This window comes from Magallana gigas, chromosome 9 (genome assembly GCF_963853765.1).
Source record: "Magallana gigas chromosome 9, xbMagGiga1.1, whole genome shotgun sequence".
Taxonomy (NCBI): domain Eukaryota; kingdom Metazoa; phylum Mollusca; class Bivalvia; order Ostreida; family Ostreidae; genus Magallana; species Magallana gigas.
The window spans coordinates 28332231-28476409 of record NC_088861.1 but is presented as its reverse complement, the minus strand read 5'-3'; the positions used below and the strand labels follow the sequence as shown (position 1 = coordinate 28476409).

General features: G+C 33.3%; 6 protein-coding genes, 5 long non-coding RNA genes and 1 other non-coding gene across 12 annotated transcripts; 2 read left to right on the top strand and 10 right to left on the bottom strand.

Moving 5' to 3' along the window:
• Window positions 1–7182: 7182 nt before the first annotated feature.
• Window positions 7183–12263, bottom strand: LOC136271937 (uncharacterized). Its single transcript, XR_010709862.1, has 6 exons — window positions 11987–12263; window positions 11617–11807; window positions 11115–11379; window positions 10892–10987; window positions 9819–9897; window positions 7183–9715 (listed from the first exon to the last, which is right to left on the bottom strand). It is a non-coding gene; the product is annotated as an uncharacterized lncRNA (long non-coding RNA).
• A 4777-nt stretch (window positions 12264–17040) lies between these two features.
• On the bottom strand, window positions 17041–19742 carry LOC136271787 (uncharacterized). The gene is made up of 3 exons (XR_010709785.1): window positions 19577–19742; window positions 18232–18310; window positions 17041–18053 (listed from the first exon to the last, which is right to left on the bottom strand). It is a non-coding gene; the product is annotated as an uncharacterized lncRNA (long non-coding RNA).
• Window positions 19743–19951: 209 nt separating this feature from the next.
• On the bottom strand, window positions 19952–23455 carry LOC117691278 (uncharacterized). Its single transcript, XR_010709784.1, has 4 exons — window positions 23353–23455; window positions 23053–23238; window positions 21255–21445; window positions 19952–20205 (listed from the first exon to the last, which is right to left on the bottom strand). It is a non-coding gene; the product is annotated as an uncharacterized lncRNA (long non-coding RNA).
• A 1821-nt stretch (window positions 23456–25276) lies between these two features.
• LOC105344479 (uncharacterized) lies at window positions 25277–30501 on the bottom strand. The gene is made up of 7 exons (XM_066071175.1): window positions 30249–30501; window positions 29829–30110; window positions 29599–29661; window positions 29118–29474; window positions 27933–28334; window positions 27485–27560; window positions 25277–26947 (listed from the first exon to the last, which is right to left on the bottom strand). Exons 2-7 carry the CDS (start codon window positions 29890–29892, stop codon window positions 26554–26556), a joined length of 1356 nt encoding a protein of 451 aa, XP_065927247.1. The 5' UTR covers window positions 29893–30110; window positions 30249–30501; the 3' UTR covers window positions 25277–26553.
• A 142-nt stretch (window positions 30502–30643) lies between these two features.
• Window positions 30644–36054, bottom strand: LOC105344481 (uncharacterized). Its single transcript, XM_011452262.4, has 6 exons — window positions 35453–36054; window positions 33549–33614; window positions 33112–33453; window positions 31901–32752; window positions 31652–31730; window positions 30644–31321 (listed from the first exon to the last, which is right to left on the bottom strand). Exons 1-6 carry the CDS (start codon window positions 35517–35519, stop codon window positions 31009–31011), a joined length of 1719 nt encoding a protein of 572 aa, XP_011450564.4. The 5' UTR covers window positions 35520–36054; the 3' UTR covers window positions 30644–31008.
• Window positions 36055–40373: 4319 nt separating this feature from the next.
• On the bottom strand, window positions 40374–43531 carry LOC136271810 (uncharacterized). Its single transcript, XR_010709804.1, has 4 exons — window positions 43178–43531; window positions 42469–42906; window positions 42095–42173; window positions 40374–41861 (listed from the first exon to the last, which is right to left on the bottom strand). It is a non-coding gene; the product is annotated as an uncharacterized lncRNA (long non-coding RNA).
• A 20213-nt stretch (window positions 43532–63744) lies between these two features.
• LOC105344482 (uncharacterized) lies at window positions 63745–69559 on the bottom strand. Its single transcript, XM_066071060.1, has 6 exons — window positions 69122–69559; window positions 67953–68006; window positions 66805–67131; window positions 66231–66653; window positions 65734–65812; window positions 63745–65512 (listed from the first exon to the last, which is right to left on the bottom strand). Exons 1-6 carry the CDS (start codon window positions 69255–69257, stop codon window positions 65140–65142), a joined length of 1392 nt encoding a protein of 463 aa, XP_065927132.1. The 5' UTR covers window positions 69258–69559; the 3' UTR covers window positions 63745–65139.
• Window positions 69560–73054: 3495 nt separating this feature from the next.
• Window positions 73055–76664, bottom strand: LOC136271707 (uncharacterized). Its single transcript, XR_010709652.1, has 4 exons — window positions 76157–76664; window positions 75676–76035; window positions 75053–75131; window positions 73055–73448 (listed from the first exon to the last, which is right to left on the bottom strand). It is a non-coding gene; the product is annotated as an uncharacterized lncRNA (long non-coding RNA).
• Window positions 76665–79627: 2963 nt separating this feature from the next.
• Window positions 79628–80550, bottom strand: LOC105342964 (uncharacterized). The gene is made up of 3 exons (XR_010709069.1): window positions 80348–80550; window positions 80041–80239; window positions 79628–79747 (listed from the first exon to the last, which is right to left on the bottom strand). It is a non-coding gene; the product is annotated as an uncharacterized protein (transcript).
• Window positions 80551–84304: 3754 nt separating this feature from the next.
• LOC105321872 (ovoinhibitor) lies at window positions 84305–94779 on the top strand. Its single transcript, XM_066072452.1, has 16 exons — window positions 84305–84371; window positions 84590–84686; window positions 85253–85378; window positions 85761–85883; window positions 86944–87069; window positions 87502–87627; window positions 87956–88081; window positions 88462–88608; window positions 88969–89094; window positions 89580–89608; window positions 91427–91573; window positions 91934–92048; window positions 92426–92551; window positions 92721–92870; window positions 93644–93769; window positions 94325–94779. Exons 1-16 carry the CDS (start codon window positions 84329–84331, stop codon window positions 94362–94364), a joined length of 1773 nt encoding a protein of 590 aa, XP_065928524.1. The 5' UTR covers window positions 84305–84328; the 3' UTR covers window positions 94365–94779.
• Window positions 94780–113851: 19072 nt separating this feature from the next.
• LOC105321870 (uncharacterized) lies at window positions 113852–122438 on the top strand. The gene is made up of 12 exons (XM_011420348.4): window positions 113852–114273; window positions 114745–114904; window positions 115308–115478; window positions 115581–115672; window positions 116161–116387; window positions 117819–118069; window positions 118291–118513; window positions 118687–118779; window positions 119122–119333; window positions 119840–120040; window positions 120454–120628; window positions 120965–122438. The coding sequence occupies exons 1-12, from the start codon at window positions 113918–113920 to the stop codon at window positions 121072–121074; spliced, it is 2271 nt and encodes a 756-aa protein (XP_011418650.3). The 5' UTR covers window positions 113852–113917; the 3' UTR covers window positions 121075–122438.
• Window positions 122439–129153: 6715 nt separating this feature from the next.
• LOC105321869 (small conductance calcium-activated potassium channel protein) lies at window positions 129154–131749 on the bottom strand. Its single transcript, XM_011420347.4, has one exon. The coding sequence runs from the start codon at window positions 130858–130860 to the stop codon at window positions 129499–129501; it is 1362 nt and encodes a 453-aa protein (XP_011418649.2). The 5' UTR covers window positions 130861–131749; the 3' UTR covers window positions 129154–129498.
• Between the last annotated feature and the right edge of the window lie 12430 nt (window positions 131750–144179).

Below are 144179 nucleotides of genomic sequence, written 5' to 3'. Positions count from 1 at the left end.
GGTTGTCCCAAAATAGCGTAGACAAGTGGCGTTATTCAGTTAATCGAAGACAAAGGAAGATGAAATTTGTGCCACAAAGGGTTCAAGAAATTTGCATTCAAATAATGTTTTAAAATTGAACATTGTTTGAGATTAAATAGTGAAATGAAAGCATGTTAGATCAGAAATTCGACATGCGGCGCAATGTCAAAAACAAAAAGTTAAAATCAACATTTTGAATTGAAAATTGGGAGGAAAATTACTTTTCGAATGAAAAAATTCAAATAAAACATACACTGATATTTGATAATAATTCTATTATTTACTCAGAAAATGTTTTGGCTATAACAAAACTTTTAAATATTTTATAGCGCGTTTTGTGACAAGTTGAAAAGTTAACTGGTAATAAAATGACGTTGTCAGCGCGTAAGGCGGCGCAGCAGTAACTGATACAATTTTGTAAAGACCATGAAATAAATCCTAAGCGGCTTCGGAAGTAAATGAAATTAACAAAATCGATGAGAAATGCGTTTTGTGAATAAGTAGTTAAACAACATTGAAACTATTTGAACAAGTATGATGACAATAAGTGGAAAAAAGAAACCCCGAACGATATCAATGGACGTCAAAATGTTGAACGACACATTTCGGTAAGACGGACGTTAGACAACAAGTAATACGGGGCAATTTTGGAGCCGACAGATCGTTTGTACTTAGAAAATGTTTAAAAAATACAAAACTAGAAATATATATTGAATGTGCAAGCAGGGTACATGTTCAAAGATAATATAATTTCTAAGACATTATCAGAAATAAAACGTAAATGTTATCGTAAGCGATATGGAGGGTTTAGCAACAACGTAACACTGGAAATTTTCGACGTCGCATATTGCGCCGCCTGACAAAACTTGTTGTTACTAATTATTCATTTTCTCGAGAAATAAAAAAAGTACAGATTTGAACTTTTCAGCATTGTTTGCCAAAGGGTCATTGAAGAAAACACAGAAGTCTAATGAAATTGCTGTGAAAAGATTATAAATTATGTGTCCTGTCTACATTATTTTGGGACAACCCTCGTACTGGATTCGAAAGCTTCACAAAAGTGCTTACAAACAAAGGTATAGAGCAGGTTCCAGCAAATGTTCTACCAAACCTCTCTCTTTACTCCTTACTGAAATTCTTACAGTATTGAAGGAGAAACTTCAAGAGTACTGTACAACAATATACTCCAGAAGTGGTGTGAATCAGATGTGGATACTTAAAAGCTCTGAAGAATTGTTAGAAACTTTGAGGTCACAAAATCTTACCAAAATCAATAACATCAAATCTTACGATTTTCAACGCTTTATACAATCATTCTCCATGACAAATGAAAATCTAGGCTTTTTGATATCATCTTCAGTTGTTTCTTCCATAAAAGTTGAAGTCATAAAAATGCGTACCTTGTCATTGGAAATCTAAGAAATTATTTTGTTAAAAACCATTCTGATTGGACACACAAGTACTTTGAAGTTGACATTAAAAAGATGCGCGAGTTTCTGATCGACAACATCTATGTAGTTTTTGGAAATCAAGTCTTCCAACAATCTGTTGGAATTCCCATGGGTACCAATTGTGCCCCATTGTTAGCAGATCTATTTTTGTATTCTTATGAAGCAGAATTTATTCAGAAACTTGTACGAGAAAAAAATAAATGACTTGTTTAGAGAGAGAGAGAGAGAGAGAGAGAGAGAGAGAGAGAGAGAGAGAGAGAAAGAGAGAGAGAGAGAGAGAGATCACCAGACTAGAGATTAATGGGGGGCTTGGTTTGAATACCGTACTGGTCCGTAATTTTTTCATCTGTTCTTCTGTTACAGTATCAATTATCTATTATACAGTTTTTTGTATAATTATCTAAACCACTATATCAGGTCAAATTATTCAGAAGTCTAAAGCCATCAGACATTGATGTGGAGTCAGCCAGGTGTGAAAACACAAAGGAATGGAGAATGAGATGCCAGCAACATCTCTCTCTCTCTCTCTCTCTCTCTCTCTCTCTCTCTCTCTCTCTCTCTCTCTCTCTTGGATCAGTATGTAATTTTTAATAAATCCGTAAGAAAAAAATGTTATCTTAATTATTGATTTATATATATAGTTTAAATTAACAACATTTTTAACTCTGTTTTGAAGGATATTTCTAGTTACCAGTCTATCTTTTTGATTTCATGTGCCAGTGGCCATGTTTACAGAGGATGTTGCTGATCTATGAGCTCTATCCGCAAGGGAACTTGCAGAACCATAAACTAAAGGTGTTGATCAAATCATAATTAAGATTTATAAGGCTTAACATTATCATTTTTCAAAATTTTGAACAAAAACTTAATATATATTGCGGATTATAAGAAAGCTGAAATTGCTCCAACCCAGGTTATACAAGTATAACTTAATAAGATATTGAGTTCATATCTTATAATTTAATTTTCTTTATTTTCTTGTACAAATCGAGTGCATTTCACTTTTAAAAATAATATCAATCTGTTCAAAATTCAAACTTAACGTCACACGGATTAGTACGTTTTCGACTTTAATGCATTGTGACGTGTCCTGTGACATGCAAACCAGGTTATACAAATATAATTTAATTCTGGTTGTAAGGCGGCATTTGATTGAATAGAAAATTTTAGTTAAATGTGTATAACCTGGTTTGCACAGATCAATATCATTTTTAAAAGTTAAACGGACTCAGTCTGTACACCAAATAACAGATAATTAAATTATAAGGAATGAACTTTGCGGATTATAAAGCATAAATTGCCCCAATCCAGGTTATACTATATTGAAGATGGTACATTGTACTAGTATTTGATATTGTATGAATATATGTTACTGTATTCCAAAGTGGTGTGATTGTCAACAAATTTAATTTTAAAAATTTAGATGGAATCATTTTAGCCATATTAAATATTATTTAGTTTTAGTTATTTATAAAAAAAAAAACTCCATTTTTTGACTTGAATTACATTTTCTCAATATCATTACCCAAAGCTCTTTTTAAGGTCAGATTTTTATAGTCTAATTTAATGGTAACAACCGTCCATTTCTCTTAAAGAAGGCATTTAAAAAACCAACTGATTCCAAAATGATTTTAAACAGGAAGCAGGATATCTAAAAGGAACTAGGAACATAGAATATGCCTCGTGGAAGTTGACCAAAATGTCATGGGAAAAAACACTAGATACATTTTGGTCAACAGAGGAGGAGGCTAAAGAAGAACTTAGCCATTTCATTGGGTATGTACATAGAGAATAATACATACCCTTTTCCATATCACAGCTTGTATCAGCCCGAGACTCCAATATCAGCCCGAGGGCCGAAGGCCCGAGGGATGATATTGGTCGAGGGCTGATACAAGCTGTGATATGGAAAAGGGTATCTATTATTATATTTATTACATACTTAGTAATAAATGAAAAAAAAACATCAACTTGAACAAATTGATTATTCATATTATTTGAAAAAAAGTCTGCACATGTACATGTATTTAATAAATATGCGTTCTTCCTGTTTTAACAAACATGAAGCTACAGAACAGAATTTCATCAGGTTTTAAAAGTTGACTGCTTTAAACAATAGCTAGCATTTGAAGTTTTTAACTGCACTTAAAAATGTCGACTGTAACTGAAAATATTTTATTTTTCGTCTGTAAAAAATGCTGAAGCGAAAAAAGGCAGAGGAGTTCCGAAAGGGGTGTGATACGGATCAGTATCAGCCCTAGAGGGCTGATAACCTGTATCAGCCCCGGAGGCCGATACGGATTTTGTGATGTCATCTGTATCGCATATGCCAAAAACCTGTATTTATTACTAAGTATGTAATAAAAAGGTATATCTTACCTCATACAACTATGCTTGAATGTGACCAATTTTTAAAGCTTAAATACATAGGAGACATATTCAGGATACTCTTGCTGATACATGCCTGTACCAAATCTGGTGAAGGAAAGATAAAAAGAAATAGGCTTAAATTATATATGTTTAACCACCTGATATTCTTCCTTTTCAGGGATGTTAAAAGGGGTGTTCCAGGGGAAAGGCTCCGTCAGTTTGTGGAAAGGAGACTGAAAGTTCCCTCTTCAAGGGCGAAACCTTGTTTTGCAAGATGATCCATTGCATTTCTTAAAAGGGGGCAGCCTAGAAATACCATTGTATTCAATGAGGAAATAGTAAGTACTGTTTGTGACAGTAAACTACATATTGTTTTGAACAAGATTTTTTGAGGCATGCAATATAAGCACTTCAAGCCTTTCTTCTCTTTCTTTTTTTTTAAATTTAATGCTCGTAGTTGTATATATTGATTTTAATAATTGCTGGTATTTACATGTATGTGAATTTATTAATTTTTTTCATTCAACTTACTGATATTTACGCCCGCAAATTTATAGAAATGTTTTATTTAAACCTATCAAGTCTGAGTGGCAAACACTTCTCAGAATCTGTATGGACCTCCCTTCACTAAATGAGAAACACACCATTGTATTAACAACATCGTGGGCCAGTGTCAGCGACACAAAGGAAGGATTAGAATAAATGTATCCAAACAAAGCTACACTGGCGGTTGTCCTCTTCAACAGCAAAAGTGAGTACAGTTGCAAATCTTTTAAAGACAAAACATTTCATTAAACTTTTAAACTATGAAATAGGCCCAATTCATTGCAATTAAAACAAATTGTATCAGTAATCATTTGTAACAGGAAACATCAATCTTTTTTAAGTAATTCAACATGTAAAAAAAAGAAAAAGAAATTTTAAGTTAATTTTTAACCTGGAACTAATTTAAAGTTAAATATTTTAACATGAGCAAATACATTAAAGGTAACTACACCCAGCCATTTCTCTGCATCACATCCAGCAAAACAGGCATCAACGGTTTGTCAGCCCTGATTGAAGGAAATACTAAATCAGCGTTCTATGAAAAGCTACTCCTTTAAGCATCACAATAAATGGAATTCTACGGGTACTTCACTGTGGAATAGGTAAGGCATATTAGGAACAAACCTATTTAGATATACATGTAATAACCTGGTTCTGAACTGTGCATTTAAGGCAACACACACATGTAGAACTTGTGTTTATTTATTACGTTTATGTCTTTCAGGTGAAGCACTACAAGCTTGAGTAAAGAAAGGTCTAACTGTAATTGGAGTAGACACCAGGAATGATATGGTCCGGTCTTGTTATAGAGCACTTTTTAAAAACAATATTACCAATCAAAAACGATGAATTAAAGCAAGTGTTTTGCTTTCTTTTAAATCAAAATCAAGCTATGTCCCAGAAGTTGAAGTTATGTTACATGCAGTATCCTGTTGAACTGAAAAGACAAATGTACAAGGACGTTAGATGTAGAATTATCTTATTTTATGCATAGGATGTTCAAAGCAAGCAACGACTCCAAATACTTGTCTATTAATTTCCTTCATTAATTCTTACTTACTTCACTTAAAGTACATCTCATGCTTTGATTTTCTCATTAAAACATCGCTAAACAAACAAAATGTCATCCATTAGGTGAAATAATCCTGCATTAAATCCAGAAAAATGGTCAAGATGGCTTAAAACCATCAGTCGTCCAATACCCAAATTGACTCTAGACCACCAGTTGTCCAATGCCTGCATTGACTTGGTAGACCATCAGTCGTCCAGTGCCTGCATTGACTCTTTACCATTAGTCGTGCAATGCCTCCATTGACTCTTGATCATCAGTCGTCCAATGCCTGCATTGGCTTAGTAGATCATCAGTCGTCCAATGCCTGCATTAACTCTATACCATCAGTCGTCCAATGCCTGCATTGACTCTTGATCATCAGTCGTCCAAAGCTTGCATTGGCTTACTAGACCATCAGTCGTCCAATGCCTGCATTGGCCTATAGATCGTATAATGCCGCCATTCTGTCCACATGAGGTTGTTCAATTCAAACATTGACAAATTAAAAGTAAAATTGTGATATGTGTTATATTCTTCGGAACCAATCAAAATTGTTTCGATGGAGCATATTTTGTAACTGGTGACAAACAGAAATCGACAATATCAAATGAAAATATTGGATACGAGAAGGGTTTTATACATTATTTTATTTTGATCAATATCATTCGAAATGTCATAACAAATTAAACGATTGCTTGAACTCACTCATCTTAATCAATTTCAGAAACCTTACTTAATGACAAATGATACTTAATAAACTTTCAAAACGAGCATTGTTTAAGTAAATAAAAAAATAATTGACACAAATAAAAAGTAGATAGAACTGTATTATATGGTGTTTTTGTCTCTCAGTTAATTTCATACGTCATCTTTGAAGTCATATTTTCGTAAGTTCTATGATACAACGAGCTTGTCAGCAAATGCAATCTTCCACTGGGTCGCATGCTGACTCTCGTTTTTCATACTAATTGTTAGACCATAATTAACCACCTACTTGTCTACGGACTTTTCCGCCCCTCCCCCTTCGATTACGACAAAGAGTACACGGCGGATGTGACCGGTCAGCAGAGGAAGCTCACTCCTCCATGGCACCTGATCCTACCTCTAACTTTTTAGAGGTCCGTGTTGCTCTGCTTTGAATTTGTATTTCGTTTTATGGATTTTTGAAATGGTTGACAGTTTGTTATTGTCATTTTTTCATCACTGAAATGCGTGTTGCGTTCATGTATCATTTTGGTTGCCATATATTATCTATCCGGTAAAATTGTCTCATAAAATGCATTGCTTCCTGCTGCCGATACATTAATTTATTTAACAGGCTTGCTTAAAGTTTCCCTTGGACAAATTTTTACAAACCTGATTTGATTCATATGTTAACGTTAAATATATCTCCAAACAAAAAGGGCACTTGTAACAGTGGTTAGAATGTGTAATACGTACTTCGATCAACGTTACAAAAGCAAAACAGATGTACATGTGTGATAGCTCTAAGATTTATTTGAAAGCAGCAAAAGGTTGTGCGATATGTATTCCCGGCAATGTGGTATTCGTTTGCTTTTACTTTTACTAAACTGGGATAATGCTGATCCGTGCGCGTACATGTGTCACCCGTGGTTTTTTGTGCCTATCCGGTGACAACTGAAATAATGACCAAGGCTTCTTTAATAAAGTTTACGTCGTTTATTCTTGAGTGTCCAGCAAAAAGTCATAAGATATAAGATGACATATAAAAACATAAGTAATAAAACAATGAGTCTTTGCACTGAAAACAATATGCAAGAAAATCTTTAAGTTAAGATATTTACTGACCACATCAATTAGAATTTATGATTCACATGTGCATATAATATCAAATGACAATGGATGTTCAAATACGCTAAACAATCACTAAACAAATGGGGGAAATAAACTTAAATGGAGAACTTGCTTGACCATGATGAGGTACACTATTTATGAAGAAGAATTGATAAGTACCAATCAACATGAAAAAATAAGAAAAATAAAGGGTGGATCCTTAATAATGGGAATAATCATCCGTTGGAGCCTTGTAATAAACACCGAATGGGACTAAGAAATAGAAAAACCTATCTATGCAAATAACACCTGGAAGTATACAAATTTCAGTAGTCAAAGACATAAGTGCACATGTACCTGAGTATAAAAACAAACAAAACTACAACGATTGCTAAGAAATTGCTAAAATATTGTATTAAAAGACATATCAATACTAACACATTGTTCTGTGAACAACCGGTCATTGCAAATAATTGAAAAACACATATTTCGTGGAAAATATCCTGTCAGCGTACAACTTTCCATTTTTGCGGAAACATAAACACATTATATAAACTCTAAACCGGTCACGTGACAATATCTGGAATGTGAAATTGCAATTTTACAAATGTTGAGTAACTTAGTTTTCTGAATCTCAAAAAGACACAAGAGTTGTAATTGAGTAGTAATCAACAGCGTATCCTTGAATTATCATTTAAAATGATTAATTAGTAAATTTAAAACTGATCACGCCACATGCGTTTTTCCGGAAAGAAAAAGTTCACAAAGAAAATAAATAAAGATTTTAGCTTACTAATTTTGAAATTAACAGAATAAAATAGATTAACCGAATCAAAAGTAATTTTGTTAATGATAGTTAAAATGAATCTTTGAATGCATTTTAACAAAGATCTGAATAACATTTTGTGACAAATTTAGCAACCCGAATATACAAATTATATTTTCATGCTCTCTATGAAAATATTGTACAAGAAGCATTAAACCAAATAAACACAAATAAATCAAATTATAAAATTGGAAGTTGCATACTTATAAATGGTATACATAAAAATAAAAATATAGTTTCCTACCTGAAATAATGACCAAGGCTTCATTAATAAAGTTTACATCGTTTATTCTTAAGTGTCCAGCAAAAAGTGACGCGCTGGGCACTGGATACAAAAATCAGCCTGGTCGAGGTAGGGTTCGACAAAGGGGTAATTATCAAAACAACAAAAATATATAGAGATACATATACCCAGATTACCTCTCGGAGGCTTCTCACAGAAAAGATACCTAAAAGATCAGGTCTAACAAAGAAACTTAATCCGATGACCTAACACTAATTGAGTCAAGCGGACATCAAAATAATTCGTAAATCGCATTGCGTAGCTTCGCGTAAAGGATATTTGTTGATAAATAAAATGGAATTCAACGTCCAATCAAAATGTGTAAATATGTACCTAACTTCTTAACTTTTTGACTTTAAGCTGAAATATGTTTTAATCATTATTCTGGGATAAAGAAAGGATTAACTTAGGAATATTCTTCAAGATGCTAATTTTCAGATAGAAAGAATAATTTATTTTTATATCAAATTTATTATAAAATATAGAAGAGGGTCAATTAGAACTTATGATACATCTACAGAAGCTGAACAGTGATTCTTTTTGAAGTGACAAAAAGTGCCGCTCAGGCAATATTCATGTCAATGTTAGTGTAACAGTGAAATATGTTTTGCGATTATTTAATAAAAACATACGCGAACATATAAGATAGTAAACTTAGTTCGGCATTTCTCTGAGCAAATGAAATACTGTAAATATCATACATGTTATATAAATCATTATTACATCTCATTATATTTAATATAATGCAGTAAAATCTTTCATACATTATACGAAAAAAAATTCTTATTCTTGTTACATCTGACATTTTATAAAAAAAATTAAGTTTCGCAGAAATGAATACAAGGAACACAGCAAGAAATATACATGCGTTCCAAAATCTTAAAATTGGCTCACAAATCAAAATTCCGATCATTAAAATTTCATTTAATAAAACAACATTTACAATAAATAAATTTACATTTTTCTAGATTTGTGGACTACAGTGTTCTGGCAAGCATTCTCAGAATCATGATTTGGTGTCTAGAAAATATATCCTGCTTTTTCATCTAAATCGCCATCCGTGTCATAATCAAACGCAACATTGAGCCGCTCTTCTATGCATTTTGATATCTTACACGGATACGGATATTTTTCCTGATCCACCTTGAGTTGTGTTCGGCTTTTCTTCTTTAAAGCGCATGTTGCGGAAGAATTACCCATCATGATCATAGCCTCTGTATTATACCCATTACCATCACAATCTAACACGTCATCTACACTTTTGTAAAGTTCGTTTTCTATCATTTCTCCCTTAAAGCTGGTATTGACTTTTCCTGTGTTTTGTTTGTCGTTTCATTTTAATATCATCTGTCAAGTTTTCAGTATCCTTTATTCTATACAAATATCAAGGAATTTAGATGACTTTGAACATTGTTTTTATCTATTTAATGTAAAATTCATTATATTTTTGAAAAAATATAAATGATCTAATCGTACCTCTTCCGTAAGCGAACTATTGAAATGATTATAATAGAGATCAGAAATACTCCTCCAGCAGGTGCGACGATGTATATAACTTGAAAAAGAATAAAAAATAAACGGTTCATGAAACATTAACAACTTTGGTTTAACCAATGTTAAAAAAACAACAACACATAATTCTTCTAATGATTAAAACATAGATATTTATAATTTAGTAGAATTGATTGCATTTATATATACAAACTACATGTATATGTAATATATTATACATTGTTTCCGATATGCGCTATCAATCGCCTGACAATATCCAAACACATGATGCATTTTGTCGCAAAACTGCATACTCTATGTTATTAAATGCTTACTTGATTGTATTTTTAAATCAGTTTTACTGGAATACGTTGTAGATGTTGTAATTTGACTGATATTAGAGTTTTGATCGGTTAACGAAACCTCAGTCCTTTAAGTTGTGCTTTGATTGATATTTTTCTCGTTTGACGAAACTTAGATGTTGAAGGTCAAGATGTAGTAAATGAGTGTCTTTTTAATGCTAGAACCAATTATGACGTCATAATTTATTTGATGAATCTTTTCCCGTATTTTACGGCTTTAAAGGAATTATGTAGGAAATAAAACAATATTTTGACATTCTATGTTCAGTCACGGGAAAAGTTATCCCGGTACCTATATTCAATTTGACATCATTTCAAAGAGGAGGTCAAGAGCTTGTTTAATGCCGTTTTTGGAGAGACTGTAGGCAGTGTAGATAAAAATTTAATTTGTCTAAAATGGACAAAACTCCGAGATTTGTTACTTTTATCCTTCATATTTCATAGAATATTGTTGTTTAAAACATGGGTTTTCATTGTGTTTACTAAAAATTTAAGCCCCGGTACCTCCTATGAAACAACGATATTGTTATGAAGCATCATTAAAAGAATTTATATCTTAATTTCATAACCCTGTAGGCATCTTTCATTTACTAGATCTTGACCTTAAAGTTGTACTTGGACTGATGTTGGAATTTTCATTGCTTTACAAAACTTCGTTTTCTAAAGTAGAGCTTTGACTGATACTGAAATCAATACCGTTAAACGAAACATCAGTTCCTAAAGTTGGGCTCTCCGGAGTACTCATGCCAATTTGCGTTGTTTCTGTAGCCAATACAGTAATTGTAGCTGTGTCTGTATTTGTAAAACATAACCATATCTAAACAATTGCTGTACGAAAAATTTTCTCATTAAATTTAACTTAACAAAAAACTTCATCTAATGCAGAATATGTGAGAAAGCGATGAAGAAAAAAGGTTACCACAATATTGTGTATAATTCTTCTTATCAGACGTCGTCAGATTGTGGCGTTCCATTTCAGGAGGACAAGTATAATGTTTGTCAAGAACATGTAGATTTTTAGATAAACTATGATTACTTGTGGTTAAATTTCCACAAGTAACGCTCTCGAATAATGATCCAATGACTTGAAGATGTGGAAACGTATATATATTATAGTTGATGCATACGTTCAGATTGTTAAAGCTCGTGAAATTATGATATTCAGCTTTGAAGTTCGCTTTTACCTAGCGTAAAAATGAAAATGTTTTATTTCTGATGTGAAAAATAAGAAAATGTTCCACATCAAAATATATGGCAGTAAATCTGTCTTAATTAAAAAGTAAAAATAACATGACATGTGACTGTAAGGACAGGCGGAGAGAGATCGAAATTATTAAGTAACATCCATGCCTATAATATTGACCAACAATAAAATATTGCAACAAATGAAGCAGCGTGTTGATATATACATAAATACATACCTGAAAAGACAAAAACGAATACGTAAATTGAACTGTCGCATTGACGCCCAACTCCTGGCAATTTTCGGCAAGTGTTTTCTCTAGGATATCTTTAAGCTTGATTAATCGTGTAGATATATTTGGACACTTTGATGGTATAACCTCAGTTAAACTCCAAATGGCTGAATAGTGAACAAAAACCAAAGGATTTCCTAATAGTAAAAAAAAGTCATACATAGAAGTTATCATTTACACTTTCATTTACATTTTCATTATGCAGGAAACACACACTTTTACATGACTTTAAAAAGTTACCAAAATGATATAATGTAGATCAAGTCCACTGGAACTCTTTGGCAATCTCAATTATGTGAAAGAAAAAACAACGTACGTTTACATGAGGGTAACATAGGCGTCCATACTCCATTCTGACAGCTATAGTATTCCTTCGTGGACCCACTAGGGAATACGAAGCCTCGATAGCATTCAGCAGTACATGACCAATTGGTCGGACATGATATAAAGGCGTTATTTACAGTCATGTTCATATTTAATGAACAGCAATCAGTTGTTTCTATAAAACAAATAAATCTTTGAAAAAAAAATAAGATGATCAAGAAAAAAAATATTTATTTGATGTTAAAGTAAATTAAAACTTACTTGATAAAAATATCACAGACAATATCAAAATACAACGTGCTTTCATTTTAATCAGGAAGATTTAGTTTGAAACAAACACCGCATAGGTACTCATCGAGGTCAAAATATATAGTTGGACGATTTTGCTAACAATATTCCGACCGCCTTTAAAAGATTAATAGACAGCTTTATAAAGTTCACAACGTATTTCTTTTAAATCGCTCTGTTCATCCAACGTCTAAAAAATGATGATTTTATCACTCAAACTTTATTTTTTTCTAATTCTTTAATTAAGGAAGCATAAATAACATCCAATATGATTACAATGCGGAATTCCATCTGCTGTTTACAGAGTCGTTCTTACGCTAAAAGACCAACTGTTATTTTTTTCGTTTGCCGTATCATACTACATCATAATTAAACTTCAATGTAACTTTGTTAGAGCCATGATGTTGTTTTAAGGTAAACAGACAGCTGATAAGTGACTGGAATCTGGAAGGGCATATGTATACATCACGGCGGACATTACATTATATGTAGAGTATATAATTATTTGGCATAGCCAGCAGTACTAGTGGTAAACATATTATGTCACATAACATAGGAAAATATTAATAAACATTCATAGTAAGCACGATGACTAGCGCATGCGTATCAATAACATTTGGGATTAATCGGCAAACATTGGGCTAGTACGGTGTCTGCATCAAATTCTACAATTTTTAATCAACTGAGACTAGTTGAATGCAATCAAAAAAGGTGAAAGTGCGAAGATGCGAAGGCGAAGGAGCGAAAGTAGTATCGCTCTTTCAACATCGCACCTTCGCACTTTTGCCTTCGCATCTTCGCGCTTCGCCGTCGAATCTTTGCAATTTCGCTCATTTGCCTATCCAACTTCGCATTTTCGCATCTTCGCACTTTCGCATCTTTGCCCTATAGGCGAAAGTGCGAAGGTCGAAGTGGCCCCATTGGAACGCCATAAAGGGTTTGATGCACTTGATGAGACTTGAAGGTAGACCGGAATATGGTTAGAGAATATTATCAGATGATAGGTTAAGCAAAGAAGATATTAGACTTTTGTTCATAAATCTCGTTTAAGTCTTATTCAGAGTTATTTGAAAAGCATGTCAAAATTTTCAAAAAGGTGGCTCCCATCAGCTACGCACCTCCCTTCACTTGACTATACACAAACTTAATGTTTCGGCGATGTGATACGAGGTTAATGAGTAACAGATGGTTTTCAAATAGGAATGGGATTATGATTTAGAAGAAAGGGGTATCCAAAAAGGTTTACAAGAGAAGCAGACACAAGATATCGAATTGATACAAATGTCATTATTATGTGACATCCCTCGTTTATGAACTGATCTAGAAGGGCCGGGGAGAGGGTGTCTGGACCTCCCACCGGAAATTCAATATTATTAGTTTTACAAAGTTAAGAGTAAAGGGGAAGAGGGGGACAGCTGCAACCCATCCCCTGGAAAATATAATATTATTAGTTACACGTTGTAAACCAAAAATATGCCTCGAACCCCCACCACTCCCCCCCCCCCTTAGAAAAAAAATTAAGGATCTGCGCAGGCTGTTAAAAATAAATTGTCAAAAGTGTATCCTCTGGCACTGATGTCATTTTTTTTTAGCTAAAATAATCTTTAATTAATAGAGAGATCCACAAAAATAGAAAGGCAAAGGCGAAGAATGAGGGTAACATAGGCGTCCATACTCCATTCTGACAGCTATAGTATTCCTTCGTGGACCCACTAGGGAATCCGAAGCATCGATAGCATTCAGCAGAACATGACCAATTGGTCGGACATGATATAAAGGCGTTATTTACAGTCATGTTCATATTTAATGAACAGCAATCAGTTGTTTCTATAAAACAAACAAATCGTTGGAAAAAAAAAATAAGATGATCAAGAAAAAAATCATTTATTTGATGTTAAAGTAAATTAAAACTTACTTGATAAAAATATCACAGACAATATCAAAATACAACGTGCTTTCATTTTAATCAGGAAGATTTAGTTTGAAACAAACACCGCATAGGTACTCATCGAGGTCAAAATATATAGTTGGACGATTTTGCTAACAATATTCCGACCGCCTTTAAAAGATTAATAGACAGCTTTATAAAGTTCACAACGTATTTCTTTTAAATCGCTCTGTTCATCCAACGTCTAAAAAATGATGATTTTATCACTCAAACTTTATTTTTTTCTAATTCTTTAATTAAGGAAGCATAAATAACATCCAATATGATTACAATGCGGAATTCCATCTGCTGTTTACAGAGTCGTTCTTACGCTAAAAGACCAACTGTTATTTTTTTCGTTTGCCGTATCATACTACATCATAATTAAACTTCAATGTAACTTTGTTAGAGCCATGGTATTGAAATAGACAGCTGAAAAGTGACAGGAGTCTGGAAGGGCATGTGATATGATGGCGGACATTACATTTTATGTGGAGTATATAATGATTTGGCATAGCCAGCAGTACTAGTGGTAAACATATTATGTCACATAACATAGGAAAATATTAATAAACATTCATAGTAAGCACGATGACTAGCGCATGCGTACCAATAACATTTGGGATTAATCGGCAAACATTGGGCGAGTACGGCGTCTGCATCAAATTCTACAATATATAATCAACTGAGACTTGGTGAATGCAATCAAACAAGGCGAAAGTGCGAAGGCGAAAGAGCGATAGTAGTATCGCTTTTTCGACTTCGCATCTTTTTACTTTCGCTCCTTCGCCAATGCAACTTCGCACTTTCGCATCTTCGCACTCTCGCATCTTTGCCCTATAGGCGAAAGTGCGAAGATCGAAGTGGCCCCATCGGAACACTATATGGAGTTGATGTACTTGATGAGACTTGAAAGTAGACCGAAATATGGTTAGAGAATGTTATCGGATGATAGTTTAAGCAAACAAGATATTAGACTTTTGTTTATGTATCTCGTTTAAGTCTTATTCAGAGTTATTTGAAAAGCAGTTTTGAAAAAAATTTTAAAAGTGGTTTCCATCAGCCACACACCTCCCTTCACTTGACTCTAGACTAATTAATGTTTCGGCGATGTGATAAGAGGTTAATGAGTAATAGATGGTTTTCAAATAGGAATCGGATAATAATTTAGGTTTTCCTTAAAAAAAAAGGGGGGGGGGGCTGAAAAGGGAATCAATATAGGTTTACAAGAGACGCAGACACAAGATATAGAATTGATACACATATCATTATTATGCGACATCCCTCGTTTATGAACCAATCTAGAAGGGCCGGGGAGAGGGGTCCGGACCTCCCCCGGAAAATTCAATATTATTAATTTTATACAGAAATGAAGAAAAGGGGAAGAGGGGGTGCGGCTGCAACCCATCCCCTGTAAAATAGAATATTATTAGTTTAACGTTGTAAACCAAAACTATGCCGCAGACACCCACTCCTTTAGAAAAAAAATTAAGAATTTGCGCAGGCTGTTAAAAATAAAATAACAAAAGTTCATCCTCAGGCACTGATGTCATTTTATTAAGCTAAAATAATCTTTTAACAAAAGAGATCAACAAACATAGGAAAACAAAGGTAAACGTTCGAAGGTGCGAAGGCGAGAGTGCGAACTTGCGAGGGCGAAGGAGCGATAATAGTATCGCTCCTTCGCCTTTGCAACTTCGCACTTTCGCCTTGTCTTTGCGTCTTCGCACTTCGCCGTCGTATCTTCGCACTTCTGCTCTCTCGCCTTCGCAAATTTACACTTTTGCATTCTCATCTTTGCACTCTCGTATATTCGCCCTAGAGGCGAAAGCGCGAAGGTCGAAGAGGCCCAATCGGAACACCATAGCCTCCGACTTCAATGAACTAGAATGAAACAAATAGAATGTAACGAGACTAATGCATTTCATTGTTCCCTTGAAAGAAGTGGGAATATTTTTAAAAACGAGGTATGTTTGGAAAACGTTATGAATATGTAATGATTAGTTAAATATTATCCAATTATTAGAAAGGCTAAAGTAGTTCAATGCAGTTTATGGTTTCATCAAGTTTCTTTGTTTTGATAGATAGATAGATAGATAGATAGATAGATAGATAGATAGATAGATAGATAGATAGATAGATAGATAGATAGATACCAAATTACCATAATTCAGATCAACATTGTACAATTAAACAATTGTTGTTTACAGCTATAGTTTATTATCATTAAATAATTAAATTAGCATGGGCATCACTAATATTTCCTAATCATTGACAATAAAACAGACAACAATTGAAAATCACCATGTTTACGGAATATTATGTGTTTTAGCAAAAACGGACAATTTTTTAGCATCACGTAACGTCGGAATACAAGTACATGTACCAGCAGTTGCGGCCGATCTATTCGTGGTTGTTATTGAAATACACCAGAAGAAATATGATCTTATTTTTCTCGTCTAGATAGGAATATATATTTGATCATAATGATTTTTATAAAAGTCAAGAATGAAATTAAAATTGTTAAGGGAGACATGCGTGTAAAAAAATATTTCAATATTTCTTCAAAATTTTGGTAGGAGAATAATAAAAGATTGTAGTCCGTTTTGGTTACATAAAACCCTCAAAAAAAAGAAGAAAAAATGTATGTAAGTTTTAGATATGAGATTTCCGACAACCAGTAAAAGTAGGAAAAATTCTCAGAGCATTTTGTAATACAAAATGTATTGAGTTTAAAAGATTAATTTGTTCAGCATATACAAAATTTAAAACGTATCTGCCAACAACTACCATACCCACCCCCCCCCCCCCCCTTCAACCAGTATGTGACTGACAGCTACACACGAGTAAATGTATAAATAGATATAACCTTGTCATTTCTGTGCATAATATTAAAAATGTCGATACCATCCATTTAAAAGACTAATAAGCAATACAATTATTAATAGTACATGTAGTCTATAAAAGATCATTCCTTCCTTTAAAATGCCATATGTACATATGTATAATTTTTTTCTCACTATTTGACTGAATATTTTTGTTTCAGAGAAAGAGAATAGAGACAGAAAGACAGACAGATTCCTTCTGCAGAAAGTCTCATTTTTTTTGTTTAATTTAATTATGCAGCTGCTTTTGTAATAGTTTTGAAAAGTTTGCAATAGTGTTTAATACTTTCGGGATATGCACTGCACGGCTGATTACATTGATTTCACAAATGTTTCACGCTTTTACCAACAAAAAAGAAAACACATTAGTTTGTAGAAATAGCTATACCTTTCACTACAACTTAACTTTTTTTTAAATCAATTTATAAATATATGGAGCGCATTAATTCATAAATTTTTTATTTAATTTGTAATGAATAATTTAGGTTGTTGAACATATAACACTTTAGTGCAAATTTCATAGAAAAGTACCACCGCAAATTCTTCTCATTTTCATTGGTTCTGTTGTCGATGTGTCTTCAGTTTTAGAATCAATATCTAAAATCCAAAAATACTTGTGAACTAAAATGACGATTGATACGTTTTAAAATGAAGTGGATTTGTTTTACATCCAAAGGACGATGTTTTATGCCTCTAACCAAGCTCATACATTAAAACACTAATATAACAGAATGATAGTCTATATTTTCACAGGTTTCTAATGCGTAATTGCCGAACGAAAGCTTTATCGTTGATTGTTGATGAGCACCACTCTGTATTAGGATCGACTTTCCTGTCTCCGCTCCCTTCTGTATCCGATTACGTCATAAGTATGTGTATTATCTGCCATGTTGATATAATGTGTCTGTCCACCAGTTATTATCGTCTCGTATGATTTTTCTCTCTTTTGAGCTTGGGCACTATTCAAAAGCAATATATATATATATATATATATATATATATATATATATATATATATATATATATATATATATATTTGTAAAAAATACTGTATGAAATAATTTGCATTTTTGACCAAAAACAATTAATATTCAATATAACATTTACGTTAATGCGTAGATATAAAGTACATCCTACCGCTTTTTAAGACGAACTAGAAAAATGGCAACGCAAAGTATCAGAAAAACAGCAGCAGCTTGAGCCAAAATGTAAATACCTTCAATCATTAATTAAAGAAAATTATATTATGATATGGATTCATTATCTTAAAAAAAGTTAGTTTATTAACAAGTATCTTCACAACATATTGTTTTAAAAAGTTCGTTACTCTGCGTTAAAGTATAATTCATGTTGACTTGTATACAGTACTAACCAAATTTCATTATACTCTGATTTAGAATGCTATATGAATTATTTATTATCTTTTGCATTTAAACGTGTATAGTAATAATATGACTTTATAGTCTGTCCCAAGATATTTATGCAGCATATTTGGACGATTTCTTTCGCTCGAAAAAATTCACAGGAACGAAAGCTAATTTCTTACTGAGAATGGGAATGGGGAATGTTATAATCTTTTCTACATTCGGAAGTCACTCGGAATACCTCGCACAATTTTTCAACGTTATCATCCGGGTCTATTGTAATACAAAATCCCCGTAGACATCACATATTTCAGTCGTGTGATGAATCCTGATAAGCTAGGGGTGGCGTTTTAAAGAGAAATCTTGGATTTTTTTCATACTTTTGAACGAACATCGTTTGAACCCTGAGATATTTTACAATATCGAGTAATCAAAAATATTGTAAATCGGGGATATCTTGGGGACAGGGTATAGAAAACATATATATTATTTTGTAAATTATAGCAGATTACCGAATGAGAATATATCATCCTATTTTCAAATTAATTTAAAATAATAACTTTGATTGCAACGAGTTTTTTCTTACTTATGATTTAATCGGATAATGATATTTTAATTCTTTCTAGTGCTTTTCTTAATTTTTTCTTAAACCTTTGCAATATCGTCAAAGGAAATCCTAGTTGTTTGCCTATGCTGCTTGTTTGTTTCGATTTTTTTATAAAAATGCAATTTTCTAAAATTGACAATTACAGCATTCTGAATTAGCAAAAGGGAACTATATAAAACCTGTACATCCCAATCAGTCAGACGACATTTCATTTGATAAAAGTACTTATTATTATCTTTAACAATCGTGCTGTTTGAGCAATCAAATGTTAACAGAAACATTCAAACAAAAGTGATGAAATATGATTGCAAAAATGTAAATGTACATATTAATCAAGTCCTTAATAAGAACATTAAGGTTTTTGTTCTATCTGATCTCGCCCCAGACCGTTATTGATCTCCTCATTTAAGACAAATGAGGTTTCTTTATATTAATCACTAAAAAATTATTTATCAGTTCTGTGTCAAATGTAACCTATATTATCAAACATGTTTAGAAAATAACATCTTACTAGTTTTCCAATTCGAATTGCTTGAGTTTTCTTGCCTAGAAAAAAACTCAGTTGAAGTCTGGTGCATGTTTGAAAAATCAGAAGTATTTATGTCATCATTTACAGCTGTAAATGAAGAAGTGGTTTTTTCTAGAATTGGTGTTTCGAAGATTATCAGTTTGTCTCCAACGTCTGTAATAAGTAATAATGGATGGAGTTTATTATACTAAGCAAATGTGTTATTTAATAGCATATAATTTCAAAAGAGGTGCAGCAATAGATAGTGGTTGGGTTTTTTCTCTCTCATTTAATCACCTGACATACTGTGTTAGAGAGAGAGAGAGAGAGAGAGAGAGAAATGGATGGATGCAGGTTCCAGAATTTGCTTTACCACAATAAAGTTCCAATTTGCAAGGTTCAGTCGTCACGTTGTGGATCCCCATGGTATCATCGCAGTATTCAAGTATATCTTCCACGACGAATTTATTGTAGATTATTTTACTTGAGATTAAGGTTCCGCAATAAACATCGTCAAACAATGATTTAATGATACGTAGATTTGGAAAAGCTGCTGTATTATACGAAATGCAAATGTCAAAACTCTGTCTGTTCGTGAAGTTTCGATATACTGCTGTAAATTGTGCGTTGACCTTAGAAGAAAAATATATTAAACAATAAAAATATGACTACAATAAGTACAATAGGTTGAGAATAAGAAAATACATGTATTAATCATGTATTAACATGTATCTTTTGAATAAGCGTTAGCTATTATCATATTCTTATACGATGTAAAATGAAATATTAAGGATCGTTTTGTTTATCATGCTAGATTCCTATCATATTCATTGTTACCCCCCGCAAATACTGAAAGAAGGGGCGGCATATAAAGGTGGAATAACACACCTGGAAAAAGTCACTCGAACTAACGGTACATTATTTGATTATAATAGACATAATGATAAATAAACTGAACATATGTCAAAAAAGCGATATATTTGCAGTTTGGGGATAAAAAAAAAAATAACTTAAAAATTAAATTTAGTCATGAACAACAAAAGCCCCAAGGCTTGCGGGATTCAAACTCGGGATATACGGACATCCCGACACTTTATCCACTCGGCTTTGGAAACAGTTACATGTACAAGCTGTCGTCCGTGCAATCCTTTTCTTTAAAAAAGTGTTGTTTTGATCAGAGGTCAGTAATTGTTTATGATGATGAGCTATTCGACATTAAATAGGGTCTATTCCCTTGTCATTTTGTCCGTGTGAGTGAGTTAGAATGAGAATGATTTAATAAAGTCGAACGCACCAGAGATCATCCTTTTTTTCAACTGAAAGTAGAAACGGCATTGCATCAAAAGTCATGGATGTATACTTTAATGAATTCGCGATAATTTACACAAAAAATTTAAAAGTTTAACTTTTTCTTCGAGGTTACAACGAACACAATAAACAGACTGTATGTTGTTAAAAAAAACTTTTTTCTGGTCTTGCATCCCACTTTTTCCTTTTATCGGGAGAAACAAATTCTCTAAATTAGCTTGTTAATTGTTGCGATGACTTCTGATTACAAAATCATATTAAGAAGACTACACACTGTGATAACTGGAAAAATAATATTGAAACGCAAAATACCAAGAAATATATTAAGACAGTTATATGTATACATGTATTTAAACGAAGCAAACTTTAGTACCTTAAACGCAAACAGAGAATATGTTAACATGACTGTAGACTTGATATTCAATAGCCGGCAGTTTCCCGAGAGTGTCTCCTCTAACACTTCCTTGACGTTGTCTAATCGTGATGAGATGTTGCTACAAGTTGAAGTTACAATTTCCGCAGAAGTCCAAATAGCTGAATAGGTAACATTAACTACAGGAATACCTATATAATCAATAAAAATATCTTTTTCAAACATTAACAAAAAGTTATGAAGTTATAAAATTCTAGATCTTTTATAAAACATACCTCGTTCGGTATTTCTGTATCAATCAAAAACTCGGGTTTACTCTAGACTAAAACGTTTGATATCTGTGCGTACCTGATGATTGATTGTTGTACATTTAGATGTAATTAAGTAAATAGCTTACATAAACAAAGAGATTTCAAAACTGAAATATTTTTCAAGTTTAAACCCTCAAGAACGACATAGTTAAAAAGTGCATAAGCTAAAAAAGATGCAGCAGGACACTTAATTAATTAATCTTGGACAACGTTTTAAAATTAAACTTGTATCCTCAATTTTCTTGAATACGTGGAGAAGCAGCGGCTTAATTTTAATGAGTTTTGTTCTTTCTGTCGGTCATTTTGTTCAAACTTTAGTTCTCTACAGTTGCAGGAAATGTTTTAAAACAGATGCAAATGATTATTCTCTTTAAAAATGGATCGGACTTTTATGCTTTGCCAAATCTTTATCATCGTACAATCCGTTTGTTGTTTGATGTGCCATTATTAAGAGATCTAATACAATAACACATTTTTTACATTACCGATTTCACTTACATTTCACTTACATGGAACCATTACAAGCACCATTACAGGAATATTCAATTAATTAACGGAACTTGTCTTATGTGCTCAATTTTGAATTTCGCGTATATTAAAGTAATGATATTCAAACATTTAGTCATATCAATTTATATTGACAAATATGCAGAATTCCTTTAATTAAGGAGGAATGTTATTTTGCCTGCCTTCAGAGAGCCTAAGTAACTCTAACCTAAATGTACACTATCTGAAGATGATTTTAGACAATGCAAGTACAGACGGTTTGCTTGCAATTAAATTCGTTTTTTAGAAAAAGATTTTAAAAGATTTTTCTAAATATATTCTTATGTAAAAATTCGACTTTTCATTGAGACCCCACTCTACCCCCGATGATTATGATTTCAACAAACTTAAATCTACACTACTCAAGGAGGCTTCCACTGAACCTTCCAATTAGTTTTTAAAAGAAGATTTTAAAGGTATTTCTCAATATATTCCTATGTAAAAAATCTACCTTTATTGCCCCCCCCCCCGCCCCCGATCTTTATTTTAAAAATTTGAATCTAAAATATCTGAGGATGCTTGTACACAAGTATCAGCTTTTCTAACCCAATGGTTTTTGAGAATAGTTTTTTTAAAGCTATCAACAAATTGTTCATAGTTCTTAATTATCTCCATTTGAAAAAATGATTGGCCCTTCGTTTTAACACACATTAATTTGTTTCTTCTGAAAATGCATTTTGCTAAGTTTGATTAAAACCATCTCAGTGGTTATGGAGTTCAACATATAAAAAGTTTACAAACAGACAAACGAACATACAGACAGACGAATGCTCGGCAAAAATAATCAGAATAGCTTACTTGAGCGGAATCACGGAAAACCTACCACATGTAATTACTTCAGTTTTTAATAAGATATTTCAACTGCAAATCTTAAAAAACAAATCTTTTAACAATTTAACAGGGAAGTAAATAGATGAAATTGTTCACACTCTACAACTTACGCTTGCAGGTTGATAACATAGGCGTCAAATTTCCATTCTGACAACTGTATGACTCCTTCGTGTTGCCACTAGGAAATATGTATCCCTGGTAGCATTCAGCAATACACGTGTTATTGGTAAAGCACGACATCAAACCGTTATCTACAGCCAGGTTTACCATATTTGTTGAACAAAAATTGGCCGTTGCTGTCAACAAAATGAAATGATCTGCATGTTTCTACAGAAAAATATATACATGTGAAAGACAAAATGTTATTCTCATATCATTAGTACATTTGTGTAATGTTATAGCCTGCTTACCTGCTGTTTGGATGATAAAAAACACCGTGTAACAGGCTTTCATTCTCATTTGCGATAAAATAAAATGGCGCACGTTAAGGTGAATAATAGTCGCACAATGCCGTTCATAGTTGAAAAAAGGATATTTAAAAAATCTGAAATATTCCCCGTTTAAAAGATAAATAAACATCGTCGAAACCATGATATTGTGTCTGTGTATTATTTATCATTATACATGGTTTGTAGTTAAAAGTATGTTTAAACATGGTCAGTAAATTTCATATAGGACGAAAGAAAAGCTAATTATTCAATGAACTGCCACCATTTAAGGTAAAATAAAATTAAAAGGTGATAATATGGGTCGCGTGTGATCAAATCATATAAAACCCGAAGAGCTTTATGTAATAATTATTTGATCGCGTACCGACCATATTTATTACTTCATAACGTTCAAAGAATGATTCCCAATCATTTATATTTAATATATAATTTTCAGCAAGTGTACGATTTAAGTCATTGACACTGACACTTTATTAGGGCTTTTCGACTTTTGGTCAAAAGACCTATTGTTTTTCTTATGTTTTACTATTATTATTTTTATGACAGGGTTTTCTCTATGTTTTTTTTTTGAAAACGGAAGAGAAAAATCAATATTAAATGTTAAATTCTTACAAATATTGTACAGTTCTTCCGTGTGTCACTTTTTGGACTTCCGGCTTATATTCTTCCGATTAAAACATGCAAAATACAAAATATCAAAAGATCCCTTGTATATATTTTACTTTTTAATTATCGATTTTAGAATTCGATACTTCATGTTATGATGTACAAAATCGTAATAAAGCAAACACTTCTTTCTATCTTTTAATATTTACAAGATATTAGGCTTCAAGTTTGAGATAAAAAAGTAAAATTTGGAATGACCAAATTTTTAAAATTAGGCTTTGGAAATGTTAAAATTGTCATATTTTTTATATATTTCAAATTTTGTTTTTAACCATTGAGAACTTCCTGTTTTAGAAGTTGATAAAAATCGTATATGGGAGTTTTAATGTTAAACTAAATTCACCCGTGTCACGTTTAAAAATTAATTTAAAAAGAGTAATCTCGCTTTGCTTAAAGAATGTAGAACATAAACACTCTAGGCATACCAATTTTTCAGACGGAGAAATGAACAAAAATTTTACATATATTGAAAAAAAAGTCCTTTTGATGCTATAATCATAATTACCTTTAAAGTTCTTAAGTTATCTTTCTTTGAAATTGCATTACTTATAAGGTATTTTTAGACAGCTGATTATACATGTACTAAGGCGTTTAAGACTTTGTAAAAAAAGAAATAGATATGATTTCTCCTGACATTTTAAATAAAAAAGGAAAATGGACTGTCGAAGACAAAAAAAAAGTTCTAGTTTTCGTTCGTATACTTATGCAAACCTAGCTTGCACTTCACACTTCGTTATTTGCTTCATGTACTAACTGTATTGGACCATACGTTACAAATGTGGGGTAAAATTAACACAAAGACGCTGGGGTATGTAATTGTGTACCTGTATATATAAACTATATTATACTGCAACCTTTGTAAGAATCATATATATTACGGCCAGCCTCTATGTGACACGAAATGCATATAACTTTATTTTAATGTTTTAATAAAAGTACTCCAAAATAACGTCATTATATTTAAGGGTTAAAAATCAATTTCTATCGACTGTGTATGAAATATATATGATCACGGTACTGCAGCTGGTCGTTAAATAATTGGAGAATACCACTTTTTTTGCTTTGTCGGCAGGTATAATTTCTATCCTACGGTAGTTTCAGGGTTGAACTCCTCTTCAAAATTAAAATTCTTAATATAAAGCCTAATGTGATTTTAAACAATGGAGTACATGTATAATCATAATTATGCATAGTAATAAGGAAATTATGACCATACTCGTAATGGCATAAATTTTATGAAATAACCTACCAACTGTTATTAATCAAAAAGGATGATTCATAGCAATTTATTACCATGTGCATGTAAATATACTTAAAGTTAAAATGTATTTTCCTGTTAGCAAAGACCCCGCATACAGGCAAGTAATATGTAACATGTACGTTCAAATTATTTAGATACACATGACTATCACTTTCTACATGAAATCACATAATGAAAATATATTATTATATCAATTCATCTAATTATTGATAGTAAAGTACCGATGATGCAAGTTGATACAGTAGAATATACGAATTTCAAATATTTTATTACTTAGGTTTGATGCTGATTGTCTACAGAAATATGTCAGATTGTTAGAGTTCATAGAAGGCGAGGCTAACAAAGCGAAATCTTTCAAGCTCTTTAACAAACCATATTTTCTTTTGTAGGCAGTAACAAACCTAAGAAGTGTTTTATTTTCTCAAGGGCCAAAAGGGCCAAATATGAATAAAGAGAGAAAAATAATGAAAGAAAACGTTACTGACTCCATGTTGCCGACTATTACTTCACACTTGCCGATTATAGTAATAGAGATGCAAATTCTAATTTGGTTCTAGACGAGTGCAGAACACACGCCTTCTGCTTATTAGGAACCTGTGCACCCATGTACAATTTTTTTTCTGTGTGTTTCAGACCTAATAATTTTTTTACCGTTATGTACAATATCAACATATGACACAAATCATAAGGTGCAATGAAGCAGCCATAGTTTTGATATTTTGTGAACATACAATGACATGTACTTTCAAAGACGGTCTTCAGAACTTGAGAAAAAAAAATTAACAATTCTTGATAATATGTAAATAAGGTTATACAACATAAAAATGGACATGATTGCATTCAATTCATTCAAAACAAATAGTTACATGTACTTTTTGTAATTATTGTTATCCTCTCATATGATAAATTTACAACGACATTACAGTTTATTTACATAAGTCAACAAATAAATAAAATGAAAAAAAAACATTTATAATTTACCAAGATAATGAATAATTTAATACTGCTGCTTTGAATCCGAGTTAAATGTGGGGTTTTTTTTTAAGAACAAAATTACTTTATCATTCAGTTTATCAATACAGTTGTTGTTTTTGTTGCTTATTTATCCTTAATTCATGTTAAATTTCACTGTTGAATTGCGAAAGGAAAATTATATAACAATCATGTAATTACTGATTATTTGCAATCGGATTAAATAAACCACTATATTTTGTTTACTCTCTTCTGTTAAATATCTACAAAATGAATCTCTTGCCGCCGTTAACAGTCACATAAACAACTGAATTGTCGTTAGAACTTCCCCTTGAAGTATTCCTTGAAGTTTGATCTAGTCCCAAATCACTCCTTGGGATGTCTTTTCCCTCTTTATTCCTCACATAGTGGCTGGTTCTTTTTGGATTGTTTTCTTTTGATGTCGCTCCCTTGTACACAGTCGCATACAACGCTGTTTGCTGTGTAGGCTGGTCGTCGTAGTAGTAAAATTCAGGATCGTTTTTCTTTATGGGGTTCGCAGTGTGTGTATCTCGGTATGCTTTATTCTGTGGATGTGTATCCGTTCCGTTAGATGAGGAGGCTGTTGACGTTTGTAATCGTTCCCGACTGTACAATCGTTCCTTTGCGTCACGTCGCCTTTAAGAGAAAATCCAGCAAAATCAATGATTCTATTAATATTATTTCAAAATGAATGATAAATTACACCTTATCAATATTTAAGTTGGTTAATTTTACTGTATGAAAAAATAACAATAAAAATGATATATTTTGTATAATTATATGTTTTATATGTATATCAAGAATCAATACAGTAGCTTATTCTAATGATTATAGCAACTTTTCTATGAAACTAAGTATGATATCAAAATATGTATACAAAACGTTAACGTTCTACGGTAAAAAGAATTCATGAGAAATAAAAAGACTGATGTTTAAGGAGTATATATTTAAATTTGACATTGTAATCATGAAATAGTTTAAAAAGTATTTAGCAAATCAAAACATATTATTCATAACATGTTTAATTTTAAATCTCTATCATGTTTGCATGTGTGAACGTTGAATATGAATACATTTTGGTGTTATAAACTAAGGTATATATGCTTCCAGTTACACCACGTAGAATCAACAATGAATCATTAAGGAGAGCACCATATCTTTTGAATACTCTACCTTCTATACCATATGAAGACGAGGCAGAGAATTCCAATCAAAATGACGCCAATCACTGGTATAACAGCATATAAAACTGAAATGTAATGATGTGCTGTTAGACTGTTTTGTTCAAAAATGATTAATATCTTTTTAAAAAGTGCATAAGTATAAACATTTACTGCTCATATCATGAAGTTGTCAATCGATTTTCTATATAGAAATTTTAGTTTAGATAAGAGGCGATTAAATATTAATGAAGATATTTCAATTCAGCTGCAGTACATTAGCTCTTTTAAAACCTTCATCGAACAAAGGTTTAAATTCTTAGTCAGCAATAAAAGGTTTTTAGAAATATCAAGTTACCCATATATGTGTTTTGCATGTTTAAGATTAAAAATGCCGATTTATAAACATTATTCATAAAGCTTGAAAGAATTGTAATCAAGGGATTAAAAAATTACTGTACCATTGAAATCTGAAGTATGAATAACTTTTTTGACGTTTGAAGTAACATCTTCCTTTCCCACTGAAGATGTCCTTACAAGGATCGTTGTGCCTGTACCGACACCCGTCGTAGATTCCACTTTTTCAGTGTTTGTGAATGTCGAGAAAAATACTTTGCCAGATGATGTGCTGTAAGATGTTGATGTAGCTGTCGTTTGGGAAAACTCGGTTTGTGTAGTGCCCGATGATACCGTGCTGGACGTTGATGTACTTGATTTCACGTTGGACGTCACATGTGATGTCACAGTTGATGTAGTAACAGATGAAGCAGTTGTGGAAGTTGTTGGTGTGTCCGTGGTATAGGGTTGTGCAGGAGTAATAGTGACATCAGGATTGAAACATTGCACACTTATTGGGGAATTCTCTGTAAAATGTACAAGGCGAGGAATAATGACAATTCGTTTGTTTTAAAAAAAAATCGATATTTTACCAGATCTATACACAATATTCCGTTGAATATGTGATTGAATCATTAAAAAGTTTTTCTTGACAACATGTTAACGTGGTTCGACGTGTACTTTGATGATATGTCCTTGTCCTTTGATTTATCTTTCTTTGTCCATTTTGAGAGAATTGCCACTTTTGTAAATAGATTTTGATTCACAATTATATTATGATATTCTTAAACAGTTTAACTATAGTCTGTCCTAAGTTGTTGCTTCCATCGCATTTTGATGATTTTTAATAAAAATACACATACCTGTGAAAGAAATACAGTTGAAATCGATAAAAGGGAATATATCCAAGATATCTTCATTGAACAATTATCATTTTTCACTCATAAAAGTTCAAAGGAACGAAAACAAATTTCTTACGGAGATTTATAATGGGAGATGTTTACATCTTTTCTCCATTCAGAAGTACTCGGGATACCTCGCGCAATTTTTCAACGTTATCATCCGGCCTTATTAATGGCTGATGCAATGCTAAATTTCCGTGGACTTTCTATTATGGGATGTGTATTGAAACCTGAAGCGGTAGAGTGGGCGTTTCAACACATATAATCTGGACATTTTTCATATTAGTGGGTGAACGTAGTTTGAGCACAAAGGTATTAATGATTATCGAAATATCAAGCAAAAAGTGGTGGAGGCAAAAACTCGGGACAGAGTATAAACAGTATGTATGTAGTATGACAGTAACTTACCAAACCTCAATGAGAGATGGAAACAAAATCCCTCTGACCAGGTTTCGGATACATTCGCTAAAGAAATCACAATACTGGAACCTTGGTGGAGTATATACTCTGTATTTCCAGTGTAAGAACATTTTTTGACAGTTCGAATAATGTCTGTAGCATTTGCTATCTTAATTTGTAATCCACAGTCTTCTGGGGGTACAAGGGTACTTTCCTGTGAAATGCGAAGACTCGAAAATGACTGTGTGCTTAATATTTTAACTTCACACATACAGATGGAAACACTGGCACCAAAAGAAGGCTGGTAAGCGTCAAGTGTAATTGGAGAGTTTAATTCCAAGTACTGTTCGTTGCAAAATGAGACAACTAAAGTGATCATGAAAATTTGAATATAAAATTATTCATATGAATTCAAGTATTTGATATGTACTATTTTGTATTTGCTATTGAACACTGTTTTAAATTCATAACATGCTCATTAATAGTTTACCTGGTATTGATTTTGTACTTGCCAAATCTTTGCATTTGTTTGCTGTCGTGTTCCCAGCACCATCTTTAACACATGAAAAGTATAGACAAACATGGATAACGATAATAAACTTCAACAAGTACACAAAAAGTCGTAATTGAACAGCAATGTTACATATAATAGAAACGACGAAATAATACTCTCTTCATTATTGTGCGCAGAAACATTTTTTTGTCTTAAAAAACACTTACCAGATATAAGGAACAGCAATAGCAACATCCTTTTTCTCGAAATCGACGCCATATCCAAAAACATTACTGATCAAAACTTATCCTGATACCCGGAAGAGTTAGATTTAGGTATTGTACGTGTAGTCAACAAAAGGCAGTTCATTCCTCGTTGACGAACATTTGATACGAAAACCGTATATTGACACCTCCCAATACATGCATAATTGAACTAAACACGGTGAATTCTGGATTTTAAACACCGTCATAAAGTTGCTTTCAATTTCGAACCACTGGGAAAGATACCTGCGATAAAAATCAGTTTATCGTAAAACAAGAAACGAATTCTTTCTACTTGATTACTCCATCGATTTTTTTTCAACCCATTGATCAAAATAAAAGATGCCATTTAATAGGAAAAATTGAAACGTATTTGATAAAAACCTTTCGCATGTTTTGATCCTATTTTCTCTTTGACTGGGCTTGTCTGGGTAAATGAGAAACCAGGCAATATAAAAGTTGCTACAAGAATGTTCTATTCCTTAGCGTACATAGCCAGAACGCAGTCGACCTTGGGGTAAGTCAATAACTTATTGAAGGAATGACAACGCTGTCATTCATAGCGAAGTAGATCGTGGAGAACAAAAACAACATGCAGTCTTCAAGACATTCGATATAGTTTAATAATAAAAATATAATTTGATTACAAAAATATAAACATTGCTGCATAGATTTGGCAAATAATCTAAACAAAGAAACTGTAATGTAAATGTGTGTGTACATTGTGTTATTTCGACATTGAATTGATGCATTTTGCATTCATTTTTTATCTATTTTGCATTTTGCATTTGATAGCAATGCATGCATTATAAATAGACTTTAAATGCAATTGTAAATGCGAAATAGATGTATTAGTCACTGTCATGTATTTAAAGCTCCAATATCAATATTTAAGCATAATATATACAGCGGGTTAAAAATATATTTCTACAGGTCAGAAATCACACGACAATCCACAAACAATCATTAGGCTACTACATGTATGTCTGATCACACCGATTTATATAATATCCGGTTTCCAAAATTAACTTCCTTCTACGTTTCTTCCACACCAACAATAATTAATCATGTCCATACCATGAACTCGGTAACCCATTCACTGACCTACGGTTTTTCTTATATTTTAAAGCTGTTCAATGAAGTGCTAAAAATACACATCCATGCCATTTGGCGCTTGTTGTCTGACACCGTTATAATTAAAATTATCAATATTTCTGCTGTAATCTTTGACATTGTATCTTATAAATGGTCCTTTCGTCAAGTTCTTCGGATCTAGTCCTTCGTCTTCATACTCTATTTCAAGTTCCTCGGGACTTTTCGAAAACTCTGTCACAATGCCTGAATCATCTTCATATGCATCATATCCAAAGTTAGTTTCTCCCATTTGTGGATATTTATTGGAAGAATCCACGCTATCACTGTAAGAACTATCAGGCGGGTACTTGATTTCGCGACTCCTGGGGAAATTTGAAAAAAGCATGAATGCAACTCATTATAAAGTTCAAAAGATAACACTTAAGAATAAAAGTGATGTAAAGTTATATCTTAAATCATGCTAATTTTGCGTTAACCTTGTGTTAATTTTATCTGAATAATTAAGAAGATTGATAAGATTTCGTTGTCAAAAAAGATGTAAGAATGAGAATTCATTAAACAAATTATAATAATACAATGAACATATATTCAATTAAATACACTTGTTAAATAAATTTAAATCAATAGAAAACGTCGCCAATAATAAAAAATGTTTCATAGAGCATCATAGTTGATTATAATATTATATTTACCTCTGCCATTTGATAAATACAATTAGTAATGCTGCGAGAAGTACCACTCCTATTAAGACGGCTGGAATAATCCCATTCCCTTTTAAAATAACAAGAAAAAATATATTTATAAAGCGGGTTCTTCATGCTCGTGATACTTTTAAGTACCTACATTAAAGTCCATTTAAGCTTGATATCCGATCACAAACGATTAAACTGGACAAAAATTCGAATGAAATTGATATTGAACTACAGCAGTATTATTCTTACATGGAACTTCTGAAGTTGCTTGTCTAAAGGTGGTCTTCGCAACTGGAATTACTGTTGTTGCTTTTTGCGTAACCGAGCTAGTGCTTGTTGACGCAGTGACCCCATGAGTTGACGTTGGCGGTGAAGCTGTAGACACCGTTGTATGTTGTGTGACATTGATAGTAGAGGACTCAGTCGATACACTTATAGAAGTCATTTGAATATTATTGGTAGTTGAAGGCAGCGTTGTTGCATTAGTGGTTGTTTGTTGTTCACCACTCGCTGTGGAGGACTGAGACGTGTCAGTAGTTGTGATATCTTGTGCACCACTTTCTGTGGACGACAGTGGCGGTACAGTGGTTGTGGTGTCTTGCACACCACTTTCTGTGGAGGAGTTTGTTGTCGTAATTGTTGTAGTATCTTGTTTGACACTGGTAGAAGACATTTGAGTGGTTGTCTGTGGACTTTCAGTACTGTTGAGGAGATTAGTACTAGTACTTACTTTCTCTGTGGTGTTTGGGACAACAGACGTGATTTCTAATGTGGCGATTACCGGTGACGTCTCTGCTGTATCTATCGTTTGACTACTTGTTGTAGAGGAATTCAATAAGGATGGAGTGGAAGAGTTGACTGTTTCTTCCGTGGTAGCGATTGGAATGGACGTCGTCGACGATATACTCTGTGATAATGATGTGACAATGATAGATGTTGTGGTATCTAGTTTATCCGTTGTGGACGGCAATGTCTGACTAGTTGTTTGTTGTGTGGATGCTTCTTTAGTAGTTGTTATGGTTGTTTCAGTTGTTGATACAGATTCTGTTGTCAATAAAGAAGACAACGAGTCGCCTGTACAAGAAAGGTTCAGCGCAACATCTGTGAAGATATAATATTTTGTTTTTTGTACCATTGATTTTATATCTTTAAGATGTATAACTTGCAATATTAATACAATTCTAAAGACCCCCCCCCCCCTTAATAAATCCATAACATCGTCTTTACTATATTATGTTATGCAGTTATGCAAAAACATTTTATAATTACGGTTTTTCAGATCAGAACACGATTTGTATCAATTATCTACAAAGATAAATTTTCAAAAATAAAAACTGACAGTAATGAATGAGAGGAAGGCTTTACTAGGTGAACAATCATTTCAGATCGACGTTGTTTTCTTGTAAATTTATCTTTAAAAAAAATTATTGAAATGTCTCAGAAAAAGATGAAGCCTGTACCTGACTCAATCAGTACACAGTAGTTTGTACTTATGGCTGACTTTGGACCAGTGATGCTGATGTCCACAGAGGTATCCGTAAGATTTGAAGAGGGCAATTCCATGTCAGCCACAAAACATTGTTTTGGATGAAAATCACCATTTACCGAAAATATAAGTGTACTACCACAATCATTTCCCCCCGGATAATAGTTGTTATAATTAGAAAAGTTAAACTTAGTGGGTGTGTCACTGGTCACAGTACAAACGCAGTCTGTTGTTGTTGTGCTGGAGTCCTTGGCTCTGAATACATCCAACACCACACGAGGCCCAACAACATCGTTGTTGTAACACATCAAAGCAGCTATAATGGAAGAAATGATTTATTGTTTGATTTTTTGTCATGATCGTCATACATCAGCTAAATATAAAACCGTATCTTTGGTTACAATTGTTTACCTGGAATGGAGGCTTGCTCTGCCTCATTGTAACACGTTGAATAACCAACTACATGCACTGGATGTTCTGAAAGATTGAATGATGGTCATTAAGCGAAAATGTAACGTGTTAATATATTTAACTCTTGATTTAAATAATGTTATATTCTAAGTTGACTTTATGCACGCCTTATATTTTAGCAATTACTAGACGTTTATATTAAAAAGTGGTTTGAAAGATCTCTTTGAAAATCTGTGAACACAATCATTGAAACAATTATATAATTACATGTATAATATATAATTGTGTTCCTTTTTGTTATTATCTTTAGATATGACAAATACGAATCATGTCTGAAAACAAGGCGTATTCCATAATAAAGTAGACGTGCACCATGTTAAATAAATACGATTTTTAATGTATGCATGTACATATATATACTAGTATACAATCATGCTATGTTACATGTACTAAAAACAAATGAATGTATCTTTTTGATGGTTAACCAAAAGTATTATTACGCTGCAGTATCCGTTAAACAGCTTTTTTTATTCATTTTTTTTTTCAAAGATGGTTTGACTCGCTGGTATGAATAAAATTTATGATATATTTGAAACCCTTATCTTTTTTGGCATCAAGAAACTCTGACCTCTGTATTTAATCATAAAAAAAGAAATTAACGTAACATTCTTCTCCCAAGTCTTGTACCACTCCTTCGAAACGCTGTACGTTAACAATGCTTAACAAATCGACACGTGATACCCTACCCCTGGCACAGAGAGGTGTCCAATAACCGAGTGACAACTGGGCCAAGGAAATTAAAATAGCAATTGAAACACAAGCCTACCATCCTGTCACATATTTTGTCTTCAATTTGTGATTTATTTAAAGAAAACAAATTGACACAAATAATGAGATTCTTCTATACATGTACGTGAAGTGAAGTGAAGCGCTAAACTTTAATTAATTTTTGTTATTTAAAAAAAAGAGGATTTATGCTGAAGCTGTCCACAGGCTTACAGCGAAATATTGTTGATACAGCCAACTAGGAAGAATATAGTTTTTTTAAACTGTTTTTTCGTTTTGTAGCCCACATCTACTTACTAGTATTCATTTAATTTCCTATTTTAAAGGTACTTGTGTGAATTTTAGAAACGAAAATCAGAGTCTGTGAAATTTCATTACAGCTAATTTTCTACTTCAATTGAGGAAGTAAGTATTGAAACCACCTTAAACTGGTAAATTTAGTCTTTACATTATATTGAAGTTTACTAATGCACACAACAAAAGAATACACTGAAAAGAACACGGCATTTAGATGACAAATTCATGACACAGGAAGTAAACAGTAATGTCTGAGTTTAAGATAATGGGTGTGGTTTTGGGGGGATGATTCAACCACAACTAATTTAAAACGTAAATGAAATCTGAGACGTATAGCAGCTTGAGTTTACGTTAGCGGAGGAGTCCTATCGACCTGTTTACTGACAGAGATACAGCCGAGTCCAACAGATGGCGCGTTTATTGAATTTTGGCGTTCTGTTTTATTATTTTTCCATCCTTTAATCTGACTAAAGATTCTGTAAATATCCTACTCTCTACATCTTGCACATCACTTAAATTCATGCAATTAAGAATGTGGTTTTTTTTAACTTAGATCTATGTTCTTAATGTCCATTCTTGTTTTAATTTTATAAACAAAAAAAATCATGATAACAGTTCTCTCTTAGATGACTTAAAATAATGTTATATAATAAATGATTGTAGATGATTCCTGAAGAAGTTTAAAATTAATGATCATTTATCAAAATCTTAAAGGAAAATATTAATGTTAAACGTATACAAATACTGAACAAATTCCAGCTTGGTTTGATTATGTTTCAAAATAAAGTTCATAAAATATTTTAAAAATTCAAGCTACAAACCTATTAACGAGATTAAAACACATATCATCCAAGGAAAAAACGAAACACCTCTTGGCGGGGCCATCATTAATGAACGGTTCGAGTATCCCAGGTACACATCCTATATGGTGTCATCACGGCTCGTGCATTTTTTTACTCTGAAATACAATAGTCTACGCCCTTCGCACCCAGATTCTTGGGAAGAAAATTCCAGACATTTAATTTCCTTCAAACACTGAAATGAAAAAAAATCATAAATTTCTTCCGTGTATTTTGTGCTTGTGTTAATTTTCCTACTATTGCTTGATCATCGGAACACCTTTGTATTTTGAACCAGCGCGTGGTATATTAATATAGGTAAACATGACACATGAGGTGAAAAGTATGAGCACGTTCCGGTTGAAATTTAGCATCCAGTTAATTATACGCTGACCGCGTTGAGGATAGTCCGTGGGTTTTGTACGGTAATATTTGAACAATGGTAACATGTTTCCGCAACGGCCGAGTGATCACGAAAAATCGAATAGATGATAAAGTTAACTTTAATGTTGTTCTCTAACGCCATTACGGTATATGGCGGGGCGTTACCCCGACTCAGTGTTTAAAGAAGTAGTTTATACTTCAAACAACGCTACATTTATTCCCTAGACTCTGAAAGTAATCTTACAAAAGGTTTATATCTATCAAGGTAAGATTGTTCAGGTGATCGGTGTATGATGATGGATTTACTCTGCGAATTTAAATAAAAAATAATAATGACATATTTTTTTCTTATTTCTAGATATATCATTATTTTACTTGCCTGCAACAATTCGTCATGTCCTTGTTTTTAATGATTTTCTTGAAAACGTTTCATTTTAAATGTATCAAAATGTAATGTAAAAATGATATCAATAATAGTTTAAATTAAGATTAAGTCAATCAATTAAAAATGATTTTTCATACGACATATATTAGAATACTTCAGAATCTTTAATTATAAGAATGTTACATATGTAAGCTTAAAATTTTCGTCTTGTAAAAACAAAGCACAGGACTGACCAGTTAATATTTAAATAAATCCATGAATATTTCCATTTACAAAAATAGGTTGTTTTTTTTAATTTTCATCAGAAATTGACAGTAAATGTCCCTGACCTTATACATATAAGACAACCTGTAAAAGACACAGCAGCTGCTTTACTTATTGACTACACCTGTCCATTATCTGAATTCAGATTATACTGTCTCAAAGTAGTATCATCCTGAACGAAAACACGTTAAAAAAATTAAAGAAAATCAGACAAGATGGATTTGTTCTAGTGACGAAGATGGAGTAGGCCTATATCTCGACTGTCAGTTATTTAAGAAAAGGATGAAGCATTTTTTAATTCATTTTTCACTAGCGACCAAATACTGGAATTGTTTAAACAAATGATCTACAGAGCATGAAATTCTCTCAATTTAATTCAATGACTTCAAAGACGCGTCGAAAAATTTACGAGAATGACGTAAGCTTCAGTAAAACCAGTTATTTAAAGCATAAAAACAAAAACTTCTAAAAAAAAAATTTACATGCCATTCTAAATATATGTGTTTGCTTTAATCAACTTTATACAGTATGGACACGCATGTTACTTTTTAAAGCTCTTCGTTATGAAGCCCCCCCCCCCCCAAAAAAAAAGGGGGGGGGGGGGAGAAAAAAGACACTTTATACATATACGTGCATCATCAAAACCAAGGTCTTCTTTATGCATATGCTGGCAGCATTCCTCGGAAACGTGACATGTAAATACATGAACATACAAGTTAAATAAAAATCATTGTTTATTCAATATCACATGATACGGCAGTATACTGCAAAAAAAAAATAATAAATAGCAAATTAAATCACCGCTTGACAACCAATCTATGAAAAGAAACATTTGTAATCCCTCGTGGGATATAAACACATAATTTGAGCAAAGATAAAATTTGAACAAATCTCGTTTATTTTATTCAGTTTGTGTAGTTTCAGATTTTGTTTTCTCAAGATGTTTTTATAGAAATATTTGTACATGTAGGAAAAAAATAAATATGCCGGAGGCAAAGTTTTGCATTGATTAATACCAGTAACTCAAAATTTTACTATTCGAATTTCACCATTACAAAGTCCATGTATACGACGCTCTGACAGTTAAATGGTTTAATCTAAACATGCATTGCATGTAAATATACACAGGTAGCAAGAACAGGTAGACGCGGAAGCGAATGTTCTTTTGTGTCAGGGCCGAAATCTAGGGCATTAAAATAATGCAAATGAAAGAGGCACAGTCGACGACGACAACAAGAACAATGTCCTCCCCCCCCCCCCCCCCCCCCCCCCACCTCGAACCTATAAAGCAAATACATATGTACAACCATTGTTACATTTATAACTCGATGAACATAGGCGTCGGAACCGGGTGGGGAAGGGGGGGGGGGGGGGGCTTGTCAAGATTTCTGACAAGGTCTAGCCCCCCAACCCTTGACCACCCCCCCCCCCTCCGGACTTTTAATTTGCTTCCGACGCCACTGACGAATCATCCATTATGATTATAAATATTGTCAATTGCGATGTTATCGAACATGAAATGAAACATTTACATACTCCGTATCTGCCTATGAAAAAGACGAATTCATTATCGTATGATTGATTGTTAAATCATAATTTTATTTATATACAATGTAGGTATATATTTAAAACATAAGTTGGTTAATAGGACCGGTTCGTGTTGCAACATATTACATGTTATTAGAATCCTATATTCCCAATGATTATATACCGAGAAAGGAGGTTGGTCAACAAATTAGATGTACCAATTATAGATCTTCCTAGATTTTAAGATTAGAAATATTAAGCTATAAACTATAATTTGATTTTGAAAATTCACATAATTTACACTTTGAATCACTTCTAATAATAGTTTATAAAGAGCTGTAGATGTATTTGATTATCAATCATAATTACTCTCTATACAAAGTGTCCAATATTCAAAATGCCATGAATTGAATAGAATGAGTTTTGATAAATCGTGCGCAGTGAAGCAGTAGAAGTCATTTGACAATTTCACACATACAAGATTGAAACGATGTGTCTCCGATCCGTCTGTTTTATTAACCCGTGGAGGGATAATAAACTTGTAAGTGATACGACAAAATGTAATCGATATCATTTTATTTAATGTTATGCAAAATACCGACCCGTGTATAAACGAAACCATTTTCCGCTTGGTTAGAAACAATGCTAAAATATTCAACGAATTCTACACCTTCTCATTTAATAACGTGTTCGCATCACTTCAGTTTGTGTTGACAAGAATTTGATAACGTCTTTCAATAATTGAACGAAGGATTGGATCTATATTTTTTCTCTTAATTCAGATTTAAATGAAGATATATGTAGACAAAATAATATAATCTATTTGGAAATCGGATTATCTGACATGTAAATAAACGCTGCTACACTGACGGGAAAAGCGTGTTGATACAGCTTATTTATCAAAATATGTATAAACTTACAGGTTCATACAAGTGTTTATATCTAAACAGGTGACCGTAAAATGAAACGCATAAACATAAGCTTAATTACAGCATGTACATGTATACATGTACATATGTAGTTTATAATTAAATGTCGAAGGGCTTAGTACATGTACATAGAATCATTAGAATGCGGGTCCCTATTTGTCTGTGATAAAACTATAAATCAAATTTTGATTTTATTTTTTCAATAATTCCAACAAAGTTACATGGTCTTCAAAGGGCGTTATCGTTTGCCCTTCTTGGAACCACAGTTACGTACTTAAAGACAGGACCGACCCCCCCCCCCCCCCCTTTCATCGCCGACCCCAAATTATAGGCTCCCGGGACATTATCCCTTTTTATCTCTATAATTGATATAATAATTATTCATTACACAACATTACATAAAACAGAAATTTTGAAGAATAAAAACTATACCCGCTCTATATATAATACGCTTAAATTGTTCTTAAAAATCAATTTCTTGCAAATGGTGTACATTGTTGCGACACACAGCCGGGGTTTGCATGATAAAAAAAATGTACATGTTTCAAAAATAATACTTTTATGCACATATATTGAAAGAAAATATCGGTATATAATAAGCGATCGTTCTTTGACTTTATTGAGAGTTCATTACTGTCAGCAGGTGATCAAATCTATCTTTAGTTAGGCCCTATAAGATCATGTGTCCGACCCTAATTATCTCCAAATAAAAGCCAGCCGTGGAATGTTATTTTTATTCCTTTAATTTATCATGAAAAAGGCATTCAGAAGTTGGAGTTCTATTCGCTATTCACTATTCGAATAGCAAATAGAATTCTGTGGTCGGTTCGCTTTCAAATTACTGTAAACATGCTAATAAACGTAAATTCAAAAATCCATTCCTTTTATAAATACTACCATTAATTTTGCAGCCATACGGAAAAGCTTTGAAAGTACATTCAACTGGGACAGGATTGTTCCGTTTGTACCTTACGTTGAATTGACTCTATTTAGATATTCAACACTAACCTGATTGTATTTCTTGGCAGATGTCACCACATGCATGTAACTCGAGTATATTTCTATCAATATCCCTTGTCCGAGCTTCCTGCATCGTTTGTATTTCTAGCGCCGAACTCTAGCGCTTGTTACACGGATATTGAAATAAATCGAATGGATGTTGAAACTTGTATGTATAACACAAGGCCATTCGATTGACAAAATTGATATTTATGTAAGATTTTCCTTCTTGTCTTGTTAATGCTCATAATTTTGTGGAATATATGTACACATATTTTTGAAAAATGTAGCAAGTCTAAATCAGATAGAACATTAATTTTTCACTATTGATCTCAATTTTCAATAATAATTGATATTTAATTTAAACAAACAAAAGTTCTGTATGATATAAACTAAAACTTATGCAGAGATGTGATATTTACATGAATTATATCGTTAAACAAATGATGAAACTTATTTATTTACTGATAGTTTAATGATTAAACATTTTTAATGAATTCTACTGAGAAATAGTTTGTAGAGTTCTATATAGATACATTGAACTTATTACTAGAATGCAGACAAGATTATCGCAGGTAATATGCATTTTTTTTTACTTATTATTTTTTACCTTCTTATTCAGCAAGTTTGGTTAAAATATAGGAAGACTATGACAAAAATTGAGCACTTGACTTCACTTGATGTTATTTGATCTATAAAATGTACATTAGAAGCGTGCTCGGTCACTGCTGTTCAGATGGAAGACATGTACATGTACTATGGACGTGTTTCGTAGTTTTATTCCTCAGGTGAAATTAAGTCATTACGTGTATTAGCATTTTAACCCTAGTCACGCCTATACGACCATGTTTTAATGTACGCTGACCATGAATTTCATTTAAAGGAATACGAAGTCTAGTAAAACGATTGGCAAGATAAAACAAGGTGAAGATGTGAAATGAACAGTGTATTATGTATTTGAAAGGTGTGGAAAATCTTCAATTTAATCACATGCTCGGTTCCTTGAAGTACAATGTTCAGGAGACAATTCGTTGATAAACCTCATATGCAAATAAATATATCTTACTTAATACAAACAAAATCACCTTCAGACAAAGAGCTAATACAATGTCTGATTAAAAGAGTAAACAAAATTTATTTAAAGTCAGACTGTTTAGGCTACTTCAATTAATTGCTCTTTGCTAAAAATCTTCCTGATTATTTTTATAACACATATACATTGTAACCTGCCTTAGAGCAATTATTAAAAGGCCCCTTACGAGCGTGTTAGAGTGGAGCCCGGTTTTACAGTATTATTTAAATCAACATTTTTTCTAAATCGGAATTTGTGTTAGGAGGCTACATTCTGTAGAGCCAATAACTCTAAAAATTCTAGGTAACCGTTAACAGATACATGTAGGTCAAAGATAATGTAAAGAATGTCAGTAACAAACAATGCATACTGAGTACAAATTGATTAGCAACATTTGGAAAAGCAATTTATCCCCCTATTTACCCAAACTGTACTCTGAAAAAGCAGTGTTGCGGTATTTATTTTCGTTTTGATAGAGATTGAAGCGCAGGGTTAATTATAATGAAATGCAAATGTTTATTTGTCCTTTATGGATCGAAATGACCCAGTCAATGTATCTAATATCATATTACGATAAGAAGAAGTTCGTGATGCTCCAGGAAAAGTTCCGGCACAAACACACCAAAAAATGCTCGGGATTTACAACGAAAATAACAATGTTTTTAAAAAATTGAAATTAAAAATAATGTAAGCACGTGCTCACAGTGCTTCAAAGTAGCTACACCTGAATGCTGATAATGAAGTCGTCAGTTTTCGTACGTGAAGTCTCGGGAATATGGCAAGTTCACATTGCTGCTGTTTGTATTCTTGATCGTATTTTTGCGATTGTTCCTTGAAAAATAAATTGCAATTCAATATTTGCGAAAGATGGCAAATTAAGTAAGATACAAATGTTTGCGAAAGAGCTAAATATTTTTTAACTATAAATTGCAAATAATGCAACAATGACTGCAGCATATACGGATTATCAATCAATTCATCACAAAATTGATCATCAATTATTTTTTACTTATTGTAAAGAAAATCAACCAGTTTTTTCGATCAATCAAGCACCGGTCACTTACCTATAATTGTAACAGACAGCCATGGCGATAGAAAATGTAAGAATTATCAACCCTCCTATCGCTGGAATCGTATACTTCCCTGCAAAAAAAACAACAACAAAAAACAAACCATATGTTGTTGATAATGATGTCATTGTATAGCATAGTAACCCGAAGCTAATTTCAATCATAATAACTTAAAACTTGAATGTTGGTGTAGTTTATACTAAGTGGTAAATACGAAAACCACATTTTACAGGAATATGGACAAATATCCAATCTATACCACAACATCGTTTACAATAAAATAAATACACTTAGAATCACGATATGCTATAAAATGAAAATTAATCATTATTGGTTAATGGAATACACAACAAACCGTTTGTTCTTACATGATGATGATGTTAAGGTAGGTGATTGAGATTTGACAGTTGTTATCGTAGGAATGTATGTGGATGGAACTTGTATTGATGACATAGATACTGTTGATGTCTCTCTTGATGTCCATATTTCTGGGGAATCCAACGTTGATGTGGTAGTTAAATATTGTTTTGATGTTTTTGGTGATGTTTTGGAAAGCTCTGCCCGCGTAGAGTCCCGTGATTCAGTACTGGACGTTGCTGTCACCACGCCTGATTTCTCGTTTGACGTCACGCTTACGTATGTCACGGTTGATGAGTCGGTGTTTGTAGTCGATGGAAAGAACGATGTGTTTGTTACTGCTGAAAGAGTGGTGGAAGTTGTTGATGTGCCGGTGTCCGTGGTATAGGGTTGTGAAGGGACGATGGTGACCCCAGGATTAAAACACTGCACACTTATGGGGGAGTCCTCTGTCAAGGTACACAGTATAGAAAGAGCCAATTTGTTTTGATGACAAATACATCGAAATCTTACAAAAACCATAATTTTCTAAATTGATAATTTTTTTCTTCTTTATGGCCTATGTCTGTCAACGACTTCGTTATGTGCATGTGGTTTGCTTTAGTTTTTCGTATTTTTACATGCACAAAACAGAAATACCATAGCAGATCATAATTTGTTCTTTGTTTAAGATATCATTGAAAAAATTAATAAAACTATTGTTTAGGCCAATGTACTTACCAAACCTAATCGAGAGATGGAAACAAAATCCTTCCCGCCAGTTTTCAGACATTTTAGCTAGAGAAATAACAATACTGGAACCTTGATAGAGTATATACTCTGTATCTCCAATGTAAGAGCATTGAACAGTTCGGATAGCTCCTGTATCATTTGCTATCTCTATTTGTAATCCACAGTCTGCTGTAGGTATAAGGGTACTTTCTTGTGAAACGCGAAGACTCGAAAAGGTCTGTGTGCTCAATATTTTAACCTCACACATACAAAAGGAAGCACTGGTACTAAAAGAAGGCTGGTATGCATCAAGTGTAATTGGGGAGATTGTTTTAATGTACTGCTCGTTGCAAACTGAGACAACTAAAGTGAACATAAAAAAATGGATAATAAACTATTCATATGAATAACAAGTATTTTATATGAACCAGTATTTGATAATTGATTCTTTATTAAATTTATAACATTCTCATTAATCGTTTACCTGGTATTGATTTTTTACTGGCCAAATCTTTGCATTTGTTTACCGTGTTTCCAGCGACAACTATCACAAAAAGTATAAAGTAACAAGAATACGATACATAAATTTCAAATATTATACAAATAGTTGAACATGAACAAAAAAGTCATACATTGTGAAATATAGACACATATGTTAGAAACAACGAAAAAATACCTAGTTCTGTCTTATTGAGGAGCGTATGTCACAGTTGATATTTATTTTAGATTTCTTTTCTTTATTTAATATTCATCAGCATTGCTGATAGAACGTAATGCTGTATGTTTGAATGAGTGCATGTGTGAATGTTTTGATTAGCCACGTGGTTTTTTCTAATTTTAGCATTCAGTGATCAGGTTCAGTGACCAGGTTCAGGTATAAACGTCTCATTGACCAATGGCAGCTGACTTTTAAGTCATTAATATGCATGTGTTACTAACTTTGTTGACTATATAAGCGCAAGTCCCGCCTAGTACCCGAAGATTCAACTCTTTACGGCGTTAGTTTCCTGTGCCATTGTATTCCTTATCTTCAAAGATTCAGTATTCTTATTTATTATTCAAATTCCTGGATACCTGGTAAGACTTCTGTTCAATATATTATCGTAACTTAATGTTTATTAATTATTGTCAATTTATGTGATACTGCCGGTAAATTATTATAATTGGGAAAACCATTGTGTTTGTAATATAGTCAAATATGTAGTAATTGGCTTTTGTCATCTTATGAGTGTCGTGTGTGTGTGTGTGTGTGTGTGTGTGTGTGTGTGTGTGTGTGTGTGTGTGTGTGTGTGCGTTGTGTTTTGAACGTGTTTTCTGTGTCTTCTAGGTTTCTTTTCTTTAAAAATTGTATACAAGCATAGGTTTCACAACCCTGTGACACATAACGTTGTATCTTAAAAACACTTACCAGAAAAAAGGAACAACAATAGCAACACCTTTTCTCTCGAAATGGACGTCATATCCAAATTAAGTCTCATCAAATTGCGTCGTGTCCTTATACTTGGCAAAAGGCAGCCCATTCCTCATTGACGAACATTTGATACGAAAACTGTATATTGACACCTCCCAATACATGCATAATTGAACTAATTACAGTGAATTCTGGATTTAAAACACCACCATAAAGTTGCTTTCAGTTTAGAATCACTCCGAATAATACATGTGATATATATATCAGAATATTTTAAAACAAGAAACGAAACAAATCATTTCAACTTGAGTTCTCCATTAATACTCTTCATTTACCCATTAATAAAAATAAAAAATGCCTTTTTAAAGTAAAAATTAAAATGTACTATATAAAACATTTTGCATTTTCGATCCTAATTTCCCTTTAACTTGATTTGTCTTTGTAAATATCAAACCAGGCGGAAAACAAGTTGCTACGTGAAAATTATAGCCAACAAAAAAACGACCTTGGGTGCAGTCACGAACTGAAATGAAGAATCGGCAACGTTGTCATTCATATCGGGTAAATTACATGCAGTCAATCAAGAAAAATCATATTATTCAATGAACATTTTTTTAATTACACAAATATAAACCTTGTTGTACAGATTTGATGAATTAGTTTCAAGTATCTTAAGAAACTCCAATACACATGATAAAATAAATGCTGTAAACTGTTCATACAATTCATTTGATATACGTATCTTTTTACGTTCATTTTGCTCATGCCTGACTTACAATGTAGCGATATGTACATCATGGATAAAATTTCAAATGCAGGCGTAACTACAAACATTTTGTAACAGCTGAAGTAGAATAATTTATCATATTTAAAGCACCATTTTTAATTACAAGCAAATCATATATGCAAGGAGTTAAAAATATCTTATTTCTACTTCATATACATTATTTTCATCGGCAACTCAATCCAATCCAAAAACTGAGCGAAATTCAACCAAATCGAAAGTGTGATATTTAGCCAATATAAGGCCAAGGTCTCGGGTTGCAACTAGATATCAAGGTCAATGCATCGTTCTGAATTAGTGGAAATCGGTCACTCCTCCGACAAGATTAATAAATGAGCGCTTATTTCATATAGGAAATACATTAAACTGGGTGAAAACTTAGAAGTTTTGTTAAGTGTATATAAGTTTTATATCAGATTGAATACACACACAAAAATCTTTTAGACAGACAATTTTTAAAGCAAAAAAAAAAAAAAATTAAAATCATACAATATAAACATACAATCGGACCATTTGACTACTTTGAGTTGTCCTTCTTTTATTACTTATTCAATTTTACATGAAACCTTCTAATTGTTTAAGACTACCTACACGCAGATGTAAGAACCCAGTTGTACTCATTCTGTTATAAAAATCGACATACATTGTATTTCAAAAATGTTTTGTTAGACGGCCAACACCTTCAAGAGCTCTAGGCAACTGTGAACAGATAAATGCAACACTAAGATAGTGTTTGGAATTTCAGTAACAATTAAACATGCGTCGAAATGAGCAACATTTGGAAAAACAGGTTTGTTTCATATGGACATAGTGTTTTGTTTTTTAAATAAGATTTTTGAAAGTTGATTATCGATAAAAGATTCATAGTAATCTGAAAAATGTCAAGGTAGAGAAGTGATAATAAAAAATGGACAGAAAAAAATTATTACAGTAACTTAGTGACATTTGATTTGTTGCTTAATGAACTATTATTAATTTATTTTAAGCATATGCTTTCTGCAACGTTGGGTTAATGAATATAATTATATTGACAACAAAAATTATTTCTTCAAAAGATTGTCTTTTTTAAGTATACGTTGTTGCAATAACTTTTTGACTGCGTGAACAATATTTTGTATTCAATTTGATTTCATCACTTGGAAGATACCTTCGAGTCAAAATATGTCCTTAGTTTGCCTTGACTTACGGGGACGTCATTTCATAAGAGGTTGGTTTGTTTGCATTTAAAAACTCGGTTTCTACGACATTCCAAGATAGTCCGTTATACTATATTGCCGAAACCTCTCGTTCCTATTCTTCTGTAAGACACATGATTCCTTTCGTCATCCACCATGATATTTTGTTGAGCTTTAATTCTAATAATGAAATGGTCAGTTTTCGTACGTGTAGTCACGGGAATATGGCGAGTTCACATTACTGCTACCTGTATTCTTGTTTATATTATTTGAGACTTTTCCTTCAGAAAAAAAAAGGAAACGGAAAACCATTTCAAAATTAAATTAACTGAAATTTGCTAGTCAGTAACAATGATTGCAGCATACCTGTAATCAAATAATATGAAGCTTTTCATTTATTTTTGATTTTTTTAAGCGGAAAACAGTTTCCGCTAAATCAATTACGTGACTCATTTTATGCATAAATATGAATAAATACATAAATAAAGAAATTTGCTAAAATAGCTCTACTCTAAATTTTTAAAAATCAAACTTTCGCCAAATACTCTCTACGCTAAATATAATAAGTTCACAAAATTATCAATTCATGCATCATTCAATTGATCGTCGGTAACTTTTTACCAACTGTAACTGTAAATAATATATCAAACAATTACATACCTGTAAGTTTCTTACCTGTGATTATAACAGGCAGCTATAATGATGGCAAACACTAGAATTAGTCCTACTCCTATCAATGGAATTGTGTAGCTCCCTGCAAAAATTATGTATATGTATTATACAGACGTCATTTTATATTGAAGTAAACCGAATTGTACATAAATGAGAAAACCCAGTACTAGTGTTTCTGGAATACAGAAAAATACTACACCATTTATGTAAAAAAAACATTTAATATAACTTGAAATAAATACGATTATCATGAATTCTAATGTAAATGTACAATGATTATTTGTGATCAAGAATGACGAATCACGGTTATAAGATTGAAATCAATTTTCTGAGCAATACACAAACTATTTTGACTTAGAGTTATAGTATGTCAAAAATTTAAAAGAAAATTCATAATAATAATTATTGATTTATGGACGATACAATGAGTCGTGTGTTCTTACATGTTGGTGATAGTGCGGCAGTAGATCGAGATTGGACACTTGTTATCTTAGGGTTATATGTTAAAGAAACTTCAGAATCTGTCGAAGACATAGTTGATGTTTAAGGATCTTCTGTTGAAGACATAGTAACTGTTGAAAGATCTTCTGTTGAAGACATAGGAACTGTTGCTGTTGACGGAACTTGTGTTGATCGCAGTTGATGCCTTACTTGGTGGGGATGTTGTTGAAGAAGCCATTGTGGTAGTGGGAGTCATGGATTGGTTTGATGTTGTTGATGATACCACAGTTGATGTTGTCTGAGCTGGTATGATGATAATGTTGTAGTCGTCGTTGTCGTTGTTGTTGTTATTGATGGAGTTGTTTGAGTTGTCGAAGGTAGTATATCTCCATTACAGGTCAGATTAAGTACGATATTAAAATCACCTACAGTTATCATGATACATTTCAATATAATAATTGGTAAATTAAATTCAATACATATTATTAAATTCAAGATGCGTGGACATGTTCATGGCCCGAAAGTTTAAATAAAACAGGTGACGTAAAATACTTTAAACGGGGTAGGGGGTTAATTGACTTTTTATGTATTAGTCGGTTTTTTTTTCTTAAAGGGCTTGGGGAAAATGTCAAACTTGTACCTGTACACAGTAGTCTGTACTTATGGCTGTATGTGGACCGCTGACTTTGATGTCTACTGGGGTATCCGTATGATTAGAAGAAGGTAACTGCATGTCGTCCACGTAACATTGTATTGAAGTAAATTCAGCATTTGCCGAAAACATAAGTGTACTACCACAACCATTTTCCCCCGGATGGTAGTTGTTATAATTAGAGAAGTTAAAATTAGTGGGTGTGTCACTGGTCACAGTACAGACACAGTTTGTTGTGCTGGACTCCTTGGCTCTGAATACATCCAACACCACACGAGGCCCAACAACATGGTTGTTGTAACACATCAAAGCAGCTGCAATGGAATTGATGCAATGATTAATGTAATATGTTTGCAAAAGTCATACTTTAGAGGCATACTGGAAAGACAATTAAACACGGGTGTCGGGGGCAATGTTTGTGGACTGTCAATCTTTTGAAAGATTTGATTCATTATATCAGGATAAAAAAGACCAGAAATAAAAGCATAATCTGTTTCATTAAATTGATGTTGTTATTTTGTTGATGAGTGGCTTTCATGAAATCGACGGAAGACAGCTTCCAGGAATTTAAAAGATTCCTTATTGATATCATGTTTCTTCTTTGATTACAATAGCTTACCAGGAATGGATACATTTACTGCCTCGTTGTAGCATTGCGAAAAACCATATACGTGTACAAAACATTCTGAAATGAAAAAGACAATCATGTTCATTATATAGCTCATGCATCTATTAACGGTTTATAATAAAACTTTTTTTTTTACATTTGAATTGAAAATCAGATATCAGCCGAATTCTAAAAAGTAACTTTGCATTTCGTGTTTATCTTAGCATTTGTATTAAAATACATCTACAAACAATTAAAATACATCTGATAAATAACGCAAATACATGTAAATGTATGTATGTAATGAAAATTATATCGTTTAAAAAAAATTCTCCCATCACCCGTTGATGGATTTTATTAAAATTGAAATCTGATTTGTAAATTTGACACCCCAGCTACACCTCCATTAGATGTACAGTGCATTTGATACTCCGGGACTTATTCAAAGAGTTTAAAATTAGGCATGCATAGCTAATTCTTTTTAAATACAGAAAGACGAGGATGTGGATGTTTAATTGTGCTATTGCCAAAATTAAGGTCATGAAAGAACACCCCATAATGATGGACAGTTAACTCATCGTCAGTGGTTTACCCCTTTTATGTGAAACAGAAACTTGAAAGTAAAATTTGATGAATATTTTGCTTATATAAGCCAATGATTAATGTATAGATTAATGATGATCAGTTACATGTAATTGCGTGTAAACAAACCTGTTAAATAGAGCAACACACTAATCATCCAGCATTCATTCATTCATCTTTTATTTCCTCCATTATGGAGATTATAGAATAATACAAACAACAAGTAAATTACAGTCAACGAGTCAAAATTATAAAATGAAGATATGTATGTACATATAAGTAGTGATAAGGAATGAAATTACATGTAGGGATGAGATTATTTACATATATTTTGAATGTAAGAAAGTTTTAAATAAGTTGATGGGGTGGGAGCTGTGAATTGAGCTACCCAAGGAGTCCGTTATAGACCGCGCAAGAAGTCACAACATGTCTTGAGTTCAATTTCCTAAACTCTATTTCCTCCGCTTGAGAAAGAGCTGTCAGTGTTTGTTTTCCTAGGAGTATTAGGAAAAGGTCGTCTTCCGGAAGGCCGCTGAGTTCCGCTTCCAGGTGTACGGTAAAAGACCTTGTCAACGAGTTCCACCAATTGGAATGCTGTATTGTTAATGCCGGACAAGAGATGGTAGCGTGCGAAAATACGTCGGTAACAAAATGTCCACACAACACACAAGCTATCGAAGTCTGTAGAGGTTTGGAAGCTATGAGTTTGAAAGTAAATTTGAGGTTTTGAATTTCACTATATGAATTGATGTATTGCCACATAATAAATGGATTAGAGGTGCTGAAAACAGCATTAAAGCGAAAGAAGTCCGGATCGTATGCTGTTCGTTCGATTCGTTGTAGAGTTTGGTGCGTATAGACAGATGAGCGTACCGTCGATTTCCAGGCGGATTTTGACGGGAATGATCCATCCGAAAGCCATGTATTCAGGTAATCTGTAAGTTGATAGGTCTGGAGAAGTTGTAGGACGTCAGGAATAAAGCCCATCTGGGTCTCACTTAGGTTGTACAGGAAGGAGAACAGGCGTGAGGTAAAGATCTTTTTGGGAAGGAATTCAGTGTTCATCCGGCAAAGTCTTCCTAAAAAGAGGAGTTTTCTAGTATCAATTTCTGCCTTGATTGGTAGAATGTTCATGTATTGCTCGACTATATCTGATCTGGTAGGTTTTGGTAGGTTAAAGATCTGCTTGCAGATTCCGTGTTGGAGAGAGCTAAGACGTCTTACGTCTTCTTTAGTCATGTGGTTCCAGGTTTCACACCCGTAGAGGACAGAATGTAATACTACTGACCGGTAGAGGTGAGCCATCGTCGCGGGGTTAATACGAGAAATATGTAGATCGGACAAAGCGTAGAAGGATTTCCATCCTTTGGAGCATGCGTTTGAAATTCGAGATTTCGATTTTGTATTTGAATTGATGGGTATACCTAAATGTTCATAATCTATTCCACATTGAATTTTGGATTGTCCTAAGTAAATGTCTACTTCTGCAGGTGGTTTCTGTTTTTTAGCGCGGAATGAGAGAATGGATGATTTGGATGCGTTGTATTCAAATCGCCATTTGGATGCATATGTAGAGGCAGTGTCAAGCATAGATTGTAGAGCGCTTGGAGATAATGCGATGCAGGCTATGTCGTCTGCAAGGGCTGGTGAATGGTAATTTTTGTCAAATATTATTGGGTGGTTAGAATGTACTAATTGAAGTTCGTCTAGCAGGTCATTGATGAATACAAGGTATAGGAAGGAAGACAACACGCCTCCCTGTCTGACGCCTTGTTGGACTGGAAACCAGCGTGATTTAGTTTGGTTGACTATAACTGCACTCTCGGTGTTCTGATGACAGTCATCAATGATGTTCCATATCTTTCCTCTAATGTTAAGCTTATGCAATTTACACATGAGACCTTTCCTCCATACCGTATCAAATGCTTTGCTTGTGTCTAGAAAGCTTATGTAAACGTTACTACCCATTTCTAAGTTGTGATACAGTGTTTCATGGAGGTTAAATGAGGCAGTGAGGCAACCTAGTTCTTTCTGAAAGCCTTGTTGTTGTAAGTTTGGAAACGGTTTACATAAGGACAGAGAGGATATTCTGATTGATAACACTTTTTCAAATATTTTGAAAATACTTGGTAGTAAGGCTACTGGACGGTAGCTGTTACAAGAGTTTTTAGGCTTAGAGCCTCCTTTATGAATCGGAACGATAAGACCTCGTTTCCATTGAGGTGGGACGTAGCCGATGTTAATAATTGCATTGTACAGTTTGCATAGACATTCAACAATGAGATTGTCAGAATATAAGATATGTTCGTTTGTGATATTGTCGGCTCCTGGCGCTTTCCTTTGTTTTAAAGAGGATATGGCAGTGATGACATCATCACTTGAGATTTGAAATATGTGATCTTTGTCAACAGAATTTATTTTGATTTGATCATACATGGAATGAATTACATGTTTAAAGTCGTTATCAAAAGAGTCGCTTTCGCTAAAACGGTAAATGTTTTCATAAAAGTCTGCAAATGCATTAGCAATTTCATTTGGTTCTGTGTGGCTTTCTCCGGCTGCATCACAGATTTCAGGATAAAATCGAGAAGATCTTGGACGTCTTTGCTTAATGAGTCTCCAAAAAAGTCGCAGGTCAAGTTCAGCGGCTTCGTCTATTTCGCGATAGACAGACTGAATAAAGATTTCATATTCCTTATCGTGAGCATTTCTGAAAGCACGTTTGGCGCGTTTGTAATTACGGTAGGTATCGTGTTGCCAGCCTCTTGGTCTGCCTTCTTGCATCCATTTTCGACGCATTGCTCGTTCTGTTGCATGGAGTTCTTTAACAGCTTTTGTCCAGCCAGGCTTTGTATATGGGCTAGTTCGCGATGAAGGAATACAAGATGAAGCTGAAGTAGATAGAATATCTATCAATGTTTCATTGTATACTTTAATGTCGTCATTGGACGCAATGTTGACATCGATTAGCTTTTGTAACTCGACGTTGGTGCGTAATTTATATTCCAATATGGTTTCACTACTCGCTTTGTGCCATGCTGGAAGTACAGAACAAGAATCTTGCAAGTTTGTTCTTTTGGTATGTATTTCTAAGTTGCACACGACGGGTAGGTGGTCGGATGTTGAAGATATGGATCCTTCTTCAAGAATTTCGTAGTGGCATTTAGCTATACATGTGTCCTGGCTGAGCAATATGTAGTCTAACATAGTTTGTTTGGGAATAAATGAGAACGATTGACCAGAAACAGAAAAGTCAACAAGGGGGGTCAGAAAATTGCATCGCTCTACAAACTTGCAAAGGATGGCTGACTTGATATTGTTTGTATGTAACTCACGAAGCAGACTAGCGTTGAAGTCGCCAGCAAAGATAACTTGTCCATACTGGGAGTAGTGATCATATAAACTGTGCATTATATCAACGGTGCATTGATAATAAGTTATGTCACTATCAGCTGGGAGATATACGCCGAATAGATAGAGAGGGGGGCTATTTTTAAGTATAATCTTAGCACCCACAATGCAGTCCGTTTGAATTCCTTCAATTTCTTTTACGGAAAATCGAAGATTCTTTCTAAATAAAAGAGATACACCACCTTTACCGTGAATTAGTTCTGGATATGGATGGTTGTTAGTCGAATCTGAGTGAAGTTTAACAACACTGAAATAATGGGGATGAATACTGTCAAAATAGGTTGTTGAGTATTTATTAAGTTTGTGTTCGGAAAATATTGCAATGTCACATTGAGTTTTATCCAGTAACGCACAGACCGGTAAAGTGGATGAGATGATGCCTCTAACATTCCACGTTACGATTTTGAGCAGTGAGGATGTTGTTGGAATCGCTATTGCTAAATGAAATGAGAGTGCTAGCTGTAACATTACGAACATTATATGTACGAGTTACCATACACTCCCCTGTTTGGTGTACGAATTGTTTTGTTTGATTTTACGCATGATATACGTTCAGAATAAAACGTGGACTCAGGCAGCTGTGTGTCGGTACTTATTAGAGTCCTAATGTCGGACCTACTGAATCTATAAGTTAACACAATACTATTACATGGTGTCAGAAGTCCGGAGTCACATTCAACGATGGATTTGACAGGCGTACCTACCCCCAAGATGGACTGGGAAGCGTCGAACTTACCAGAGCAGTGGAAAAAATTCCGCACACACGTGGATCTCATATTCAAAGGACCGCTAGAGGAGAAAAGCGAAGAGATCAAGGTTACTTATTTACTGTTATGGGTTGGCGACAAAGGTCGCGAGATATACAACACCTGGACAGGTATGACGAACGATGAAAAGAAGAAACTTGAACCCCATTACAAACGCTATTTGGCGCACGTGCAACCCAAGTTGAACCCTATATTTGCGCGCTTCAAGTTTAATAACGAGAATCAAGGAGCATCAACAGTAGAACAGTTTGTCACTCGCTTACGAGTACTTGCAGAGGACTGCAATTACGGAAACAGTAAGGACGAGATGATTCGGGATAGGATCGTTTTCGGGACATCGTCACAGAAGGTGAGGGAAAAGCTCATTGCAGAAGGTGAGAAATTGACATTAGAAAAGGCAATACAGATAGCTCAGTCACACGAGTATTCTCAAGAACAGTTGAAGACCATGTCGGGCCAAGAGGTCCATGCAGTCAGCCATTCTCACAACCAGAACACTAGGAAGGCAGGTCGAAGCAGCCCATCTCAAAATGCCGCCAAAGATACAGAGCGAAGAAGACCCCCGCAGGCCAGACCAAAGCACCACCACAAGACGAAGACACAAGAGTGCGACCGGTGTGGGTATGATCATTCTACAAGTGCTAAATGCCCTGCGAAGGGTAAACAGTGTAAGAGTTGTAATAGATGGGACCATTTTGCTAAGAAATGTTTTAGTAAAACTGTTGCATGTCATGAATTACAGACCTTGCCAGAGCAATCAGATTCAGAACCAGAATTTTTCATAGATATTATTGAGACAAATCACAACCATGACCAAGCATTTTGTAATCTCTTTTTGGGTTCAGACAATACACCTATCAAATTTAAGTTAGATACAGGTTCACAGGTTAACATAATACCCAGACATGTCCTCATTTCATTAGGCTTGTCCCATATGAGCGACCTGAAGCAAACTGATCAAAAGTTGTCTGCCTACAATGGTAACCCCCTACGTTCCCTTGGTTGTTTTGAGCTCAATTGTACTTACAAAGGTCAGTCACGGAGTCTAACATTTCATGTTGTTGAGACAACTTCCCCTCCCATATTAGGGATGAGAGCATGTTTAGATTTTGGTCTCATAAAACTTGTTTATTCTTGCAACTTGGATACAACCCAAGACAAAAGTGAACCACTGGTTGCAAGTCAGGTTATGTTAGAGTTCTCAGAGGTCTTTGAGGGTGTTGGTCTTTTCCAAGGGGAGTGCTCCATACACACAGACCCTGCCGTGCACCCGACGGTACACCCACCCCGTAGAGTACCCCTTGCCCTTCAAGACAAATTAAAAAAAGAACTAGAGAGAATGGAATCTCTTAACATTATACAAAAGGTCACTCAGCCCACTCAATGGGTGAGTTCACTAGTAGTCGTCGAAAAGCCCAATGGCAAACTACGGGTTTGTCTTGACCCGAAAGATTTGAATAGAGCAATACTTAGACCCCATTACCCAATGAAAACCCTTGAGGATGTCCTACCCCAACTGTCAAAAGCTAGATTCTTTACTAAGTTAGATGCTAGGAGTGGGTATTGGACTATCAAGTTATCAGAGGCATCTTCTTACCTCACAACATTTAACACGCCATTTGGTCGTTATAGGTATCTTAGACTCCCTTTTGGACTCAAGTCGTCACAAGACGAGTTTCAGAGAAAGATTGATGAATGCTATGAAGGTCTTGACGGTGTCGTAGCTCTAGTCGATGATTTACTTGTATTTGGTCAAACTAGGGAAGAGCACGACAGGAACTTGCGTAAAGTTCTCATAAGGTCAAAAGAGAGAGGTGTTAAACTAAACAAAGACAAATTAGAGGTAGGAGTCACAAAGGTGAAGTATTTTGGTCATTTACTAACCTCAGAGGGTGTGGGTCCAGATCCTGATAAAGTCTCTGCTGTGCGAGAGATGAAACCCCCCAAAGATAAATCTGAATTAGAGACCTTCCTAGGTATGGTGACTTACTTAGCAAAGTTTGCACCTAACTTGTCCGAAATAACTAGTCCCCTTAGGAATCTACTTGCAAAGGACGTATTATTTCAATGGGATAGTGCCCAAAGCAAAGCTTTTGACAAAGTTAAAGACCTAATCACTTCTAGTCCAAGTCCAGTGTTAGCATATTTTGACCCCCGTAAGGTCACCACACTACAGTGTGATGCATCGAAGTATGGTCTTGGCGCTGCCTTGATGCAGGAAGGCAAGCCTGTAGCATTTGCATCTAAGAGTCTCACACAAAGTGAAGTGCAATATGCCCAGATAGAAAAGGAGATGTTTGCGATCCTCTTTGGTTGCAAACGTTTCCATCAATATATCTATGGTCGAAAGGTCAAAGTTGAAACAGACCACAAGCCGTTAGTACCTATCTTTAAGAAAGCACTATTTGCAGCCCCACCTAGACTTCAGAGAATGTTGTTACAATTACAGAACTATGATCTTGAAGTGGACTATATCCCGGGTAAGCAAATCCCTGTTGCTGACTCATTGTCACGCAATTTTGTAGATGACACATTCCCAGGTCTTTCTAAAGATATGGAAGCCCAAGTACACTCTGTACTGGCTAACCTCCCTATCAGTGATAGAAAACTTAAAGAGATAGAGACAGAGTCAGACAATGATAAACAATTTCAGTTGCTTAAACACACCATACTTAATGGTTGGCCTGAATGCCGTAGAGACTGCCCCCCTCAAATTATAGAATTCTGGAACCACAGGGACGAACTTTGCGTCACTAATGGTATCTTGCTTAAAGGTACAAAAGTGTTGATTCCCCGCTCTCTTAGAGCTAAAATTCTAGAGTGCATTCACATAGGTCATATGGGTATTGAGAAATCACTACAGAGGGCACGCACATCAGTATTTTGGCCCAAAATTTCATCAGATATCACAGAGTTAGTGTCAAATTGCAATGTCTGTTTAAAACACAGGTACTCAAACCCCAAGCAACCCCTCCAACCACACCCAGTACCTGATTACCCCTGGCAAGTTGTCGCCACAGACTTGTTTTTGTGGGACAACAAGGATTTTCTGATTGTCACTGATTACTATAGTCGACACTTTGAGGTCATCCAGCTTCGAGACACAAAGAGCAAAACAATAATTCAGAAGCTTAAAAGTATTTTTGCTAGGTTAGGTATCCCCCAAAAGGTAGTGTCAGATAATGGCCCTCAATATTCCTCTCAGGAATTTGCAAATTTTTCTAAAGAGTATGACTTTATTCATGCAACTTCCTCCCCACGATGCCCTCAGTCGAATGGTTTAGCTGAAAAATCAGTGCAAATTGCGAAGAGAATATTCGAAAAGGCCGAGCTTGATGGCCGTGATCCATACTTGGGTATTCTCGAATACCGAACTACGCCCTTAGAAGTTGGTTATTCCCCGGCGGAACTCCTCCAAGGTAGACAACTACGTTCAATTTTACCAACTCTAAATGAGCAACTTCTCCCCAAGGTTATCGATCATGAGAAGGTCAAGGTCATGCTACACAAAAACCATGAAAACCAAAAGCAGAACTATGACAAACAATCTAAACCACTCGCCCCTCTTGAAGTAGGAGATAGTGTTAGATTTCAGCAGGACGACAAATCCTGGAAGCCAGCTACTGTGCTTTCCAAGGTTGCTGACAGGTCATATGTTGTCAATGCCCCAAACGGTGGTATTTACCGTAGGAATAGGCGCCATCTCATGAAAACAAATGAGCAAACTTACACATTTGATCCTAACCTACCCATTCTAGCTGAAGCCCAAACAGATGACTCGGAGTTAAGTCCCATTTCCCCCTCCAAATCCAAATTACCCCCATCCTCTCCATCCAAACCCAATTTTGAAAATATGTCAACATTTCAAACCAGTAACAAACCCTATATTACACGCTCAGGCAGAGTCTGTATTCCAAAAATAAAGCCGTCTATGTAAATGACTGTGAATTGATTCTGTAGTTGAAATTATTGTACATCATCGCATGCTTAAACGTTATGCTGCTGGATTTTGTTTTTATTTCTGTTAAAAAGGGAGATGTAACATTACGAACATTATATGTACGAGTTACCATACACTCCCCTGTTTGGTGTACGAATTGTTTTGTTTGATTTTACGCATGATATACGTTCAGAATAAAACGTGGACTCAGGCAGCTGTGTGTCGGTACTTATTAGAGTCCTAATGTCGGACCTACTGAATCTATAAGTTAACACAATACTATTACACTAGCAGCAGTAAACTAAGGACAATGGTTTTTATTATGCTCATTTTGATATTCTATATTTCGTCGTATTCAGTGCTCCAGTCCTCAGAAGCGCGCTGTGTAGCACATTTTTGCTCCCATTCTCGATTGCTTATCCACTTTCTACAGCGTACGCCTTCAGGCCAAAAGTTTGGGGATTCGATAATATGATCGAATTCTAGTGGGACATTAATTTTTGCGGATAGACGAGACTGGTTGTATTTGGGTTGAAATAGCATTAAATGAGTTATCTTTACACCAATTAGCTATTCCAGATCTTGATGATTCTCTCCCTATCCCCGATAAGTAGTATCTAGCTGTCTTACGGTAAGTAACACCAACGAAAACATCCTCCTTTCTTGTGGTTGTCTTCGAGTTTTGCTTGTCGTTAAGTGTAATGACGCAAGACATTCCGTCGTATTTCACCGATCTAGAGTCCGACGCCTCTCGGGATCCGCCTACTGTCACGTTACTGTTTACTGTTTTTTGTTTGTCGGAATGCGACACCCGTGGTCGAGTTGTATCGTGACCATTGAGGCGAGACGGGGTAAAACCGTTATGCGGGCTGTCACTTACATGTATAGGTGGACCGTTAGACGTCCGAGAAGGGGATTTCTTATTTTGCGGTGAGTGCGTCGGGACTTTTGAATGTGTTGGATTTAAGTCCGATGGTTCTAAGCCTTCGCGTAATTTTTTCACCTTTTCAGCGACAACTTTTTCAATGGATACTGTAGTTGATGATTGTGGCCAATCATTAGCCTGTGATGGTACCTTTTCAATTTCACTACTGCTGCTATTCACGGGACTATTATTACTAATAGTACTGGCGTAAGATTTGCATGGGCTTATTGAACTGAGTTGTTTTTGGAAGTTTATGCTAACTTTTGAGAGCCTTTTTAGTTCATCATTTGTTTTTGATTTGTAGGATTGACAGTCTTGATGATCTGTCTCCATACGTTTGAAAATAACAGACGAGAGTTTTTGAAAAGAGTCATATTTTGTAAATTTGGCCGTTGATTCTGCATGCAAACGTTCGTGATCAGACTGAAGCTGTTCAAATTGTGATTGAAGCGATTGTAGATCGGAAGTTAGAGAATTAATGGTTTTATCCTTAGAATTAACCATGCTTTCTAAGTTCGATATTCTTTCAATAAGCGATTGAATTGTTGTCCTTAATTCGATTGCATTGACTTTGTTTATTTCAGCAACGATGGGAGTGTTTTTATTTTTGCCGAAAATGTCGTTAATGCATGATTTTTCGCCCTGCAGAAACATGTACAAAATGAAGCAATCTTTGGCATATTTAGTGATACTTGAGCCACCTGATGTAGTTTTTCGTGTGAGAAGTTTTCCTGACGGACAATCTGGTTGGGATTTTGCGCGTGAGCACAATGCATTTCTGTACCAGCAAATCAAGTTTTCATCATTTGAGCATATATCTAGTAACTTGGATATGTATATCTCTTTTGGTAAATTTTGCAACTGTGTGTCAAGAGTATGAGCATCAATTGCATCTATCGTATTGGGGCATTAATGCTCGTCTAATATTTGCGAGTTCTGCGAGACAGAGTTACACAACATACTAGAGTGACTTTCGTAAGGAGTACTCACAGTTTGTGAAGTTTGTGAAGTAAACAACGCTGTAAATTCATCATTGTCCATTGAAATGTCACAATTCAGCAAATCTGTCAAAAGACCTCGTTTAGATGCGTCTTGTGTATCAGTTTCGTGATCCGAAGAGTCTTTTGAAAAGTTAGGGACAGGTTTTTTGGATTGAGACGATACGTCGCGTCCACTACTTCTAGCCGCCATCTTGATTGTGGTTTACCCCTTTTATGTGAAACAGAAACTTGAAAGTAAAATTTGATGAATATTTTGCTTATATAAGCCAATGATTAATGTATAGATTAATGATGATCAGTTACATGTAATTGCGTGTAAACAAACCTGTTAAATAGAGCAACACACTAATCATCCAGCGATATCCTTTGGTACATATAAATCTTCTTGCGGCCATTATGTCCTTACTAGATGGTCTTGGTTCATATCCTTTGTAAAATTTCTGCGTATAACTACCTGCATTTTTCTGACATTTCACAATTGGGTAGAATTTCATTTATTTTAAATTCTTTTATGCTGAAATAGAAACAAGTGCAAATATGACCGTGGCTATTGTATAACCATCTAGTGATACCTTGAATTAAAAATGTAATGTACATGGAAATGTACATGTGTATGCGGTAGTTTTTCGGAGGTTTTTTTCTTCACAAATCATGCTACTTATACATGTTACTTGTACTAATTAGCATCCGTAATTGGTAACAGTTACACGGATGGTTAACGTTATAACTGATATTACATTAAAGTTTAATAAAAAAAATATAGAAATATCTATGGTTAAACAATATCATTTTGGCTCTGTGACTAATGAATAACCAAGAAATCCAAATAACTAAATAAATTTATAAATAAAAAAATTTCCATGTAAATAGGGTCATTTTAAATGATCAACTTTAAATCAACTTTAGTATGATATACATGTGCGGTTACATGTACAGTCATTACGAGAATAAATGGATCTTAAAATAGATAGTCATCACAAATAAGTTTTTTTAAATTACCGGTATGAGTTTGATAAGATTTACTGTAAAGTGATCCCTTCCCCGGTCCCAATAAAATGATAGTTGCATGTAAATGAGTAGTTTTATTAACATGTATTTGTTTTTTAGATTAAAACTTGAATAACGAGAAATTAATTATTATCCAAAATATGGATTACATTTTGTATGCTTCGTATATGTAAAAATTGATTTCCAATTTGTATATCAGTACTCCTTTTTGTAATTTTTATCAAACCTTCACACGTAATTTCAATTAAATGTATTTTATAGTAAATTTTTAACATGGAATGTCCCTCTGATAAGAGAGATAACTTCTGTATAAAATATCCTCTCTTTCTTTCTTATAACTCACATTTATCAAGGCATGTATAGTCTGTCCCAAGATATTTATGCTGCACATTTGGACGATTTTTAATAAAAATACACATACCTGTGAAAGAAGTGCAATTGAAATCGATGAAAGGGAAAATTCCCAAGATACTTTCATTCACACATTATCATTTTTCCTTCTTAAAAATCCACAGGAAAGAAAACAAATATCCGACGGAGATTTATAATGGGGAATGTTAAATTACATTGTACATCTTTTCTCCATTTGGAAATCACTCGGAATATCTCGCACATTTTTCAACGTTATCCTCTGGGCTTAATAATGGCTTATGCAATGCAAAATCCCCGTAGACATTCTTTTTTTACAATGTAGCCCTGTATTAAAACCTGACAATTTAGAGGGGCGTTTCAAAAGGGAAATCTTGGGAATTTTTTTCATACTATTGAATGAACATCGTCTGAATCAAAGAGGTATTCATAAATATCGAATAATTTAAGAAAATATGCGGCAAAAATATCTTGGGACAGACTATAGCAACAAGGGGGCGGTACTGGGCCCAGTTTTATGCTGGAAAAGGCGATATTTATTTAAATTCAAATAATTTATTAAAAGATGAAATTTGGAAGAAACGAATTGAACCCCAACTTTCACCGGAAAGGGGGGGGGCAAATAGCCTAAGTTAGAAAACTTTTACAAAAAAATTGTAAGAAAATAATCATATTAATCAAGTTTATATGAGGTAGTATCTATACCCCTCCCCCTTCTTCCATCCCCCATTGCATTGTTGTTGTTTGGGTTTTTTTTATCAAATACAACTAAATTGTATGTGTTATTTGTTACCTATCTCATCAGCTAACACCATAAAAAGGGCAAGCGATACGGCATTTTCTCAAAATATCTAGCTCCAAACAGGTCTCCCCTTTAAACCACGTGTTTTCCGTTTGTATGTAAACAGACTGCACACTCCCCAGGAAGCTGCTGCATGTGCCCTGAAAGAAGTAGTCCCTGTAAAAAAAAGGAACACCATCTAACAAAATACATAAAATATCCTTACCAGTGGTACAAAAAATTAAAACTGAGTATAGGAAAATGTTAAAATGCACTCAAGGAAAAAAATAATTTCGAAGTATATACAGAACTACAATTGACTAAGTTTGATTGGTCAATTACCGGTGTGATACTTTGTACAACAAAGTGCTATTCGGAACTAAACAGCAGCGCTTCACCATGATTTGTAACATGATTTGACATTGTATATAACTATATATATTTTAGATGCATTTAATATTTTTCATTTTAGGCTGCAATGGTAAAATTTTGGTTTTTAGTCACTATGTCTAATTTTCTTCATATCATGATTACACACATTATCAATTTTTTGAGAAATCTAGCAGCGCTTCATCGCTTTATTATAATTACCTTTTTTATTAGAATATCTTGGTATTGACTTCAATGAAAATCAAAACGAATTTAAAAAAAATATATATATATAACATATAAATATGTTACATGTACATGTATGAATTAATATACAGGATAGTTAATGTATATGGAATAAACTACGTTACTTCTTTCATATCACATCCCATATCAGCTCAAGATACAAAAACCATGACCAAAAAGGATTACATTAAATAAGGATCTGATTAACAGATACAGGTACATGTGTAATATGTTACTTTTAACTTGGAAAATAATATAGTCTGTCCCGACATATTTTTGCCCCATATTTCCTTAATAAATTATTCGATATTTATAAATACCTCTTGGTTCAGACGATATTTATTCAATAGTATGAAAAAGAATCCCAAGATTTTCCCTCTGAAACGCCCCCTCTAGCTTGTCAGATATCAATACACGGCTAAAAATAAAAAGTCTACGGGGTTTTTCCATTGCCAAGGAGATGAAGACGCCCGGATGATAAAGTTGAAAAATTGCGCGAGGTGTCCCGAGTACTTCCGAATGGAGAAAAGATGTCAACATTCCCCATTATAAATCTCCATAGGAAATCGTTTTTCGTTCCTGTGATTTTTTACGAGGGAGAAATGATATTATGTGAATGAAGTTATCTTGGGAATTTTCCCTTTCATCGATTTCAATTGCACTTCTGTCACAGGTATGTGTATTTTTATTAAAAATCGTTCAAATATGCAGCATAAATATCTTGGGACAGATTTTAGCTACAGGAAAGCGACGGAAGAAATCTACCGATGCTAGGTTATGTCATTTGTTACATGTACATTGGCTCTATTTTGTTATTCCATACCGGCCAGATTATATTTCTTGACAGGTGTCACCAGGCTGATCGAGTATATTTCGATCAATTTTTTTGTTCAAGCATCTCTCAGCCTGTACATTTCTGAAGCTGAGTTGAACGCTCATTACACGGATGTTAAAATAGATCGAATCAAGGAAGAAATTCAATTGTATAAATACCGCACATGTTCAGTTAATCAAATTTTGTTGGTCTTATTAGCACCATAATTTTTTACCTTTGTTAAACAGATTTAAAAAGAATATAAAATTTATTTTGTAAAGAATAAACATGTACAGATCTTAACTTTTCATTTATTGATATTAGTAATAATTAAGCACCTACACGTAGAGCATGCGCAGTTATAATTGCATTTTAAAACTGAAACCTAAGAAAAGAAGTAATATTCAATGTATCCATATTGGGGAAATAATATATTTAGTATATACATGTATGTTCATGAGAAGAAAAATGTTTGAAAGAATTCACGTTACTAAATTCCTTTTTGTTATACACTTTCCTATACACAACACTGAGTATCTTCTGTCCACTGTCTAGGTAAAATGAGGTCAGTATTAGCATTGTGACCTTTCCGTCACACCTCTACGGTCATGTGTACAGGCAATGAAAGTTAACTTTAATGGTGTTCCAAGTCATTTAAAGGGAATACATAAAGTAAAACGACCGATGAAATAAAACTATACAGGCGAAAATGTGACATCAAAAGTAAACGTGTAGTTGAAAGGCGTGGACTTAATGACTTCGAGTTAAAATATACGCGCAAAATGTACCTGTGCATGAAGTAAAGCCATATTTTTACTGTTATAATATTTATAAGCAGATTTATCCATTGAGTCTTCAGATTTTGATTCCAGTGCATGTGTAATTAAATTGTCTTAATTAAGAGATCAATGTATTACGAGTTTATAAACAATATTTCCCTACATACAGACAAGCTAAAGGCCATAACAATCGAATCAACGGATTGTTATCTGCAAAATGATTTAATCAAAACGCATTTAAATGAAAAATATAGGAATCATTTTGGATATATATAGTTACATGTATATATATCCTACGTCGATCCTGAATGTCAGGACAACTTGGAGTTACCGTTCTTTGTACCTTTATTTGGCCTGTTTTCTTATATTAAAAATTTTCGGTACATAACAAACAATGTTATATGGCGTAACTTTTTTATTCTCATGGTTTCATCGATTGATACTGCTGACTGTTTTAGAAAAAGGGGGTTATCTACAGGCCAATTAGCAAGTTGGATTAAAAACAGTTATCAGTTGCCTATTGATTAAACAGCTGTTTAAGTCCGCATCTTTCGGTAATTGTGTATGAGAAAAACCTCGATAACTCCAAGAATAGCAATGAAAACATGTAAACGGATAACTCCAAGATAAAGGAATGTCTGTAACAAAAAGACATCAAGTGTGAAGGAATTAACAACAATCAGAAAACTCATTTTTTTTTTATGCGTAGAATATTGTGAAAGATACTTTCGAAGGTGAAACAATGATCAAGAACGTCTCTGTACAATATTTAGTACAAGGGATCTCGAGCGATTTTTCAAGAAATAAAAACATGATAAATTTAAACGCACATTTAAGATGAACAAATGAATTATATGAAATGAACAGAAGCTTATATTACACTTTTATACATGTACAAGTCATAATATATGCAACTTAATAAAAAAAATCATCATATTGTAAAAATGTAGTCTGTTTACATAATAGTAATAATTGATAACTCAAAATGTGCTAATAGAATTAGATATGGTACAATGCAGTGTAAGTTATAATATGAACATGTTTAATTAACATACTTTTACCAGTAAATCAAACACATTTTATCAATTAAACAATTAACAATTAACATTTTTACAAATTGACAGAACTTCACAAAATACAATTTAGATTATGATTGCATGAACACTAAATGGTATTCAGTTTGATTACGTCATAAAGCATTATTTAATTAGCCAATCACCGGGTTGCTTCTCTCATGTCAATAGATGACGTCTACATCCGTCGTCTGCTTGCTCTGGCTCACTGATAAGTCTTCCTCGGCAGGCATTACATCTGGGGGAGGGTTAATTGTATCTAAAGATTTATTAACTACGGCGTAGACTGGCAATTCATTGCTGATTGGTTGCTTGACGCTATGACGTATGAATGTTCCTTCACTCAAATTGGTCGATATGGACATATCGTCTCTGACGTCATCCACAATGACGGCTTTGATTTGTGCTGTTGCTGATAATGAACTAGTCATTCCCGGCCCATCCTCATACATGTCCTTACTAGAATATGGTGAGTTGATTTTGTTGTCATAGGCAAACAATCCTGTTGTGCTTTGGTACATGTTAGAGCGTTTTTTCCTTTTTAACAGAACATTCAAATAATTATATGTTAAATAGATAAAATCAATTCATCAATACGTTGAATGTCGCTAAGTAGTGACTCCAATTAACATGATTTCAAATCGTTCAGTTTATTACAACTGTTACAATTATATTCTGGTACTTTCTACTGTTAAGTGGCTTTAATGAATTAATTACATTTACCTAATTGTTCATTGATAGAAAAATATGCCCCTCACCTGTGATTGAAACAGACAGCAATGACGATGGCTATTACCAGAATTAGTCCTCCTCCCACCGCTGGAATCACGTAACTCCCTTAAAAAAATTAAATGATAATATTTTATTCATGACCTTGTACAGCCGAGTTAACCGAAAACAATCTAGAAATAATAGAACACGGTTATAGCTAAGAGACTGTTTGTGCCTTGTGTGTATGGTAGGGATTGAAAACTCAAGAGAAATGGGAAAACGGAGACAAAGAATCTCATATTACACTTGATTTGTTGGATTCATAAAAGGAAGCTCTACGTTATACAGGAAAATATTATTTTCCATTCGGAATGATAAGTTACGCTACATAAATTATAAAGTCCAAAAGGCACATTAATTTTGCTTTTATTAGAATTCCAATACTCAATAGAGAGGAAATATAATCATATATACAGAAGTAATACTATTATATTGATGAAAAATTGAAAACAATTCATACATTCAATGAAACATATGTTCTTACATTCCGATGATGTTGAAGCAACGGATTTAGATTTGTCAGTTGTTAGCCGTGTCCCAGATGACTTGGTTGTTGGACTGTATGTAGAAGGAGCACCTGTTGATGGCTTAGTTGTTGTCGATACAGTAGTAGATGTCAATATTGTTGTGGGAGCCATTGTTGTTGTAGCAGTCGCCGTTGTTGGTTGTTTTGTTGTTGTTGTTGTTGTTGGCACAGGAGTTGTTGTTGTCGTCGTCTGCGGTGTTGTTGTAGTCGGTGCACGAGTTGTTGTCCTAGCTGTTGTTGTTGCTGTTGTTGTTGTTGGAGCTTGTGTTGTTGTTGTTGTCGTTGGTGGTTGTGATGTGCTCGTCGTTGGAGGCGTTTGGGTTAACGTAGGTAAGTTAAGATCTCCATTACAGTTTAGAGTAAGAAGAGCAGTAGAATCATCTACAAGTGTAATGATATATGTTTTCTTGTTAAATTAAATATTTAGATGATGTTACAATTAACGCGTTTATCTAATTTACAAACACTCGTGATATCATACCTAGAAATATCCTTCATTATTTTGGTTCTTTCTCCCCCATTATTTGCTTACCTGTTTTCAATAGCATACAATAATTAGAGTCATATCCAAATGAAGGTTTGTCAAAATTCAGGGTAACTGATTGAGAGGGAGAAATTGGGGCATTCCTAAAAACAAAACAGTTGATGGTGAAGGAGGTCCCTCCTGCCTGTACTAGTATGTTGCTCCCACAGCCGGCGTAATTAGGTTGTAAGTTATTCAGCGCCGCAAATCTTACAGTGGTACTTTTTGATGAGGTCAACGTACAACTACAGGCGGTGGTGGATGACTGGTACGTGAGGAATCCGTCCAGAACGACTCGATTCGCTGTGACTGAAGTCTGGTAGCAAAGGGATGCGACTGCAGGAAAAATGCATTTCTTACTGATATTCGAATAAAAGAAAACAATTAATCCATTTTTTTAACCTTTTAAACAATATAAACTGATAAGTCATCTTTGTGGGATGAAGATATTAATTTTTCAATTACAGCACAGCGGAAAATTGTCATTTAGATTGACACCTTTTATCTTAAGCATGAGTAAGATTATGATTTTGTAATGAAATTTTAGTAATAATATACCAATATAGTTGTTATATTTAAAAACCTATATCAGAAAAAAATACATACATGTATTTAAGTTTTTTCTAGGTTTTAATAAAAAAAAATTTACGAAATCTTTAATTATTTTTTTTTATTTCATGTGTTGATATCCATGTTGCCATCCATTTTCTAATTACATGTATTTGCAAGGATATTATATTTTGTTCATTAAATTACAGGTGATATAATCAAAACTTTTACTGTCAGTTTATATTCCGTTTACATGATATGATCTGATAAAGAAAATTGCAGTCATTATTTTTCTTAGATTCATTTTTCAATATGAAATTATACTAGGTATATTTACACTTGATTTCGACGTTAAAACTGCAGTGGAAAGAAAATAAACTTAAGGTTTAAACCTTTCTTACTTATAAGGAATCATTCTTAACAATTTAATTCTAAAATGTATAACAGTTACCATGCTGACGCCTAGATACTGACATTGTAATTGGATCACGCATAAATTGTCTTGTTATGAATTTTTAATTTACCGGGCGATATAAGAACAACATTTACAACATGATCCTTAGGGTGTGTTTATTGTTTTGAAATGCAACATTTAGTTATAAGTTTACCTGGTATAGAATAAGATGCTGAAGCCTGTGTGCAAGCTGTACCATCAACATTGTCTGAAATATACATAAAAATCATCACATATAGTTAAAAAACTTTTTTTTATATTGAAATGATTGTGATATAATTAATAGATCAAAGACACACACACTCTCTCTCTCTCTCTCTCTCTCTCTCTTTCTCTCTCTCTCTCTCTCTCTCTCTCTCTCTCTCTCTCTCTCTCTCTCTCTCTTATTCTCTACTTATCTCTCTTTTCTATTTTTTCTCTTCTTTTTAATTTTTTCAATTTCTCTCCCTCTCTTTAATTTATTAATAGAATACACCTTCCTTCCTTTAAATAGAAATGCCAATATTCAAAACCTGTTTGTATACAGATAAACGTGTACATTTCCCCATTAATTCCTAATCACATTCACGGGTCAGTTGTAATGGTGGCTGTTTACTGCTAAATGGTAACACTATTGGTTTTTACTTCAAGTTAAAGACCCAAGATCTAGAATATGTCCCCATAATGTTGTTGTTCCACAAAAATTCCATAACTCAAGGTTTGTTGACTAAACGAGTGAGTTTTACTTCAATTCTTTGTACGAAACATTTATTTGCCCAGCATTTAGCTATACATGTAATTGCTATTGAAATATTAAAGGTCCTGTTGACAATATTTGAAATGCAGTCTTGATTAAACCTCGTCCTTTAAATTTTTTTGTCTTCATTGTTTCTTCCTGGTTGTATTTAAATGGTCACCTGATATATATCTTACACATTTACCAATTAAATGGCCGATTGATATATCTTTTACACATTTACCAATTGAAACACTTCATCAATAATTGAAGCATTCGGTCCAGCCTTTGTTCTATATGCGATATAAAGAACCCTCTACTTGAAATAAGTGTTCAAGTATATTTTTTACCCCCACTAAAACTATGCAATTCAAAAAAAACTATCGTAACTACTATTTATATCCTCTTATAAATGTGGGATCTGATTTGAAAACATTGAATCATTTCAATTAAGAAAATTCATTTCAACACAATTTGGTGTTTAATTTTTTCAAATTGCTTTAAAAACACAAAAAATGAAACTATATCATGCACAAAGTGTACCTAGTTGATGGATCGGTCATTGTACAAGCGAAAGTGGCAACTGAGTTTTTAAAAAAAAATCTTACCTAAACAAAATGAAGTCCAAAGCACAAAATATAATAATATTCCCCAAATCCCTTTTTGTTGATGATTTACGGAGTGATTTACAGGTAATGTAATGCTTCTACCCTCCATATTGGCAAGCCGGGCGGATCGGTTCATGAAGTTTGCTTTGGAAGTATTACTTCTGTCAACAAATTAAAGACCAAGGCCCTGCGACACGAAAAACTAGATTCCAATCGCGGACGATTAAAATTAAACTAGTACTTGGAAGAGCCTTTCCTTGAATTAGTGTGGAAAAGGCTTATTCAATTCATGCTGCACAATTAAATGCCGACGCACATTCAATAGCAATCTCAACGCGCAGCGATCGAGTTATGAAGAAAGATTTCTGTTTATAGAAATTCGTTGTGCAAAACCAGTTTCTATCTCCTTGTGTAAATTTACCAAGCGCATTATCGACTATATCTATTAGGTTTAGCATAAATAATTTACAAACAGGAAGTTATCTAACCTGAAAACGATTTTAACAATTCAATTTTTACCTGAATTTATTATTGTTTCTTTTTGTGATCTACTCGTGCGTTAATTATTTATTTTATTGAGAGTATTCCATATCCTGTTCTATTTTCTAGTCAGAAATCAACCCCGCCTTTCATGTCTTTTCTGTTGCTTACATCAGTGAATTGTATAAGTGCTCAGTGAATTTTCTTAATATATGTTTACAAAGTTTTCGAACTTGTTGAGAAAAATGATTCACTCTTCAAAAATTTGTTCAATCTTTCGATACATCTATTAAACACCTTTCAAAGAAGCTTCCCCATAAATCAAAGTGTAAAAAATTAAATATCAAAAATATTAATACATTATGCTTGCATCTACGTTTGCGCTCAATTCTTGCTAAAAATAAGATCTATGTACGTCGTATGGATATGTAATGCAATAAGTTGTATTTCATGTACAACTCAAAATATACTGTAATCTGTATTCATTTACTGTATACAGGGTAATTTACGTCCCGTGTAATTTTCGCCCTTCTTTGGTTGCAAACGGTTTCTCCACGTCTTTAATTCGCCACGACAAAGTTGTGTTTAAAAATATATAATTGAGACATTCGCCCACTGACAACGAGGGCGAAAGGGGCAAAAATAAAACCGGGCGAATATTTCTCTGTATACAGTATATAATCATGTTTATGTAGAACATGATTGTATTATACATGTTGTTATGGTTGATGTATTAATTGTGAGTGTCTTTGGATTAATTAGATTAAACAGAAAGTACACCAATGTGATAAACAAGTATGGTCTATTGTACAGTGTACAATGCATTTGATTATGATGTATTGCTGACTGTGTACAGAACGCGGAATAATAAACTAGCCCAGATAACGGATATAAAATTTCACTTTTGATTTGACTATGAGTTATGCATGTTATATTGCTTAAGAACAAAGTGAAGTACGCGGTGTGTTTGATTTTGGACTGTTAGTTTAAAATCCAATTAATAATAAGCATTACCAATTCCCGATGCCATTGCTACACTGTGATATTGACAGGGGACTGTAGGTTTAATGTAATACGTAAATAAGGGAAAAAGCATGCATTTCCTTAACTGTTCAGTATCCATCTGTTTGCTGTTTCGGGTCGTTCAATCAATGCAAATGCTGATGTGGCAATGAATCGTGGTTGTCCCACAAAATTGAAAAGTAATTACACAGAATTTTAGAGCCGATCTAATAAAAATGCACACTAAGTAAACGCACAAGGACTCCATTATAGCAAGCTCACTGACAGATATTTTAAATATTTTCTTGGGATATCGAAAATGTACAAAATATTCAATATATAAACTAGACACGATCTCGTTGCTAGCAACAAGGAGGTCTTCCGTTCGATTTTCCAGAAGGTGAAATGGCGTCATCGACTTTAATTTTCGACAACAAAACATGATCTGGAAATAGGAGTTACTAATGCTTTCCTGTAATGCTTTTTATAAGTTTTCTTACGTTCCTTTTTTAAATACTTGCATTTCTTCCAATAAAGATAGAAAAGATTAAACTTTTTTTACCTCTTGCCCCTAAAAACCCTAGTTAGGTAGCGCTTGAGAAAATCAGGATACATAAACGTATTATACTTAATTTTGCTTGTATATCCTATAACAAAACATCTCTCAGTAAACGACTATATAGATTTACAAAATTATTTCGCCTCATGTTAAAACTGACCCCTTACGTCGTAGCTAGTATGGTTGTATAACGACATTGACATCTGTCCTTTTCATATGATCTATTATAAGAAATAAAATATGTAAACGTCAAAACTATTAATGAACAAATGTACACTGCTCTAATTTTGTTCTTTTAAATAGTCATGCCGCCGCGGGCAAGGTATCGGATATACGTAATTGTTCACATACAAACCTCGGAATCCAGCTAGATTTTAAATGCGACTCAAATGCATTGCATAGAAGCAATTCTTTTGTCCATAATGTGTTTTACTAGAACATTACTAAATGTTTAAACACTTTCCGTATGTAATCTGGTACCCTTTATGTCAGTTATATACGCACATATACCCCGTTTTTTGCCAAATAAAACACAAATACATGGTAACAAGTCTAGCTTTTTACACTCATATTACGCAATACCCGAACAAAATATTATTGTTACAACATTGATAAGATCATAATGAACAACTTTTGCAGCGACAGCCATATCGAAATCTTAACCGCTTTTGAGTTATCAAGTTAAAACTTTCAAGGGTTCTAGGTCCCTAATTTGAGAGGCCAGCCCCTTTTTCTTGATGTCAAACAGAAGATCTTGTAACTTAAAATATTTTTACTTCTACATGTTTGAACAAAATATTTGCGAGAAAAGAGATAAACTTAGAAAACCAAGCAAAATTACAACGCTTTTTTTCCCCTCAATTTTCGAGCCCTATCGAGCTCCGGCGCTTCTTGTGCTAGGCAAACATGAATGCTTTTGTGCATACAAACAATTTTTTGTCTATCATCCCTGAAATTTTGAAATCGATATCGTTTGTAGTTTGTGAGAACACTCTTGGAAAAACCAACCCCCTACAAATCCTTAAAATGCTAATATCTCAAGAACGGAAATGACGTCATCAACCAAAATAATTGGAAACGGAAGACCTTAACAAAACAAAAACCCTAGTAAATCAAAAAAGTGTATAATGATATGCTTAATTCTACAAATTAAAAACAAGACTTATTTGATACAGGTGCATATCTAATTTAAAAGATATATTGCACATTTGTAGTTTCCAGCCACTAAAAACGTTTAAAACGATGGTTTCAATTAAGATGTGGGGAATGCAAATTGTTATTCTTAATTTGAACTTCCAATTCATTGTCTCAAACCTCCATTGGCATTTAGCAAATATATGGTTTAATACAACTCTTCTTATGGTATGGATGTGTGTAACATTTTTCTAGACACGATACTATCGAAATGATTCATAGGTAAGATTAAATGATTTATTCCATATAAATTTTCATGCACATGGTCTCCGCTTTTACCTTTACCTAAGAAAAGCAAAGCATAGGAACGTTGGATGACTTATTACATGCTCACCAAACGTTTTCAATATGAAATAATAGACCGGCGTAAGACAATATTGATATATACTCGTACATGTAACTAATCTGCGTAAATTAAAAGTTGTCATGTTTATGAATCAATAAATTCCGAAGAAAATGACGTAAACTGTTTCTTAATAGTTTTTATCTTATTAACGGAAAGTTACGTATTTATGTCAAATACATGTATCGCATTCATTATAATAAGAGAAAATTTTGCTTAACAACACTTTTTAATGGTTCATTTATCTCTAAACTAAAACACAGTTATGCTATGCATTGTTATCTTGCATGCACATAAACTCATGTATAAAACCAAATGAAAACAACAGAACAAAATTTTAAAACAAGAGGCCCTTTTGCCACATCCCTTACCTGAACTACAGCTCTTGCAACTTTTTTTTAAATTTTTAAACATAAAACTGTAAAACTTACCATACTGATTTAAGTTTAAAAAGATCAAAGTTACAGTCATGACTATATTTTGCCTATAAATAATTATAAAAAAAAAAAAAAAGTATGTCACTTTGACCTTGATATGTTGAAGTGAAGATATGACACATACACTGGGCAACATTAACACATTATTTTTGCCATCATTATAATATGACATCATATATGTGTGTTGATGATTCCCTCGCTATCCCGGATGACCTTTCCTCATACTTGTAATCAGGAGAATATGGCAGGTTGATTTTGGTTTCATTGACATACACTACAGTTTTGTCGTTAGATGGCTTTTGATATTTTCTCCTGTCAACAAAGGAAGCAATATGTTGTTAGTTAAATAACCAGCAAATAGTTCAAGAAATGATACCAAAAAAGTTGTTTTTTTGTTTAATACGCGTTGTAACTACGTTTATATAAATTTTAATTTGATGCAGTGAATCGTTAATTGAACAAGATTAAATTATTTTATCTCAAGATAATAACAGCATGCATCGAAAGATTTTACCCGTATTATAATTATTACAAAACAAAAGGCCAATGGGCCACATGGCTCAGCTGTGCAACACTAGGCATAATGCTTTATGAAGTCATATCAAAAAATATCGGGAAAATGAATGGGTAATTATATATCAAAATACATCCTGTATTAAAATTGTTCAACATTAAATATTACATGTACTACAGAATGATGTTTTTTGTTGAGCTCCTTTTGTAACTAGATGATTTCATAATTATATCACATATATACTAGCATTGCCATTCTCAAAAAGATCTTTAACAGTTTATATAGATATAAACCTACATCAAACTTTAAACTCTCTGTGTGGCCCAAGAATTATCCAGGGCCACAGTGTAAACAACTGAGAATCAACAAATGTCAACATGCTTACATATTTATTTTAGTAATACTTTATTCTATATATATATATATATATATATATATATATATATATATATATATATATATATATATATATATATTTGAGAAAGATCAATTTTATTTCCTATGTAAAACAAATAATCACCCCCCCCCCCTCCCCGATAATAGTCTCACCCTATTTTATTTTATTTCATAAAGATTTTTCTCATTATATATTACACTTCCTAAGGATGTTTCTAATCAAGTAACAGCTTTTCTGTTTATTATATTTTCGAAAAGAAGATAAACAGTTACTGTAGGTCGGCAAATAATCACAATGGTTTCAATTTCACCATGTTCGCAATTTATTTATCATTTTCCCGCGAATTTAAATCCATCGTGAATGCTATCATTTGGCCAATTGGTTTTTAAGAAGAAGATGTTTTGATAATTTTTAATTATCTCCCTTGAAAGAAGGCGTGGGCCCTTCATTTTGACAAACTTGAATTCCCTTTACCTAAGAATGCTTTGTGTAAGAATGTTTGGTAGAAATCTGTCCAGTGGTTCTGGAGAAGAAATCGAAAACCAAAAAAGTTTACAGACGGACAGACCGGCGAACAGACGGACGAACAAACGCCAGACTAAAAAGTTATCAGAAAAGCTCACTCCTAACAATCTCTTTTATCCTAACGGTGCATGTTGAATAAAGAACAAGTAATCATTAAGATAATTAAGGTGTTTCGCTTTGTTATTTCATAACTTTTTCCTCGCTAATACATTTGCTTTTATAAATATAGATAACATGTGTAGTGCAATAGGTGAATTATTCTTGTGCATGTACTTACAAATGTTACCTTGACCATTTATATCATATCATAATAATCCTTATTATTTTTTAAATTCAAAAGTAATCTTATTAAGAAAAGAAATAAAATTACGCAAAGAAAACAAATAACAACAACAAATGATTCTTCTTTGAGAAAATGTTTGTTGCATTTGCATATATAAATTTGAAACAACTAAATCAATTATTTGACCTGTCTCTTACCTGTTACAAAAGCATACAACAAGGACAGTAACACAAATCAGAACAATTCCTGCTCCTGTTGCTGGGACCGCCAAGATCCCTGACAAATACATACCAAAGATTGCAGTATATACGACACAGTATATACGGACAGCCGTTGAAATAAAAATGTATGACTTTATTTTTGTATTTTGAGAAAAGCTATTACACACTATCCATTGACGCAAAACCAAATACGTCGCATTATATATATGAAATATATAGATATGGTATACGTATTTTTTATCACCGCTTTTGTCTTTATAGATACATATGTACCAATGTGAAAAAAAGCCATAGATCTTTCCAGCAAATTCACATTTGTATTAACTAAGTAAACATTAATGATAAATCGTAACTTTTTTTTACTTGGAACAAACTTTTCAAGTTACAAAACAAAAGCGGTAAACATTTATTAAAAATAAGGAATAAATCATTTTATTAATGAAAGATATATTAAATATAGTTTTCTCAGGAGATGGGAAAGGCTTTTTTTCGACAGTATGATTTAATGCTCTCTAAATATAACTTGTCCTCTACTGCAGTGCATTGTAAAAAATAAATAATTATGTTTTCTGAATAAGAAGTGACGTTTGAATGCTTACATATTGATAAGGCCGGCGATTCAACATGTATAGAAGCTGTAGATTGTTTTGATGTTGCTGATTGTGGTGCTATTAGTGACAGTGTTGACAGAGTTGCGGAAATATCAGTCATTTGTGATAAAATATCAGTTGTTGTCGCTGTCAGTGTTGTTGTTGGCGTTGTTGTTCTATGTGTTTTTGTTGTTGTTGTTGGTGGTGGTGGTGGTGTTGTTCTCGGTGTTGTCGAAGCTGGTGTTGTCGATGATTTAGATGATAGTTCCGTCATTGTTCTTGTGCTTAAAGTTGATGAATGCTTTGCAGTTGATGTAGAAAAGTGAAGGTCTCCATTACAGTTAAGATTGAGAACGGCATTAACGTTATCTACAATTATAATAAACATGATGTATGCTAATAATTTAGTAATAAGTGTTTAAAATATGTAAAAACGGTATATAACTATCATATTTTGCTATTTTTATTTAAATTTGCAATGTTTACTCACCTGAACTTAAAAGCATGCAGTAATTAGAGTTATAGACATAAGGAGGTTTTTCAAAGCTCAGCGTAACTGCCTGAGTTGAGGAGACAGGGAAATCCCCAAAAATAAAACAGTTAATGATAAGGGAAGTCGCTCCTGAGTTTACTCTTATACTACTCCCACAGCTGGTTTGATATGGGTGTAAGTTATGAAGTGCCGAAATTCTGACAGTGGTACTCGTTGATGAGGTCAGCGTACAATTACAGACCGTGGTGGATGATCGGTAAGTGAGAAATCCGTCCAGCACAACTCGATTGGCGGAGGCTGAAGTCTGGTAGCACAGGGTGGAAACTAGAGGATCAGTTGTGAGGAATGTGTTAACATAATCATATTATAAGCTACAGAGCTATTATAGCATTACGGAAAATTCGTGTTTACATTAGTACACCTACAGTACTTCACAAAATTGACATCTACGGAAATGACGAAAAACATTGCGCAAGTCTTACAAAATGGAAGACCAAATTAAATGAAACAAGAGGCCCATGGGGCCACATCGCTCACCTGAGCAACAACGGGCGTTCAAAAGATATTGTGCCATATGGTCCCTCGGTAGAATAACAAAAATAAATATTGTCAAGTATTCGAATTTTACACTTATTTTTGCATACACGTAATCTTTGACATTGTACCTTCATGAAATACTATTTTTACCAGAATAAGAAAATCCTTCGCAAGATATAAAACTAAACATTTGGTAGGGGTATACTGGTAAGTTGTTAACTTCCTATTCCCTATATTTTTGTTCTACCCCCCCCCCCCCACACTTTGTAAAGCGATCAAAATATATGAGAGCATATAGGTACATTTTTTTCATCAACTACATACTAGTTATTGTATTTTTAAAAAAATATAATAGTTATTGTATTTTATTTTTAAAATCCTACATGTATAGATGTGAAGAAGAAAATTGTACCTCAATGTGCTCAATTCCTCAAATTAAAAACATTCATAAATTTAATTTGTCTTCTCCATTGTAATTAAATGACTGTTATTTACCTTGCGTACAAACCAGGATAATTTTCCGCTGTGATATTTTCTTAGGAATAGCGATAATTACTTTATCCCCGCAACAGAAATGTGTCAGAACTATGGAAACTGTTTTAAATATGTCGTTTTTATTTACTCGTGTCTGAAAAATTATCAAAATTGATGTAGATTTCACATTATTTATTGTATAAAGAGGGGGCCCCAGAGAGTAGGTATACACAGAATATCATTCTTTTATTTTGTTTGTACAAGTATTTAACATACTCTAATTCATATAGAATTTCTAACGTTCAACCAAAATTTCAGCGTCAATCGTAGAATTATAAGCAAGATACAGAGCTCACAGTTCGCCTAGGTTTGAGTCATATTTTGTTCACATGAGTTTATTACATTCAGCTTATGATTTTTAACTTGGTATTTCCTATTCAGCATTTAAAATGGAAAAAAAAGAATGGCCTAAGATTTTAACTTCTTTTATTCACTCAAGACAAGTTCACTGGTATTTGAGGCTCAAAATGAGTTTATACAAATGTACACAAACACAGTCAAAGATCACATGTACAGTAGGAGTAATAATGACGAAAGAAGGTTAAGTTTACAATACAATAAGTTGTTAAAGTTGGTTTCTGGAAGAACAGACTTTGAAAATTTTCTTAATAAATATTGACAATTGTTTTACTTTTTTAATCTTTTGTTTTTAAGATCTGTGTACAAACAGAATTGTGAGCAAATCTCTGTATCTTGCTTATAATTCGAAGCTTAACACTCAAATATGGTTAGTAAATAAAATTCGTAAACAATTAAACACAAGAAACATGAACTATAACAAATAAAGAACACAATTTATTTTTTCGAAATGAATCATATATATACATGTATATACCTATAATTTCCATTAGCGATATCAAACTCTATTTAAACTGAATAAACTAGAGAAAATGTCGAACATCTCAACAAAACCTATTGCATTAATCTACCATTACGCAAAAGATAATGCCGAATTACCGATAGAATGAATTGTATTTCAGTACTCTTTTGATACATCAGATTTTGCTTAATTTGCGCAGGTAAACAGTTAACTGTTTGATTTACCGAAGTCTCTGTTTGATTTGATACGTAAAAATCACGAAATACAGACGATACTCATAGTTCCCAGGTTACAAAGCATAAATAATGAAAACGAAACGAAAATCAGAACAAGCTAACACCAACGTCATGTGTAAACTGTCAACGCATTGAAATATTTAGCCTCAATTTACTTCACAAAATCGGCACCAATATATTTTGCATGTTTCAAAAATTTCCCTTCATACGCGAACTGTTGCATAACAAGCAAATTCATCATAGTCAGATCGACCCTTTTTCGTATAATGTCATGGCTGCTTTAAACAAAGAACCTCGTTTTAGAAGTATGAGTACGAGTCTTGGTAAAATGGGTATGCAAACCCGGGCCGTGGCAAAATAAAAGCCGGGCAGATCGGCAATCATCAATTCCAAATATGCACTATTTTGCAGCAATATTTACAGCGAATACAAATATACTGGTTTATCAAATATCCTGAAATTTTAATGAGATTGGCAGATTAATAACTGCCAATCTTTTGTTTTGCCCAGGCCAAGTCTTGCCTACCCATTTTACCGGATGCCGAACTCGAACCTGAAACACGCCTTTCCTTTATTATTATTTTCGTAATAACTCAGATTTGAAACAGAATTAGCACTTAATTTTTGCAATTTATATTTTCCTTCCCATAAGGATAATTCATGCTCAACTACGTTGAATTGGAGTCCGTAGTTCGTGAGAAGAAGATTTTTAAAAATGCACCCCCCTTTTTCTACAGTTTCAAGGTTTTCTCCGCTTTGAATACAGATCGGACTTTTATTTCTGCAATTTAAATTCGCCCTTCCATAAGGATGCTTTGTGCCAAATTTGGTTGAAATTGGATAAGCGGTTTTAGAGAAGAAGTTCAAAATGTAAAAAGTTTACAGACGGACGGACGGACGGACAGACAGACGGACAGACGGACGACGGACAAAAGGTGATCAGAAAAGCTCACTTGAGCTTTCAGCTCAGGTGAGCTAAAAACCAATGTAGAATTGACTGTATAAATGTATGTTCTAAATTTACAAAAATTAAAGACGCATTTTCACTGTGTTCTAGTCTGCCAAGCATTTACTAGTATTCGAGAACATTTTATGAAATTTTATCATTGGAAAATTTGCCTTCTCAAATTGTTACAGCTATTTTACTAGATTATTCAAATTAATTCTAAAAGTACATAAACACCGTGTAAAGTTTTTTCTAACATGTAAAATGTTCGATGAACCTTTATCTTGGATTCATTGTGTACCCACCTGAAAAAAAAAGCATGGCTCTTTTGATAAAGAATAAAAAAAGCATGGCTCTTTTGATAAAGAATGTTATATGTGTAAATTATACATATGCTATTTTTAAAACATTCTTTGATTTAATAAATACGTTTAAGAATTATAATGTCTTGCCTGGTATGGAATAAGATTCAGATGTCTGTGTACACTCTGTATTCAATGTACCGTCCCCATAATCTGTAATATTCAAAGGGGGGCATAGCTTTTGTTAAGTGTGGATTTATCTATTATAATGCAGTGTGTCCTGTCTTTGTTTTTTCTCTCTCCAAGCCCTCTTTCTCTCTCTCTCTCTCTCTCTCTCTCTCTCTCTCTCTCTCTCTCTCTCTCTCTCTCTCTCTCTCTATATATATATATATATTTTTAAGAACTTAAGAATACGTACAAGCTTCTTTCTCACAAACTTGAACATGAAAGGCGAAAAAAATGACCAAAAAATAGCTGTAATTTAGTTTTGTTAATCAAATTCTTACCTAGAAAAATCAGTATCCAAAACACAAAATACACCGATTTACTGAACATTGCTCTTCGTCGCATTTGGTTTACGGTAAATAGAGTATTTCCCCGTTTAATATCGAGAAGATGGCTGGATCGGTCCATAAACTTTGCAAATACAGAATTACTCCTGTAAACATTAAAGACTACGGCCCTGCGACATGTTAAGAGTGTTACCTAAAGAAGTTTTACAAAATTATAATGACCATTTCCATTAAATTAAAGGTCTATCCTTTCATACACATAGATACTAGGCTCAATCAGTACATGTTGCATAACACTTACGTGCAGCAATCGTGTTTTTGAGGAACAATTCTCTTTTCATAAAAGCAATGCTGCAATACCGCCCTGTATCTAGTCTTATGTAAGTTTAATCAACGAATCATTGGTAAATTTAGGTTATTTCTTTATAATATATATAGGTACATTTAAATAGCAAAATTACTTCCTGATCTAAACTAGACTTTGACCCGTGCATGCAAGGGTTGGTATTGTATATATTGGACATTTAATTACGAAATATATGCATCGACGCACCGTATTGTTCACATTCACATTTCAGCCTACAATAATGCTGTTATAAATGTCACTCCACTCTGCTTAGTTGAAATAATCTAACTGTGTTTCGGGACAGGCCTTCACAACAGTTTAAATGCCACCCATATACAGCTCATATACCCGTGATGTAGCAGAACATTGCAGAATCGCCCCGTAACGATATTGGAGAACATTAATGAAGTAGCATTTAAAATAACAGTTAAATTACTCATAACAAACCATTTTGAGGCTGTAAATACCGTTCATCTAAAAAGAAGATGGATGAATGCGTGTAAAATGTCCATATGAGGAATGATTAGATACCGCAAAATTAAAATATCACTAAATCTGATAATTTTTTAATAATAATCAAAAACAGTTTATATATTAACGTAACATCGGTTTGTAACCCTTAAATATTTTAAGTACATGTAACAGGTTTATTTAAACTGACGTATGCGTGTCAAAATCAGAACAAAAAACCACCAAGCGGCACAGGGGCTACTTCAATCGCCTGAACAACAATGGCCAAACTCTGATCAAAGCAGCTTAATGATATCAAATAGTATTAAAATGTCTAGAACATTTATATATAACATCAAGCCTCTTTTTGGTCTATTTTGTGTTGTTAAGTGTTTGTTGTTTCAACAATTTAGAAAAATAGCTAAAACAGTATGTTTTAAGAAATAATACGAGAGTAGTTTTTTCACATGTTCATGTCAATGTATCATGTTTGAGTTTTGCGCTGCTTCGATCTATGTAGGAAAATAAGACATGGATCTGTTTTGCAAAATTGTTATTTTCATGGATCACACACGATCACAGTATCTAGCGAAAAAAATGTTTATATTTCTTAAACATTATCCAACAAAACAAATAGAATGATGCTTAGGAACGTCCTGTGAGGTTTTTGACATGAAGATCTTTATAAGCTGTATTTTAATATCCCCTTTGAGATAACCATATTTTCTTGCTTGTTACAATAATGTTATATTTGGGAGCAGGGTTGTATGTAAATGTATTTATTTAAGTATAAGTAGCTTGGTCTTATGAACATTCCTGTTAACTGTTTTCTTTTGTTGGTAACATTTGGACTACGTGTATAACAACATACTTATATTTATGAGTTTCTGAGTGATCAAAAAAAATTTGTAAAAGAAGTTTTACGAAGTTCTTCTCGTAAAGGGGAACTCGCTGTTGTAGTTAGCCTTACGCCCGGACGTAAATGGTTAGAAACCTTATTAACCTGAATAAAGACAAGGTCGAGGATTCAATGTACATAAGATGTTTATTCCTCTGTGTCCCAAGCGTAAGTGACACAGTATATAAAAATGAATAATAGTTAACAAATATTGACAATTAAATTTAAATTGAACATTATTAAATAACATGATTAAAAAAACATTAATATAACATCACCGGTCCGCCATTAAAAGAGTGGCGGCCATATTTAAAATCAACTTCCGGTATCAATTCCCGGCCGTTGATTGACAGTATTATAATTTTAAAGTAAAAATATTGACTAAACAATTTTTCAAATACTGAACCCAATATCCAAATTAGTATTAAATTATCATTAAATTAAGTGAATATGAATCGGATTTACTGTACAAAATTATGTTTAAAATTATCTTAACACCCAAGCTAAAATGTTATGGAACTTTTACTAATTTCTTAATGTTAAATTAAAGCTATCACTTTAACTTAATTTTTAATAACTTGATTAAATAATAAAAATACCTATAATTCATATAAACAATCTAACTTATTAAACATAAAAATACTGACCTGAATAAAGACAAGGTCGAGGATTCAATGTACATAAGATGTTTATTCCTCTGTGTCCCAAGCGTAAGTGACGAGAGGAAGACGGGGGAATAAACTTAATCCTCGACCTGTCCTCAGTGAGGTCACTCAAAGGGGGTAATTACAGTGTAATTAACAAATTATTATAATGACTTTATTGAATTTCCTTTGGGGAGCCTCGCGGGGTTAGCGTCCCCTTTTACCTAAATTTTTATTCTATTAGCGGAAGAGTTTCTCACTATCCCTGACATCTATTGTTATGTGTTAATCCTAAAGTGATAGTAAAATTAACTCAAATACCTACGTGCTGACAGATGAATAGATAGATCGACTTTTGTTTGCATTACTTATTAACTTGAACATTTGATAATTGCCGATATGTGAGAATGATTTATTCCTAAATAAATTGTTACTAACTTTTTAGATCCGAACAAAAAGGCTACGTGTAAACGTTAATCCGAACCCATGTACATTATTTATCTAGCACGACGCTTTCTTCTTAATATTTCTTTAGCCCAGAAATTCTTAACTTTCAAGTACCTTAAATCTTAAATTGTAAAATATAAAATAATTAAAACATTTACGAAATATTATAGACTATAAGTAATTATTACGTAAAATATATAAAAATCAAAATGTGCACCGTCACAGAAGCACTATGTTTGGTAAAATGAATTGGTTTGAGTTTATCAAACATAATTAAACCACAATTTGGTTTGTGCATAACTTTATGAACTTGCTGTCACAAACTTTCCCTCATCCAATTCTTCACCCCAAACCTGAGATTTTACCTCCAATAAATGCACGTATATTTCAACGATTTGAGTGTTTGGAACTGAGTAAAGTAATTTTATAACGTCGGTGACGGCGGGCCTGGCGTTTTCTTTGTTACATGCATTAAATGAATAATATTTGACTACAGGTTGTGATTATTTAATGCTATGTTAGGAAAATTCAAACCTCAATAGCAAATTACATTAAATTTACCGACCGTATCGAACATATACTGAAAATCTTTACGATGTGTCATGTGTTTTAAACTTCTTAATTTACACTTTTTAAAACTCTTACCTTCAAGTTGGTAATTTCGGGTTGGTATCTGATATATGTTTCATAAAGTGCGAATAGCTTTTGTGATCACAGCGAAAACTAGTAAACAAGCAAGTAAAATATTTAGATTTTAAAAATTCGTTAATTTTGATATAAATGATGTACTAAAGTTACACCACAACTACATAAATAAATTGTTTTTATATTTGATTATCGTATACTATGTCCACAGAGGGTAAATATGAAAGAAATCGGGTTTTTAAGGATGCTTGGTGGTTTACAAATTATAAATCGGATCCTCTTCAATTTGTTTTACATATTAGGGAAGATATCATCGACCATAAAGTTTTTAATTAGTACATGTAAATAAAATCGTATTATTTCATATTTAGCATATTATTTTTTTCTTTTATCTTCATACAAATATCCTTTTTTTTTTTTAAAGTCTGAAAATGGTTATGACAATTCAACTCTCATAAAGTGCATGTACATATAGCACCTATATAAAACTCGTTAGATAAACAGCTTAACTTAACATTTTGAATTTCATATAGCGAACATTTATGAGTATTTTCATAGCAATTATAGTATCATTAAATGATAATACATACGATGTTTTGAGACGGCACTGGCTGGCCATATTAATCGATAAAAGTTCAGTTTGTTTGTTTATCTCATAATTTGCATAATATTTAAAACATCATCAAAGTTGATTTGAATATTCAAATGCCCAAACTTCCACGTTTATGATGAGGATTGGTACAAAACGGTGACGGTAGTGCTAATCACGTGACCTCTGGAATTTTTCTCACGATATAACTGCTGCAAATGCTGGACAATTTGTACACCGGACCAGTACGTACAGCTGTTAAGATGATCTTTCTCGTTTTTGCGCTTACCGCGCTTGCTCTCTCGGGTAAATATTATAACATTCGTTAATATCATTGTTCAATTTGATTTATTTATTCATTTTTTTTAATCTTTATTTAGTTATGTTTATATTGGTTTGTTGTTGTTTTTTTTTAAAAAGATTATCGATAAGAATAGACATAAACTATATAAAACAAAGTAGTTAATTCATTAAAGTATAGAACGTGCTTTTTATAAAATAGACATATTTTTTTTTGGAAATAGACGCAAAAAGTACTGGGTGTGAGTGTCCAGACGTGTTCGAACCGCTATGTGGAAATGACGGCAAAACATATGACAACGAATGTGTGATGATTTGCGCGTGAGTTAATAATTATTTATATGTTGTTGTTCTTTTTTTTCGCTATAATTTTTCACTCTTTGTTATAATTTCGTTTATACCTAATTTTTATTAACATTTAATTTATATGTAATTTTTCTATATTGCATTCATTAGGATACAGGTGTAGTATTGGACACTTGTCAGTATTAATGTGGATGAAAGTACTTTATAATCAAAATATGTTCACTAGCTTGGAATTTTTTTTAACAATAATCGAACAGATATATGATTTTTATTTTTATTTCTTTTTTTTTTCTTTTTTTTTGGGGGGGGGGGGGGGGGTGTGGTAAACCTTGTGAAATCTTCAGATGGATTTGAACTCATAACTTACAGATTTAAAGTTAACGCTTAAAAACGGGGTGGGGGGTATTCAATTTTTTTTGTTAGTTTTGAAATTAAGCACGTTAAAATATGGATGTGTCTCACACCACTTTGGCAGACTTTTCATAGAAAAACAAAATAGATGAAAAATGCTTGATATGCATTTATGTATGATAAGTCTCTTTATATTGTTGTATCAATCGCGTTGCATTTGTTCATTACAGGGGAACGTCACCCAAGTATGACGGGGCTTGTAAGGAGGCATCTGATTGCGCATGCCCACTGATTTCGATTCCCGTATGTGGCAGCGATAAGAAAACTTATGAAAATGACTGTCAGATGAAGTGTTCGTAAGTAGAATTTAATTACTTTTATAATCAGGATATTTCAATAAAAATCATTTTTCCTTGATAAAGTAATAAAAAATAGTTATTGTATAACTGTTAAGAGTTTGCCAATTTCTGTAAATATTTATAATACTTAGGTATACCAACTATTATACATGATTTGAGACGTTTGTTTGAATATACAGTATCGTGTTTAGAAAGGTTCTTGTTTTTTATGTATGAAGGTTTTGTGTATTAACATACTAAGCATAAATCTACTTTACTTTGCTTATCAAATATGAGGAAGCCACAACAAAAAGGTGGACGAAACCAAAACGTATAATTAATTATAAAATTCGATTTTCATAAATGTATGACCTACAGTAGAAAATAATTTTCTCTGCAGCGGAATGTCAAAAGCTTACGACGGAGAATGTGTAAAATCGGAATGCGCATGCCCAATGGTGATTAACAGAGTCTGTGGAACCGACGGGAATACCTACGATAATGAATGCCAACTCCGATGTGCGTAAGTAGAAGGCCAAACTACTATCTTGATTAAGTGATGTACATTTATTTAAGCATTTAATTTAGTCAATTTAACAACAAATAACCAATTAAATAAAGTATCCCCTCTTTAAATAATGTGGAATCATTTAATTTTGTGGGGACCAATTTTCGTCGAGTGTGGGTTTTTCCAACATTCGTGGGGATGTAATTTCGTCGATGCGTCGGTTTTCAGTTTCAGTAACGATAACTTCTCTTCCTAAATTTGTTTTCGTTGAGGTTGTAAATTTGTTCAGTGGAGATGGCTTCCCACGAATACCACGAAAATTGAGCCACCGCTAATTCTAATGATTCCACAGTAATAAGCTTAATATATTGGATTCGTTGAGGTCCTGCTCTGCGTTAACCATATACTAATCAGTCTATTTGTCTGTCCGTCATCTGTTTGTTTGGCTCTCCGTCTGTTCGTCAGTCTGTATGTCCGAGATAACTTATCCCGATAGTTCAGCATCCCTTGACTATATTTTTTTTTACATTTCACCAACAGAGTGATTAGTTACTTTGAACCAAGCTTCTTTGTCAAATGTGAACTTTTTGATATATAACGGAATTATGTGATAAATCGTTGTACGGATCTTCAGATCATCTATTCTCAAAATGACTACATTTGTAAGAAAACAAATCTTTGCCTGCACGTTTTTATTAAACAATTTCTTCTGGACCTATCTGGTTCATTCTTCAATTAGTGCTTTTAGGAAACTGATATACAGAGACCACAAACCAGTTTTCTTAATCAAATGTGAAGATAAAGCAGAGCTTTTGATAATTCATTTTTAAATAATTATTTTTCTCTCATTGACCAAATCTTGTTGAGATGAAAGCAAACAAATCCCGCTAGAAAAGTGGGTGGTGGTGTTATAGGGAGTTAAAGTTCAAAGCAAAGAGGTCCCTTTGAAATAGTCACCGTCCAAATGATGTATTATAAGATATTTGTTGGGTTTTTTTATTTTATAAAATGTTACTCAAACTATGCGAAAAAAAATTGATATCTTTTGTTGATTAATTTGATGTTATTTTGATAGTGGGACAACAATAGAACATGTTGGAGAATGTGGCTTGAAATTCGTGTGTGCCTGTCCAGAAACGGTCAATAAGGTTTGCGGTAATGATGGAAAGACCTACGATAATGATTGTCTTCTAGAATGCACGTGAGTGAAGTTATTCACCATACTTAAGGTTATTATGTTACATCGTGATAACCGTGTAACATTAATTTAACATTTAATTTTATCATAACGTCACCGTTTTCATATTTTTTATGAGACCCAATCTTATTGTTTTTAACCCTTTTTGCATGAAGAAGTTTTAATTACTACTATATCGATTATTTTGCAATTGAAAAAAAATATATATATTTAAAATCCAAAGTAACAAATTAGCTCAAACGATTTCATCTTTTTAAAAAATGCACAAATTATAACAGTTAATGTTTCTTTTGATGCTGCTTTGATATATTCTAAGAGAATATTCAACGGTCACCCTCAATGTGCAATATTCATCCTCCTATCATGACAAAAAAAACCAAATTAAATGTATTAATTTGGTTGATTTATCTGCTATTATTTTGACATGCTTCACAGTGGATGGACAAAGAACCATGACGGTGTGTGTGAAACACATCAGATGTGCAGGTGCCCGAAAATCTCCCATCCAGTTTGCGGACAAGATGAGAAGACTTACGAAAACGAATGTCTCCTTAATTGCAAGTACGTGTCACTTTACTTTTTTTATTTATTGAGAAACGTTTGATATACATGTAGGTAATCGGTGAACGGGTTTCCGACAGGAAGTGTATACTGCTGCATTTTCTTACCAACATTTTATGAAATTGATATGCGTAATATCTTTGAAAAAAAAGATGCATATAATTGTTTTGTTATGATTGTTAAACGATACTGAATATCCGCTTTTTCACTCTAGTACATTCAAATGATATGGCTAAACGTTTTCCCATAATATAATGTGAAATTCATAGTTATGAAATGTAATGAAATGTGAAATTTTCAAAAGCAATGAAATGATTTTTTGTTCCAGTGGTGCTGCTAAATTACATAATGGCGAATGCAACAAGCAGCCGGATTGTGGATGCCCATTCACTTTAAATAAAGTGTGTGGAAAGGACGACAAGACTTATGACAATGAGTGTATGATGAACTGTGCGTAAGTATTTTATATCTCTCTCATTGGACTTATACTTTGATAAATATTAATGGGTTAACCTGTATCGAGAAATGCATATAGGGAAATATTTTCAACACATTTGCATTTATTGCGTTTTAAACAAAGTAGTGGGCTGTGTCTCATTTGAAAGTTGTTAGAAATGATCCGATATTTATATACAAGGCTACCAGAAAGAAGCAAACGATCCTCGTTTTTCAAAATTTGAGCAAGTATGTAGTCAAGTACTCGTATACATGGACCTTATGATTAGTGTATAGTATATACAATAAATTTATAAAACTTTGGTATATAAAAAAAATGATTAAAATAAACCTTGGATTGTGGCGTCCCTACTGTTAATGTTGGTCCACCTTTTGTAGATCTGTGGGTAAGGCGTACGAGGGTGAGTGTCTGAAGGCTGAGTTGGCCGCTCCCGTGGAGCCGGTGTGTATGTGTAACAACATGTACTTCCCCGTCTGTGGTGATGATGGGGTGACGTACGCTAACGAGTGCCTCATGACTTGCCAGTAAGTCATGTCTAGTTTCCTAAAAAAATATATAATTTTTTTTTATTTATTACTTTGTTTACTATTGAAAATGAATAAAACGAAAAGTTTATGTAAACAATGTGCTTATCTGATAAGAAGTTTCACTTTTGTAAATGAATATATCTTTTTTTATTATTATTTATTTATTCTGTTGCATATCTTGCAACTTCAAACATTAAACAAAAGATCACATTTTGTCATGGTTGTATGTATTTTGTTATAGTTTTTTGTCATTTATCTGCAAATAGAAGTTGATTTTGAAAAAAATAATATATGTTATGATATAATAGTATACATGTTAATTTATGATGATTATATGATATGTACTTATACATCTAGTAAAGCTGAGCTTGCCTATGAGGGGGAGTGCGAGGCCACGCCCTCCTGCCACTGTCCCCACATTTACAACCCTGTGTGTGGGAATGACGGCGAGACATACGACAACAGCTGTCTCATGGGATGCAAGTAAGTTACATCAAAATGACATCACATATCATCCTCGGTTACATCAAAATGACGTCACATATCAGCCTCATACTCATTGTTGGTCATAATCGCTTTAAATCAAATTAACATATCAACTGATATAATTTTTATTGTAAATCATTTACTTCTTGGCAGTACTAGAGGTATCATTTTGGGTTTTTATGAAACTTCAACGTAACAAATACTTCAGAAGTATAATATTACAAGGACGTTTAATTAACTGAGAGTGGGATAACGTTTATATGTATGTTGCATTTCAAAATATCATTGTAAATCAATACAATTTCTACATGTATAACATTCCTATAATACTTACCAATCTATACCTTAACGTAGTAAAATTCAGAACTCGAAATTATTTACATGTAACAAAATATATCATTCAGTATTTACTGACTTTCATATTTTCAGTAGTGCTAGATATTTTCATTCATTTTGTAAATAAACTGTTTATTTTTTTCAAGTAATGTGAAAGAAGCCTATCCTGGGTCGTGTAAAAGCTAGTTGTCCAGTTCAGCAGAGGCATGTCTAAAGATTGATTCTCTCGCAGCTGCAATAAACACATATTCTGGATCTCTTTCAAATGACATAATAAAATCAAAAATCTGTATAATATATTACCGTTGTAATTGTAAATGTTATTTAGTTTTTGTTCTTCTCATATTACAAAATAACACCATAATTAACAAAAATGTGCAAAACCTGCAATTGAATGTACTGTTCATTTAGTTCAACTTTTAACATTGTATGAACTTTGAACCTTTTAAAATGATTTTAACGTGTGTCATTTGTATTTGTCTTAGCAAATTTAGTTTTTTAATTATATCATTGATTTGCTTATTAAATATCTCTAAACATCACTCTTATTTGTTTCTTGATATTTTTCAATTGCGATGGTTTTTATATGATTCGTTAAGGATTCATTAGAATTCCTTGATATGTTAGTCCATTTACTACATTTAAAAGAGATCTTTTTTTTCATATAGTTTCATTCTTGTACAAAATTAAGTTATGACAAAGCTGTTATTAATATCCTTTAGAAATTTCGTCTCCTCAATTGTTAGTGTTGTTTTCATTTGATATATAAAATATTCAAATTGTTCACTTTATATTGCCGAAATTACTGCAATATAAATTTTATTTATTTACAGTATCTCAACAGTGCAGAATTTACAATATTTTAAACTCCCAATTTTGATTGCTTTTTAACTTCCAAGTACTTTAGAGGCTTTGAACATGATTTATTGTCTATTTTATTCCATGCGGAAACATTTTTTGACTATTGAATGATTTAGTAAACAAACTACGAAACGTTTATTAGTTTTCTCGTTATCTTTTTTCCCGTAGCTAGGTACACGATTTAAGAAGTCTAAAAGTTGTCAACCAATAATTCTTGTTAATGCATTATTGGGTTTTTTTTAACACCCCCCCCCCTCCCATGACGTAACTCGTGAGGTTGGTGTTTTGCTAACAAGAAAAATAAACTCGTTTTTATTAAAAAGAAAAAAAACATCAAAATATTTAATAAATAAAAACTGAAATTGAAAAAGGTATAGTTGTTGTTTTTCATTTATGATTTTATTATTTTTACAGGAAATGGAAAAAATAAAAATGTTTATATTTTCCTAGCAAAACCACCAGACATGCAAGAGTACTCGTTTTGAAAAAATGGGTAGACTATAGATAAGGTTTTAACATTGTGTATAAAAAAAAATGTTTTATCATGCGCCCTCCAATAACTTTTTTTTGACTTTATTTTCTTTTTTTTAATTTCAATTTCAATTCACTTATTCTGTTTTTTATCACCTATTTTCTGTTTGTTTGTTTACGTTATCTAACGTTAGTTAGTTATCAAAAGAAAACTTTTTTTTTAAATGCAGAAAAATCCAAACACAATGATCATAATTCTTGTCTATTTGTCTATCAATGTGTATGAAATGAATACACTTAATTAGGCATAATGTTGATTTTAAGAAGCATAATGTTCCTTATATTGACCAATAAACGGCAGATGGAACATTGACGCTGTAATTAACAAGCTGGTACATGTAGATTTACCGATAAAATACACAATGATTATCATTCCTGTTTATTTGTTTATCGATATGTATGAAATGAATGCATTTTAATAAGGCATATTGTTGATTTTAAGAACTATTATATTCGCTATATTGACCAATGCATTTACGATGTAACAAGCTGGTTCATGTAGCTTTATCGATAAAATATTACTTTGTTTATCTGTCCCACATTTCCTTATTACATAACTTTAAATAAAAAAAAATATTTATGATATCACGGGACGTTTATCATCGCATGCACCACGTGACATTAAAATTTGCATCTCAATATAAAACAAACCCTAAACCTGGTCCACGATTCAGAGACATTTTGATGATCAGAAAGATTGCAGACATGTTTCTTATCATCGTTGTTCTAGCAAGTGTTGCCTTCTCAGGTAAAATACATTTATACTTTATATACTCCAACAGGTTATTTTGAGATAGAGAGAGAGAGAGAGAGAGAGAGACAGAGAGAGACAGACAGACAGACAGACAAAGATTCAGATGCACAGAAGGTAGAAGATAGAAGATATATTTTGATTGGATAGTACTTTTAAAAATATTATAGGGAGATATTCTTACGTACGGATTTATAGTTAATATCTGAATATTCCACGCATGTGCATAAATGCATAAAGGGTAGGTCAATATCCTTTGTATTATATTTGCAACAACAATGATGTTTATATTGATAAAGGAACCCAGTATTTCATTATTTCTTGTGTGTATCGTAAGATGTAATGTTTTGGTTGTACATGTTATATTAAATATAGAATCAAAGAGTACGGGATGTGCCTGCCCCAGAATCTACATTCCTCTTTGTGGAGAAGATGGAGTAACTTATGACAACGAATGCACAATGAACTGCACGTAAGCAAAGATATTTGTTCACAACATTTTTTTTCTTCAAATATTTGTTTGGTTTTTCTTTCAATTGATTTCATGATATCAATTTCAAACATAAAAAAATCCACATTGCATGGGATTTCAGACACTGCTAGGAAATTGTTTAAAAAAAAGAATCACATAATAAACCTGTTCATTTTAGTCATTTGAAAATTAACTGCAAGGTTTGGAAATGTGACTGAACAACAGATCTATGCCATTAAATCTCTTTTCAGTCAAATTTCAGTCATATTTCATTTGACTGAATGGGACAGGCTCATCTTGTGGATTATTTTTTACAAATTGCTAAAAATGCCTGGAATTCCAATACATGTATTAATTTTTTAATGAAAAATTGAAAGAGGGGCTACAAAACTACATGACGGAAGCTGTGAATCGTCTACTGCCTGTCCTTGTCCACTGACCTACATTCCAGTGTGTGGGGACGACGGGAAAACATACGATAATGAATGTCTGTTAGAATGCGCGTGAGTTAGATGACGCGAATCTCTATTTATGACTCTTTATACGAGTATTATTTTGATATAAATCTATAAAGATTACCTTTATAAATGATAAAAAAATGATTTTTATAAAAATTTGAATTTCAAGTTTTTTAAATATTTTAATGTCAGTAATTATGATTTAACATTGTAGCAGCTCCGTGGGTATGGCATACAAGGGAGCGTGTCAAGAAGCAAAGTTAGCTGCACCGATTGAGCCGGTGTGTACTTGTAACAAAATGTACTTCCCTGTGTGTGGTAGTGACGGCTTGACGTACAACAACGAGTGTCTGATGACCTGTCAGTAAGTCATACGAAGTATTGTAGAAAGTTACTAAAAAAATAATATTACTTTTCATTCAAGTAATACAGTAAAACTCATTTAGTACGAACACGAATATAGCGAATTCTCGGATATAGCGAAGTGTTTTTTTAATCCTCGGTGAAATTCTTAACAAATCTTTGCAAAATTTTACGGTTATAAGGAATTTGGATATAACGAATTTACGGATATAGCGAACTGATTATGAGTCCCGTAGAGGTGAATGATAACGGAATTTTACACCTTTATAACGAATTTCTTTACAGTTTAAAAAGGTTTGTTTTATCATTTAACAAAATAGTTTGAATGATTCAGTTTCATATGATTTTTTTTTCAATTCACGATCCGATTATTAGAGATATCAACGTAATGTATTTTTATTTAAGTCTCAATTAGCAAAAATTATTGTCCAGTGAAAGAAACATTGTCATGTATATAGTGAATTCGCTGTAGATATTATTACGAATTCGTTTTACGGATTTAACGAATTACGGATATAACGAAGTAATTCAATTGGTTCCTAGGACTTCGCTTTAACCGAGTTTACTGTAACAAGAGGAAATATAAGGGTTTGATTTATTTACTGAAAAAAAAAACATTAAATCGTTGCTTTTTGTTGTTTATCATAGAAATTATTTTTTATCATATAGATGATTCAATTTTCTGCACTTCAAAAATACTTTAGGCTTCTTTTTTGAAGAAATATTTTATATCATTCATAAAAAGGTAAAAAGCTAATACTCTTCCTATTTCAGCGGCGCTTTAAAGTCACATGATGGCGAGTGTATAAGAATGGCAGATTGCGCATGCCAGCGAATCATGAATCCAGTTTGCGGGAAAGACGGCAAAACCTACAACAATGAATGCTTGATGAACTGCGCGTGAGTTAACAAAAATTCAAATATTCACTTTCGCGTCTTTTCTCTACAATTATAAGAAGCTGTTAAAGGTATCATAGCATCTGATATTAGGCTGTTGATGGCTTGTCCACAGAGCCCTAAGAGCTCAAGTCTACTTGAAACAACAAAATACATGTATAAACTGCAGTAAAGGAGTGGTGAATTTTCCTAAAATGTATTCTTTCATTACAATGCTCATTTTTGAAGGCAATGCTAAAAATTTCAAACACCATATGATTTTTGTTTTATTTTTATTGTTTAGTCAGAATTAATGTAGCTCTGGGAGTCAACTTAAAATGATATTTTAAGGAAATTTTTGAAAGAATGTAATACTTGAATTATTTGCATCAATAATTAAGTTTAATTTAATCAAGTTTATTTATTTATGCCTTTGTTTTATTTTTACCTTAATATCCAACAAACACTGACACTTTTTACATTGGGATTGAATCAAGTGTACTTGGCTATGATGAAGTATATAGATGCTGGTAGATGTACATGTGGGTTTTTTTCTGACCTGTAATTTTCTTGTTGTAGGAATGTGATAGAGGACTACCCTGGTGCCTGCAAAATATAATTCATAGTTATAGAGACGCATATACAATATCTCCTGCTTGAGTTTTTGTTGCTTGTTTAACCAGAAAATTTATTTAACTTAATTGAATACATGTAAATGTACTTATATTTTCCATTATGATACGATCAACAAAATGCTTGAAACTGGATTTCAAAATTATTGATCATTTAGAGACTATACTGGACATCAGTGTATTGAAAAAATATGTCCTTTGATTTCCTTGGATACCATTTTATCCTAAACTTTTGTTTGTACATGTATCTAATGTTTTCTTGATTTTATGATTATGATGAAATAAAACTAATCCTTGGTTTGCATCAGAAATTTTTTTGAAGTAATGTTGATGACTGCATAATACTTATCCTTGGTTTGTAAATACTACTGATGATTAAATAAAACTTATCTAGAAAGCTTATGTATATTTTTTTTATTTCTTATCGTTAACAACCCCATACATATATCTCAAGTTGAAAAATAACAGAAATATCACGACTTGGTAGCATTTTATATTCACACTCGTTTCACTTTAGAGAGAGAGAGAAGGAGAGAGAGAGAGAAGAAACAATCGTTTGTTTTCAATGAGGTGCCACCTGGGAACGATTACAACATCAGAAATCGCTATACCGTTGATGTCATCTGTTTTTCTTATTTCCTCACATATCCTCCTATATCTGAAAACTTAAATAAATTACACGTAGCATGCTGAATCATATGATAATGAAGAAACATTTGTCACTCGCTACGTACGACAAGTTGATCAGGAAATGTGCACTGCCACAATGAACGCGGCATCGTTTTCAAAATAAAACGGGGCCTCTTCCCAATTAAAGCGAAAACCAGTTTACAACCTCATCAAAAAGAGTTACAACTGCATATACATGTAAAGAAGTCATCACACAATATAATGAAATCAACACATCATGTAAAGGCTTACGTGTACGTGGGTTGTTCGAATATTATTGGGACAGCATAAATATTTTCCTTTCTAAGTTATAAATACTGGTGAACATTGGTATAAGCGTTGAAAAAACCTGAACAAATCACATAACAAAGTAATATACATAAACATGTCTGTGGTCGGGGTAGACATAAACTCGGAGATAAATAAACTTACACAGACAGTTACTTACTAAGTGTCTTTACATCAACAATTAATTTATAGTAAAGGAAATCAAATCATATATATATATATATATATATATATATATATATATATATATATATATATATATATATATATATATATATATATCTTCATTTTGCTATTTATTGTCACTAACTTGTGTGCAAGATTCACTTGTGTTCACTTGTGTTCGAGTTGAAATACGGATATATTTACTAAGTTATAGAAATCTGACTTCGACGGTAAAAAATTGCCACATCATATAAAGGATTTACCATTGCATGTAACGCTTTCACCACACTATATAAAGGTTTAACCACCATACATATTGATTTTAACATACATGTACTATAACATGAAATTAGCACAGCATACAATGAACTTGTCGCATAGTAATGTCAAGACAAGAAGTTGCACTGCATAAAATGATTTTACGGCTACATTGATGAGTGTACCACATAATAAGACGACTGAACAACAGATCATTATGAGTTTATCCCTGTATAAAATGAGTTGATCATATCATATAAAGATTACATTCAATTCATAAAATGAATAAACCACTGCACCTAATGATCTTACGACATAAGGTAATAATGTTCCTACTTCTTATATGGATAAAAATTTTACCCCTGAATATAATGATGAAATCACCGTATATAATAATGATGTTAGCAGTCTACTGTGGTTTCATTAATATTCAAAGGTATCAATTTTCGTAGTTAAAGTGTAAAACACAGTGTCAAGGATACGTAAATTCGTGGCCATTGACCCTATCAATACAAAATGTTAGTAGAAATTGCACTTCGATGAACATTTATTTTCACAGATAAACTTATAAACAAAATCCACGAAAATTGGCATTCGACGAATATTTATGAAACCACAGTATATAATGACATTACCACTGCATATAATGATATTACTATTGCATATAAAAGATATACCAATTCATATAAAGTGAAATTGACCTTAAGGCAGCTATGGCGTTCCATACGATCAGCTCGGCCGATATCTTTTGATGGCCGTAATATATATTACGGTCTTCGGCTTTCCTACAGTGAAATTGCAGTAAAGAAAGAAAACTACACTGCACCGTATGTTAACGTATTTCAAAGCAATATAGATGTATTTGCATAATATTATTTATTTCTCTAAAAGCATTATTATCAATATAATAGCATGTACTTTACACGTAGTTTATATATAAAAGTTTAACTAAAATAGTTTAAGAGAATCTCTTGTAGTAATCAATTGTTTTAAATTTGAAACGAATATTAAACAATTCTAAATTCAAAGACTAAAGTACACTTTGTGTTAAATTTTACAATAAAATTGCATAAAACAGTGCGACATTTAAGTCCGGACATGACGAAGTCCGGGCTTTTAGCTACCATTTCCATTGGACATAGCTTACTTTTGTTTATATATCTTGGTGGGACATTTTCCTTTGATCCTATCATGTCAGCATGAATGTACACATTGCTCTAGTTTTCTTGTAATTGTCTCTCAAATATCAAAATCCCATGGGATTTTGGTGGGATTTTTCATCCCATCTCAAACCCCACTAAAATCCCATGGGAGAAAAAAATCTTTGTGGGATATAAACTCCCGTGGGATTTTTTCTCCCATCATTGGTGTTTATAGGATAAATAATCCTCTAAAAGGCTTTTATAGGATTTAAAATCCTATGAATCACCATGTTGGGATATTTTATCCCAGAGGATAAAAAGTCCTCTAAATATATCATCTTGATTGATTGTATGTTGGGGTTAACTAAACACTTATGATTCAATTGTCTGATCATATAGTCTAGTAAAAGCAATATTCAAACAACCAATGTATTAATTTATTAGATAATGTCATTATATCCATCTAATGAATTACACGTGCTAAATTATATGTACCATCAATAACATATTCTTCTTGAAATGACTTAATAGAGCTTATAACAATAAGATCTAACAAATTCTGAGAAAATAAATACCAAGAATTACCAATTCTATTGAATATTAATAAAAGTATTTCTGTTTATGTAAACCCACAAACTCTTATGATTCAATTGTCTGATCATATAGTCTAGTAAAAGCAATACTAGTATTCAAAAAACCAATGTATTAATTTATTAGATAATGTCATTATATCCATCTAATGAATTACATGTGCTAAATTATATGTACTATCGATAACATATTCTTCTTGAAATGACTTAATAGAGCTTATAACAATAAGATTTAACAAATTCTGAGAAAATAAATACCAAAAATTACCAATTCTATTGAATATTAATGAAAATATTTCTGTTTATGTAAACCCATAAACTCTAGACTTACTTTTCACTGCTGCAAGGAGACTCATTTTTGTTTAAAATTTTGATTGATTGATATGATTTGATTTGATACTGTACATCAGGTGAACCGGCATGACCCAAGGAACAAGAAAATATATGATTAATGGGCGGGGATCTCGACTATTTTCAAGATATTTGGGCACTTCCTGTTCAAAGGGGGGGGGGGGGGGGGGGGAGGGGGGTCATGACCACCCTTGGGGCCCATGACCTATATACTATTTGATGCTCCTTGACACAAGGAACAAGAATATATTTAGTTTAGGGGTGGGGATCTCAACCATTTTTGAGATATTTGGGCACTTCCTGTTCAATGGGGGTCAGGAAAACCCCCAGGGCCCATAACCTACATACCATTTGATGCCCCTTAACACAAATGACAAGAATATAAGTAGTCTGGGGTTGGGGATCTCATAGGAATTTTAATGAGATATTTGAATTAGGGCACTTCCTGTGTCAGGGGTAGACGGAACCACCCCCATATGGCCATAACCTACCGGTATATACCATATGATGCCCCATTACACAAGGAACAAGAATATTTATGGTTTAAGGGTGAGGAGTCACGGTTTTTCAAATATTAAGTAATTTCCCATTAACCTGGGGGTTGGGGAATATATATAGTCTCCAGAGATCATATCTATAATGTACCATGTATTGACCATAATTAACACTCAATATATTTAGCATTTGAAAAATCCATGTCAATATCTTTAACGGTTTTCAAGTTATAACCATTTACAATATAGTGTATAATTTTTCCCTAAGGATTCAATGTTAGACCCCACCCTATTTGACCCCCCAAAACTATGGTTGCCCAACCCCAATTTAAAAACAATAAATTCAAAATTTAAAACAGGGTATGCAGGCCTATCATATCCTTGAGTTGTGTACAACTCTGTTCAACCATCTCTGAGAAACGCGATGGACAAGTTCAAAGGCAAGAAAGAAGAAAAAGAAGAAACCGCTTTCAAAAACAATGTCTCCAAACTTCTTTTGGGAGACTTAATTACAAAAGGTACAATGTAAACAATTATTTTTATATGCATACAGAAGGAGAGTTCATAAATACTCCCTCTTAATTCGGTTACATGTGTAGAATGGCCACCACTTGAGTAAAATTTGGCCTACCCAGAATTTATAGGCTTAAGTTAATTACTGAGATAAGCGATAAAAACAGTTTTTATCAATTTAATCATTAAATTTATAAATCTGCAGTGAAGTTGCTCTCTGGTTTTATGAAATAACATTAAGAAACCTGACTAATTATAAATACCCATTTTTTTTTTTATAAGAATATGTCTCTTTCAAATGTAGTAATTACATGTAAACAAATGTAGTTATCATAGTATCAACCTTAAAAACCCAAGTGTATGTATCCTGTGCAAAAGTGATATTTAAGATGTTTTTACATTAGTTAAAAAATCATCTCTCTTCTTTTATTACGCATATACATGTATGATATGCATGCGCGGATCCAGAAAATTTTTCCAGGGGGGGTCCGAAGGATAATTGTGTTTGCCAGGGGGGGTCCGAGGCATATTTTCGCGATAATTTTACTATGTAAATTTAATAAATTTTCATTTTCCAGGGGGGGGGGGGGGGTCGGGACCCCCCCGACCCCCCCTCTAGATCCGCGCATGATATGTAAAGGTACACTTGACCTTCAAATAACATCTAGCTACTATATTTATGGTACTTCTATTGAATCGAACAAGAATCAACATATTTTTACCCTTTTATTGTATATATGCGTCAAAAATGTAGAAATACATGTAAAAATTGAACATTTTTCATGAAATTCTTATCCATCTCCAGCTACCCTGGTGTGTTTGAATTTTATTTAAATTAAAGGTAGGCATATCATACTTGCAGGTCCTACTGTTTTAGCATGCATATGGTTTATCAAAAGGAGACTAGAAACCAGAATAGATAAGATATTCACTAAATATGATTGTTAAACTTCCATTTTCATGAAAAAAAAAAAAAAAACACATGCAGGATGGCATGTCTAGTTGTGAATAAAAATGCTACAAATCATCCATTTACCAAAAAAAGAGCAATTTCTGAGCATCAGTGATGATTATTTCAAATATGTGTAAGAAATGACCCTAGAAAATTGCCACAAATTTCATAATATTAGGTAAAATATTTCAAACTATAATTGCTTTTTATGACAATCAAAATAGGGGGGGGTGTAATACATGTAAGAGTATTTCTAAGTGATTTGATGCTTTTATCATGGTAATATTATGTAGATGTATGTAGTACTGAATAAGGTTTCTTATTCAAGGAGGTTGAACAACAATTGATGTCTAAAAGATTAAGTTAATATGTTTTACTAAAGGAGAGCCCCATGAATCTGTGTTAAATAGAGGAGTGGGGAAATGGTTACTTAAGGTTCACTTAAATGGCTATATTTTTCTTAGACCTCAATGGAATTGGCAATATGATGCATATTTTTTCTCAGAATTGCATAAGCTTTCTAATTTCATCTTTTCATAGAATTTTAGTGTAAGTTAAAGAGAGCAAGTCACACAGTTTTGGATAAGAATGAGAGTAACTCCCTCCTAAATGATTATTTTTTTTAAAATGAAATATGTTTAAAGATATTAATTGTTCCTCTTGAGTTGAGAATTGTAACTCATTTTTAAAGAAGTGTTCATCCCACGGTTACCTAAGGAAGTTTTTGTCCCATGCTTTTCCTTTATGAAAAAGTAATTGTCCCATGCCTGTTAAATGAACTGGGTCCCATAATAGTGATAAATTTAAGGTTCTCAAAAATTATAGCTCGATCATACAGCCTCAAAACATTAGATTTGCTCATCTGATCGACTTACATTGGAATCATTATTATATGACTGACATTTATTAGTCAAGATTGTTTTAAAATATCTACTGAATGGCGGATCAGAAGCTGGAACCCATTAATTTCTTAAATAACATTTATTTATTATGCAGTTGTATTATGTTGGTCTCAGTGGTACTTTTATGGATATTGTGAGGTTATACTATAAACACTTAAATGTTTATTCAATAGTTATGTTTCATATTAAATTTTTCCTAATACTCTAATTTAAGCATATTTTATTGAGTAATCAAATGGATTAGGCAACAGGCAAAGCCTATATAAACCCTCTCCAAAATAAAAAGTCAAGAAGTGGTGTTATAAAATAATCATAGAATATAGTATAATATAGTATGTAGTATAATTTACCAGTTTACAGAGTGATATGTTATTGATATATTTGTATACAAAACAAAGGATAATTGGATAATAAATAATAAGCTTGACTTTTGTCATATGATGATAAATTAACTTGTTGTTTAGCATATACATGAACACATTCATTCCTACATTTATAAACCCATCACCTCATTCATTCATACCGACAGACAGACATAGAATATTAGTCCTAATACTCTGCTCAATGAGCTTAAATAAAGCTCTGAATACATCCATGTATTTTTAACCAGTGAACCCTAATGTTCAACAACTCTCTCTCTCTCCCCTAATGAATGATTTCGGTTTGTTTCAAAGTTAATTAATATGAACATGATTATATATACCGGGTTTGTCTTCTTTCTCTCTATTCTCTGAAAATTTTTGGCCATAGGTTTGAAAGGATTAATTCTGATTTTTAACTTGCAGTTACCTACATGTAGTACTTAATTATTTCTGATCGACTTCTTCTATTCATTGACAAGATGTTTTAGTAACTAAAAGCCTTGTATTTATGTTACTCATTATTTACTGAAGTTGTTGTCTTTCTGGGCAGTCATATGGTATATCATGTACATGAATATTGTTGTTTGACAATACACTTATTAAAATGTACATGTAGTAGTGTAACAAGGACTATTCATAAAACCACAATGTCTATTCTAGATGATGTAGATATACTGGCAGCCTATGGAAATATGCCCCCATGTACTTCATGTATATATTAACTCATATCAGTAAACAGCAGTTAGAACATGAACTAAGATGGCAAATGGATATCCACATTAAATACTCCTAAATTAAGAACATAAAAACTATCAAAGGAAAATTCTTGCCTAAAAAATTATACATCTCAATGAACATTCCTAAACATATTGTTAGCTAGATCAACAATAGCACAGTTTCGATGTGGGGTACTACCCCTGAAAATAGAGACTGCACCATTTCAGGGTGAACTTGTCTAGACTGAGTGCACATGAAAACTCTGTAGATGAAATACATGTAGAGGACACATTCCAATTTCTTCTGAAATGAACTTAGATTACAGTCTCAGAAGAAAACTTTTATTTTAAAAAGAAAAAGAAAAATTTTATACACATGTATAATTAATATTATTCGAAGAATATAAGTTGATATATGAGTTTAGTTTGTAATAGGAGTAGTAAAATAATTTGACTATAACAATAGAAACGGTTCCTGACAAAAGTCTTCACTCCTAAGTTGATATATGAGTTTACTTTGTAATAGGAGTAGTAAAATAATTTGACTATAACAATAGAAATGGTTCCTAACAAAAGTCTTCACTCCCCCCCCCCCCCCCCCCCCCCCCCATGAGAGAATACAACAGTGCACAGTCTATAATAGACATGATGCCAGACTATATAATGTTTTTTAAAATGTTGCCAATTGTACTAATGACAAAATTAAAATATGGTTCTGTTCATATTACTTATAAATATTTCCTTAAAATGAAAACAATACAAGTATAGTAACAAAACTGTATTTAAACGTTATCAATTTAGATCAATGCATATAGTTTTAGGAATGCAATGATTTGTATTACATTGACTATATATGATAATATACTTTTTCAACATTTTATTACTTGCACATTCATTTCATTTATAATATCTTTTTAATAACTTTTAAATATTGTGTTGATGTCAATTACAAATAAGCTTTACATGTAGCATCAAAAGTCTTTGTTGTGTTCATTATGAATTCCTTATAGATAAGTCAACTGACCAAGGAGACACATTCTGTGTATACCTAATAACTATCCTATTGTCCTAAAGCATCTACCAATTTACATGGCAGTATCTACAGGTGTCAGTCTGTGTATATTAATTAGCACCCTATTGTTCTACAAAGAATGGAGATATACACGTGTAAGACACGTGCGAGCAGAAACCAGATTGAACAGAAACACGTGACACAGGTGAACTCGCTTGGGGCTAAAATTGGGTGAAGAAAATAAATAAGAACAAACATGTACTTACTGCTCATGATAACAAAATTATTCCCCTCGTTTTTCTTCACTCCACTTCCGAGTTTTGGAAACTGTGAACCAGTTTATCAAGTTGCATGATAAAATGGAAATTTGGCACATACAAGGAGTGAATTGTGAATCTTTAGATTAATTTTGCAGTGTTTTTCATCCATTTTTAAGGTTTTACTGGAAGTTCAGAAGCGAGAAAGTTTTCACCGAACACTGTCTTATCATTAAGGTCTTCCGTCTCCACGAAACAAACACAGTTTTTATTACGTGAATGTAAACATTATTAACCAATTTTGTTAACTTTAATCGTTACTAGCAATATTAATGAATTATTTAATTAATTAATCAGATAGCTTTTGGCATAAGATATTTACGTGGATCAATGCGACATATATCATTTTAAGTAAATGGTAGTTGTTTTGCCATTGAGACACCAACGTGCCTGGTTTTGCTAATCCCGTTACAATGCTATCCCGAAACGAAGATTATTATATTCACATTTTGCCAATCAATACAAGTGTGCGTAAGTTTTAAAACACTGTTAATTATCGGGCTTCTTAACCTGTATTAAACGGGATCCCACAAACTTGGGCTGATCATTCAATTAAATTATTTCGTGTAAATCCAAGTTAAATGCAATACATGCGTGATTTTGAGCATCATTTTCTAGACATGAACAAGTGCTTCGGCTATAATGAAAAAATATCATTGGTTTCTAATTAGAACGTATAAATGATCATGAATTTCAAAGCTAATGCTAAGCTGAGTATCAAAAGTAAATCTAAACCGGCAGTGACAAAACGCGTATCATTGACAGGACGGACCCCCTTGAAAATTTAAATATACATAAAGAGATATCGAAACTAGAGCAGAGCTCGTGGCAAAGCCCCGAGTAGGTCTTCCGTTGTTGCTGCGAGTTGAAAATATATGTTACGATTATAATGACTATACTTTCAGTTCTGCTTTTATTATAAAAATGTGTTGTAATTGAAAGTCTGTATATAAAACGTGTTTTGAAAAAAGAAAGGAAGAAAATATTTTAGGAAAACTATTTGTCGAGCAGAGTTTATGTAATCGTTTCAAACATTGTTTAAAAAATGAGATCATGTTTAATGGCGAGTTAAATTTTCAAAGGGTAGCAAGCATTGTTATAAACATTAAACAGTATGTACTCATGATTCATGTCAGGAATTGTATTTCTTTTTTAAACTGAACTCGCCTACAAAACACGTAAACTTTTCTCAAAGATAACTTCTATATTAAAATATTTCTAAATTTTAGAAGACTATGTGCAAGTTTAGAATTGCGTGCTGACAAAATTTACAGACCCTAAAACGTACTACTATACCAAAAAAGCGTGCGGCCAACGTGCGAGAAACGTTTCGTGTAAACCTTTTAGAGTTTCATGTAAACCGTTTAGCGTTTCGGGCAAAGCGTGTAAATCGTTTCGAGCAAAGCGTGCGAGAACCGTTTGAAACGTTCATCAGATTTCATTCGGAACTCTCTGACAAGTTAATTGTTTCAAAATGGCGCGCGTGTTTTACATTACTTTAACAAAATTGAACGAATTTTTAACAAACAAAAGAAAGGTATATGTATTAAAAGACGACTAGTTACAGAGTACATGTATATTTAACGTTTTCATGCGATGTTTCAGTACTGAAACAATATTAAAATTCGCTATACATAAAAAATATTAAATACAGTTAGCGAAACATGATTTCTATTGGAACAAACCTAAATCAACTTTAACTTGCACGATCATGTTTTGATAAGCATGTATTTTTATTATCTATTTACATCGATAACTCTTACTGAGACCATTCGGCTGTGTACTACAAGCAGCACACATAACCTCGGACATCGGGCGAGACCTGCACCTGGCTGAACCTGTCAATCAAACTCTGTGTATTTGTTTTCATTGGATGGTCAGGCGTCTCTCTTTTGTCAAAAGCCAATGGAAAATTAATGAATTCAAGGTAATCGGAATCAGAATTTGATAAAGCACACAATTTAAATGATAGAAAATTTATTAATTATTTGAACAAAATTAAATGTAAACATTGAATGGAAATAAAAAAAATTAATTATTATGGGAATCTATACGCATGGTACTCAATTAAAATAGATTATATTATGATTTTATTATTTTATGTAGTAAAATCACCCTTCCAACTGTTACTCATTACATAACAATTGTTGACCTGGGGCTATAAATGTTCTGAGCTGTGTGCGCTGAAGCGGCACAAGATTCTCGATCGCATGCGGCAATTGAATTAACACAGACTGGCCGAATAAACAAAGGGGTGGGAAAGTGAAACAAAATGTTACACATAAGAAGAAACCACCAAAAATGTTTTTCGACATATCTTGATATCTTTTCTCCAATTAAAAAAAAATCCAGCGCGAGCACCTGTCAGCGGGGCGGGAGGAGTGGGGGGGGGGCAGCAATGAGTTCGCTTCCACAATGAAACTACAGAAGTGATTAATATGTGACCGATAGAATCTAATCTAAAGTTGTTTAAACTCATGTGAATATTTTCTAAAATAATCATCGAATGCCTCAATTCAGGGCATTCCTTTATCGTGCTAGCACCTACCGCAAACATGTAACATGGAACTTTGATTATAATTTGATTTGATTTTTAAACTACCTTGTACGCTATCGTATAAATCAATGCTTAATCAACTGTAAAAGTAAAATAACTTTATCTTAAACCAATATAATAGTTGAAAACATAATAAAATATAGTTGTGTCCGTGCAAAATATGAAACATAAACGCGTCATAAGGTACATGTAGAAGAACACGAACCGACCGCGGATCACTTAACCACTCGCGCCGGATCTCCTCAGCCATGTGCGAGGGATGATCATTATTTAAAGGTTTAATATTTGAGGGGGGTGGGGTGGGGGGTGTTGATTTAAAACATTAATTGTACAGTTTTTAAAGTAGTTTACATAAACCAACCAACCATTAGTTTATGTCTAACGATTTTTCCGATATGGAGTAATATCGTTCATTAATATTCATTTACACTCAAATATTTAATTAAATATATACAAGTAGGACAAACCTTTATAACATAAAATTAAAACAGTTCTTGTATATACGGCTATATTAACTCAAACACGTTCATATGCATGCAAGTGTAAGTCGCGGTGTGCGAATCTTGTGTATTAAATAACCGCTTACCGCTAGGTAATGCAGCCGTGGCTGATCTCCTCGGCCGTGGGCGAAGGATAGATTACGTAAAGGTACAACGCACAGAAACGCACAGCTCAGAACCAAGGAAGATTTGAAAAGTTTGCAGTATAATGACCTTACTCTATCAAATAGAAGTTCTTTATTTTAAACTAAAAACCCACAATTGATCTATGTCTATTATTGCTTTAGAGAATGACATTGCTTTTATTAATTAAATGAACTACATGTATTTCTTACTTGACATCCAATCGTTTAATCCACAAAAGATTTTGTGTAATCAAAACTAAAACAATTCTTGAGTTCGCGGCTAAATAAATTCATATATGAGAGACGCAACGTTAACTCTCGTGTATTAGATAACCACTGACCGCTAGGTAGTCCAGCCGCGACCACGGTGACCGACTTTCTCGGCCGCGGGCGAGGGAGAGCTTACGTAATGGTACACACACAGCTCTGATTCAAGGTAGATTTTGAATGCATGATGTTTATATTAAAAAGGTAATGCATATATTTTTTCATTCCATATTTTGTGTTTTACTAGAAAAGAAAAAGAATGTTTTGTTTTCCAATTCTCGTTTTTAAGGATTGTGCACTATAAGAACTTAACAACGACTTAAACTCCTAAAAAAAAGCATGTATTCTAAAAAAAAAAATTCTTATAAATTAATGCCTCCTGTATAAACCAGCATACTTTCTGCGGTAACTTCATGCCAGTTGTACGCACAGTCTTTCGTAAACTTGTCAAATAAAAACAGGTACATGCTAACATGTAAAGCTTTTTACACTCATACTACACAAACCACTTACAAAATAACATTGAAACGACCTTCATGAGATCCCAACAAACAACTTTTCCAGCGACAGCGATATCAAAATCCTAACCGTTTTTGAGTTATTAAGCAAAATTTTTTAGGGGCCATTGGCCCTTAATTTAAGGGGCCAGCCCCTTTTTATTGGTGTCAAATGAAAGCCCTTGTTATTTTGCACAACTTTTATTCTACATGTCTTTACAAAATTTTTTTCGTTCAAAAGATATAAAGGAAAACATGTCTAAATTTTTGCACTTTTTTGAATCCTGTTTTTTGACCCCCTACCTTTTCCTAAATAAAAAACGTAATCTAAAAACATAAACAGATGTGCACAACTACAATGTCTCTGTTATTCAAATTCGTTGGATTCCCATTCCCTGCTATCATAGTCTCGGAGCCTTTGTCTGGAAACAAAAGGCCCTAAAAAAATTTAAAAGGGGAATAACTCTTTAACGGAAAGGGAATTCTACATTTTATGAATTGCTTAAGATAGTGTTTTGTAAAGTACATTAGCCCTGAAAATTTGAGCAAAAACCGTTTAGAAATGAGCAAGATATGAAGCCTCAAAGTTCGCGTCTAGGAAACAAAAAAAAAAAAAGAAAAATAAGAATAATCTTAATTTTTTTCCCGCACAATAATAGAAAGGTCTTCCGTTGGAAACGGAAGACCTTAAATATGCCTCTGACCCCCTGGGAAACTAAATTGTCACTCCGAACCCACCCCCCCCCCCCCCTCCCCAAGAAAAAAAAGCTGGATCGGTGCATTCCGTGTCCATAGCACCGGTGATACATATATATATATACATAAATGTCCCTGGTAGTACATGTACTATAAAACATCGAAATGTAATTATTCAAGTTTTGAATAAAGAATCATAACAAGGGGTGAAATACTCTATATTTTTAAGAATATATTATTCCGAAGAAAAAATTAGCTTCGAATTTCAGTTTATTTCCTTTTTAATAAGATAGCCTTACCTTATATTTAAAATGAAAGCCTTTACAACGAAAGCGGGAGTGGCGCAGTGGCTGCGCGGAGGGCGGTATAAGTAGCACTATTGTACTAGCGTGGGATCAAATCACGTTCGCGGCGCTGATTTTCCCCCAAAATTTCTTCATAAGTAATACTTTATAATTTAGAGCAAAATGAATCACAAAATTAATCACTAGCTAATCAAGTTGAGAGAAAACAAAAATCTATACAAAATCCACTGACTTGTGATTGACTTGTGATGTGTACACAATGACCTTCTCGATATACATGTACATTCAAAACGACATGAATACAAAAAATACAAACAGATATACAAAGCAAATATATAGGAATTGGTGAATAATATATTTACTAATTCAGCATCACAAATAAAGATCTATGAAATGGAGTATTTACGGCATGAATGCTATCAGTTTGATATTAGTGAAAATTATTTGTTCTACTTACATAATATAATTATAGTTAAGTCGACATATTTAACATTATTTGATTAATTTGCTTATTCAACATGCGGAAAAGAGGTTACGAGATCAACAGGAAGGGAATTACCTTAAAAAGCTTTACAAAATAAATACCATTTTGCAGTAAAAAATTACAAAAAATTGATAGAGCTCTGATGTTTTGACGTATCTAGTTATTTTAAGTATTGTAGATTTAGAAAATTGTATCCGTAATTATTTTGGCACAATCAAGTTTCTTTCTAGGGATTTTGGATATTCTCGTCGCCTTTTTTACCGATGATTACGATATCTTAAATGCTTGCATGGACAGATTGATGTTCATTATTCAGTTGCTGATTACATAATCTCCCTTCACACACGAATGACCCGAGACGATGTCACCGGCAAACTAACGAAGCTACTGCTCCAGACACGTGTGTGTCTGGGGTATGTATACACATGGTACACGAGTCTGGAGAACAAAGAGGAGGTTTCACACCTCTAGACTGGTAAATTGATTTGTGTATAATTAGCTACTCAATTATTATCAGCTAAAACATAAATTAAATTAGACTGTGTAAAATAAGCATTCATTAACTAATACACGGGTATAGTCCGTCAATCAGTGGTTAAAGAATCATGCATGAGACTATCAAAAAGAAACTAATGTTCAAAATATGCCTTAATTGTTACTTATCATTTAAAAAATGACAAAACTCACAATTCAGCAATTTAAACCTTGTTTAAAAAATGCAATCAAGTAATAATGAAGTAATAATTTCGGAAGTAATTACGTCCCTGGTCTTAATTTCTTGTCCAATAAAGAACACCTTTCTTCCGAGCGCTATAGTCAGCAATTTAACTCCAAATAGCTTAAGGTAGCTCGCGGGTTTACCTGCTTGTGAGAAAACCTACCTTGAAAATTTGTCCACGTGATCCATAGGTTTTATAGTTTTATTTCTTAAATTTATTTAAGATTCGTCTGCGCGGTAATAATGTTATTGTGTTTCAAATACAGTGTCATTAATAAAATCAAGCAACGCCATTTCAATGAAATATATAGTAAAATGCACATTTTAACCGAAAAACGCATTACAAAACTATGCTCCAAACTTTTAAACGATTCAGACGAAATTAATCATACTCAACACAAAAACAGAGGAGATAATTATGAATCAATTCATAAAAAAATATCAGTATGTGTTCTCGGCCATTTTTTGGCAAAAAAACTTTAAAGATTTAAAAGATTTCTCAAAACCTTATATTTTCTTTACGACGTTAGCCTGTCGTCATCATTTCCTTACTTCTTAGAACACCAAAATTGAAATGCATTTATTGACAAGACTAGCTGTTTAACACATTTTAGAACATGTAAATGCTTATTAGACATTATTGTGAATGTTATCAAATGCAATTAATGTAAGGCTGTAAAGATACAGAAAATTGCTATTTTTGTTTTTATGAAACTCTGAGTCAATCAATGCAAAAATAAAATGCCAGGCAACTACTGACATTATAAGTAAGTAATCGAATAAAACAGTTATCTCAAGCCAAAAGAAATTTAAGAATTTAAACGGTAGTACAGATTACGGAAGTTATAATTGTAAAAAAAAAAAGCGAAGTTAATTCATACATTCTATTTTAAAACATGACTTTAAATGGAAGAGTTCTAACCTAACGCACACTCATTCTTTATCTTTATAGAACAAAATGTGACAATGTATGTGACATCTTTAAATTTTCAGCACTTGATATTATAAATCTTTGTATAAACAGTCATAAACCGCATATAAGCTTTTTAAAATATTTTCTAAATATCTCATTTGTCATTTTAAAAAAAAAAATTATGAGTTTACTATGACGGTCAACTCTTTACGTCGATTCCTATTGTGACGTCAGCAAACCCGCGAGCTACGTTAAATTAAATTGTTATACTAACCGAATCATTATTAAAACTGAAAGAAACTTTAACATATCTTGACAAAGGATGTAAATAAGTGTAAAATAAAATTCCATTATCGTATTTTCAAAGAAGTTACGAGACAAACTTCATCATGCGGCCATCTTGGACTTAAATTTCGCCTTGATCCATTAATAATTCCTCGATTGTTTGTTAAAATGTGCATGCTATTTTGATTGTTAATAGTCCGAAATCAATATTAAAATGAATAATCGGGCAATATTGATGTAATATCGGGCAGGTAGCATCGTTTTTGATTGCCCCCCCCCCCCCCCACAATTCAAAAAGGATGCTACCTGCCTGAAATTACACCTCAGACTCATCCAAAAAATCTTGACAAGCAAGCAAAAAAATAAAAAAATAAAGGGGAAATTGAAATCTTAAATATCCTTATTCGTGGGGGGGGGGGGCGGGAGCTGGCGTGGTATATATCTGTAACTTCGATTTCACTCTTAATTTCCTTAATTAATACTTACATACTCCCCCAAAAAGTGGGGGGGGGGGGGGGAGGCTCCATGATAATTCAATTTTTTATATGTAAACATGGTAAATGCAAGCTCCCCCCCCCCCCCCCCGATGCTACGTGCCTGAATTTTATGTCTCATACGAGGAATAGACCCCCCCCCCCCCCCACGTTACCTTTTACAAAAAAAATATTTCAAAAAATATTTCTTATAACAACAGTGCCTTGATTGATTGTCAATTTGCTACATAGGATACACATGTGATGCAAAATGTGTCACACATTTGACTAAATTCATGAAGCAAACGTTAACAAGTTTCCAAATTCGGCATTTTTGTTCAATAAAATATGGGTTTAAACTCAAACAACAGTATATTTAGTCATTCAGGGTCGATAAAAAAAAATGTTCATATATAGAAAATGCAATGCAAGAAAACAAACAGTTTTCATACGATATTCTTGTTTCTCATATTATAGTAGTGGACCCAGTGACGCCACAGTTCATCCCGCGCCAAATCGGCTTGATTAAAAATCGTTCTGAAGGTGTGAAATCGGGTTTCCCCCAAATATCTCGAAAAGTACTCATGCGACCGCAGTTAAATTTTCAGGATGTTTTCACATATAGATCTCCATCATATCAAAAATTGACCGCACTTTACATGTAGGTAGTTTAGATACCGTTTGTCCCTGGTGTACTTTAAAGCAGTTCTTAAGCAAGCAAATAATGAGAGAGAGAGAGAGAGAGAGAGAGAGAGAGAGAGAGAGAGAGAGAGAGAGAGAGAGAGAGAGAGAGAGAGAGAGAGAGAGAGAGAGAGAGAGATTTCAAAAAATAAAATGAAACATTTGGTAAATGGTTAATTCATATTTAATTTCTTTTATAGGGAAATAATATTGTAACCCGTTAATTGAATTTGAAACAAAAATTTCACTTTTGTGTTATCCTAGAACCGTACATCTCGGATTTAATTACAGGTAACAAGTCTTAAACAGTCGGGGATATAATTACATGTATATATAAAACGAACCACCGAGGGATAAGAATTTTAATCAAGGTGACAGTCTGGCAATTAACGGGTTGATGTATGCAACATTGCCACCTTTGATCTTCTGTACTATGTATGTACATGTATTTTTAAAATACACTTATTTGATATACTGTTACTTACACGTATGCAGGTAATGTACACAAGTACAGAAACTCGCTCAAGCTGAGCTCGGTGCAACCAACCAAAAGAAATAGCGTTTGTGAAATTTATTAAACTTAGCGACAATTTGAAGTCTTGTTACCTTCTTACATGTATCAAAACAACAACAATCACATTGAAAAAAAACCCCTAAACAGTCTCACTATAATGACTTAATCAAACTACAAAACTTGATACAGTTATTTAAGCATGATTTTGAATTTTGAACTCAATATAAAACATTTTTTTTCAAAGGTTATATTTTACTCTCGTTTATTAAAAAAATCCGTACAATGGGTAACAATGCGGCGTAGACAATCGCCGTTATTGACGATGTGGTTCTTGTTCTGTGCACCTGACTCCATGAAACATGATATGAGATTGTCCTAGTATTCCGAATTCTTTTAAAAGGGTGGGGGGGGGGGGGGAGGGGGGGGGGTGTATTTAACAATCGGGTTCGCAATTCAACATAATTATTACACTCCAAGATGGAAACTGGGAACATTGAGAAATGAGTACATGAGAAATATGAGAAGTTTATGAGCATTAGATATGAAAAAAACGTCATCATTGGGTAAACATTTCGTTGTTTAAAATCTGCATAAGGTATTTTTTTAGCGTTGCATTAGTACTGCACAGCAACATTTACAATGGTCATTCTTATCTGCTGAGGTAAAGAACTGCACCTGTTAGACGCTCACTATCTATACATCATTGTGCGAAATCTTCATCTCTTTTCGGATGGATTTTTAATACACTGATTTTAGGTGGGAAGCGCCTATGGTAATTACCAGAAAGAGCTATATAATATGTAATGAAATTATTAGTTCTGTCTTCCCACAAATGTTTATTTAAAAATAAAAATTTGGTGTTATGACTAGTCATAACACCAAATTTTATTTTTAAATAAACATTTGTGGGAAGACAGTTCCTAAGAAATAGATAACAAGAAAGTCTAATTAGATGGATTAAAAATGAAGAACCAAATAAACTATTTATTTAGGATTAGAATCTGCATTTTATAGCAAACATGCACCTACAGTATTTTGAAAAATCAACACAATACAATCTCACATGTCTTTAAAAGATTAATATCAGATGAAAATATGAAATGTCTGTACAGTTGTTGATCCAATCAATTGCCATGAGACAGAGTTTAATGTTATGTGCAAATTAAGGTGAAATAACAAAAGAAAATAATTTATTATGAGAAATCATGAGAAAGATATCTGTGATATATGGGAAAATTTATCCTATGTGAAAAATCATGGGATATATCCTATTTTCTTTATTATGTGGGATTTTTTGTCCTATATGGGAGAATTAATCCCATCTTTTATGAATGATGGGATTTTTTCTCCCACATGGGACAATTTATCCCACAATACTTTTTCTCCCATGGGATTTTGGTGGGGTTTGAGATGGGATGAAAAATCCCACCAAAATCCCATGGGATTTTGATATTTGAGAGACAATTACAAGAAAACTAGAGCAATGTGTACATTCATGCTGACATGATAGGATCAAAGTAAAATGTCCCACCAAGATATATAAACAAAAGTAAGCTATGTCCAACGGAAATGGTAGCTAAAAGCCCGGACTTTGTCATGTCCGGACTTAAATGTCGCACTGTTATAATGTAAAAAAGAAATGGAAAACATAATAAACGAAATAAGGTAAATGATTTTTCTATATGGTATATAGCATGGGCTGAATCACCCATGCGTTAAAACAAAAACAAACAATTTGTCACGAGACAGGAGCGTAATCCATTGTATGTAAACCGGTTAATGATATAAACATGTATGCAACACACTGCAGACCGTTTTAAATCGGAAATGAAATCCACAACGTATATTTCGTTCCTAGTTTTGGCGCTCCTAGTACCCGAGGGACTTCTGCATGTGCAGGACTACCCTTTCCGTAACACATCACTCCCGTGGGACGCACGTGTAAAAGACCTCGTGGACAGACTGACCATTGAAGAGATTGTTGTTCAAATGAGCAGGGGAGGATCCGGCCCCCGGGCAAGTCCCGCTCCCGCTGTCCCGCGCCTGGGGGTCGGGCCGTTCAGCTGGAACACCGAATGCCTGAGGGGAGACGTGTACGCAGGGAACGCCACCTCTTTCCCTCAGGCCTTGGGGCTTGCGGCGACCTTCAGGTAAGAGTGCATTACTTGTGTAGCATTATTCAAAGGTCGCATATATCTGAATTATTTCCTTCTACCGTTTATATTTGATTTCCTTAAATTTATGAATGACTTTAAATTGTTTGAGTTAAGATTGCTGTCAAAGAGAATGCATTGCTGTTAAAATTCAAAATTACAATACTATTTTATCAAAATTATTATTTAGTTCCAATCTACTTAGAATTGAATCCTAAATTCTGAAATAAAAAGGTCCGAATCGATTAAAATAAAGTCGGTTCTGTTAGACACATCTTTTGTATTAAATTTATTTAATTTTCACCATCTATAGCACACAAGTTTATTTTTATTTTAAGGGGATATTTTTTTAATGTATACACCTCTACCCCAACTCTTACTTCCTCCCCCCCCCCCCCCGACATTAAGTATAGGCATACAAAGTCATCTCAGTAATCATAATTACATGTTTAATATCGTCTTGCTCAGCACGGAAGTGATATGTGACGTAGCTTCCGCCACGTCCATTGAGGTGCGCGCCAAATTTAACGACTACCAGAGGCGGAAAATATACGGGGACCACAAAGGGATCAGCTGTTTCAGTCCCGTCATCAACATCATGAGGCACCCTCTCTGGGGTAGAAATCAGGTCAGAATGGAATCATTATACTCGTAAGAAGATATTTTCGTGTTTTTATATGAACGTGTATAAACCGTGAGTTAAAATATTAATAACTATGGATATAACTAATTCAAAACAAATGTAGGGGTTATGTTGGTCTGGGCATGTCATTAGTAAAAAGAGTAAATAGACACAAATAACACGTTTACAGAGTTAAAAACATTAATGTTTTTGAATTATGATTTCAATGTTTCCGATCAGTGGCTCCATAATTGGTTGTAACAAAATATAACTATATATCATGTGAAAAAAAAACAACTACATGTATATTAACATATCTTTAACTACTTTACGAACAAATACATCAAATTTTTTTTAATAGCATTTTATTAAATACGAAAAAAAATTAATTAATGCTCTACATTTTCAGGAAACGTACGGAGAAGATCCGTTTCTTTCTGGTGAATTGGCGGCCATATTTGTAAAGTGTTTACAGGGAGACGATTCAACCTACATCCGGGCTAACGCTGGTTGTAAACACTTCGACGTTCATGGCGGCCCAGAAAATATACCCGTGTCTAGATTCTCTTTTGACGCGAAAGTAAGATACAACGACTGATATTGATGGATGTAATCAAAATGTATTGTTACCGCCAATAAAAATTCAAAACCATTTATTAAACCGCAATAACTTTTCATGCAGATATCTGAAAGAGACTGGAGACTGACGTTTTTACCAGCGTTCAAACGATGTGTCCAGGCTGGGTCTTACAGTTTGATGTGTAGCTTTAACAGGTCAGAACGCCCCTTTCAGCTCGCCCCAAGGAAACTAGGATATATAAATGAGCATTGACGCCCATTTAACAATATTTAAAGTAGTTTTCGTCACCAGGCATATTGAGGTGTAGGCTCTAACCTTTTTGAGCATAGTCCGTGCAAACTGAAATCAGCATTAACGTCATGTTGTTTTCATGAATGAAAAACAAAATGCATCGTAGATTTGTCACAACGAAATTCTTAACACTTGCAATATACAGATCTGACTGAATTTCTATGTACAGAAGTACACTAAAGAATGGTTCTCAAAAAGCACCGGACACACAATTGTTTAGATTTGTTGTAAAAAATATTTGCTTTATTTAATAAAATCATGAGTGGCATCAGTGGCATACTTACTAAATAAAAACAGGTTTGCTGTAAATATACGTGTTCATTCGTAATATATATTTTCGCTGTAACCATGTTTCACTGTATTTAACGTACACAATTTTAATGATCTTCAGGATAAATGGAGTCCCTGCCTGTGGGAACAAGCGTCTGTTGACGGACATTCTGAGGACGGAGTGGGGGTTCACGGGATACGTGGTCAGTGACCAGGAGGCCATAGAAAACATTATGACTTATCACCACTACACCAACAACTCCGTGGACACGGCGGCCCTCTGTGTGAAGGCGGGCTGTAACCTGGAACTGTCCACGAACGAGGTCAAACCCACGTATTTCTATATAAGTGAGTAAAAAACCCACGAATTTTTTAAATCAGTGAATAACAATACCACGTACTTCTATATCAGTAAATAACAATACTACCTACTTCTATATAAGTAAGTAATAAACCCATGTACTTCTATATCAGTAAGTAACAAACCCATGTACTTCTATATAAGTAAGTAATAAACCCACGTACTTCTATATCAGTAAGTAACAAACCCACGTACTTCTATGTAAGTAAGTAATAAACCCACGTACTTCAATATCGGTAAGTAACAAACCCACGTACTTCTATATAAGTAAGTAATAAACCCACGTACTTCTATATCAGTAAGTAACAAACCCATGTACTTCTATATCAGTAAGTAACAAACCCACGTACTTCTATATCAGTAAGTAACAAACCCACGTACTTCTATATAAGTAAGTAATAAACCCACGTACTTCTATATCAGTAAGTAACAAACCCACGTACTTCTATGTAAGTAAGTAATAAACCCACGTACTTCAATATCGGTAAGTAACAAACCCACGTACTTCTATGTAAGTAAGTAATAAACCCACGTACTTCTATATCAGTAAGTAACAAACCCATGTACTTCTATATAAGTAAGTAATAAACCCACGTACTTCTATATCAGTAAGTAACAAACCCACGTACTTCTATATCAGTAAGTAATAAACCCACGTACTTCTATATCAGTAAGTAACAAACCCACGTACTTCTATGTAAGTAAGTAATAAACCCACGTACTTCTATATCAGTAAGTAACAAACCCACGTACTTCTATGTAAGTAAGTAATAAACCCACGTACTTCTATATCAGTAAGTAACAAACCCAAGTACTTCTATATAAGTAAGTAATAAACCCACGTACTTCAATATCGGTAAGTAACAAACCCACGTACTTCAATATCGGTAAGTAACAAACCCACGTACTTCAATATCGGTAAGTAACAAACCCACGTACTTCAATATCAGTAAGTAACAAACCCAAGTACTTCTAAATCAGTAGGAAACCAACATTCATATATCAGTAAGTATACTTTAAAAAGATCAAATTCACACCCTTCTGTATAAGTAAATATACATTAAATAGAATGACTCTACATACAAACTTATCAATTAATCTCGCAAAGAATGAATCCATATAGTTCTACATTAAAATAAATCTCAAAGAAAACAAACCCATGTACTTCTATACAAGTTAGTGTTTCTCAGAGAGAGATGAAACTGTCATGCTTTTATTATGATATCAGAAATTATATACCCAACTTTATATTTCTATGTTTGAGTTATACATTTAGTATCCATTCACCAAAGAAATCAACTCGCTTTCTCCTTGATCAGTATACAATGTACTTTCAATATTTCATCGGGGTGAAAAATATTTTTAATCGAATTTGATTCGATAAAACATTTGAATATGCTTAATATTTTTTAATACAGTTGATGCACTAAAAGCTGGAAAGCTGGACAAAGAGGATTTAGTGAAGAGTGTATCGCCATTGTTCTATACACGCATGCGCCTTGGAGAGTTTGATCCACCCGATCACAACCCTTACAATTTTTTAGATCTCTCTGTCATTCAAAGCGAAGAACACAGGGCTATATCACTGAACGCCGCAATGAAGTCGTTCGTTCTTTTGAAAAACAAGGGCGGATTTCTTCCCATAAGCAAACTTTTAAACACAATTTCTGTGAGTTGTTGATAAAGAAAAATTGAGGGGTTTATATATATTGACAATTAATCTGTATGAATAAACTGGAAAATATAACTTGCCTCTTTAAAGGTCTTGAAGAGTACCATTGTAATGCGTAAAAGTGATTAAATACATGTTAAAATGTACTTTTATTAAGATTCTACGCTTTTATGTTTTTAAGGTAGCCGTTGACAGTAAAAGTGCATAACTATATTTAGGTCCTGGGTCCTATGGCGGATAATAAATATCAACAAATAGGGAGTTATGCGCCTGACGTGATGCCTAGCTATACGACAACGCCATTACAGGGTCTGTCCAAACTTTCCAAAAGAGTCCAGTACGCAGCCGGATGTAACGACAACGCATGCTCAAAATACAACAGAACAGAAATACAAAGAGCAGTGAACTCTTCTGAGATTATCTTTGTTTGTCTTGGAACAGGTATGGGTTTACCTTAACTTTAGACATTTGCTTAATCATATCTATTAGTTTTAGTTTTCTTTATTTCGGTTTTATTTTATTTATTTATAACTAATTATTTGGATTTTTTAAAACTATCGTGAAATATCTTCATGGAAACCAAACTAGCTTTTAATCACTATTTGTATGGACAGGCCCCATGATAGAAAATGAGGACCACGACAGGGCTAGCATTGAGTTACCAGGGCAACAGGCACAGCTCCTTAGGGATGCCATTACTTTTTCTGGTACAAAATTTACTCACCATTTTTTTTAAATATATTGTATTCTTCTCTATATTTCTAATTTTGAATATGTAGTCATTCTACTTCTGTCTACAAAGATATATCGACTACTAATACCTGTAATAATAAACACCTTTAAAAGCATTTAGGAATAACATAAATAAAGTAATCAGTTTCTTCTTTACTATTGCTTTACTTTATTTTGTTTTTGGTAATTTCATTGCACAAAAGCGACGACAAGTCCCGTAATATTTTTTTTAAAATTCATCACTATGTGAATAAAACACTAGCCTAAACTTCTAAAATTTCCAAAATCTTATTAAATGTTGATCTTCTTGGTCTCAGCAAAGGGGGTACCAATTGTTCTGCTTCTGTTCAACGGGGGACCAGTCAACATCACGTGGGCAGATCGGAGCGACCGGGTGGTGGCCATCATGGAATGTTTCTTTCCCGCGCAGGAGACAGGGGAAGCTGTGTTGAGGGTGGTCACCAACACGGGGAATTCCTCCAACCCCGCGGGCAGGCTGCCATATACATGGCCAAAATATCAGGATCAGGTTTGAAACAAAAAGTTGTACATTTATTGAGTTGTCTTTCTTTCAGTTGGGAATGTGCAAATTTTTAAACTAAACTGTTTTGTAAAATCCAATGTCACAATGAGCTTAACTATCAAATTGCATAATCCTAAACTATATTACAAAATCAAAATAAATCAATTTGTTATTAGAATACAATATCGGGGTTTTTTTTATACCTCTACTATGAATAAAAAAAATAGCACACTATTAATTTACATGCATTATGTAGAACAAAAAACATAACACCGTGGTAAGTCACTGGTAATATATGTACAGTAAAACACAGTTATATCGAACACGCTTATAATGATTTGACGCTTACATCGAGGTGATTTTCATTTCCTGTGACTGTATTATATGTTGTAAACTAGCTTGACGGATATAACGAATTCCGCTTATAACGAAGCAAAAATCGTCCGTCCCTGTCACTTCGTTATAACCGTGTTTTACTGTATAGTATATAAGTATATTTTGAATATCTTTAGATACCATCTATGGTGAACTACAGTATGGAGGGGAGAACGTATCGTTATTTCCATGGCGACCCACTGTATCCGTTTGGGTACGGGCTGTCTTACTCCACGTTTAATTTTACAAACGCTTGGATGAACCCGATCATAAGTCAGGGCCAGGATTTGACTGTTCGAGTTGAGGTCCACAACGAGGGTCCCACGGATGGTGATGAGGTCAGTATATAGAAGTATAAATACTTTACATGTACATGTACACTATCAGAAACACATAGCAGTCTGATTTTTAAGTATCTAAAAGTAATGTGTCAATTTCACGTTTTGATTCCAAATTTGCACAACACTTTTTTGAATTTTTAACATGGCTTCATTGCCACAAAATGTTTTTCGTACTACAATGTATTCAATAGAATAGAATTCGAAGTACGGTAGATAAAAGGTGTAAAGTACGATACAAAATTCTAGAACTTTGTTACTCTCCTTAATACAAATTTACGACAACCAACAAGCTTTTCTGAAATTGTTCAGATATAAAATCATAAAAAATGTGGATAGATGTACTTAGACCCATGCGTTTATACAATTCTTTCATATTTCAGTTACATTTGTTGTATCTATAAACATTACAGGTTATACAGGTCTATCTGAAATGGCTGGACACCAACGAGACCATGCCCATCCATCAGTTGGTCGGATTTGAACGCGTTTCACTGCGCGCCAAAGAAACTCTGAGCTGGCTAATTACCGTAAGGGCAGAAAATATGGCGGTCTGGAATGAGTCAAGAGGGTTTTACATAGAACCAGGTAAACAAAAAAAATACATGATTTAACAGAATGTCCGTACAACTTGAACTAAATCAATAGACCAAGTGTAAATCATGCCTACAAATGGTATTCTATAATACTTGATTTTTTTCTAGTATCCTTAGTTATTAACGTATACAGAATTTAAACTGATTTTTAGGTAAATGAAAAATTATTTTTAAAGAAAAACGCCGAAATTCATGCAAACTTTGACAATAACTTTTTCTAAGCAAATTGTAAATCTGATAAGAAGTTGACTGTTATTATGTGACTTTTTGACACCAAGGTTCCACTGACCAGTTTAATTAATCATTTTTTAAAAATAATTTTATATAGGTCGATACAGATTGTACATCGGGGGACAACAACCAGCTCAAAGCAAGACACTTTCGTCAAATGTCCTGGTTAGAGAGTTCAAAATCATTCCTAAGGTGTCCCATCCTTAAAATATGTAAATTATCATTAATGCCACTATGCACTCTCATTTCATTCAAGTATTTTAAGGAGGCTGGATGGTCACTAAATTAACCGTCAAATCTGCCAAAAATTTTAAGAAATGGTATGTTTAGCAATAAACTATTTTCTAATAAAGAAAAAAATACACATACAGTCAAACTTCATTATCTCGAACTATATATAGATGGGACTGTTTAAAAACTTAGAGGTATCAGAGTATTCGAGATATCGAGGGTAAAATACTTAAAAATACGTCCTTAGGACAATTAACCTTGACATATCCATTGTATTCGAGATATCAGTATTCAACTGTATTTTCTTTTTAAATCTGTGTATTTCTTCATACAGAGCTCTTCTGTTAAAGGAGATCAATACAACTTAAAAAAACCAGGACCATCGAGCCTTCTTAATAAAAATGTTATGTAAGATTTGTGTACCATATACTGCACATGTTTATTGTCAAGATCACCCAGGCGTTTGATTGAACATTACGTTTGACACACTTAATGAAGCGTCTGATATGTACCGATTACTGTATTCATCTTATCTTAAAGAATTGAAAGTCAAAAGAGTGGGCTGATGTATAATGCTGTTTTGGTTGCCATATATATTACATAGGTGGTTGAGTTATATGTCTCCGTTTCAATATACGTTGCTCTGCTTTGCAGATATCTGTCTGTAGACAATTTGTTGTGCGTTCGATCAATGTTTCTTGAGCCATTTCTTTTTTGTTTTATATCTACTAAGGATTGTCACATGATGTTGATGTAGACGATCAACACAATAGTTTTAAAATCCGTGTTGTATTTACGGAAGTATGACCCACAACTACATGTATCTAACAGTTTAGGTTTTTTTTTCAATATTTTATATATAATGTACATTTTTTCATAAATATAGTTTGAAATGTAGCCATGCAAATTGGATTAGACAATATGTTACATAGGAATACATAATATTACCATTAGAACAACTGACTATTGCATTCTTATCCATACTATATCTATAACATCGTATAAAAACCTTAATCTCAATTTTTGTAATTTCGCTTATTAACTTCAAACAATTCGATTTCTCAATTTGATTTTATTTAATTTCATTTACATGCAGTTACAAATCAATAGTCAATATTTTTGAGTTATTTTTTTTGTTTACCACAACAAATTGAGAACTATCATTTATTTTGAGACTCATAAAGATTCAATTAAACGGCATTTGTTTTAATTTATTTTTATATCAGATCCCTATCTGCAAATCAATTTAGGTTTGAACATTTTCGAATTAGAATTAGATATGCAACAAACACACTCTGCATAAACACTTGAAACACATTAATTTTATTTATTGCTTATTTTGCTCTTTAATCAGCCATTGAAAATCACATTTATTTAGATTTTACTTATCGGTGTTGAAATTCATGCACCGGTATGTTAGTAAAATAAATGTGATACTTCTGTATATTGTTAAAAATTACTTGTTTATGTTTATTCATTTTCTTATATGACGTTCTACCTAATTTCCAAAATCTGCAAAAAAAAAAAAAGTCTGTCTCCTTTTGAGACAATTTATGGGCTTATTTCTCTGATTGCGAAAAGCTGCAAGCCAAAAATATTGCGATGTATGCAATATTAATGAATGTTTTATGTATACTCATAAACAAATAAAGAACTAAGATTTTATTGAAACATATTGCTGAACAGCAAAACCGATCATCAATCAGTGGGCGTTTGAAATAAAAGTGTAGAAAAAAAAGTTGGAGGTTATCGACAAGACACGTGGTTCGAATCTCCTTAGGGATAAGACAAAATAGCAATGTGAACATAACCTGTGTGAACGTTGTATATTTCCCAGTATTGAAGCTGTAGAAAGCTACCAGAAAATAATAACCATTGCAAGCCACGTTTTCACCATCAGGGGAAAACAATTTCCCAAAGTGTTGAGTTCCTATCAGGGAAAAAAAAATCAGATTCGCGCATGCCCATTAGATAATTCTGTGAAGCAAGTGCTCTGTACACAATTTACGCCCACGACTGAGATCTCTAATTTGTCATCCCCCAGGATCCTGATTTTAACACATTTCCTCCTTGTACGTGATGTATAGGCGGTCTGCAGCATTTAGAATGCTTTAATTGGTACTACATAACTTGATTTCTTTTTTTCTGGCTCTGTTTTAATGGATGATGCGATCAATATTCAAGAACAATGGTACGAATACAATATGCATTCGAAGTAAGGTAACAATGGTCCATGCATTGCGTTCACTAATGGTGCATTATGTTATATGGGTTTTGTTAAAAGTTTACAGACATTTGAAATTACCGGTACAAGTGTTAAAGTATCATTGCGGTATTCCCTTCGATTGTCCCACATCAAAACATGGCAAGGGCAAAATAAATTCTAACTCCCCTTTGAAAGAAGTATTTTGCTCCCTTTACTAGGTCTTAATCGATTTATGATCTAAAAAGAATAATAATGTCTTTTCCTTCTTATTTAATGATATGAAACTCTAAATTTTCAAAAATATTGCTTCCGGTGAAGGGAGTACCTGGTAAGTTCTTGACTTGATTTCTGAAGATGAATTTACAGGACCATTTCGCGTTGGCTTCAATGTAAGCATAACATCTTGCCTTGTGTTTTGCATGGCTGTTAAAGGGACATTAAGTCGAAGGATGTAAACAGTTATCTTCCTTAGAGGTTGCTTTAAACCACAGCCTATATATCTAAAGTTATATATAGAAAATCTATTAAATAATTTTATTTTAAAAATTGTAAAAAAAAAATAGTTATTTTTGTTTAAAATTATGATTTATATTTAAAATAATGATTTATGTGAAACGATCCATTGTTAAATTACACCTATTTACATCGATGCAAATATTATCGACTGATAAAGAAATATCCACGTATTCATCTAATTTCACTAAGTCTTAACGTGTATAACCTTGAATGAAGATTGTATTCTTTGTTGAACAAACGATGACATCTACCAAATCAGTTAACTTTCAAGAACAAGACAATGTTGTTACATGTACACTGTAAATTAGGAGATGATCCCGAGCTAGCAGCCAGTTTCAAAATAAACCGCCAGAGCTTGTTCGAGTAAGTCTCACCTTTGTCTCAAATCACTTCATTAAATTAATCTGTATTTTACTCACTGATAAAAATCAAATTTAACAAACTATATTAATTTGACTTTAAATTCATGGTTTATTTTCTGTGTATATTATTAATAGTTTCAGAGAGGACATTTATAATGTGTCACATGATCTCAAATTGTTAACTAACAGCGCTTAGTATTGTTAAAGAGCTAATAATACTTTAATATAATATTTAATATTTAATAATTCAATTAGCTATTTTTTTCTTTGGAAAGGAGTATTTTCCTCAAGAGCAAAATTCTGAATCTCTCTTTATATGTATATAAAATTATAAATATTATATTTGATATTGCTGGTTTGCTATGAATTATTGAAATTGCTGTTTAAAAAGTTAAAAAAGATTTTAAAAAAACATAGGGGTTAGAAAGGATTCTTGGGAAAACGTTTGACGTGTATTCCAGTAAAATGATGAGGATTCGTTTTATAGCAAATTCGAAGGACAAAAATATTGGGGGGGGGGGGTATTAATTACACTCATTACACTTCATAGTTATTCAAATCCATCTATTTGTGATAATAGAGGGACTGAATAATGCATTATCATGATTTTGCTTTTAAAAATGTGATGTCAGCATGAATTTACAGAATTGTGTACCTTCATGACTGTTCGCCGTTATTTTCTTTTTTATTAGTATTATCAGCTGCAAGTATATGATGTTTGTACATAAAAAAGTCAATAATGTTCAAGAAGAGATTTTGTTTTTCTCATTTCGAACGAAAGAGTTTTTGTCTATTGTTTTAGCCTTTTTCCACTGCAGGCGACATGCCTAAGGTTTGAATCATTAATAGAGATCTCAAAAAACTTTTCAACGCGTCTTCAGGGGTAGAAAAGGAAGAAAAAAACCAACAAACTTGACTTGCATGATATATCAAACGTCAAAACAATAGGGGCATACATTGATTTTTTATCAAGCGACCGAATTCATGACAAACTCCCATAATTCACCTGTGCATAACCTTTGTCCGTGGACCCTTGTCTGTCTTCACATTAGCCACGGCTGACCCCCTCAGATTACACGACTTTCATTAATATGTTGGTTATTTCATTTTTTTTTTCCTTTCGCCTTGTACCAGACGCGGGGATGTACGTCCCAAAGGGAACAGTAAGGCCGCCATTGTGAGTCTGAACTCTGATTAGCGCCATCACCAAGATGATAAACTCGTCTTCGGAGTTTAACCCTCGGGAGGATTCAGGAGAGAAAAAAAGAAACTTTTCAATGCGGGGTAACCACGCGCGGTATTCATTCATTCGTTAAATTGAGTCGGCCTCGCCTCTCGGCGACTTGGGATCGAACTGTTCTATTTAGCATCTAATGCAATACTCTTGATATATGTACTAGGTCTGCTAATGAGAAGGAAATGACGACTTTTTAAAACGCAGTTTGCTGAATCGTGGAGAGAGAGAGAGAGAGAGAGAGAGAGAGAGAGAGAGAGTAAGTATTTCCTTATTCTGTACGATGTATGAAGAAAAAGACATGTTTATCATTGCTTTTAAATACGTTTTATAATCATATATTTATATTTTCGAGTATATCTGTGATAAAAAAACAACCCAACAAATCGGCTTTGTAAAGACTAAGTATAGTCTAATCTCATCAATTAGTTTTTTTAAGACATGTATTTTAATCGATCGTACAATTGCTGAAAAAAATAATATAAATATATGTGTAATAAGGAATCAGTCTTTGAATATTATGAGGTGATCAAATCTATTATAAAGTCCATCGGCCTGTATAGGATTTAATCACCCCGACCGTACATGTATTTGATCACCTTAAAATACTCAAAAAAAAGATTCCTTATTTCTTAAATACATGAATAAAGGTGCAGTAAAAGAATATTGATTAATATGCTAAATGAAACTCTTCTAATTATATCTTCCATGAAACGCATAATTAATAAAAAAAAAAAATAATAGATACTTTCAATAAAGTTTTCTTTAAAGTTTCAATATTCAAATTCAATTTTTTTTTATCCGGAAACGACACCATACAAAGTATATAACATGTGACAAATGCATTAAATCTATCGCTAATTAATTTGATTGTTTTGTAACAAAATGTATGTCTACGTATACTAGTCGTTTTATGTTTTATTTATATTCAAAATAAATGCAAATAATTACCTACCACTAGAAATGCTTTGATTTTCTTCTACCTAAGATGTCGTAATATTTGTATTTACGCCCATACTGTAAATTCAAAATTACATGTACAATATAAGTCGTTACAGTTATCCAAAAAGGTGATGGATATATTTGACATACCTGTAATATGCATTGAATACATTAAAAGTGAAGCTTAATAGATATTATTTGAAGTTAGCTTAATAAATATATATTTTAATAACCTATACATAATTTTTCATAATCCTTATATCTTTTTTATTGTGCAAAAACATTTCTTTTTTCAGTTTTCATTTAAAGTATAACGGTTACGCAGAAAACAAAAAGATATAGATCAGTATGAAAATTAACATCTTCATGTATTGTTTATAAAGAATATTCTTGTTGATCAGGGGAAATGTTGTTGAATTTAAATTTTTAAGGGGGCTCGATTGTCTTGGCTATTTTTAGACTGTTTTGATCTCCTTTAATAGAAGAGTTCTTTATTAAAAAAAAATATAAAAAAATATAGGACGATACCCAAATTTAAAAGCTAGTACATAAGGATTTGTACTTGACTAATTAATTCTTTATATAGCTAAAGAAATTATATATATCGGCAGGTCTTATGGTTAGTTTGTTAACCCTCCAACCTCCTTAAAACTACGCAATTGATATACATGTAAAAACCAAAAGACTAAACAATACTCATTGGAGTAAGCATTTTTTTTAAAGGGCACAAAGCGCCATAAAAGAATTGGGTTTCTTTGCTGCGTATAAAACTAATTAATGCATTGTTGATTATTAATGAAATTTATGTTAAACATAGCACGACAGCAAAAACCATTAATCATTAATATTTGAAGGAAGTAGTCGATAAATTGTTTAAACATATCTTTTTTTTCCAATGTATATCCATTAACGCAAGCCTTATTTGGGAATACATCGTAAATCAGCTGTCGCATGCTTTCTCTACATAGAATGAAGCTGGCCCTGAAAGATGCCGCTACAGCAAACAAAAGAATAGCTAATTGGACAGATGTGTTTCCAGCTATGCTTTGATTCTGAACCAATTAAACATTCTATTTCATGTTTACAATACAAGCTTCTACAAGATATATCTTTGTCTGGTGGCTGAAAATAACAAGTTTCTGTATTTTGTTTTCTAATTAGACATATTTCATGTTGTTAATTTAACCTACACTTATCTGAAAGAGGCTAGGTGGTCATTTTCATTAGCAAAAAAAATATTTTTTTTTTCATTTTAACAAAGAAAGATATCGAAACCAAGATTTCGATAGAATGGAAATAATTAATTCTAATTAGGCCAGCAAAGATGTTTATTGCGATATTGTAGGTATATTTCGTTATCTTTTTTTTAAAAAAAAGGTACGGACTAACGATTTACCGCGCTGAACATTTTCAAATTTCATTTTTCGATTTTTAATGTTCTAGACTGATTAATATTTCTATTTTGATACTTTGTCAAAAATTGTGAAAGTCAGTTATTGAGTTACAGGCAGGATAGAGTTCAGAATTCTTTGTTTTGTAAACAAAACTTAAGTCTTGTTATTGTTTCCATGTGTTTTATTTGTATACATTTCAATCAAATGTTTTTTTCTTTTGTGTATTTATTTAACAGTATTTATGAACATATTGAATTAGTGTTTCTTGTTTACCACGAGTTATTTTGTCGAAGTGAATTGTCATTTCTTTACATTACGCTTATTTGTAAACAAATAAAATATAGACTTTAGCTTTGTTTACATGTCAATGAATTCTGACCTCTGTATTTCGCTTGTAACTTGACTTCTAACATTCAAATTTTGGCCAGTCATTCAAAATGCACATTTAAGTAAATCATTTCATATACTAGTTTTAAAAATGAAAAAAAATATATAATTTTGATCACAAATCGTGTCTAGGTTGTTCTAAATTGGTGTTTCCAGCATAAAACATACACTCGAATGTAAAGAAATTAAATATATCGACATTGTACAAAACAATTACAGATATATAGTTTGAAGAAAGTACACAGATGTATTTTTAAAGTTCTATCTTTCCTATGCATCGCTAACTGTAAACTTTAATGTGGGCGTGTTTGTGTGTTATAGTGTACAAAACCATGTTGGCAAGATTTAAAGACAACTTTTGCACTGTTACGACATACGGTTGTACAGTAACCAGGTATCGATACGGTAAAAGCCTTGTGGTTGAACACACTTTTATCTTATGCTGTATGATGGTATATAATTTTGTAAAAGGAAATCTATGCGGGACTATAATCGCAGAATATGCAACAGAAACAAAGATTTGGTGCGGGCGCCAGGCCGTGTGAAATTAGACAACGAAAATGCAATAAAATATTAAATGATACCGGTATCAGTCCGGAATGAGTTTATCTGATTAACAAGATAGGCATTTCTATGTCGTAATAATACAGACAACTGTATGTCACAAAAGTACTACTTTTAATTAGCTCTTAGAAGACTCAAACATGCATTAAATACTCGTTAAGCACTTTATAATGCCTGTATATTTTACACCCTTTTCATTTACAAACTTCTTGATGACTTTTTTGGAAATATTTCACATTGTCGAATACACACGTCTCATATGTTATGTACGGTTTAACAATTCAATACGATAAACGTACGAGTCGTGTCGAGTTTTGGCAGACAAAGGCAAAGGACTAAGAGATTTACTACCAACACGTTAAAAATGAGGACATCCTCCAATCGACTGTGCTCTACTTTTGTGGGGTTTTCAACAATTTACAATTTAGTAAATTAGAAAAATGAAAGACATTATTAAACATTTTTAACTTGTAGTTTAATTCAGAATAACATACCTTGTACAAATCTTTCTTAATTATTTATATCTCATGGCTCTCCACACTTTTCACATCTGCATGTTAACAAGGAAAATACCAAAACAAAATCCTAACCTAGTCTAGCTTTTGAGCTATTTTCACATTTCTATACACACCACCACAATACACTAAAGCTAGATTCTGTGCTCCAATCTCCACTCTCTACATTCTCTCTAAATGTGGTGTTATGCGTTTAAAGCATTGAGTTTTATATCTAAAGAAGCATTTGTAAAAAAAAAAAAAAAAATCGCACAATGAACGTGTGATTATACATGTACCATCATTCTTTCAGAATTTTTAGAATAGCGTTAATCTTGTCATGAAGGGACATGATTTTGGACTCTAGATTATCCACTTTTTCCTCCAAAGTTAGCTGTTTACACCGGATAATCTCTATTGACCTACTTGCCTCGTTCTGAGTTTTGTTTACCTCCGTCATAGTAATGGAGGCATCCACAAGACGTCGTTGTGCAGCTTTGATTTGGCGAATGTTATAAATAGCCTCCAGCAACTTTGTCTGGTAAGACAGCGCCATGGAAGAATTTGCCTTAAGTTTGCGAAACTTATATATGAACCAGCCGGATTTCATTACGTTGGCGGCCTCGTTTTTCAGTCTCTTGTCGAGGTTGACGTCGAGAACAAAGTCGTGGACGTACTTCTCGCTGCGACTGAGCTCTAGTTTTCTGGCTAAGACTGCTACGACCAGAGCAGTGCATCCCGCCCCCATCATACCCGTGATCACGGCAATGCCCCTCCCGCAGTAGGTACTCGGCTTTATGTCCCCATATCCTACGGAAAGAAACGTAATCGCCACCAGCCACATCGTGTTGAGCAAATTCGAATGCACAGATTCATCGGCGGTGTCGCTCATCTCACACAACCGCAGCACCCAGCTTGCTATTAAGAAGGACACAATCATGATAATAGTTAGCACATAGTCAGGGTACATAGTCATGAGGGACTTGAATATAAACCTGAAATTAAAGTGGATTCGGTTCAGAGCTCCAAGACTCTGCGACGAAGCGTCTTCGTACAGTTTGCTGTGTAGCATTATGAACCGACACACGAGGAACAGTCGTAGAAACATCGGTAGCGCAAGAATAGTGTCTAGGGGAACACGAAGCTTGCGGTAGTGCTCTCCTTCAGCCACAGTGGCGGGCCAAGTGGTGTCGAAATCGCCTGGGATTGGATGGATAGAACACACGATGATTTCGAACGTAATCTGTATAATTCTCCGCGCGGTCAACGGTATTCTCCAGTCATCCACGCAATTGTTAACGATGAAGAGCTGGATGTCCAACCGGTGGTATATCCCCAGGAAAATCAGCAGCGCCACCGTGGAGGCAGTGATCGCCATCTTCATGAGGTGGGAGGGGAGGGAGGACCGGTGGTAGACTTTGGCGGCCGTCAGTTCCGTCTGTGTTACCATTAACAGGATGCCAAACAGAGCAAAGATCAAAGCCACGTCACTTGAACGCTTCCTTTTGACGAACAGTTCTTTGCGTCTGGCGAGTCTGCTACCCACCGTCTCAAATCGGCCCGGGGGTGAGTCCCCTGCCTCATTTTCCAGCGTTTTGTATTTCTTGAGTTTTCCATTTAATCCCACTAGTGGAATACCGGGATTTTCCCTTGTAGAACTCATTTCAGAAATAGTTCACCATCACTGTATTATATTATCAAATTAAAATAGATTAGAATTTGTTACCTATTGATAGATATAATATTCCAATCCTCCTCATTTTCCGGACAGAAATCGAATGAGCGGATATGCATCCTTTGTATTATTGCAAATAATTTCCAGCAGAGAGACAGGAAGAGGGTTTTGGATTTTACAATACATCACAGTCACACGAGCGTGAAATATAATAGCGGTTTAAAATTGCAATCCTCAAACTTCTCCGCCATATGACAAAATATTGAATTTTTCCTCCGGTTCCGCCGTTCGACGTTATACATGTATAATTTGTCTCGCGTGTTCTCTGGATCTCCGGAGTGCCCACTGTTCCGAATGGAAGACTTTTGCTATCCGGATCGTGTTTCCGAAAACTGCATTTTCCGGACGGCTGTTAGTTTTATAGTCCATAAATCGTTTCCACCACCACCATTGTGAAATCTATACTTACATACATATATTTGTGAAACGTAATGCATTCACGAATCTCAGGCATCCAATCGCGATATATTTCTTACCGAAGCTGTCACTCTACATTATTTTATAAATGATCGCTCTGCTGTGATGGAATCGATACAGTCAAATGAAACCGAAATATCCATTGTTTATATTTTCCTTTACCCTTCGATCGATCGACAGTCTCCGAACGACTTAACATCAATTGTCATCTGTATCCATGTTTTCAACGTGTACGCCACCTATCAAACGACGCCCCAGTCAGCTATGGAGCATTGCTTTTAAAAATGTCGGCATTAATAATTCATCCTTTTATCTTCCATACGATATTTCTGGATCGAGATGAAGAACAGAGGAACTTTCGAATTGGTCATGAGAAAAGGGGTTTATTTTCGAAGCTTTTTTTCCCACCATGGCCTCATTTCTACACTTTTCCCTTGCCTCTCATCTCGAAAAAGACTTAAGTAGCGAGGGAAATTAAGAGTTGTTCATTACGCTAATTAACAAAATATCAATATGATTATTTTACCAGCTATAAGGTAATAATGGGACAGCGCGGTGAAAAAAAAATAAGGACCTTGGGGAAATTACAATTCTTTGGAATTGGTGTTTATTTCAGGACACCATTGTCTTTGAAACACAAGTGAATTATACATATCAGTGTTGTATCATCACCGTTCTTTACCATCGTTTCAGTAATGCAACCTCACCCCCCCCCCCCCCCTCCCTCCCAGCCAAAAAAAATTGAAATGATAGAGCAAATAAGCATATTCTAGTTTTCCAAAGAAAAATTGGTTTATTTAATTTTCAATTTTACTGGACACATAATTAATATGATTTCGTGGTGATTTCAAAGTATACACACTAATTTGCAACTGCAACCTCTCGGGCCTTTCCGGCAAGCTCTGAAAACGCTTCCCGGAAAGAATTGAGAAGTTGCGATTGACTAATTTGATGTTTAATTCTTAATGTTAAAACATTTGGCTCCGTTGCAACTGGACCTGACGTTATGATTTTGTCTTTTCCTCGCAATACTCACAATAATTTGATGTTTAATTTTTAATGCTAGAACAAGAAAAATAATGTCATTGTTAAAGTAAGGGTTAAAAAAAAGCCGTGGCTTTTCTTTGAGAACCTTCTCGCGAGAATCTGAATCTTTCATGAACTCTCCATGATCGCTTTGTTGAGGTGAGAATTCCAAAAGAGCTTTCCACGTTCTGTTTGCGTTAAGACCATTTTTTCCTCTTATCTCTCAAGACGCTGAATGTAATAACAACTAATTCTCTGAAATTGATTTGCGAGTTTTAGATCCTGATCTCCGTGGTAATAAATGTATATGAGTGAATGCAGGTCTATTAGGAAACTATCGGAAAGGACATATCAGAGGTCCAATACTGTCAAATTTGTCTGATATGTTTGCATATATTTTTTTTTAATATCGTACTTTAATTTTGCGCTGAAAATTTATTTTTTTATCTATTTTTTGATTTACTTTATAAAAAAAGCTAGATTTGTTTGCTATTACACTTCTGGTGTAACTATGAAAATATTCAATGTTTTCGGTGGGGGAATTTTAGCTTGATTTTCTTTTAATAATAATTAAAGTACTGTTTAATTGGTTTTCAGATACATGCATCTTACATTGTTCTTCAATTATAAGTTACATATTATAATCTAAGTCTGTCTTATTAAAAAAAAAACCACCCACATCACTGTAACTTTTATCTCTATACATTTCTAGCATAAACATTTGCTAAAAATAAGATTTTTTTCTGAACTTCGGATTTATTTTTCACGAATATAATTGACAAATGGTTCGTGTTACCGAGTAAGACAAGCCAATTTCCTGTTCTCGAATAACGACCTACAGAAACGCAATGGGTTCTAGCATGGAATTGCCATATATTGTCTTTATTATTATTTTTTCTTCTTCATAAATGTATATCCTGAGTTACATAAAAACCTTGCAATGTCAGATTTATTGCATGCACAGACTCGTACACGTCTGAAAAGATATCAACAAGCAATTACACACTATTGCAACCTTCTAATTATAAGAGTTCCAAAAAAAAATTAGTTTAAAATGTTCTGCGTATTTTAATTTACAAGTCAAAGTACTGACAGAAAACGTCGACTTGCAAACTGGGGGAGAGGGTGCAAAAATGTGAGGTTGACGTATACGAATCATAGCCCCAATACATGGAAGAGATACATGTAAAGGATTTCAAGTGCTGTCGGCTGACATTTCTTTTTCTTTTTCTATTGCTTTTTTACGTTTCAAAGATCGCTTTATACGCCGTTGAAGACTGTGTAAAGAATGGGAAAATGAATGATTTTTGACATCACCGTGAATTGCGTGTTAAGGGCATTCGATTAACTCTGTCGGTTTTAGTACTTTTTTAACAATCAACTTGCGTCACTAAAAAGATAAAGCTCTTTTGGACACGAAACGTATGCCTCCCACTACAACAGATTGCTGACGTCACCACGGGCGTCATCACGTGCGATTTCGTATTAAGGACCACGTTTTTGTAGGGTTTTCTGTTTTATTTTAAACATAATATCAATTATCTACAAGTCTAATTCTTCTTTTCAACTGATGGACATTTGAGGAAAATAATATACGTTTAATCTTGTATTTCCTTGTTTGCTTTAGTTATTTATTCATTTGTTTATTTATTTATTTTTTTAAAGGGAGGTGTTTTAATTGCAACGTTTTGTTGTATGTGAACAGTTTTATGTTTCATATTTGAAATGACGCTATTCGGTAATATAACGCATTAAAAACGGTTTCATGAAATTTTGAGAGAGAGAGAATAAAAAAAAGAGAAATATGCACTTTTAGTTATCATCATGTAATGGAAACTAAAATGTCAAACAAGATATTAAGTGTCTCCATTTTGATTTTTTGCCGTCTGTTGTAGCTACAGCTTCGATCTCTGTCTGCATCCTCCATTCGGGTGTCTAAATGTCAATAGAGAGAGAGAGAGAGAGAGAGGAGAGAGGGGGAAGCGGGGGAGATAGAGAGAAAAATCGAGAGCAAATAGAAAAAAGCAAGGAGAGCGAGGGGGTTTTAATCCCGAGGAAGGAAGGAAAGATGGAGATTTTGAAAGAGAGAGAGAAAAAAGTAATGCAAGGAAAATTAAAATTTCTAGCATATGAACTATTCCTGACAATTCATTCAAAGTAATCAAGGCAAATAGACTGTGTGTTCAGAGAACGCGACAATAGTATGTATGCGTTTTAGAGAGAAAAATCTGAATTGACTGACAGGCTCTTGTTCTGTCAGCACTCCGAACCATGGATGACCGTCAAATCAAACCGCCTCCTAAATCCCTATTGATTTATAGCTTTTATGCAACATTAGTAGATTTGTTGTGGAAAGCAAATAGAACTTACTCTCGAAAAAGATAGCGCACATCCGATCGCACAACGTAAAATCCCGAGGGTTTCCACAGATTGCGACTATAAGTGAAAGTGCTTTTCCATACGAACGTTCTGGGTAGAGATGTCAATATGATATTATGGCCTTGAAACGACTTAATCTATTCCCTAACGGTGATTTTATAGCGTACGCGTAGCTCAGGAGAAAATTCGCAATCAGTCTCGATTCAAGAAGACTAAATTTGACCTAATTACTTGTAAAATCTAATCGATTTTATATCTCACTTTGTATTGTCTTACGTAAGTTTTCGGTCTTCTATGAAGGCTATTATTAATGAACCTATTTGTTTTGCTTGCATGTAATTAATGAGGCTCGATGACCGCTGCCGTACCATAGTGTTTTTCTCCCTTCTGACAAAGAAGAGTTTGGTAATTTTTACATGTGACGACGTACTTAAAACGAACAAAATCATATCATTTTTTCAATGCATGTGCTCTTTAAACTGCAGGAATGGCATTTGTGCCACTTAAGATGAAAGCATTTAAAAAAAAAAGATGACAATTCCGCCTTGCCGAACTGCCTGAATTACCGCTTTCATCTTGCAACGATTACATTCTGGAGGGAGCCATGATTGTTATATAATATATCAATTTTCATATTATTTTTTCGTTCTCTAAAGTATTTTTTAAAATGTCACTATCAAAAGGACGCACATTAATAGGAAAATGCGTAAAGAAAAAAAATAATAAACAAATAGATACAGAATTTCTATTTTACAATTTCACTTCATTGTATAATTATGTATATCAATTAATATCCAGCATGCCAAAGGTACATTACGACAGCAATATATAGCTGTTACCTTCTCCTTACATACACAGTGTACTTATTGTAATGCATGTAGATTGGTGACATTGCAATGGAATGGCCATGGGTTTGAAAGGGGAAGGGCTAGGGGCTCTAAGAGGCAAAAAAAAAAAAACCACGTCCCAAGAATTTTACTATTTTTATTTTTGAGACCTTCCATTTTTCTATCCAGCCCACCCCCAATCCCGTCCCTCGGAGTAAAAATTTCCTATATAGATCCGCCCCTGATAATTTGATCACTTTGGTTATATTCAGAGTCAACGGCAGTGTAGCGATGATAATTGATTTTTTTTTCTCCCTCAGCAGAACGTTAATATTAAACCACCTCATTGTCGGCCCGCTATCACTGAAGGTATTGGATTCAGTCAATTATGATTGTGATTAAAGTTCAGGCGTGGGTGGACGATTGATTCCTCTTAATTCCCGCAACAGCCGGGCAATTTGTTTCACTTATAGCTCCGCGTTTTTTGGGGGGAGGGGGGAGGATGTTGTCGACGTCTGCGTCATACAATATTCATCCGCCGGATTTTTTTTCTCGTTCGGGCGCGTGCAAAGTATTGAATTTCTTTCTAATGAACCGTCTCCTGTGATCTGAAATCGGGTAAACATTGTTTTGAATGCATAATCCGAGATGGGAATCTGGATCTATAAGTCTCCTTGTAAATATTCCTAAACAGATGTTGACAAATATGATTCGCCCTGCACTGTAACACTGAATTCGGAAATCCATAGGTTTCCCCCTCCAATAACGAGATAAATAGCCCCTCGAGGTGAACGGATAATCTCAATGGTCATAAATCTCCGCGTTATTAATTCCCAGGGGGTAATTAAAGGACTAATTCTCCAGAAATAATAAGAGCGAACGGGAAATAACCTTAACCATAACTTTACGGCCATTTTTCTTTTGAAGTTCTTCGGTATATGTCTGCTCGAACACAAAAGCATGGAGCGTAAACTTGGGCCACCGCTGGAATAATTATTTACACAAATTGTCTCGTGGAATTCAATTTCGCTTCACAAACTGAATATCCTGGCATTTTATACTGACTTGTCGGTACTTCGACCTAATCATATATTTGTCTTAATTGGTATGTTTTGCGAAAGGAAGGAAACAACTTATTAGATACATGTATGAATATGCATACAAAAAATTGACCCTGAAAATTGAAATAGAAATAGTTGTAATAAAGATATTGTATATATATAAACATTTGATTGAGAATGCACCTGAATTTATATAAATACTTCGTTTTGTACAAAAAGAATTCAACGATTTTCATTTTCATATTGATAAATCTTTTATTAATAATTATATGACTTTAAAATGTGACGAAGCAAATACCAGAACAACTTTTTCAGCTCCATCTTTTTTATATATTCGTTTATTTTTTTATGTGTAGTAGGAATTGCATGAACACAGGTTTAAATAAATTTGTTTTATTTTTCGATTTCTGTAATTTTATTTTTTTTTTTTTTTTTTTTTTAATATAAAAGGTTTGCACCTTACATTCCTTCAAGTTTCTTAAGCATAACGGAATCATTTTTCGGTGTTCAGAAATTGTTTTCTGTGTGCTGTTACCTTTTTTAAAAATCTATACCAGTACAATTTTTTGTTTACTTGTTCTCACAATCTCGCAAAATCCCCAAAACCTAATGTGTCATTTTCTGTTCAGTTTATTTATATCTTAACATAAATCTCGTCTTTTTTTGTCTGTTTGTTTACTTGTTTGTTCTTAACTTTTTTTCTGATTTCCTATGAAAGTTTATTTTGTAGTAAGTATCTTTAAAGGGGCATGGTCACGATTTTGGTCAATTTTTTTTTCTCGATTTTAATGTTTACAATGCTTCAGTAAGGCATTTTTAATAGGCAACCAAAATTTGAGGGTCATTTGTTGAGTTATAAGCGAGTTACAGAGCTTACAATTCTTCGCTATGTAAACAAAGCGTTTGTTTACATTTTGAACGTTGAAGTGAAAATTCCCGTTTAAGACCTCAAATAAATGTTTTAATCGTTAGGAACTGTTTATTTATGCTTAAAATGAATAAGAAGATAGACAAATCAGGTTGAAAAAGATTTTTTAATGGTATATTTAACCTATGTAAACAAAAACAGGGCACGAGCCTTGTTTACATGACGAAAAATTGTGAGCCCTGTATCTTGCCTAAAACTCATCGACTGGCACCCAAATTTTATTTGATCATTAGAAATGCATTCCTATAGCATTGTAAATAATAAAAGCAGACAAATAAAATTTGACCAAAATCGTGACCATGCCCCTTTAAGATGAGAGATAAAATCAATTTATTTCCAGAAAATATTCTGCATGTAACCTCTATTTCCTATATGAGTACGGAAAACAGCCTATATTTAGCATTGGCATGTTTCATGATGTCCTGGAAACTTAACTAAAGGGTAAACTATACTTTTACAGGGACCCGCTTCGCCCACCACTTATATTAATTATCAATTAATGTATATATAACAATACAAATGTATAAAAAATATTTCTACTTTTCACAAAATTGTTTTTACCTAGTAGACTCAGATGCTTTTTGAAAGCTTTAAAATACGATATACATGTAACTGCCAAGTTTCTATATATCACGCCTAATGATTTAGATATGAAATTCGTTTTGGTAACATTATAATCCTATTTATTATCAGGTGCAATTTCTACTAACATTTTGTATTGAATAGGGTCATTGGCCATGAATTTACGTACCCTTGAAACTGCGATTTTCACTTTATACACGAAAAATAATATCCTTAAATATTAATATTAATGAAACCACAGTATCGGGTCTTTCCGACAAAGCCTCGTGTTTTCCCGCGCTCTGTCGGGAAGGACCGAGTAGTTGCGATTGAAGCTTTTTTAAGTCATGACTTATGAGACAAATTTAAAAATTTGTGTAAAGCAAATTAGATTTATTTAATTTCTAAAACGTTCGTTTATCCCGTTCCTTAAATTTTCAAATACACGAACAATCATCGCTGTTGATATGTGTTACGATATTTTATGAATAACGAATTGCAATCTTTTTTAGTCCATTTGCCTACAATTTTAATCAACATAAGCATTTCCGATCGCTTTAAATAAAAAAAGGAAGTCTTTAGATGATGGTTTGTCTTTATCCTTTAGTACTTATGGCAAAAATATTTGGCCCATGATCAATAAATTTTTACAATTTTTTCTCTCTTGTCCGAATTCACTAAATTATTTACGATGATTTCGTAAAATTGCAGAATCAACAGTGTTAAAATATAGCATTAACTTATAAGTCATACACCATTTATACAAATCCTGACTGGTATCAATATCAACTGTGTCAACTCACTGCACAATCAGAGAGCATTGTATTATAACTTCCCCCATCTACCGTCTCCCCCTTAAAATCAAGTGAATGACAGACTTCCGAGCAACAAATGTACAAATGCTTTTATCCGGGACAACTCCTGCGGCAGCCATCCATTAGCGATGCCAGATATAAAACTCAGGGGGGAATTTATCCCCTTTTCGGATACTTTTCAGATATGAACCGATTACATATATATAATAGCCAGAGTCTGCAATCTTAGAGCCCTGTTTTTGACTCGCATTAGGACAATTTGGGTGTAAAAGGGAAGGCATGATTTAGGAGACCGGAGATTATTATTGAATCTTTCTCTGTGTGGGTCTTTTTCCGTTGTCATCTGATTCTGTTTATTCTATTGTTTTGAACATATTTTATTGAATAAACAAAAGGATCAGAAACAAGTTCTAACAACTTACAAGTTCCTCTCCTTAAATATAACAATAGTTGTCATGCATATGAGTATAGAACAAAAGAATATAATATTGATATACACAAAGAAATATTATTTAAATCTCAAGGATTCGTCTATAAACTTTTGTACAGAAGCAAAAATGCTTTTGTTGATATGTAAAGGAAGGTTATTGTTGCCATATAAAAGTAAATCAGTATCAATATTGACTAAATCTAACATAAACAATTGATCAAACATGTTGTTTCTCGCTCTAGAGTATTTTTTACAAGAAAAAAAGAAATGATACACATCTTCTGTTTTACCACGTAAACACAACGGATTATTTATAATATTACGTTTACAAAGATCATAGTTTAATACACAGTTATGTCTCAGCTTTGTATGAATAATGTTGGTACAGCGTTTACCAAAAGAAAAATAAATAGGGGGTTTCGTAACTTTAGGCATATGTTTGCAAAACAAATTGATTGAGGTGGCTGTTCTGGCTTCTATATTTAGTGAATTCCATTGATTGACAGCATTGGGTACAAATGATTTTTTAAGTAAATCTAACCTGCACTTAGGTACATTAAACTGATCCTTGTTTCGTGTGTTGTATCGCGATATATTTTCCCTCTTATTAGGAATAATGTCACATAAATAATCAGGGAGACTCCCCATGTTAAATTTGAACATAGTTTTCATCTTGGCGATGTATCGTCTAGTTTGTAAAATTTCCCACCCTGTTTCTAAGTAAAGCGCTTCCCTTGGTACAAAAATTGGCAACCCAGTGACAATTCGTGCAGCACACAATTGAACCTTTTCAAGTTTGTCTGCATCATGCACAGAACAGCCATCCCACACAATCGAAGCATATTCAAGGGTAGGTCTAATGAATGAAATGTATAATTTAGAGAGATGCTCTCTACCCAATTTATACTTAAGTTTTATTCTATATAAGTACTGTGACTATACCGTCTTTGATCTACCACGATCTTCTAGATCTGTTGATTCCAAATAAGTACTGTTTTTGATCTGCCACGATCCAGAGTCTATCATTATATTGTCTGCGTTTATCGTTGCCAGAAAGCAGATGCACATATTTGAAAGACAATGCACTCGCTTCTCACCGCTGCGACCCGAGTTTGATCCCTGTAATCGACAGTGATTGTATGTGATAGGGTATGGCGGTCGCCCGCTTGGACACGTGGGTTTTCTCCGGGTACTCCGGCTTCTTTTCCACACCAATGATCCCCTCGCGCTAACATCCGTGCCAACGAGAGATATTAAATTAAACATAAGTTGTAGAACTTGTTTATCAATCGTTGTAAAATAAATAAAGTTCAGGTTTTATATTTGAAAGAACTTAGTTTCCTAGTGAGAATCACGTTCTACGCAACTGGGAAAATTATCTTAAGTCAAATGAAAGATGACTGAAATGTGACTTAATGGTAATTGAATGACAGAGCTGCTATTACGTCACCCTTGTAGGCCTTTGATACATTCAGTTGACTGAATAGCACAGTTTAAAAGCACCGTTTTCTCATTATGTGTAAAATTTATTTAAGTGTTCTTACTATAAGGTATTCACTGTATAACGACTTCATTTTCTACCTTATTGATAAATGGTCCATCATTTTTAATCAGGGTAGTAGCATTCTGAAGGTGTTATCAAATTCATTATACCGGTATAAGTAAACTATCAAAGGAATTCTCAACGTTTTGATTATATAATTTTGCAGTTAATTACACCTTGAATTTTTAAACTATTTTGTTTATTAAGATATTGTGTAAAGAAATTTAAACTTTTATACAAGTATTTTGGATGATATTTTTGATGGAGGATAACTCTTCAAAAAAAAGTTCTACTACAAAATGGCTGGCTTTTTTGGCATGTATGTTTTTTCAGTAATGTGAATTCGGTTTATTTTTTTGTTTTCATTTTAATATAGCAATATATTTTATTAGTTACTTTCAAATGATTCAAAATTGATAAATATCCCAGTTATTTTCCATTACATTTACGAAAGTTGAACTTAGTCTACAGTTTATTACGAAAGTTGAGATTAGCCTACAGTTTATTACAAAAGTTGAACTTAGTATACAGTTAATTGACGTGAAGCTACACAACAATAATTTTTTTCTAATCAATTCGAAGATGGGCAGAATGACTGACAGACAGACGGAAACAGGCACGTAGCAATGGGGGGGGGGGGGGAGCAGGGGGACCTGGCTCCCACTTTTTTGCGCAGCAAAGATTTTTCTCAATTTACATACAAAGAATAGTCTGGTACCCGCCCCTGCCACTTCGTTTCACTTCGTTTTGGGGACCCCAAAACGAAGTGGCGGGGGCGGGTACCAGACTATACAAAAAATAGAATTAACATGGAGTTGCCCCCCCCCCCCCCCCCCCACTTTTATGGGACCATGTCATGTACAAAAAATTGAATTGAAAATAAGGAAACAAACAGTGAAATTTAAGTGATATGTAACACCCCCCCCCCCCCACCCCACCCCAACCGCCCCCACTGATTAGGATTTTGAAAAGTAACCTTATTCTCGTTTTGCTTATCAAGATTTTCTTATGACTCTGCCCCCCCCCCCTACTTTCAATTCAAAAACGATGTTACGTGCTTGGGAAAGACGACAAGCAAGCTTAAAAGGACAGCCGTTTTGCCTGTAGGGGGCGAAAGATACATGTAAGTTAATGATAGAGTTATAAATAATTGACTATTCCATAAAATCAACAGAATTAAACTTCCTAGAAATAACGTCCAGTGACACTGAATTCGAAGGAATCAAAAGTGTTGGATAGTGTTTGTGGATATTGCCAGATCTGCCGAGAGAAAATGGGAGATGCACGAGCAAAGCACGCGGGATAATCCATGGCCACCTTGCAGAAAAAAACATATTAGATTTCTTTCCCTGTTGATGAATTTTATAGTCTTAAATGTGGGATTAATAAAAAATCATCACAAAATCATATTTATGGCTTTTGTAGTTAGTTTGAGGTTGGGCAATTTTTTGTGCTAGATTGATTTGACTATTGATTATGATAAAGAAATAGTGCGGAAACAAGAAGAGACGAAATTAACTGCGAACTGAAGATTACAGATACTTGATACAGATTAATGTGTAAATTTTGCGGATTAAAGCGTAACTGTACACATAAATGTATAACTTATACAGATTAATGTGTAAACGTTACAGATTGAAGTATAAATGTACACCTTATATTAATGTATAACATAAGTACAGATTAATGTGTACTTTACAGAATAAAGTGTAAAATCTACAGATTAAAGTGTAAATTTTAAAGATTAATATGTGAACGTTACAGATTACTAATATGTAAATTTTACAGTCCGAGATTTTACATATATATATAGTGAAATAAAAAAAATCAATGTGGCAATAATACGCTTCCAAAGTAAATCTCTTAACATTTTTGAGTATAAAAATATATATATAGGGTCAAGTTTCTTGTTTAAACAAACAAAATAAGAATTACGTCATCACATAAAGCACGTATTATAGACACGATTTAGCTATTGAAGATGGTGGAATTTCCAAACGTTCTTTTTTTAATGTACTAGTACCAGATTCGGCTTAAATGTAGGTATACCCAATACATTATTCGTTTGTTTTAGAAAGCCGGATCTGTCCTTTTTTAAAAATTGGTAATAAAAATAAAATAAGTCGATCATTTTAACGAGATACTTATACCTTAAAAGTATATCGTCAAATAAGATACTTGCCTATTTTCCGTCAGAGCGAGTAAGTTTGGTTTTTCCTCATTAGTTTTGTCATTTTAGTGACATGAATACATACATGTATACGCCTTAAAGTTAATAAGCTCAAGGGTCACTTAAAATGACGTAATTCTGTACACAAACTTTTACTCATACATCATTTAATTTCCTCTGTTGTCGATTGAAGTAGAAGGTCTAGGAACACAGACACCTGTTTGGCGATTAAATTTATCCTTACAGTGTTATTTTTATTCTCTATAGGGTGATATAGTATTACATAATCAAGCGCCTATGTTTAGCATAGTAATAAGCTCTTCTATTGATGTAAAAACTTTTGAGTTTGAGGCATCTTGGTTTTCATTTTACTATTTAGTATGGCCAGAAAAAAAATATCATCTTTGATTTTTTTTTAGTACGTCGTCTGTTCTCGATTAAATAAATATGAACATGTAAGTTATAGCGCTTTTAAAGCGATATTTACATATTTTTCTTAAGTCTGACAAAAGAACATCGGAAGTAAAGTTTTTAAATAAATTCTCAATCTTTCTGCTCTGTAAAAACATTACATTATTTCTAATTTTACAATTTGAATAATTCCTTTTTACTTTCAGATATCATTAAAAATCATTTTTTTTTAAATTCACAATAGTAATTCAGAATGGTTTGATCTTGCATTTAAGGTGGCGTGGGACAACTCAATATTATGACGTATACTTCATACCTATCGATTGGGTATACTTTTACATGCATAACTTTTTTTTAACATTACGGCATGATCAAAAACGGTCGGGGTGATCAAATCAAATAAAGCCAGAAGCCGGTCTTTATGATAGTTGTGATGACGCCCGACTGTAATTGATCACCATATAATACTCACAGATTGATTCCTTGTGTCTTATATTTATATAGTTTTCAGCAATTATACGATTGGATATTAGAATTGTCCTTGATAAAATGTACCGGACTATACATCACAAAATCGATTTGTACATGTGGTGGTATCACAAACAAATTAAAGATGCTGGGAAATGGAAAAATCATAAGGGAATGTACCTAGATTCGAACTAGGTGTAGGTCAAAATAT

Bases quoted from the DNA above. Each gene is read 5' to 3' on its own strand.
- LOC105344479 (XM_066071175.1), bottom strand. From the start codon at position 29,892: ATGTTTTTGGATATGGCGTCGATTTCGAGAAAAAGGATGTTGCTATTG. The intron at 29,662-29,828 runs GTAAGTGTTTTT...CATGTGTTAAAG, and splicing joins ATTGCTGTTCCTTATATCTG to ATGGTGCTGGGAACACGACA. The intron at 28,335-29,117 runs GTAAGTTACTGT...TACATTTTACAG, and splicing joins CCATCTCTCATTGAGGTTTG to AGAATTCCCCAATAAGTGTG.
- LOC105344481 (XM_011452262.4), bottom strand. From the start codon at position 35,519: ATGATGGCCCCGCCAAGAGGTGTTTCGTTTTTTCCTTGGATGATATGT. The intron at 32,753-33,111 runs GTACAGGCTTCA...ATATCTTCACAG, and splicing joins CTGTGTACTGATTGAGTCAG to ATGTTGCGCTGAACCTTTCT. The intron at 31,322-31,651 runs GTAAATATAATA...AAATTTCCCCAG, and splicing joins GTATTTATCAAATGGCAGAG to GAGTCGCGAAATCAAGTACC.
- LOC105344482 (XM_066071060.1), bottom strand. From the start codon at position 69,257: ATGAACCGATCCGCCCGGCTTGCCAATATGGAGGGTAGAAGCATTACA. The intron at 68,007-69,121 runs GTAAGATTTTTT...TGTATATTTCAG, and splicing joins TTGGACTTCATTTTGTTTAG to ACAATGTTGATGGTACAGCT. The intron at 65,813-66,230 runs GTAAGAACATAT...AATTTTTTTAAG, and splicing joins TGCTTCAACATCATCGGAAT to GGAGTTACGTGATTCCAGCG.
- LOC105321872 (XM_066072452.1), top strand. From the start codon at position 84,329: ATGATCTTTCTCGTTTTTGCGCTTACCGCGCTTGCTCTCTCGG. The intron at 87,070-87,501 runs GTGAGTGAAGTT...CATGCTTCACAG, and splicing joins GATTGTCTTCTAGAATGCAC to TGGATGGACAAAGAACCATG. The intron at 88,609-88,968 runs GTAAGTCATGTC...TTATACATCTAG, and splicing joins GAGTGCCTCATGACTTGCCA to TAAAGCTGAGCTTGCCTATG.
- LOC105321870 (XM_011420348.4), top strand. From the start codon at position 113,918: ATGCAACACACTGCAGACCGTTTTAAATCGGAAATGAAATCCACAACG. The intron at 115,479-115,580 runs GTAAGATACAAC...CTTTTCATGCAG, and splicing joins GATTCTCTTTTGACGCGAAA to ATATCTGAAAGAGACTGGAG. The intron at 118,514-118,686 runs GTATGGGTTTAC...TTGTATGGACAG, and splicing joins CTTTGTTTGTCTTGGAACAG to GCCCCATGATAGAAAATGAG.
- LOC105321869 (XM_011420347.4), bottom strand. From the start codon at position 130,860: ATGAGTTCTACAAGGGAAAATCCCGGTATTCCACTAGTGGGATTAAAT.